At 42.3% G+C, this 131,150-nt stretch overlaps 4 protein-coding genes across 9 annotated transcripts; 3 read left to right on the top strand and 1 right to left on the bottom strand.

The window, feature by feature from the left end:
* The first annotated feature begins 23,894 nt into the window (after positions 1 to 23,894).
* ttc21b (tetratricopeptide repeat domain 21B) lies at positions 23,895 to 42,415 on the top strand. 2 transcript variants are annotated; one of them, XM_036958862.1, is made up of 30 exons: positions 23,895 to 24,262; positions 24,508 to 24,556; positions 25,138 to 25,267; positions 25,885 to 25,995; positions 26,082 to 26,251; positions 26,560 to 26,682; positions 27,118 to 27,275; positions 27,982 to 28,066; positions 28,352 to 28,450; positions 28,714 to 28,906; positions 31,671 to 31,768; positions 32,259 to 32,459; positions 32,746 to 32,875; positions 32,990 to 33,147; positions 33,245 to 33,469; positions 33,708 to 33,946; positions 34,452 to 34,524; positions 34,798 to 34,908; positions 38,434 to 38,572; positions 38,716 to 38,822; positions 39,004 to 39,192; positions 39,501 to 39,611; positions 39,706 to 39,787; positions 39,965 to 40,115; positions 40,198 to 40,359; positions 40,891 to 41,086; positions 41,448 to 41,672; positions 41,754 to 41,874; positions 41,972 to 42,039; positions 42,166 to 42,415. In XM_036958862.1, exons 2-30 carry the CDS (start codon positions 24,524 to 24,526, stop codon positions 42,241 to 42,243), a joined length of 3,966 nt encoding a protein of 1,321 aa, XP_036814757.1. In that variant the 5' UTR covers positions 23,895 to 24,262; positions 24,508 to 24,523; the 3' UTR covers positions 42,244 to 42,415. The 2 variants fall into 2 exon arrangements, with proteins under 2 accessions (XP_036814757.1, XP_021434766.2); XM_021579091.2 differs by lacking the exon at positions 23,895 to 24,262 and having other exon boundaries at positions 24,312 to 24,556.
* Positions 42,416 to 44,489: 2,074 nt separating this feature from the next.
* galnt3 (UDP-N-acetyl-alpha-D-galactosamine:polypeptide N-acetylgalactosaminyltransferase 3 (GalNAc-T3)) lies at positions 44,490 to 54,823 on the top strand. Of its 2 annotated transcripts, none has more exons than XM_036958861.1 (11): positions 44,490 to 44,722; positions 46,095 to 46,673; positions 49,581 to 49,753; positions 50,359 to 50,508; positions 50,867 to 51,101; positions 51,275 to 51,392; positions 51,561 to 51,761; positions 53,157 to 53,288; positions 53,501 to 53,602; positions 53,718 to 53,870; positions 54,087 to 54,823. In XM_036958861.1, the coding sequence occupies exons 2-11, from the start codon at positions 46,174 to 46,176 to the stop codon at positions 54,198 to 54,200; spliced, it is 1,878 nt and encodes a 625-aa protein (XP_036814756.1). In that variant the 5' UTR covers positions 44,490 to 44,722; positions 46,095 to 46,173; the 3' UTR covers positions 54,201 to 54,823. The 2 variants fall into 2 exon arrangements, with proteins under 2 accessions (XP_036814756.1, XP_036814755.1); XM_036958860.1 differs by lacking the exon at positions 44,490 to 44,722 and adding an exon at positions 45,549 to 45,771.
* Positions 54,824 to 56,843: 2,020 nt separating this feature from the next.
* Positions 56,844 to 122,580, bottom strand: csrnp3 (cysteine-serine-rich nuclear protein 3). Of its 4 annotated transcripts, XM_036958857.1 has the most exons (7): positions 122,325 to 122,580; positions 122,132 to 122,201; positions 121,577 to 121,618; positions 63,706 to 63,879; positions 60,755 to 61,014; positions 60,209 to 60,505; positions 56,844 to 59,989 (listed from the first exon to the last, which is right to left on the bottom strand). In XM_036958857.1, exons 4-7 carry the CDS (start codon positions 63,848 to 63,850, stop codon positions 58,841 to 58,843), a joined length of 1,851 nt encoding a protein of 616 aa, XP_036814752.1. In that variant the 5' UTR covers positions 63,851 to 63,879; positions 121,577 to 121,618; positions 122,132 to 122,201; positions 122,325 to 122,580; the 3' UTR covers positions 56,844 to 58,840. The 4 variants fall into 4 exon arrangements, with proteins under 4 accessions (XP_036814752.1, XP_036814754.1, XP_036814751.1 ...); XM_036958859.1 differs by lacking the exons at positions 121,577 to 121,618; positions 122,132 to 122,201; positions 122,325 to 122,580 and adding an exon at positions 67,918 to 68,389 and having other exon boundaries at positions 63,718 to 63,879; XM_036958856.1 differs by lacking the exons at positions 121,577 to 121,618; positions 122,132 to 122,201; positions 122,325 to 122,580 and adding an exon at positions 67,918 to 68,387.
* On the top strand, positions 87,463 to 98,497 carry LOC110501489 (UDP-glucuronosyltransferase). Its single transcript, XM_021579090.2, has 5 exons — positions 87,463 to 88,556; positions 96,130 to 96,261; positions 97,351 to 97,438; positions 97,606 to 97,825; positions 98,115 to 98,497. Exons 1-5 carry the CDS (start codon positions 87,630 to 87,632, stop codon positions 98,398 to 98,400), a joined length of 1,653 nt encoding a protein of 550 aa, XP_021434765.2. The 5' UTR covers positions 87,463 to 87,629; the 3' UTR covers positions 98,401 to 98,497.
* Positions 122,581 to 131,150: the final 8,570 nt, after the last annotated feature.

Raw genomic sequence — 131,150 nt, 5'->3', positions numbered from 1 at the left:
TTGTTGTAGACAATTCAAGGAGTTGGTCTGATGGTCTGATGTGATGTCATCAATCTTCCCCTTTACTTGTGCTATGATATGACTTAAGGCGCTAGCATGCTTCAGTTCGGCTGGCCTAGCCAAACCCAGTTAGCCGAACTGAACGAGGGTGCTCACATACTACCGTTAAAAGACCTTCGTTTGAAAAATGAGAAAATAGCAGCAATACTACTGTTTGTCCATTTTGAGATGCCGTAGACAGTATACACTTCCTCAAAATAGTCAGAATTAATCTAAGATGACTTAAGAAATCTGTCATTAATTGAGACTTTTTTTGCTGAAGAGATCTTAGTCCTACAATTTGATATCTAAGATGTTTAGTGCAGTATTTTTCAATATAAAAATAGCATGAAAATTTGTCGTCTCGTTGAATGACAACAAAAACTTTATTGAAGAATCCCTATTGTTGACCAATCACCGACAAAGGGTGGTAGACTTCGGCTCTGAACTTCGGCTTGCCTTCAGATTTTTTTTGTGTGTGGCTGAACAGCCAAAACAGTCTTCAACGAAGTCCAAAACGTACAAAAACATCACATATACAGAAACTCTACCGAACTGTTTCAGCTGTAAAGCATGCCTTTACAGTACCTGGACCACCTAACGTTATTGAGATAATGCCTTTTGCTAAATAAATCAGGTGTTAGAATGAGGTGAAAAGGAGACCGGAGTGCCACTTTAATCATGGCTTGATTTCACTGGACATAACATGTGCATTGGAATGAATTACAGTACGTGGACTACCAAGACAATTACACAATGCCAATCCAGCCATCTATTATATAGAACAAGAGCTATAACAACCATCAGCTATCTCTCACAATCACCTTCCATCTGCATGCATTGGCAATTGCTGTGGATGTTGCTGAACCATGTGCTGTTACCACTCCTCATTAATGTCACCAAAGGCACATGATTACTGAATCTACTCCTGACATGACTAACCCAAGAAATGTAAATGCATGTACAGTATTACAGTATGCATAAAAAATGGTACTACTGTATTGTATACACTTTAGTAGGAGGATTGAGAGCTGAACCTAAATCCCAAAGCTCTGAATGATCGATATGAGTAAGCACGATCATTCATATACAGTGGGGCAAAAAAGTATTTAGTCAGCCACCAATTGTGCAAGTTCTCCCACTTAAAAATATGAGAGAGGCCTGTAATTTTCATCATAGGTACACTTCAACTATGACAGACAAAATGAGAAAAAAAATCCAGAAAATCACATTGTAGGATTTTTAATTAATTTATTTGCAAATTATGGTGGAAAATAAGTATTTGGTCAATAACAAAAGTTTATCTCAATACTTTGTTATATAACCGTTGTTGGCAATGACAGAGGTCAAACGTTTTCTGTAAGTCTTCACAAGGTTTTCACACACTGTTGCTGGCATTTTGGCCCATTCCTCCATGCAGATCTCCTCTAGAGCAGTGATGTTTTGGGGCTGTTGCTGGGCAACACGGACATTCAACTCCCTCCAAAGATTTTCTATGGGGTTGAGATCTGGAGACTAGCTAGGCCACTCCAGGACCTTGAAATGCTTCTTACGAAGCCACTCCTTCGTTGCCTGGGCGGTATGTTTGGGATCATTGTCATGCTGAAAGACCCAGCCACGTTTCATCTTCAATGACCTTGCTGATGGAAGGAGATTTTCACTCAACATCTCACGATACATGGCCCCATTCATTGTTTCCTTTACACGGATCAGTCGTCCTGGTCCCTTTGCAGAAAAACAGCCCCAAAGCATGATGTTTCCACCCCCATGCTTCACAGTAGGTATGGTGTTCTTTGGATGCAACTCAGCATTCTTTGTCCTCCAAACACGACGAGTTGAGTTTTTACCAAAAAGTTATATTTTGGTTTCATCTGATCATATGACATTCTCCCAATCTTCTTCTGGATCATCCAAATGCTCTCTAGCAAACTTCAGACGGGCCTGGACATGTACTGGCTTTATCAGGGGGATACATCTGGCACTGCAGGATTTGAGTCCCTGGCGGCGTAGTGTGTTACTGATGGTAGGCTTTGTTACTTTGGTCCCAGCTCTCTGCAGGTCATTCACTAGGTCCCCCCGTGTGGTTCTGGGATTTTTGCTCACCATTCTTGTGATCATTTTGACCCCACAGGGTGAGATCTTGCATGGAGCCCCAGATCGAGGGAGATTATCAGTGGTCTTGTATGTCTTCCATTTCCTAATAATTGCTCCCACAGTTGATTTCTTCAAACCAAGCTGCTTACCTATTGCAGATTCAGTCTTCCCAGCCTGGTGCAGGTCTACAATTTTGTTTCTGGTGTCCTTTGACAGCTCTTTGGTCTTGGCCATAGTGGAGTTTGGAGTGTGACTGTTTGAGGTTGTGGACAGGTGTCTTTTATACTGATACCAAGTTCAAACAGGTGCCATTAATACAGGTAACGAGTGGAGGACAGAGGAGCCTCTTAAAGAAGAAGTTACAGGTCTGTGAGAGCCAGAAATCTTGCTTGTTTGTAGGTGACCAAATACTTATTTTCTACCATATTTTGCAAATACATTTAAAAAAATCCTACAATGTGATTTTCTGGATTTTGTCTGTCATAGTTGAAGTGTACCTATGATGAAAATTACAGGCCTCTCTCATCTTTTTAAGTGGGAGAACTTGCACAATTGGTGGCTGACTAAATACTTTTTTGCCCCACTGTATGTAGGGCATCTTTATTTCATTATTTCATTTTGTTTTGTACTCTATTCCTCTTTTTCCCCCCTGTGTACTTCAGAGGAGAAATGTGTTTGTCTATCGTTTGTTACCTTCCATCGGCAGCGTTTCAGCAACATTTTTTAGCGATTTACAATCCACATTGCTGTATTTACACAGGAATTTTAGGTGCCTCTTAATACGCTTTACAGTTCAAAGTCTGGTTTCTTCCCCTAGTGAGGTCTTGGGAGAACTGCAGTGCGGACAGCCAAAAATAAATAACATTTATTTTATTGTTTTATTTTTTTACCCCCTTTTCTCCCCAATTTCGATCTTGTCTCATAGCTGCAACTCCCCAACTCCCCGGGCTAGGGAGGCGAAGGTCGAGTCATGCGTCCTCCGAAACATGACCCACCAAATCGCGCTTCTTAACACCCGCCCACTTAACCCGGAAGCCAGCCACACCAGTGTGTCCCAGGAAACACTGCTCAACTGACGACAGAGGTCAGCCTGCAGGCTACAAGTAGTCGCTAGAATGCGATGAGCCAAGAAAATCTCCCCCTGGGCCAAACAATACCCTAACCCGGACGACGCTGGGCCAGTGGTGCGCCGCCCTATGGGACTCCCAATCACGGCCTGTTGTGATACAGACTAGTGTAACCAATGTGAAATGGCTAGCTAGTTAGTGGGGTGTGTGCTAATAGCGTTTCAATCGGTGACGTCACTCGCTCTAAGACCTTGAAGTAGTTGTTCCCCTTGCTCTGCAAGGGCCACGGCTTTTGTGGAGCGATGCTTCGAGAATGGCTGTTGTCGATGTGTCTAGAGGGTCCCTGGTTCGAGCCCAGGTAGGGGCGAGGAGAGTGACGGAAGCTAAACTGTTACACTAGGATGGAACTCGGGTCTGTAGTGACGCCTCAAGCAGTGCCTTAGACTGCTGTGCCACTAAATAAAAGTGTTTTATAAAAAAAATTGGAACAAAAGATTAAGAGTACCGATTATTGTATGGGACTATATACAAATGTTTTTGAGAAAGATAATTAGAAAAACAAAATTGAGTAAAAGATTAATTTTGATAAACTAAAATGTAATGAATTAAAGATGAGTTTTTCTTGTAAAAAAAAGCAAAAAGTACAGATTTTAAGGTTGTGTCTTTAGATTTGGGGTGGGGTTGGTCGCGAGAAATTCTTGCGAGTAAAATGGTGTCCCCAGAAATTATTGCAAAATAAATGGGGTCCCCGCTCAAAAAAGTTTGAATACTACTGCTTTACAGCGTACTGTTTCATTTCAAATATATTCCAAACAAAATATGAACACAACACAATATTCAACTGGAATACATTTTCAGGTTGGACTATCTGTATGCTGATGTGTGAATACCTTGTACCTGTCATAGTTCAATGCAGTCTTAGATTTTATTGAACAAAATGCTGGATATGAATTGGTATTAGTAAATTCTAAGTTACTGTTGGGTATCAATGGGTATCAAGTAGTATGATTTTCTTCCCCTTGAATAGCATAACTCTTCCTCAACTCTATGATGTACTGTTCTTGAATGGAAAATGATAAAGTTATTTTTCACAAGATTCAGTTTCGTTATACATTTTATCTTTGTTTGTCTTTTTTTTCCTAAGTGGTGTAAATGTCTTGAATGCACTCAGGTTTCAAGAGAGGGGGAATTGCTTTAGGCCAACAGCAACTCTGCTACCAAAATCAGAGCTATATTTCAACACCTGAGAGTTCATCAGAGATACAGTAGCAGCTGACATCTATGCTGAGAGGTCAGGGCTGACTGTCCCTGTTTAACCTGTTTAAGGCTTTTGGGTGAATGAATAGTGGTGGAACCAGGTACACTAGTAGGAATGGCAGCTGAGCCTCTGTCTCTAGAGACAGTCAATGCCAGCCAGTGGCGGTTGGTGCCGTTTAAGAATAGCATGGCCTTATTACTATTACAGCATATTGGATGACTGTCATTCATATTCCATTCACCCAGTTCAATGTAACATTAATAGGTTTAGGCTACTACGTGATACTCAAATTTTCCCTATACCTATCATGAGGTTGCTGCAACCTAATCAAATCAAATTGTATTTGTCACATACGGTCATGATCGTCGAAGTGAGGAGACCAAAGCGCAGCGTGATGTGAATACATATTTTTTAATGAAAGATGAAAAAACACGAAGTACACTAAACAAACAAACAAAATAACAAGACGAACGTGACCACTATCAAAACTGAGTGCAAACATGCAACATCACATAGATAATAACCCACGAACCCAAACTGGAAAATGGCAACCTAAATAGGTTCCCCAATCAGAGACAATGATAAACAGCTGCCTCTGATTGGGAACCAAACCAGGCCACCATAGACCTACAAAATGTCTAGACTAGACACACACCTAGACATACAAAACCCTAGATGAGACAAAAACATACATACCACCCTCACAGCGGGCCCCGGACTGAAGATCATCGTAGAGAGCGCTACTGGACTGAGGAGCGGCTCTGGCAGCTCCGGACAGGAGGGAGATTCCAGCATCGCCGGCGTGACAGCCGGCTCTGGCAGCTCCTGGTTGGCTGACGGCTCTGGCAGTTCCTGGCTGGCTGACGGCTCTGGCAGCTCCTGGCTGGCTGACGGCTCTGGCAGCTCCTGGCTGGCTGACGGTTCTGGCAGCTCCTGGCTGGCTGACAGCTCTGGCAGCTCCTGGCTGGCTGACGGCTCTGGCAGCTCCTGGCTGGCTGACGGCTCTGGCCGCTCCTGGCTGGCTGACGGCTCTGGCCGCTCCTGGCTGGCTGGCGGCTCTGGCCGGTCCTGGCTGGCTGACGGCTCTGGCAGGTCCTGGCTGACTGCCGGCTCTGGCGGCTCCTGGCTGACTGCCGGCTCTGGCGGCTCCTGGCTGGCTGACGGCTCTGGCAGCTCCATGCTGACTGACGGCTCTGGCAGCTCCTGGCTGACTGATGGCTCAGGACAAACTGGCGGCTCTGACGGCTCAGGACAGACTGGCGGCTCTGACGGCTCAGGACAGACTGGCGGCTCTAGCGGCTCAGGACAGACGGGAGACTAGCGGCTCAGGACAGATGGGAGACTCTAGCGGCTCAGGACAGACGGGTGACTCTAGCGGCTCAGGACAGACGGGAGACTCTAGCGGCTCAGGACAGTCGGGAGACTCTGGCGGCTCAGGACAGGAGGAAGGTTCTGGCAGCGCTGGACAGGCGGGAGCACCTGTAGGCAGAAAACGGAGAGACAGCCTGGTGCGGGGGCACATACAGATGTTTAGCAGATGTTATTGCAGATGTGGCGAAATGCTTGTGTTTCTAGCCCCAACAGTGCAGTAATATCTAACAATTCACAACAATACACACAATACACACAACCTAAAAGTAAAATAATGGAATTAAGGAATATATGAATATTAGTACGAGCAATGTCGGAGTGGCATAGACTAAATACAGTAGAATAGAATACATATGAGATGAGTAAAGAAAAAGATGTAAACATTATTAAAGTGACTAGTTTACCATGATTAAAATGGCCAGTGATTTCAAGTCTATGTACAGTGCCTTGCGAAAGTATTCGGCCCCCTGGAACTTTGTGACCTTTTGCCACATTTCAGGCTTCAAACATAAAGATATAAAACTGTATTTTTTTGTGAAGAATCAACAACAAGTGGGACACAATCATGAAGTGGAACGACATTTATTGGATATTTCAAACTTTTTTAACAAATCAAAAACTGAAAAATTGGGCGTGCAAAATTATTCAGCCCCTTTACTTTCAGTGCAGCAAACTCTCTCCAGAAGTTCAGTGAGGATCTCTGAATGATCCAATGTTGACCTAAATGACTAATGATGATAAATACAATCCACCTGTGTGTAATCAAGTCTCCGTATAAATGCACCCGCACTGTGATAGTCTCAGAGGTCCGTTAAAAGCGCAGAGAGCATCATGAAGAACAAGGAACACACCAGGCAGGTCCGAGATACTGTTGTGAAGAAGTTTAAAGCCGGATTTGGATAGAAAAAGATTTCCCAAGCTTTAAACATCCCAAGGAGCACTGTGCAAGCGATAATATTGAAATGGAAGGAGTATCAGACCACTGCAAATCTACCAAGACCTGGCCGTCCCTCTAAACTTTCAGCTCATACAAGGAGAAGACTGATCAGAGATGCAGCCAAGAGGCCCATGATCACTCTGGATGAACTGCAGAGATCTACAGCTGAGGTGGGAGACTCTGTCCATAGGACAACAATCAGTCGTATATTGCACAAATCTGGCCTTTATGGAAGAGTGGCAAGAAGAAAGACATTTCTTAAAGATATCCATAAAAAGTGTCATTTAAAGTTTGCCACAAGCCACCTGGGAGACACACCAAACGTGGAAGAGGGTGCTCTGGTCAGATGAAACCAAAATTGAACTTTTTGGCAACAATGCAAAACGTTATGTTTGGCGTAAAAGCAACACAGCTGAACACACCATCCCCACTGTCAAACATGGTGGTGGCAGCATCATGGTTTGGGCCTGCTTTTCTTCAGCAGGGACAGGGAAGATGGTTAAAATTGATGGGAAGATGGATGGAGCCAAATACAGGACCATTCTGGAAGAAAACCTGATGGAGTCTGCAAAAGACCTGAGACTGGGACGGAGATTTGTCTTCCAACAAGACAATGATCCAAAACATAAAGCAAAATCTACAATGGAATGGTTCAAAAATAAACATATCCAGGTGTTAGAATGGCCAAGTCAAAGTCCAGACCTGAATCCAATCGAGAATCTGTGGAAAGAACTGAAAACTGCTGTTCACAAATGCTCTCCATCCAACCTCACTGAGCTCGAGCTGTTTTGCAAGGAGGAATGGGAAAAAATGTAATGTCTCTCGATGTGCAAAACTGATAGAGACATACCCCAAGCGACTTACAGCTGTAATCGCAGCAAAAGGTGACGCTACAAAGTATTAACTTAAGGGGGCTGAATAATTTTGCACGCCCAATTTTTCAGTTTTTGATTTGTTAAAAAAAGTTTGAAATATCCAATAAATGTCGTTCCACTTCATGATTGTGTCCCACTTGTTGTTGATTCTTCACAAAAAAATACAGTTTTATATCTTTATGTTTGAAGCCTGAAATGTGGCAAAAGGTCGCAAAGTTCAAGGGGGCCGAATACTTTCGCAAGGCACTGTATATGGGGCAGCCTATTGATGGCTATTTAACAGTCTGATGGCCTTGAAATAGAAGCTGTTTTTCAGTCTCTTGGTCCCTGCTTTGATGCACCTGTACTGATCTCGCCTTCTGGATGATAGCGGGGGGAACAGGCATGGGTGGTTATTGTCCTTGATGATCTTTTTGGCCATCCTGTGACATCGGGTGATGTAGGTGTCCTGGAGGGCAGGTAGTTTGCCCCTGAGAGCCCTGTGGTTGCGGGAGGTGCAGTTTCTGTACCAGGCGGTGATACAGCCCGACAGGATCCTCTCAATTGTGCATCTGTAAAAATTGTGAGGGTATTAGGTGCCAAGCCAAATTTCTTCAGCCTCCTGAGGTTAAAGAGGCACTGTGGAATTTGCGGAATGAACACACCCCTGATCAAGCGTAAACACAGTAAATGCGTAAACACTTTCATAGCATCCACGTTGTATTCCTTCTCGCATCTATGAGCTCTCCTCCTTTCACCTTTTGCCCTTTGTTTGTGAGCTTCAATGCACAACACATCGACTGTATGTGACCAGGTGAAAAAACTTTCCAAGCCAAACCATATCATAACCGCTACACACAGCCTACATCATCGTCACCATATTAGCTGAAGTAACGTCATAGCAACATAGTTAATAGAACTAACGCGTTAATAAACCCACTACAATTATGCAGGGTGTTTGAGAAGGCTAAACTAGCTAACTGCATTTGCTAGCTAAGTAAGTGAAACTGAATGTTTAAAAAAATCACTCATTCTATCTCTCTCTTGCTTCTCCTTCATTTTATAAGAAATGAATTTGTTCAAAACTGTTAAACTATTGTCTTTCTCTCTCTTTGATTCAACTACTCACCACATTTTATGCAATGCAGTGCTAGCTAGATGTAGCTTATGCTTTCAGTAATAGATAAATTCTCTGATCCTTTGATTAGGTGGGCAACATGTCAGTTCATGCTGCAAGAGCTCTGATAGTTTGGAGTAAGTCCTCCGGAAGTCGTCATAATTACTGTGGAAGTCTATGGAACGGGGTGAGAACCATGACCCTCCTAGATTTTGTATTGAAGTCAATGTACGCAGAGGAGGATGGAAGCTAGCTGTCCTCCGGCTACACCATGGTGCTACCCTACAAAGTGTGGTTGAGGCTATAAAACAGTGTGTTTGCAAAACAGTGTGTTTTAATCAATTATTTGATGACGTGAATATATTTAGTATTGTTTATCTAAAAAGGTTAACTTTTATGTTTTACAATTGTATTTTTATGAAATTCACTGAGGAGGTTGGTCCTCCCCTTCCTCCTCTGAGGAGCCTCCACTGATGCCAGCTAATGTTTGCTACTCAGCTCAGGCTTAGTCACTGCTTTGCATGGCCCTGCTGGGAGTATAGCTACTAGCTAATGATTGAGGGCAGTGTGAAACCATCATTCTCTGCATCATAGCAAGGTTGGAAATGTGGACAAATTAACATTACATTTGTATGAAGCAATAGATTCACTCTCAACTCCAGAGATGAGACTCGGTCAGTGATTTTTCAATTAACATTTCCACTCTATTGAAAAATACCTAACTGTCCACTATTTTACAGAACATGTTACGATTGTCAGGCGCTATTGTCCGGTGAATAACATTTCAACAGACTTAAATCTACAAGGGGACAATCTGTTGCTGCCAAATCCAATCTGAAAAACATCTATTGCTACAACAGTTCTTCCTCTCTGTGCCTTTTAAAGGCTGAATCTGTGTCTAAATCCTGACCAAGTCACTGGTGATTTGTCAGTGTGCCCACATCCTTGTCAGAGTGTCTAAAGGATTCAAGGATGCCTCATGGAGACAGACTGACTTTAGCACACTATAATTTGTGAGAAATTGTATTATGTTTAATTCTGTGTAAGTGCTTTCTAATTCCTGCATTGTGTGTTCTATTAAATTACTGTTTGAACAGGAAATGTAGCAGGATATTGTGTTCATCATCCTAAACAATATACTTTTTCCTTGCTAAGATTAGGTTCACTGATTGGACCAGACCTGTCTCAAGTGACTAACCACATAATTGTAAAAGCATTAGGCATAAAGCTTTTCCAGTCACTCTTTAGGACTTTGACTATTGTTGTTGCACCCAAACCACAATAATTAGCAATAGTCTCAACAGTGTCCATTTATCATGTGGCAAATTTTAATGAGCACTTAATGGCAAGTCATCTTTGTTTGATGGGAAAAAACTTTTTCACTCATATTTACCGCTGAGTAGCAGTGAGGAAGTGTCTCAGAAACATGTCTCTTCTCACCACAAAATGTTAAATTACAAACACACGTGATCAAATACTTTTTATTTGTATTTCTTTTTCTATTTTTTATATATGTTCCTTTATTCATTTCCCACAACCCTACCCAACCTCTCCTAATTGGAGTAAACTAATGGACAACAACACTTAGGATTCTACTTATAGCTTATAAGTATTATATTCATTTAATGTGCACAATGCACCTTACAACAGTTATCTTCTGTTTGTTTTGAATCACATCCTTCAGCTACCATCAACCCCTCCCATCCATCTCTGAATCCCATCCTTCAGCTACCATCAACCCCTCCCATCCATCTCTGAATCCCATCCTTCAGCTACCATCATCCCCTCCCATCCATCTCTGAAGCCCATCCTTCAGCTACCATCATCCCCTCCCATCCATCTCTGAAGCCCATCCTTCAGCTACCATCATCCCCTCCCATCCATCTCTGAAGCCCATCCAGCTTGATTTCTACTTTGCAAAATATTTTAACTGTGCTGTTTCACAAATGTTCCGAACCACGTACATTTTACGTACACAGTATATTTTACATTCGTTGTCTTGTTCTTTTTAATCCCACCCTTCAGCTCCACACAACCCCTTCTATCTATCCCCCAACACCATCCATGTTTTATTTATATTTGCCATATATTTTTCAACTGTGCTGGGATGTATTATTCTATTATTGGTCGACTGACAATGACTTTTCAAACCCCCATTAGCGCTATCAGCAGAGTTAGCTCCAGGTAGATGTTGCACTTCTTCACCCATTCCTGGACATGAGACCAAAAACAAGCTACATGGACAGTACCAAAACAAATGATCTAATAATTCTGTCCCTTCACAGCTAAATATTCAGAGCTGGGATGGTTGTAACCCACCTATATAACATATAACATTCTATTGGTTGCAATACTTTCTTATAATAATTTAAGGTCTTGAATCTGGCGTTGGTTTGCGTATCAGTTCATAAACCATGTGCCATGGAATCGGTACATTGCACAGCTGTCAATTGTTTGGTCCTTAAATGAAACGGGTATACTTTTTTTGTTTATCACAATTTTCTTTAACCAATTTTGGCCAACAGACAAGATTCTTACATTTCCCCCTTCCTTCTTCCATTTTTGCGGCAATGCTGCGGTTAGTTGGTTGTAATTTTGGGTGGAGTAGACATTTCCATATATTTCTGTTAGCTGCATGTGTGATGTAACTCCACCAGTCCAATTTATGAGATCATTTACAAAGATTATACCTTTTTCTATTATTGTTGAAAAAAAATTTGTTTTTTTAATCATTTGGTATTTTTGAGTTTAACCAGAATATTTGTTGTATTATTTGTTCTGTCTTTTCTGGTGGATTAAACTGAAATTGCAACCAACTTTCTATGGCTTGTTATAAAAATAGCGATATTTTGGAGATTATTTCATTTTCAAATACCTGAAAGTGAGCGATTGTAATCTGAATAAAGGGGAAAAGGCCATTCTTGAACATGGGGTGAGGCATTCTTACTGATCTTCTAGAGAACCAGTTCGTATGTAAGTATAACTTTTGAATGACTGACTTTAGTGAGACGTCTTGTGCTTTAATATTTTATAATTTCTGCCCTCCAAATTTATATTCATAAAATAAATAGGCCCGTATAATTTTATGTAGCTCACCGTTCCAAATCAAATTGAAAATGTTTTGCTAATACAATTTTAAAAAACAGGTCGCTTGGTGTAGGCAAGACCATAAGTAAATAGGTCAACTGGGATATGACTAAAGAGTTATTCAGGGTGATTTTTCCAGAAATAGACAGATGTTTAACTTTCCATCGTAGAAAAATCGTATCTATTTTTTGCTAACTTTCAATTACAATGTATTGTAGTGAGATCATTTCTTTCTTTCAGGATATGAATACAGAGTATGTCCACATCCCCTTCAGACCATTTTATTGGTTAACTACACGCTAATGTAGTACACTTATCATCATTTGGTTGTAATCAAGAGATCCTCTATTAGGCTGTGGAGGGATCCAAATTATGGGGGCGGCAGGGTAGCCTAGTGGTTAGAGCGTTGGACTAGTAACCGGAAGGTTGTGAGTTCAAACCCCCGAGCTGACAAGGTACAAATCTGTCGTTCTGCCCCTGAACAGGCAGTTAACCCACTGTTCCCAGGCCGTCATTGAAAATAAGAATTTGTTCTTAACTGACTTGCCTGGTAAAATAAAAAAATAAAAAAAATAAAAAAATGGATTTAAAAGAAAGCATGAATCATCAGCATACAATGACACCTTTGTTTTTCAGCCCTGGATCTCTAACCCCTTGATATTATTGTTGGATCTGATTTATTTTAATAGCTAACATTTCAATGGCCATAATAAATAGATATGCCGATAGTGGACAACCTTGTTTTACTCCTCTCAACAGTTTAATACTTTCAGAGAAGTACCATTATTTACTATTTTGCACCTGGGGTTACTGTACATAACTTTAATCCATTTTATTAGAGATTCTCCAAAATGTAAATATTCAAGGCATTTATATATAAATTCCAGTCGTACTTTATCAAAAGCCTTTTCAAAGTCAGCTATGCATACAAGGCCTGGTTTCCCAGATTTTTCTTAGTGTTCTATTGTTTCCAGTACTTGTCATAAATGATCTCCAATGTATCGTACATGTAAAAAACCTGTCTGATTAGGATGAATAATATCCGACAATACCTTTTTAAGTCTATGCACTATGCATTTTTCTAGAATTTTTGCATCACAACACGGAAGTGTAAGGGGCCTCCATTTTTTTTTATGGATCGGATCTTTATACTGTATATTCCACTTGGATCCTGTTTAAGTAATAATTAAATCAAACCTTCTTGTTGAGTGTCTGATAATCTACCATTTTTGTAGGCGTGGTTAAAACATGCTTGCATCAAGAAGTTCTTCCTCTGTATTTTGGAATTCACATGTCTTTCTGTACAGCTATTAATTTGACATTATTCATAGAAAAAAATCCATACAGTTATCTTCGGTTAGTGGAGATGGAGGAGACTGAAAAAAAAAACATGTGCTTAAAGTACTTTGCTTCCTCTTTCAAAATATTGTTTGGTGAATCATGGTTGACTCCATCATTTGTCATAAATTTCATTTAACAATTTTTGGTAGCATTTCTATGTTGAAGATTAAAAAATAATCTAATCAAATCAAATCAAATGTTATTTGTCACAGACACATGGTTAGCAGATGTTAATGTGAGTGTAGCGAAATGCTTGTGCTTCTAGTTCCGACAATGCAGTAATAAACAACGAGTAATCTAGCTAACAATTCCAAAACTACTACCTTATACACACAAGTGTAAAGGGATAAAGAATATGTACATAAAGATATATGAATGAGTGATGGTACAGAGCGGCATAGGCAAGATGCAGTAGATGGCATCGAGTACAGTATATATATATATATGAGATGAGTATGTAAACAAAGTGGCATAGTTTAAAGTGGCTAGTGATACATGTATTACATAAAGATGCAGTAGATGATATAGAGTACAGTATATACGTATACATATGAGATAAATAATGTAGGGTATGTAAACATTATATTAAGTAGCATTGTCTAAAGTGGCTAGTGATATATTTTACATAAATTCCCATCAATTCCCATTATTAAAGTGGCTGGAGTTGAGTCAGTGTGTTGGCAGCAGCCACTCAATGTTAGTGGTGGCTGTTTAACAGTCTGATGGCCTTGAGATAGAAGCTGTTTTTCAGTCTCTCGGTCCCAGCTTTGATGCACCTGTACTGACCTCGCCTTCTGGATGATAGCGGTGTGAACAGGCAGTGGCTCGGGTGGTTGTTGTCCTTGATGATTTTTATAGCCTTCCTGTGACATCGGGTGGTGTAGGTGTCCTGGAGGGCAGGTAGTTTGCCCCCGGTGATGCGTTGTGCAGACCTCACTACCCTCTGGAGAGCCTTACGGTTGTGGGCGGAGCAGTTGCCGTACCAGGCGGTGATACAGCCCGACAGGATGCTCTCGATTGTGCATCTGTAGAAGTTTGTGAGTGCTTTTGGTGATAAGCCGAATTTCTTCAGCCTCCTGAGGTTGAAGAGGCGCTGCTGCGCCTTCTTCACAATCCTGTCTGTGTGGGTGGACCAATTCAGTTTGTCTGTGATGTGTACGCCAAGGAACTTAAAACTTACTACCCTCTCCACTACTGTTCCATCGATGTGGATAGGGGGGTGTTCCCTCTGCTGTTTCCTGAAGTCCACAATCATCTCCTTAGTTTTGTTGACGTTGAGTGTGAGGTTGTTTTCCTGACACCACACTCCGAGGGCCCTCACCTCCTCCCTGTTGGCCATCTCGTCATTGTTGGTAATCAAGCCTACCACTGTAGTGTCGTCCGCAAACTTGATGATTGAGTTGGAGGCGTGCGTGGCCACGCAGTCGTGGGTGAACAGGGAGTACAGGAGAGGGCTCAGAACGCACCCTTGTGGGGCCCCAGTGTTGAGGATCAGCGGGGTGGAGATGTTGTTACCTACCCTCACCACCTGGGGGCGGCCCGTCAGGAAGTCCAGTACCCAGTTGCACAGGGCGGGGTCGAGACCCAGGGTCTCGAGCTTGATGACGAGTTTGGAGGGTACTATGGTGTTAAATGCTGAGCTGTAGTCAATGAACAGCATTCTCACATAGGTATTCCTCTTGTCCAGATGGGTTAGGGCAGTTGAAATTGCATCGTCTGTGGACCTATTTGGGCGGTAAGCAAATTGGAGTGGGTCTAGGGTGTCAGGTATGGTGGAGTTGATATGGTCCTTGACTAGTCTCTCAAAGCACTTCATGATGACGGAAGTGAGTGCTACGGGGCGGTAGTCGTTTAGCTCAGTTACCTTAGCTTTCTTGGGAACAGGAACAATGGTGGCCCTCTTGAAGCATGTGGGAACAGCAGACTGGGATAGTGATTGATTGAATATGTCCGTAAACACACCAGCCAGCTGGTCTGCGCATGCTCTGAGGGTGCGGCTGGGGATGCCGTCTGGGCCTGCAGCCTTGCGAGGGTTAACATGTTTAAATGTTTTACTCACCTCGGCTGCAGTGAAGGAGAGTCTGCATGTGTCAGTGGCACTGTATTGTCCTCAAAGCGGGCAAAAAAGTTATTTAGTCTGCCTGGGAGCAAGGCATCCTGGTCCGTGACTGGGCTGGTTTTCTTTTTGTAATCCGTGATTGACTGTAGACCCTGCCACATACCTCTTGTGTCTGAGCCGTTGAATTGCGATTCTACTTTGTCTCTATACTGACGCTTAGCTTGTTTGATTGCCTTGCGGAGGGAATAGCTACACTGTTTGTATTCGGTCATGTTTCCAGTCACCTTGCCCTGATTAGAAGCAGTGGTTCGGGCTTTCAGTTTCACGTGAATGCTGCCATCAATCCACGGTTTCTGGTTTGGGAATGTTTTAATCGTTGCTATGGGAATGACATCTTCAACGCACGTTCTAATGAACTCGCTCACCGAATCAGCGTATTCGTCAATGTTGTTGTTTGACGCAATACGAAACATATCCCAGTCCACGTGATGGAAGCAGTCTTGGAGCGTGGAATCAGATTGGTCAGACCAGCGTTGAACAGACCTCAGCGTGGGAGCTTCTTGTTTTAGCTTCTGTCTGTAGGCAGTGTGATGGATTCCTACCCAACTTCCATTCAGTTCACTTTATTTTTTATAATATATTACACTTGATCTTTGTTGAACAAATTCCTCCATTTCATTTAGTTTTTCCTTTAACTTATTCTGTGCCACTATGTGATCAAAGACTTTGCATATTGGATTATTTGAGAGGTTTGGCCATTATGAATTGAAACTCAATTATAACGTCTAAGTTTAAGAAGGTTATCGAGGAGGTCTAAGGGAACAAAAGAAACAAACAAATATGAGGGAAGTATTGTGTACATTACAATTGGATACACAAACTGCTGTTTGTCAGGATGAAATAATCTGGTTTCTGAGTGGTTCAGCAGTGGCTGCTGTTGGAGGCCATTAACATCTTGAGTGGGTGGAACATTTGATGAATAATTAATCATAGCCCAAACACTGCATGGCATTTACCTGGGGCTACTCTTGTGCTGCTCTCTATAGAGCACAGTGAACAGAAGGAGGACAATGGCACTGTGCTGATTATTACTATCAATCCTTTTCACATTGAAGTGGTGATTATAACCATACACCACGCCCAATCCAAGTGATTGTGCTGTGTTGTATTTCTCTGTCCGGCCTTATCATGAAAGCAAAATTACACTTACAGTTGAAGTCGGAAGTTTACATACACCTTAGCCAAATACATTTAAACTCTGTTTTTCACAATTCCTGACATTTAATCATTGTAAAAAGTCCCTGTCTTAGGTCAGTTAGGATCACCACTTTATTTTAAGAATGTGAAAGGTCAGAAAAAAAGTAGAGAGAATGACTTATTTCAGCTTTTATTTATTTTAGCACATTCACAGTGTGTCAGAAGTGTGCATACACTCAATTAGTATTTGGTAGCATTGCCTTTAAATTGTTTAACTGTTTAACTGTTCCGCCTGCGGCTATGGAACCCTGACCTGTTCACCGGACATGCTACCTGTCCCAGACTAGCTGTTTTCAACTCTCTAGAGACAGCAGGAGCGGTAGAGATACTCTCAATGATCGGCTATGAAAAGCCAACTGACATTTTCTCCTGAGGTGCTGACCTGTTGCACCCTCGACAACTACTGTGATTATTATTATTTGACCATGCTGGTCATTTATGAACATTTGAACATCTTGGCCATGTTCTGTTATAATCTCCACCCGGCAAAGCCAGAAGAGGACTGGCCACCCCTCATAGCCTGGTTCCTCTCTAGGTTTCTTCCTAGGTTTTGGCCTTTCTAGGGAGTTTTTCCTAGCCACTGTGCTTCTACACCTGCATTGCTTGCTGTTTGGGATTTTAGGTTGGGTTTCTGTATAGCACTTTGAGATATCAGCTGATGTAAGAAGGGCTATATAAATAAAATTGATATGATTTGATTTAACTTGGGTCAAACGTTTTGGGTAGCCTTCCACAATCTTCCCACAATAAGTTGGGTGAATTTTGGTCCATTCCTCCTGGCAGAGCTGGTGTAACCGAGTCAGGTTTATAGGCCTCCTTGCTCGCACACGCTTTTTCAGTTCTGTCCACAAATGTTCTATAGGATTGAGGTCAGGGCTTTGGCCACTCCAATACCTTGACTTTGTTGTCCTTAAGCCATTTTGCCACAACTTTGGAGGTTTGCTTGGGGTCATTGTCCATTTGGAAGACCCATTTGCGACCAAGCTTTAACTTCCTCACTGATGTCTTGAGATGTTGCTTCAATATATCCACATAATTTTACTTCATCATGATGCCATCTATTTTGTGAAGTGCACCAGTCCCTCCTGCAAAAAGTACAATATTTGTCCCCATGTGCAGTTGCAAACCGTAGTCTGGCCTTTTTATGGAGGTTTTGGAGCAATGGCTTCTTCCTTGCTGAGCGGCCTTTCCGGTTATGTCGATATAGGTCTCGTTTTACTGTGGATATAGATAATTTTGTACCTATTTCCTCCAGCATCTTCACAAGGTCCTTTGCTGTTGTTCTGGGATTGATTTGCACTTTCCGCACTTAAGTACGTTCATCATTAGGAGACAGAACGCGTCTCCTTCCTGAGCGTGTGACGGCTGCGTGGTCCCATGGTGTTTATACTAGCATACTATTGTTTGTACAGATGAACGTGGTACCTTCAGGTGTTTGGAAATTGCTCCCAAGGATGAACCAGACTTGTGGAGGTTCACAAAAAAAAATTCTGAGGTTGTGGCTGAATTCTTTTGATTTTCCCATGATGTCAAGCAAAGAGGCACTGAGTTTGAAGGTAGGCCTTGAAAACATCCACAGGTACACCTCCAATTGACTCAAATGATGTCAATTAGCCCATCAGAAGCTTCTAAAGCCATGACATTTTCTGGAATTTTCCAAGCTGTTTAAAGGCACAGTCAACTTAGTGCATGTAAACATCTGACCCACTGGAATTGTGATACAGTGAATTATAAGTGAAATAATCTGTCTGAAAACAATTGTTGGAAAAATGACTTGTGTTATGCACAAAGTAGATGTCCTAACCGACTTGCCAAAACTATATTGTTAACAAGAAATTTGGTGGTTGAAAAACGATTTTTAATAACTCCAACCTAAGTGTATGTAAACTTCCGACTTCAACTGTATATTTCAACTGTATATATCCGGTGGCATTCTGTTGTTTAATGTTATTGATGACCTCCAGCTGACCCCTAGGTCAACACAAAATCTACTGTAGCTACACTATATATACAAAATATATGTTAACACCCCTTCAAATTAGTGGATTCGGCTATTTCCTGCCACACCTGTTACTGACAGGTGAATAAAATCCAGCACACAGCCATGCAATCTCCATAGACAACCATTGGCAGTAGTATGGCATTACTGAAGAGCTCAGTACATTTCAACGCAGCACCGTCATAGTACAACAAGACAGCTCGTCAAATGTCTGCCCTGCTAGTGCTGCCCCCATCAACTATAAGTGCTGATATAGTGGAAATTTCAAGGAGAAACAACGGCTCAGCCACGAAGTGGTAGTGTAGGCCACACAAGCTCACAGAAAGGGACCTCCGAGTGCTGAAGCGCTTAGCTAGTAAACATCATCAGTCCTCCGAACTCACTACCGAGTTCCAAACTGCCTTTGGAAGCAACGTCAGCACAATAACTGTACATCGGGAGCTTCATGAAATGGGTTTCCATGGCCGAGCAGGCCACACACACAAGCCTAAGATCACAATGCGCAATGCCAAGCGTCGGCTGGAGTGGTGTAAAGCTCACTGCCATTGGACACAAAGCGAGGTCCATACACAAATGGTTTGTCAAGATCGGTGTGGAAGAACTTGACTGGCCTGCACAGAGCCCTGACCTCAACCCCATCGGACACCTTTGTGATGAATTGGAATGCCGACTGCGAGCCAAGCCTAATCGCCCCATATCTGTGCCCGTCCTCACTAAGGCTCTTGTGGCTGCAGCAACATTCCAACATCTAGTGGAAAGCCTTCCCAGAAGAGTGGAGGATGTTATAGCAGCAAATGAGGGACCAACTCCATATTAATGCCCATGATTTTGGAATGAGATGTTCGACGAGCCGGTGTCCACATACTTTTGGTCATGTAGTATATGTCGTCACTGTAGTGGACAGGACGATGAATTTATGAATTATTGAAATTAAAATGCATTGCTGTGACCTATACGGTATGTCCTTAATTAAAACTGCATTATCCACCATCAATGGAAGAGTTAGTGTGTTACTAAATCTGTTCCGGGATTAAAAATGGCAGATGGATACAGTGCCATGTCTGTAGGAACTCTTATTGGAGAGTCATTTAAATTAGGAGTGATGCTGCTGATTCTCCTCACCTGTTGTCTAGCAACTTGACATCACAGCTCCTCTGTGTCTCACTGTTCCTTATTGCTCAACCTTTACTGCCTGCCTCCCAGAATTCTCTGTACAAACAGGAGTCCGCCTGCACTGGCTGTCCTCCCTTCCCCCACTCTTTCCCTTCCGTAACATGGCCACATGTGAAAATGTCTATTTATCTGGAGGGCAAACACACCTACGGAGTTTGCTCTGATCCTGACCATATGATGGGAAAATACAACTGTGGAAAGGAGAAACAGATGTCCCAAATGGGGCCCGCTCTATAAGAACAGATTTTTGCTTTTTAGATGGACTAGTGTTCTTGACAGGAAAGGGATTCCCATTAGCGATAGATAGTAAGGGCCCCACCTCCCCCAGTACACACACACACACATTGACACATTGACAGGCATTGACACTTGAGCTCATTGCAATTATTTCAGCCAGGTTAGCTGGGATACCCAGAGTAATGAGCCAGGAGGGATGATGCCTAATGTATTTACTCTCAATAAACATGGTTAGTAATTTGATATTTTGCGTTCAGGAAAATGCCAGTCCAGTTTATGCTGCTATAGATTACCATCATTCATTAATCCCCCCCCCCCCCCCCCCCCATAACTCAATCACTAACAATCCAAATCGACTCACTGTAAAGTTATGTTAATGAATAGGATCGTACAGTAAACTATACTGTACATGCATTTGAAGTATTCAATTATTTATGAAATGGACAAAATTCAAGTGTAAATCAGCCAAAAGAGCTGTGTGTGTTATTGGCTGGGACATTAAGTAGCCTATTAAAGAGAGCAACCAAAATGGAAGTGGCCAGTAACATACTGCATGTAGCAGGATATCCCACAGGCACACATTGATCAGTCTCTCCTAACAGGCTCTCTGATGTGTTCTTGTTAAATGCTATTCCTCCTTATCCTTGCAGTGCTATTCCTTCAACCTGCAACACTACAGTTCCACAATAACATCTACACAAACTGCGTTGATGTGTGTTTATAAGGGTGTTTCTATCACTACGTGAAAAAAAGTAATACCTCACTTCACATGCACTGGTTCATTAATGTAGCCTTTCTGATCAATGATTGTTTCGCAGCAGTCCTGTTAGATCACAACACGGCGCGTGGTACACCCGTTAAAGGGAACCAGCTATACAGCTCATAACCAGTTATCACAGTTGCCCATGCTCAGAGCTCGATAGCAACCTGATTTACTCTTCCATTGATGTGTGCTGCAGAGAGTAATGATTATGTGCCAGTGCTTGTGTTAGATAGTATCTGACATGGCATGGAAAGGTTTCCCTTGGGACAGCTGTTCTGTGCCCATGAACACTGGGCATTGGATGCTCCTACTATTGAGTCAGTGCCCAGACATCAAAGGGTTATGATTTCACAATCAATCTTTCTGTTGTGTAACATGGAACCTCCAATTAAAGCTGACTGGATGTGAACATATTTCCATCGTACATGAGACGGACTGGTATGTGGGAGTTTGGCATCACTGATAAGTAGGCAATACAGTAACTGAACTTGCATTTAACCTAGCCCACTTTATGCTTATAATTGGTATCTGACCTGAAGGTTCCCAAGACAGGAACCTCATAGTGCTCCTCTTTGACATTATGCAATATCATCCGGTTTTCTTTCTATGTATCTGGATATTTGATTGGGCTACCCCCTGGTGACGCTTTGCTGCTGGAAATGTGCAGATGATCAATACACACACACAGATTCGACCTCTGTGCATAGGAGCCATTGCCAAATCAGAGCTATCTGGACTCATTTCTATATATTCAAAGGAACATAACCTTGTTTTTTTTACATGCCTTTGCATTTCCCCAATGAAGCTACTTGTATTTAACCCTCTGTTTCCCATCATGTTTTGTGTGTAATTGTTTTCATGTTAGGTGGTGTTAGTTTACGCGCTCTACTTTTATGTTTTTGAGCGAGTTTGATTCATGTAGTGCTCTCGTTTTTTGGATCTATAATTAAAGTGTGCCTGTTTATTATAATCTGCTCTCCTACACTTGACTTCACCTCCAATACACCATCCTGACAATCTATTTAAATTGCAGGTTGTAATACAACAAAATAGGAAAAATGCCAAGGGGGATGAATACTTTTGCAAGGCACTGTAACTCATTGAGTAAAAGGAGTTTCATAAGGAGGCTCATAAGAATGTTGGCAGATAAACAACCAAAATGGTTTTACAGACGCTGGATGAGAAAGCTTTTGTTGCCTCTGACTCAGAATCTGAGGTATCCAATTCAGATTACACAGACTATGTGCCTGTGGGTCAAGTTGGAGTTGTGGATGCACCTGGTAGTCCAGCTGTCCTAGATGATTCTACAGACGGGAAAGAGTCCTCCTCTGAGGAGAGTGAAAACCAGTCAAAAGGGGGTCTTACTGCAGCGTTCCTCCAGATGTAACGCTTGTCATTCCATCCAAAGAGTTCAATATTGGTTTCATCAGACCAGAGACTCTTGTTTCTCATGGTCTGAGAGTCCTTTAGGTGCCTTTTGGCAAACTCCAAGCGGGCTGTCATGTGCATTTTAGTGAGGAGTAGCTTCCGCCTGGCCACTCTACCATAAAGGCCTTTGTTGGAGTGCTGCAGAGATGGTTGTCCTTCTGGAAGGTTCTTCCATCTCCACAGTAGAACTGAGGCAATGGAAAAATGTGGGGTGATGAAAGAGAGCCATGCCACCACCACTCAGAGCAGCCGGAAGAGGAAGAGGTGCCAGCTCTGCCCACACACAAAGGATAGAAAAGTTAGCTGCTGGTGTTCTCAGTGCAACACACCCGTCTGCAAAGAGCACAAAAACATACATGCTTGTGGTTTGTAACAAATGCATGGACCGAGACAGCATGAGTAAGCATCACACACCCGCACACTTTTTTCCTTTTAGTGTTCATGTTTTCTAAATTCACAATTGTTAGTGTTGTCGTTTATATTGATGATGAATGTTTTGAAATATTACAAAAGAGATGAATGGGATTCTACTGTTTTTATTTGTCGGCTTTAGACTTTAGACTTGATGGAAGTTATAGGCCTACTGCTGCATTGGCCTATACACTATCTGAGTTCTATGCTCTCATTAGCCACCAATGGATCACAGTTTATACAGCAGAGACAAGTGCACTCGCCATAGTTGAATTTGAACTTTTAGAGTTTGCATTTTACTTCAGATTTTTTTAAAATTAAACATGTGACAATGATTTGAGAAACGAAAACGTAATTATTCACATGAAACTGTTCTACGAAAATGTGCATATATAAATATCCATAATTGGCACGCAGATCGGGCGTGTGCACACATAGGAGGTCCAGTGAAAAAACAGGCCCGCCTACAAAAATCAAATGCACGTCCAACTGATTAGTTCTGGCGCCGGGTCTGACCTCCACATCCGGCTTCTTCGCCTGTGGGATCGTCTGGGGAGGTGGGGTTGCTGAGGAGTATTTCTGTCTGTAATAAAACCCTTTTGTGGGGGAAAACTCATTCTGATTGGCTGGGCCTGACTCTCCAGTGGGTGGGCCTATGCCCTCCCAGGCTCACCCATGGTTGCACCCCTGCCCAGTCATGTGAAATCCATAGATTAGGGCCTTATTAATTTATTTAATTGACCGATTTCCCTATATGAACTGTAACTCAGTCAAATATTTGAGATTGTTGCATGTTGCGTTTATATTTTCTCTTGCCTACTTTTGAAAAAGGTCCAAAGTAATCGAGGAAAGGCAGCAAGGAGAGAGAATGTGTACGAAAATGTATGAATTGAGACCCTCATTCGCCTCTCACGTGTCATCGGGCAAATTACATTTACAGAGGGGATCACCAAAAACATGTTTAAAGGGTTAAAAACAAGTGAAGTTAGTTGTGCAAGACATTCTATAAATAAAACATATAAGTAGCATGTTGTTTTTAAACGTGTGCATGGTTTTCAAAACGCTTTCAAGACCAGGCTGGGGTCTGGGGTTTGAGAAGTCAATGAGAGAAAGGACAATTCTTCCTTAGTTGTTAATTTTCTCTAAATCTATAGGCACAACCTAGATTTGAGGCAATGTCTTTACTAGTAGAACATGTTATTACCCCAACCTCACGTTTTTCATTTTCGTCAAAAACAACTTTATATCGAAGAAGTGCCTTTGAGTTGACGGCCTGCACATGCGCATTCGGTTCGAGAGACCGTCATACCGGATGACGTATTTCTACGTACCAGTTTAGCTAATCAACGTCGCCATGACATCACCTACGAGTGTGATCGGGGATTTATTTTGGACAAGCAGCTTTAGTCTATCTTCATTACTGTACTGTCTTTAATGAAACTGTGGAAGGACCGTCTTCCGTTTGCCAACGAACGAAATTACACTACTCGACCACTGGTCGTCACTAGTTACCACAGCCACAAAGTCAAAGACCCCGCCTATTTCTACAATTTATCTTCTTCAAATTGTTGTTTTCATGAATTGTTATAGACATTTTTACTTTGTGGTAACTAGTGTAAACCTCGACCATTTAGAATCGGTTTAAGGGTCACAGATTGAAGATGGGAACCTAGGTCACTTTTATCCAAACGAGAAAACACCACAAAGTAGCTACAAGCCTCTTCTCACAGCCTTTGTGCCAAAGGGCCACAAGCGCGGCATGCGGGTGGGGTCAGTATTTTACGTTCAGCGTGCTTGGTGCGCCACCTTGTGAAACATTATTGTTAAACCAATGATTTTCAACTTCATCTACAATTTAAAAATGGCGGCGGTGGTTGTCAAGTAAACGAAAGACGCTTACTGGTGTTTGTAAGATGGCAAAAAATGTAGCTATAATCGGTTTCTATCTTGCCTTTTAAGAGTACATGTGACCGCAGTATTCAGTTAAACATTTAAGGTCTATCTCATTGCTGCAGTTTGAGGTGAAACATTATGGCAGAAGTGGAGGACGAAGAGTCGATGCTGGTAAGTGTTGTCGTGTTGCACTGTAGCCAATTTCTATTTGTACTGAGACATGTTCACCTCAATGTATACAATAAAGCAACACATCACCGTGTAGCCTGTTTAGCTTGTTTAGAATGTCAAGCTGCAGTGGTTCTTTCAAAGTTCTGAAATGAAAAACGCACAGTTAACCTTATCCGCCAGGCAGGATGTTTATGATGACATGCAAGTGACATTTATCATAAAAACGTGTAAGGTATTTATTTATCCTCGCAGAATAAGGGGCAAAACATTCAGGATTAAGCTCCTAGGTTATTCAGGTTATGAATGGTCTTCATCAGCATATTGGTTACATTGTTGAGTAAACACACGACTTCATATCAGTAACACAGGCCAACTTGGACATGGAGGATATTACGGACAAGTATTGTCATGCTGACCGTTTGCATTCCATAAGAGTTTTTATTTTTTTATCAGCACAATGTTGGTTTACAGCCTACTTTGATTTACTCAGGTATTTTCTGAAATGTTTTTGTGGTTTTGATCTCTGCCATAAATTAAGCTATTTTCTATCACAGCTCTACATTTCATGTTTTTGTTCCCAGGCCTTGATCAACTACTATTGCCACGAGAAGTATTTCAATCATGTATTAAATGCTGCAGCTGTGGCACAGAGGAAATTCAGCAATGATCCAATCTTCAGCTTTTTCCATGCCTACGGCACCCTGATGCAAGGTCAATGAGTACTCCATTGCTTAGTTTGAAACAATGAAACAAAGCAGCTACAGGGAGGTCCACAATTATTTGTTGTTTTGGCTGTATGTTCCAGCACTCTGGATTTGAAATGATACAACTATGAGGTTAAATTGCAGACTGTCAGCTTTAGTTATAGGGTATTTTCATCCATATCAGGTTCACTTTTTAGAAATTGCAGCATTTTTTGTACATAGCGTCATTTTGGAGTATTGTTATTGTAAATAACAATATTGACTTCCAGTCATTGTGCTAACGCTAGTTAGCATTGTCTCACAAAACTACCTCAAACTTGCTTCATACAGGACACAGAGACATAAACATGGTATCCATGAATTCATCTGACATCATTGCCAAAATACCGAAGTATCCCTTTAACCTCATAGTCATTGTATCATTTAAAATCCAAAGTGCTGGAGTACAGAGCCAAATCAACAAAAAGTCTGTCACTGTCCAAATACTTTTGGACCTGTATATCTGTTTCATGTAATATCAATCACAGTGTGTTTTTACATAATTTTTTTTATAACTGCCTTAATTTTGTCAGCAGCTAATATGGATCCATAATAAATACAAATGATTTTTATGTTTCGTTTTAGATCAAATTCAGGAAGCCATCCATGAGTTTGAGACAATAAAAGACAGAAGAGATATGTCCCTCTGTACATTCATGGCTCTTGTTTTTGCTGAAAAGAAAAGGCCAAACCCAGGTAAACTCATATTTGTCTTGATCCATGGTTACTTCTCTGTGTATTTTTCTGTAGCTGAATCTATACACTTTTTATGTTGACTTCAGATCGAGATGTCATTCAGGAACTGGATGCCAAGGTGAAAGAGGACCGTAAAAGTGCAACACCTAAGGGTCTCTACTATGCTGGGATGTTCCTCTGGCTTCTGGGACGAAATGACAAAGCAAGGGAATACATAGAGAGGATGATCAAAGTCTCTAATAATGGTTCCCGAGAAGTGAGTTTGGTTATATGTGTTTCTCTCAAATTCTCTCAAATATATATATTTTTTTGAAAATGCATTTGCAAAAACTTACGAAGTCTGCAAGTGTCACTGTATACATACCTCAAACAGTTAAATGGATGAAATTATGCCCACTCTAGGGCACTATAGGGTTGCCTAGGGACGGCCTTTGTCAGCGCTAGGCTATTTGAGAATTTGTTTTAGGAGCATTTTGAGTGGAATTACTTGAAAACCAGGTAGAGGTCTACTCTGATTTATATTTGTCTACCCTTCTAACATTTGGATTAATGTCTGTTGTTCAGGGGATTATCCTAAAAGGCTGGATAGATCTGACCTCTGGTAAGGATGCATATGCCAAGAAGGCTGGGAAATACTTTGACGAAGGCCTGAAAGAGAAAGCAGATGTTTTTGCTCTGATGGGAAAGGTAAGAAGGCACACAACCCTTGCCATGAATAGATTACTTCACTTGCAATGAGAAGAGATGTTAAGATATTGGAGACATTGTTGAGGTCTTTGTCACGTCTCATATTTCATGTGGCACCTAGTTATTGTGCCTGAATGATAATCCCCCATTGTGCTGGATTCTCTATATCCCACAACCTCACTAGGATGTCAGAGTCTATTATTCACTAACACAATCTGTTCCTCAATTTGTACCATATCTTGAATATTGAATGGACTGTTTTGAAATACCAAAGCTCTATGTTGCCTTATCTGTGGTAATACAGTGAGACCAATTGTTAGCTTGCTATCTTTTGCTCTTTGTGTAGAGTAATTAGCTTTTGAAACCGATGTACAACAATGCATTTTACTTTCCCTCAACATGTCCATACATTGTGTGATATTTTATCGGTTTCAGGCACATTACTATGAGTATCGGCATAATTATTCTGGAGCATTGGAGACAGTCAACCAAGTGATTGTTAGTTTCCCTGGGTTCCTTCCTGCCTTTATCAAGAAGATGAAGCTTCTATTGACCCTGCAGGACTGGGAGCAAACTGTAGATGCAGCACAGAGGTATAGTATCTCATATTAGAGGTGATTTTGCTCTAGAATTTCAGTTTTCTTGTTACTTAAGCTAATGACACTGGAAATAACAGCTGGCTTTAATCTTAGTTTGTAAAGAATTGTTTGGATCAAATAAATACTTTCATTGATGGATTTGGTCAATCAATAGCAGCCATATAAAGAACGAGCCAGCCAGCCTTTGCAAGTGGCCCGTATTGAAGTGCAAATTAAAATGGAGCGTGATGCCTGGAACCAGTGGCATAATGACTGAGCCATTGTTCCTGACTGCTCGCCCGCTGGACCCTAGCCAGAGCCAGGGAATATGAAAAGGCTTTTGAGCTGAAGCGCTAGAGCCACACGTTTCCCAGGATGCACTTCTCCAGGTTCTATGAACTGCAGGAAGGAGGATCACTCAGGTGGAGCCTGTTTCTAAGGGGACTAAGCCCAAGGCCAGAGCCACTGGTTTAGCCCTGCTGAGTCATAGCTCTTTGAACAGGAATGGACACATGCAGTGCACAGTCCGGCTCTCTTTTTTTTTTCTCATTGTCTAAGTGGGTGTTCTTCCTTAGATTGTATTTTCTCTCCCTTTCCTCCAGCCTTGTCAGGCATATAAGCCATCATGGGAAGAAACTAATACAATACTCTGACAACACCACATTTTCATTAGCATCAAACAGTGCTGATCATTAAAGAGATGTTTCATGTCCTATTCTAGGCTCTTGCAGAAGGATAAAAACAACCTAGAAGCCCTGAGAATGCTCGCTCTTCACTCCTTATGCAGAGAGGGGGACATCACAGAGGTAATTTCCAAACATTAATAGTTAAAAGGATGGTTCGGGATTTTGGCAATGAAGCCCTTTATATATTTCCCTAGAGTCAGATGAACTCGCGGATACCATTTTTTATATCTCTGCTTCCAGTATGAAGGAAGTTGGAGGTAGTTTTGCGAGCCACTGCTAACTAGAGTTGCCGCAAAGACATAGCATGCACTTCAACCTGTTGCCACACAACTACGTGTGAATGGTACATAATGATTCCCATGATGTGTACGTGGTCAAGTGGGATACCCTTTTTACTTTTGGCAGTCATTAAACATGCTCTCAAGTCTCGTCAGCAACTTGGACGTCCAAGAGCCTCACAGCCCAGACCTTTTCTACAGGATGTCCTTGGCTTTCACACGGGTGGTAAGACTAATTTGATTTATTAGTCGAGCATATTGCATCTTCAGGATGCCCAGCCCACATGGGCTTATAAGACACTGTATTCAGTGTTTAATGCTTTTCGATAAGAAATGTTTTTACATGGAAACTAGTGTGACTAGGTTTCACCTCTGAAGAGATCGAGAACCCTTTCACTTCACCTTGTGACATTACAGTCCCTGAACCAGGACAATTGCATGTCTGACATGAGGTATACACAAAGACTTAACTCTGTTGTCATTTGCTAGTGTGGAAGAAATGAGAAAGTGATTCAGCAGACTCACATCATGGTGGACAGAGCCTTCTCCCAAGCCCAAGGGGATTCTGATCTGGCCACAGAGCTGGGCTACCAGTTGGTTCTGCAGGGAAGAATCAAAGAGGCTATGAAGTGGTACAAGACTGCCATGACTCTGGATGAAACAAGTGTCTCAGCTTTGACAGGTGAGACGGGTTTCCCTGATTGTTTAGACATATGCCGTAGATCTCAAACTTTTTAGCTGTAATGTAGCCATGCATGTAATTCTGTACCTACAGTTGAAGTCTGAAGTTTACGTACACTTATGTTGGAGTCATTACTACTCGTTTTTCAACCACTCCACAAATGTCTTGTTAACAAACTATAGTTTTGGCAAGTCGGTTAGGACATCTACTTTGTGCATGACACAAGTAATTTTTTACAACTGTTTACAGACAGATTATTTCACTTATAATTCACTGTATCACAATTCCAGTGGGTCAGAAGTCAGAAGTTTACATACACTAAGTTGACTGTGCCTTTAAACAGCATGGAAAATTCCAGAAAATGGTGTCATGGCTTTAGAAGCTTCTGATAGGCTAATTTACAAGTCTGGTTCATCCTTGGGAGCAATTTCCAGACGCCTGAAGGTACCACGTTCATCTGTACAAACAATAGTACGCAAGTATAAACAGCATGGGACCACACAGGGGCGGCAGGGTAGCCTAGCGGTTAGTGTTGGACTAGTAACCGGAAGGTTGCAAGTTCAAATCCCCGAGCTGACAAGGTACAAATCTGTCGTTCTGCCCCTGAACAGGCAGTTAACCCACTGTTCCTAGGCCGTCATTGAAAATAAGAATTTGTTCTTAACTGACTTGCCTAGTTAAATAAAGGTAACATTAAATTAAAATTAAAACACAGCCGTCATACCGCTCAGGAAGAAGACGCGTTCTGTCTACTAGAGATAAACTTACTTTGGTGTGAAAAATGCAAATGTATTTTATTTTATTTGACCTTTTTTTAACCTCGTAGTGATCCCTTAACGCGCCAATCCCTTTAGCGGGATCGATTTGACAACATCCAGTGAATTTGCAGAGCGCCAAATTCAAACTTCAGAAATATCAATATTAAACATTCACGAAAATATAAGTGTAATACATCAAAATAAAGCTTACCTTCTTGTTAATCCAGCCGCTGTGTCAGATTTCAAAAAGCTTTTACGGCGAAAGCAGACCATGCGATTATCTGAGGACACAAAAGTCAGAAATAACGATATAATAAATGCCTTACCTTTTGAAGATCTTCTTTTTGCAATCCCAAATCTCTCAGTGACACAATGAATGGCCGTTTTGTTTGATAAATTCCTTCTTTATATCCCCAAAATGTCAATTTATTTGGCGCGTTTGATTCAGAAATATACCAGTTACAACTCGCCCAATATGACTACAAAGTATCTAATAAGTTACCTGTAAACTTGGTCCAAACATTTCAAACAACGTTCCTAATCCAACCTTGGGTATGCTAAAATGTAAATAATCGATCAAATTTAAGACGGGATAATCTGTTTCCAATACCAAAGAAAAATAACACGGAGCGCGCTCCTGTTCACGTGCACAGAAATAGTAGGGGCCATCAGTGACACATGGAATGAATAGCACTACTTCTTCATTTCTCAAAAGAAAAACATCGACCAATTTCTAAAGAAGCCATAGGAACTGCAACCAGGTTCCTAATAATAAGGGTATCTATTTACCTTTATTTAACTAGGCAAGTCAGTTAAGAAAAAAATCTTATTTTCAATGACAGCCTAGGAACAGCGGGTAAACTGCCTTGTTCAGGTGCAGAATGACAGATTTTCACCTTGTCAGCTCAGGGACTCGATCTTTGGTTACTAGAACAACAGCAAAGCACCTTGTGAAGATGCTGGAGGAAACGGGTACAAAAGTATCAATATCCACAGTAAAACGAGTCCTATATCGACCTAACCTGAAAGACCGCTATAAAATGCCAGACTACGGTTTGCAACTGCACATGGGGACAAAGATTGTACTTTTTGGAAAACTATCCTCTGGTCTGATGAAACAAAAATGGAACTTAATGACCATCATTATGTTTGAAGGAAAAATGGGGAGGCTTGCAAGCCGAAAAAAACACCATCCCAACCGTGAAGCACAGGTTGTGGGGGTGCTTTGCTGCAGGAGGGACTGGTGCACTTCACAAAATAGATGGTGTCATGAGGTAGGAAAATTCTGTGGATATTTTGAAGTAACATCTCAAGACATCAGTCAGGAAGTTAAAGTTTGGTAGCAAATGGGTCTTCCAAATGGACAATGATCCCAAGCATACTTCCAAAGTTGTGGCAAAATGGCTTAAGGACAACAAAGTCAAGGTATTGGAGTGGCCATCACAAAGCCCTGACCTCAATCCTATAGAACATTTGTGGACAGAACTGAAAAAGTATGTGTGAGCAAGGAGGCCTATAAACCTGACCCAGTTACACCAGCTCTGTCAGGAGGAATGGGCCAAAATTCACCCAACTTATTGTGGGAAGCTTGTGGAAGGCTACCCAAAACGTTTGACCCAAGTTAAACAATTTCAAGGCAATGAAATTGCAATGCTACCAAATACTAATTGAGTGTATGTGAACTTCTGACCCACTGGGAATGTGATGAAAGAAATAAAAGCTTAAATAAATCAACTATTATTCTGACATTTCACATTCTTAAAATAAAGTGGTGATCCTAACTGACCTAAGACAGGGAATTTTTACTAGGTTTAAATGTCAGGAATTGTGAAAAACTGAGTTTAAATGTATTTGTCTAAGGTGTATGTAAACTTCCGACATCAACTCTATGTAGAATTTGGTAACGTTTATTCTTCGTTATAATATTATAAACCAGCTATAAACAAATAATTAAGTTGTAAATCCTTTAGATGTAGATTGTAAAAACATCTGATCTGTATTTTCAGGTATTATCAGGTGCCAGCTGATCGAGGGAAACTTGGAGGATGCAGAGCAACAGCTGGAGTTTCTCACAGAGATCCAACAGTCTATTGGGAAATCAGGGGTAAGGCTGATAGAGAGATATTGCTCTGTTCAATCCAGTTCGATGGCCTTGCCAAAGTAATTCTATTTCTAATTCTACTTTTGACATTAATATCTAGTGTTTGGTCATCTAGTGAAGCTTTGTAGCCTTTTGGACAGCTTTTTGTTTAGGTAATGGTAGTTATTTTGAAATGTGTGGGCTTTCCTGTGTTTGCTAAGCCCTTAACAGTGACATCAGCTTGGATAAGTAACCACTGTCCTGTGTGTCTTAAGTATTATAGGGGGGACTCTGGGTACATTCCAAATGGCACCTTATTCCCTTTCTAGTGCACTATAAAGGCCCATAGCGCTCTGGTCAAAAGTAGTGCACTATATAGGTAATAGGGTGCCATTTGGCACGCTCTGCTGTACCTTGGTCCTATAAACCATGTTGTGTTAGAGCTGCCCTACTGAGCTGAATACTGTTGTGTGAACCTGTTGACACCCTTGGCTTGCTCTTTCCTCTCTGTCAGGAGCTGCTGTACCTGCGCGCCATGCTGGCTGTGAAGAAACGCAGGTCACAGGATGAGGTCACCAACCTGCTGAATGATGCTGTGGACACTCACTTCTCCACACTGCAGGGCCTGCCGCTGGGGGTGGACTACTTTGAGAAGCTCAACCCTGACTTCCTGCTGGAGATCGTCAAGGAGTACATAGCACTCTGTCCTGCTAAGGTCAGTCTGGAGAGAGATGTCTATGGATACATTTGTTCAATACATATTTTAAGGTTTTATTATAGGGGACTATAAGATAAGGAGAGGAGAGAAGAGGAGAGGGCTTTGCATATCTACAGACGCATTTATAGAGATTACTGTCAGTAATTTTTGACACCACATTTACTGGGTTTAACAAACGATACAAAGACGTTGTCACAGGTTGTAAATAGATTTGTAGCCCCCGTCGTGTCATTCATTGTGGTCTTGATCATAGAGATAACCATCGGTATCACGTGTGTGTTAGCCTCCAGCCCAGGGCCAGCCTCCTGCCCCTCAGCTCCAACACTGTGCCTCTGTGTTGGACACTGTGGTCAAGATAGTACCTGGACTCCTACAAGGTGTCTTCCTATTGGCCAAAGTTAGGTTTCAGTCTGGTGAGTTTCAACTGAATTGCATGTGACACAATTCTGCTCTGTTTTCATGCCAAGTTGTTCTCAACATGGATGACAACAATTAATGGGTTTGATGGCAATGCTGATGTCCTTTAGGTGACATTGACTCTGCTCAGAGCAGCCTCCAACACTGCCTGGACCAGTGTCCCTCCCATGCTGAGGCCCACCTGCTCATGGCACAGATCCACCTCTTACAAGGCAACTACAAGCTCTCCTCCCAGTCTCTGGAGCTTTGCCTCAGTCACAACTTTGCGGTAAGAACAGCATTACAGATGAACGTGGTATTAGATCAAACAGAACTGTTATGGGAACATCCATCCTCTAATAGCTCTGTGTGCTGCTCCCTGCCAGGTCCGAGAGCACCCTGTGTATCACCTTATAAAGGCCCAGGCCCAGAAGAAGATGGGAGAGCTCCAAGAGGCCATCCAGACTCTGCAGATGGCCATGATCCTGCCGGGGGTCCGCAGGGCCGGTGCCTCAGCCAAATCCAAGAACAAGAAGGTGGAGCTGAGCTCTGCTGACTGTGTGTCCGTGTTCCTTGAACTCGCCGAGGCCCTCTGGCTCAACGGAGAACAGGTAAGGGACCATGGAGAGAACAAGCTCAGCAACAGAGAGTATTATTCAATATATCTTGAGTTATGCCCACCTTTCTAGGAACTGTGTACTTTCCAGGTACTCATGAAATGCAGATCCTCCATATTTTATTGTACTTACATTCCCGGTAGTGTTTGTCCATTCTCTTCTGTCTCAGTCATGTCGTTGCCCAGTGTTGAACAGTAAAGTCTGATTCATGAACGTGGGTTTGACGTTTCAGCACGAAGCCGCCAAAGTGATGCAAGACGCCATCAACGAGTTCTCGGGTACTCCTGAGGAGCTGCGTGTCACCATCGCCAATGCTGACCTGGCTCTGCTGCGTGGCGACACCGAGCTTGCCCTGAGCATGCTCAGAAACATCACCCCTGAGCAGCCCTACTATATCCAGGCCAAGGAGAAGATGGCCGACATATATCTGACTCACAGGAAAGAGAAGCGCCTTTATGCCAGTTGTTACAGGTGAGGAACAACACGGCATTATAAAAAAGGCTATAGTCTGACAGTTAGGCACACAAACTGTTCACTAATGGTGTTTGACATGTAGCTTAGGGTAACAAATAGTTTGTTATTTCTTGAAACCACGTCTCTTATTCAGTGTACTAACCACATCCCCCATTGCTGTGTCAGCCCACCCACCCATGCCATAGCAGCAGTCAGTCCATAACAGTATGCAGGCCACAAGTTCACAGCAAATCAAGTGTAAATGTTAAACTTTATCCACTCATGCAGCAAGGCTGTAATATGCAAAGCTGCCTGCAGTGTCTAAAAGTGAGCCGAAGGCCCATCACCTCATCTCTGATACTATACTTGTGTTGACAGAATTTTCCACACAGAGACACTGCTGGGAAGCCATTAAGGATGAGTGAACCTCAGAGCAGAGCAGACCCATGTCTGTATAATGTGATTGAATCTTATTCTAGACATTTTTGATATTCTATCTGATATTTTTCCTGTCTTTCCTCAGAGAATTAGTAGAGAAGCTGCCGAGTCCTCATACATATCTTTTACTTGGGGATGCTTATGTGAATATCCAAAAGGTGGGTATGAAATTGAATATCGATTAATCTCGTTGTTGCCCAAAACGAGGCAATGCAAGGCTTGCAGGGTTTTGGGGTCTTTTACAGTAGTGTGTTCATAGGAAGTAGTATTATGCAGTGTTTTATTAATTCATGCATATATTTATAAAGAGTAAACATCTGTGCATTGTGCTTATATCTTCCTTCATGACTCCCTCACTGTGGAATGTTGAATCATCACAGTTAATGTTCGGTACAGCTAAATGTCACTAAGTCAAGTCCGTTTATCCGCAGCCAGAGAAGGCCATTGAGATCTACGAACAGGCTCTGAAGAAAAACCCCAAAGATGGAGCTCTGGCCAGCAAGATTGGGAAAGCTCTTGTCAAGACTCACAATTACGTCAAGGTCTGTATACTAACTGGGGAGCTACACTGAGGCGTTGGGAAAACAGTAGCTACTACACTGGATGTGTACATTTTTGCCGTGCAAGCACGTCAAATTATTACAAATAAAACCAGAGCGTAATTTTACGCAATCGTCTCACAGCTGCGCTCCTTTATTCTGAAATAAATTGGAGTGTCTTACATGCTGACCACACTGCCCGTATTGTGTGCGTTGCAAAATAAATGTACACATACATGTTCTTCAATCATTGGACTCACACTGCTCGCACGCATCTGCGTAGCCAGGCGCTAAAATAGAACTTGGTTCTATTTGTGATGCTTGATCAATGCAAGTCCCGCCTCTCCCATCTCCTCATTTGTTTTTAGGAGCATATTCCCACGTTAGTGATTGAAAGATGAACTGAGATCCACACTCCAGTCCAGTTGGTGGTGGAAATGCATCTTAAAGTTGGTTGCCAAACGCCATATAAAGTCCAAAGAAGAAGAAGAAGCCTGAAGGAGGAGAGATCACTAGAAACGTTCTTCTTACTAGAATCATTCCTCCGGCGCCGACAGAGATGCCTGCTTCGCGTTCCTAGGAAACTATGCAGTGTTTTTTTTTTTTTTTACGTGGTATTTCTTACATTGGTACCCCAGGTAATCTTAGGTTTCATTACATACCGTCGGGAGGAACTACTGAATATACGAGCAATGCCAACTGACCATCATTACGACCAGGAATACAACTTTCCCGAAGCGGATCCTGTGTTTTGCCCACCACCCAGGACAATGGATCGGAACCCAGCCGGCGAACCAAAACAACGTCGCCGTAAAAGGGGCAAACGAAGCGGTCTTCTGGTCAGGCTCCGGAGACGGGCATATCGCGCACCACTCCCGAGCATACTACTCGCCAATGTCCAGTCTCTTGACAACAAGGTTGATGAAATCCGAGCAAGGGTTGCCTTCCAGAGAGACATCAGAGACTGTAATGTTCTTTGCTTCACGGAAACATGGCTCACTCGAGACACGCTATTGGAGTCGGTACAGCCAGCTGCTTTCTTCACACAGCGCCGACAGAAACCAGCATCTTTCTGGTAAGAAGAGGGGCGGGCGGGTATGCCTTATGATTAACGAGACGTGGTGTGATCATAACAACATACAGGAACTCAAGTCCTTCTGTTCACCTGACTTAGAATTCCTCACAATCAAATGTCGACCGCATTATCTACCAAGATAATTCTCTTCGATTATAATCACAGCCGTATATATTCCCCCCCAAGCAGACACATCGATAGCCCTGAACGAACTTTATTTGACTCTATGTAAACTGGAAACCACATATCCTGAGGCTGCATTCATTGTAGCTGGGGATTTTAACAAGGCTAATCTAAAAACAAGAAATTATATCAGCATATCGATTGTGCAACCAGGGCTGGTAAAAACATTGGATCATTGTTATTCTAACTTCCGCGATGCATATAAGGCCCTCCCCCGCCCTCTTTTCAGAAAAGCTGACCACGACTCCATTTTGTTGCTCCCAGCCTATAGACAGAGACTAAAACAGGAAGCTCCCGCGCTCAGGTCTGTTCAACGCTGGTCCGACCAATCTGATTCCACGCTTCAAGACTGCTTCAATCACGTGGATTAGGATATGTTCCGCATTGCGTCCAACAACAACATTGACAAATACGCTGATTCGGTGAGCGAGTTTATTAGCAAGTGCATCGGCGATGTCGTACCCACAACAACTATTAAAACATTCCCAAACCAGAAACTGTGGATTGATGGCAGCATTCATGCGAAACTGAAAGCGCTAACCACTGCTTTTAACCAGGGCAAGGTGACTGGAAACATGGCCGAAAACAAACAGTGTAGCTATTCCTGGGTCTCGACCCCGCCCTGTGCAACTGGGTACTGGACTTCCTGACGGGCCGCCCCCAGGTGGTGAGGGTAGGTAACAACATCTCCACCCCGCTGATCCTCAACATTGGGGCCCCACAAGGGTGCGTTCTGAGCCCACTCCTGTACTCCTTGTTCACCCATGACTGCGTGGCCATGCACGCCTCCAACTCAATCATCAAGTTTGCGGACGACACTACAGTGGTAGGCTTGATTACCAACAATGACGAGATGGCCAACAGGGAGGAGGTGAGGGCCCTTGGAGTGTGTCGTCAGGAAAACAACCTCACACTCAACGTCAACAAAACAAAGGAGATGATCGTGGACTTCAGGAAACAGCAGAGGGAGCACCCCCCTATCCACATCGACGGGACAGTAGTGGAGAGGGTAGAAAGTTAAGTTCCTCGGCGTACACATCACGGACAAACTGAATTGGTCCACCCACACAGACCGCGTGGTAAAGAAGGCGCAGCAGCGGAAGCTGAAGAAATTTGGCTTGTCACCAAAAGCACTCACAAACTTTTACAGATGCACAATCGAGAGCATCCTGTCGGGCTGTATCACCGCCTGGTATGGCAACTGCTCAACCGTAAGGCTCCAGAGGGTAGTGAGGTCTGCACAACGCATCACCGGGGGCAAACTGCTTGCCCTCCAGGACACCTACACCACCCGATGTCACAGGAAGGCCATAAAGGTCATCAAGGACAACAACCACCCGAGCCACTGCCTGTTCACCCCGTTATCATCCAGAAGGCGAGGTCAGTACAGGTGCATCAAAGCAGGGACCGAGAGACTGAAAAACAGCTTCTATCTCAAGGCCATCAGACTGTTAAACAGCCACCACTAACATTGAGTGGCTGCTGCCAACATACTGACTCAACTCCAGCCACTTTAATAATGGACAATTTATGTAAAAAATGTATCACTAGCCACTTTAAACAATGCCACTTAATATAATGTTGACATACCCTACATTACTCATCTCATATGTATATACTGTACTCGATACCATCTACTGCATCTTGCCTATGCCGTTCTGTACCATCACTCATTCATATATCTTTATGTACATATTCTTTATCCCTTTACACTTGTGTGTATAAGGTAGTTGTTATGGAATTGTTAGGTTAGATTACTCGTTGGTTATTACTGCATTGTCGGAACTAGAAGCACAAGCATTTCGCTACACTCGCATTAACATATGCTAACCATGTGTATGTGATAAATAAAATTTGATTTGATTTGAGTTTACCATTTTTTTCAGCGGATTTATTGTCAGAGTAGAGGACCTTGTGCATTTCAGGTAAAATAACAACGCAATGTTTATATCCCAGGACAAATTAGCTAGCAACAGCAAGCTAGCTAGCTAAATTTCCATAAATTTTTAATGCTTTTCGACCTGTCCCCAAATTAATTTACTTGGTTCCGAGTTCATTTCTATATTTCAACTTACGTGTCCTGATCACGTCTGGTGTGGTTGGAACAAAATCTACATGAGCGCGATGGCGCACGCACTCGAGCGGTTTGGTCGTCATGTTAGGCTTTGCAAAAGTTACGTGTCCAGTGTAGCAGGCCTGTAAGAAAAAAACCATTCAAATATCAATCTATAGTAGTCAATAGCTGTATGATTCACCGCTGTTATTCACAGGCAATCAATTACTATGAAGCTGCTCTGAAGACTGAGCAGCAGAACTTCCTGCGATATGACCTGGCTGAACTGCTAATGAAGATGAGACAGTACGAGAGGTGCGAGAAAGTTTTACAAGAGGCTCTCGCCCATGACCCAGGTAAGCTGGACATCATTGCTACAATTTTGAACATTTTGTATGTTAAAGTTTTGTTGCTGGTCATAAATAACAATGATAATACATAGTTGCTTATGTAGCGCTTTTCCGACTTCTCACTTGTTGCCTTGTGTTGTTTTGTCTAGTAAATGAGCTGCCGTTGCTAACCGATGATTGTCGCTATCTGGTCCTGTTGGCCAAGATCCAAGGCAAGGTTGACAAAAACGAGGATGCTTTACTTTCCTTGCAGCGAGTAAGTATTCTGATATTGTAAAAGCCATTATGCTAAGCAATGAGAGAAACTAAAATAACTGAAATATATTATTATGATAATTTCTAAGATTGAAAATCTGTCTCCTCTAAAATACATGCATAATTCACAACATTGCTATTTCTTAGCTATGCTCTGAACTCAGACTTGTGTTTTCTTTTAGGCCCGGGATGTGCAGGCCAAGGTGTTGAAGCGTGTGCAGTTGGAGCAGCCAGACGCTGTCTCCATGCAGAAGCAGCTCGCTGCAGAGATCTGTGGCGAGATCGCTAAACACTACACGAGTCTTAGAGGCTATGAGAGAGCAGTGAAATTCTACAAAGAAGCTCTTGTCTATTGTGAGAGTGATGGCAAGGTCGGTGCAGCTGAATCAAGCCTTCAGTGTGTGCTCCCTGCAGCTGTATTTGTGAATCCCCAGCATCCCTTTCTTTCTATGCAGTTTTTGTATTTGCTAATTTGCATATTACAGTAGTTTATCATGTTTATAATCACTAAATGTTTATAATTGCATCCAAATATATTTTTATGAATGTGTAAATGTATGTTTAATGCCAGCAAGGCATACTGCAACATGTGCGCATAGGAAATGGTATTATAATTATGATGTTAGAAGGTAATTGGTTAACAAAGTTGAATTCAATTGAATGCTTTCATTGTTACCAGGTGATGCTGGAGCTGGCGCGGTTGTACCTCACTTTAGATGATGTGGATGGCTGCCAACAGCAATGCAGTGTCCTTCTGAAGAGTGACCAGGTCAATGAAGATGCAACACTGGTTAGTTCTATTTATATGCCATTTCTGTCAAGTCCCAAAGGAAAATCCTATTGTAAAACTTGATTGTTTTCCGAACTTCTCTGTTTCCTCGTAGATGATGGCTGACCTGATGTTCAGGAAGCAGGACTATGAGCAAGCCGTTTTCCACTTTCAGCAGCTACTGGAGCGCAAACCAGGTGTGACAGGGCTCTGTTTCTCTTAGGTCTGAATACACAACTTCCCCCCTGAAATAGAATTTCAATGGAGATTTGTAAAGCTTGAAAAGGAAGCGTAAGAACCTCAATGTAAATATACACTGCTGATTTGACCTCCCCTGGAAGGGAAGTAATGTCTTTCCCATATGTTCCTGCCAGACAACTACCCAACGCTGTCACGTCTAATCGACCTGCTGAGGAGAGCTGGGAAGTTAGAGGAAGTTCCCAGGTTTCTGGAGATGGCTGAAAAACATTCCTCCAGGGCAAAGTTTGACCCTGGGTTTAACTACTGCAAAGGACTTTATCTGTGGTAAGTGCATTAGTCAAAAGTATCTTTAGCTAGATTGATTATGGTGTCTTTTTTAAATAATTAAGTTGTATTTCGTGCCCAGGTACACAGGTGAACCCAATGATGGGTTGCGACACTTCAACAAGGCACGGAAAGACAACGACTGGGGTCAGAATGCTGTGTACAACATGATTGAGATCTGTCTTAACCCAGACAATGACACCATGGGAGGAGAAGTCTTTGAGAACCTAGATGGTGACATGGGGTGTGTTACATGTGCAGTAATTTGTCATTTTTGTCATTTTTATTAGGATCCCCATTAGCTAACGCCGTAACGCTAGCTAGTCTTCCTGGGGTCCAACACCAATTAACAAGACATTACAAATAACCATAAAATCAAAACTTCACAAACATTCAACAAGTAGACAATACAGACAAAATATATGACAGGAAACACATTTAACATTCAGTTGACGCATTCTATTTCCTGTCCAGTCATATGGTCTATCGCATTTCACCTTTCTTGGAGGTGGATTTACTTTTTGCCTGAGAAACATGGAGTTCCATTCAGCTATTGATTTCAATGAACAGCTGAATATTAGCTGTGGGGATGTTTTTTTTTAGGGGGGGGGGGGGGGGTGCGCAACTCAATATTAGGAAGGTGTTCTTAATGTGTTGTACACTCAGTGTATATCTCAGCTAAAACACAAATCCTTATGTCCATGTTATACTTGCTCATTTATCTGGCTGTCATTGATGTAAATGCACTCCCTTTTCCATTTTCATCTATGCTCAGGAACTCTACTGAGAAGCAGGAGTCAGAGCAGCTCGCCGTGAGAACAGCAGAGAAGCTCCTGAAGGAGTTAAAGCCCCAGACAGCCGGTGGACACGTCCAACTACGGATCCTAGAGAACTACTGCTTTCTGGCCACCAAGCAGAAAGCCAACGTCGAGAAAGCCCTGAATGTTTTCACAGAGATTGCAAATAATGAGGTAAGTCAACTCCAGATGGTGTACATAAGTGTGCACACACACCCACACCCTTAGCAAATCTAACATCACTACGCGGGTGCATTATCTTAGGCTTTCTCTTTGCTTTACACTTTCTTGATGCTGACTTTGGAGGTTTCCTTAACAGCTTGTTTATTGAGTAACTTACTATGTCTTTAACATAGTAAGATAACTTGTGTAAGATAATATCCTGTTACGCAAATTGAATCCTCCTTGCTGACAAGGAAACCTTTGTTTGCATTTTTGGATACTCTTGTCTACTTCACAGTAATAGAGGGAAATGTTAGACCTGATTCACTGTAAAACGACACCTAACTAACCAAGGCTCTCTGTTTTAACTTAGAAGGACCATGTGCCTGCACTGCTAGCCATGGCGACAGCCTACATGATTCTCAAACAAACCCCTCGAGCCAGGAACCAGCTCAAACGCGTAGCTAAGATGAACTGGAGCATTGTTGACGCTGACGAGTTTGAGAAGAGCTGGCTGCTCCTGGCCGACATCTACATCCAGTCAGGGAAATATGACATGGCCGGGGACCTCTTGAAGAGGTGCCTTCGTCATAATAAGGTCAATGCATACCCTTGATCAAAAATGTATCCGGAATGAGTTTGAGTCACTCACGGTAACAGTCATTGTTAATTTTCACAGTCATGTTGTAAAGCTTATGAATACATGGGCTACATTATGGAGAAGGAGCAGGCATTCCGAGATGCAGCGCTGAACTATGAAATGGCTTGGAAATATGGCAATCAAACGAACCCCACTATAGGTATGTTTAAGGACATCTTGTACATGCTGCCATTCGTTTTTTTTTTTATCATGTAAATATACAACAGTCTATGAATAGTAGTATGTTTTTGTCCCAGGATACAAGCTTGCATTCAACTACCTGAAAGCAAAGAGGCATGTTGATGCCATAGATGTCTGTCATAAGGTAAGTTGAAATCATAGCTTCACATGTTATCTATGTTGAAATAAGTGTGTAAAAATTAGATTTTTGTTTACGTGTTGTCATTGAATAACATCATATGCATAAACTAAATATTCATGTTTTGTTTAGGTTTTGGATGCTCACCCCAATTATCCAAAGATGAGGAAGGACATCTTGGACAAAGCTCGGGCAGCTTTGCGGTCTTAACATAAATGTTTTAGCGAGAGAGTGCAGTGTGTGGGTGTATTATTGCTCAATCTTTTTTGATGTGTTTTGTTAACAAGCATTATTACTTGGGTAAGTATTTGGATGTAATTATAAATGGAATTTTGGAGGGATGAGAGAGTGCTTTTTATAAACGTGATTACAATACAAAACACATTGTTGTAGAGTTATTGTGTTTTTCTTACAATATAATGAAAACAGTGACTCTGTTTCAACACTCTAAAGAAAGACGTATTGCTTTGCAATAAATGTCAGAGTTCAATTTTAATCTTAAATAAATCTTAATTGTACACCTTATTAACATGTAGGAGAGCAGACATGGTGGTGTCCCAAATGTTCCTGGTCTATAGTAGTTCACTACATAGGGAATAGGGTGCCATTTGGGACACACATGGTCAGTGATTTCCAGGTGAAGAATGAATATGAACATCCAACTCAGTGCCACATAGACTCTATCTAGATATGATATCATCCACACCGTTTTTATTTATATATACATACATGGTTGTTACTTTTTAATGAAGGGAAATGCCACTGGGAGTTGCCAACTTGACAGCACCCTCCCATAAGGAGGTTGAAGCTACTATTAAATGTTGACATCAAGTCACACACCCAAAAGTCTTGTACTAGTCCACAATTTGACATTCAAATGTATTTCTTCCCAAAAGTATTTGCACTGTTGTATATTAAGTTTAGGTTATAAAGACGGCAAGTAGCCTACATTATGCATACATAGGTTTTTAGAAATGTATTGAAAAATAAAAACAGATATCTTATTTACATATATATATATATTCAGCCCCTTTGCTATGAGACTCGAAATTGAGCTTGGCTGCATCTTGTTTCCATTGGTCATCCTTGAGATGTTTCTATAACTTGATTGGAGTCCACCTGTGGTAAATTAAATTGATGGGACATGATTTGGAAAGTCACACCTGTCTATATAAGGTCCCACAGTTGACAGTGCATGTCAGAGCAAAAACCAATCCATGAGGTCGAAGGAATTGTCCATAGAGCTCAGAGACAGGATTGTGTCGAGGCACAGATCTGGGGAAGGGTACAAAAACATTTCTGCAGCATTGAAGGTCCCCAAGAACACAGTGGCCTCCATCATTCTTAAATGTAAGAAGTTTGGAACCACCAAGACTCTTCCTAGAGCTGGCTGCCCGGCCAAACTGAGCAATCGGGGGAGAAGAACCTTCGTCGGGAATTGACCAAGAACCTGATAGTCACTCTGACAAAGCTCCAGAGTTCCTCTGTGGAGATGGGAGAACCTTCCAGAAGGACAACCATCTCTGGAGCGCTCCAACAATCAGGCCTTTATGGTAGAGTGGCCAGACAGAAGCCACTCCCCAGTAAAAGGCACATGACAGCCAGCTTGGAGTTTGCCAAAAGGCACCTAAAGCACTCTCAGACCATGAGAAACAAGATTCTCTGGTCTGATGAAACCAAGATTGAACACTTTGGCCTAACTGCCAAGCGTCCCGTCTGGAGAAAAACTAGCACAATCCCTACGGTGAAGCATGGTGGTGGCAGCATCATGCTGTGTGGATGTATTTCAACAGCAGGGACTGGGAGACTAGTCAGGATCAAGGGTAAGATGAATGGAGCAAAGTACAGAGAGATCCTTGATGAAAACCTGCTCAGGATCTCAGACTGGGACAACGGTTCACCTTCCAACAGACAACGACCCTAAGCACACAGCCAAGACAACGCAGGAGTGGCTTAGGGACAAGACTCTGAATGTCCTTGAGTGGCCCAGCCAGAGCCCGGACTTGAACTGGATTGAATGTCTCTGGAAGGACCTGAAAATAGCTGTGCAGCGACGCTCCACATCCAACCTGACAGAGCTTGAGAGGATTTGTTGAGAAGAATGGGAGAAGTGTCATACCCAAGACGACTGGTCTGAATACATATTGAAATTTGATATTTCCGTTTTTTATTTTTAATACAATTGCAAAAACAATCTAAACCTGTTTTTGCTTTGACATCGGGCACTGTGTGTAGATTGATGAGGGGGAAAACATATATTTGATCAATTTTAGAATATGGCTGTAACATAAAAAATGTGGAAAATATCAAAGGGTATGAATAATTTCCGAATGCACTGAGACTCGCCTATTATTCGCATAAGCTATTCGCCTATATCAAATATAATATATAATAGAGACGGACTACTACTGCATATGAAAAAGTCACTTCCACAACTCGGGGAGCTTGTGATCTGTAGGCTAAGTACCAAGAAGGACAGGAGAACAGTCACTGTGAATTGTGTCCCTCGTTGAACCTACTTGACAAGACTCCTACTGCGCACCGGAGTATTCCTCCTCCGAATGTCTACGGTGTCCACGTCTTATCTTTACCACCTTAAGCATCGAACACTTTACGGATACCATCTGCCAGGGGTGACTTGGCAAACAGGAATATGTTGGGATATGTCTCAGAGGGTCCAACATGTTCGGTGAGTGGCAGATGTTCAGTCATTCCTTTCCTTAAGCTTTGAGATTAAAAAATAAATGCAAGGTTGGACTTTGATTCTAGTGTAAACCGTAACATTAAACGGATTTGCCTGTCGTGTAATGCTCTTTACCATCTGTGGAGTTCTATAGCTTCCTTAGGCTAGCCTACTGTATGATACTTTGTAACAGATGCGCTTGAGCGCCTTTGCTTGAATATTTGGCAATTCTGATAAACAGTTCGAGTTCGAATTGTATTATGCTTACTATAATGCAACACTTGTACACAATCTACCATAGCTCATGCTATCTGTTAAACAAACAAAAAAAATGTCCTAACTTATTTCTGCAGTGTAGGCTACAGGCTAACCCGTATTCTGTAAGCGACCCATTATTCTTCTAGCCTGATTGGATGCAGAGAGGTATAGGACACGTTCATCCGATATGTGTAACCCAGCAACAGTCTCAATGAATGACTTGCTGAACAAATCCATGATTTTAAGAATTGATACCATTATAAGATCAGACATATCCCGCGGTGTAGACTATTTCCAATAGTGCATGAGACAAAGTTACTCTGCAAGATGACACTTTTTTTTAAATGGATTTAACCAAACTGGGCACAGCGAGTTATAGCTTTGTAGCTGAAGTAAATCAAAGTGACGTTTGCAACTGACACAAATAGACTCATACTTCATGCGCCAAATGACAAATTCATCATTTTTAAGCCACTGTTTTGCAGTGTTTCACTAATGTAACAAATGGTATGACTTTATGGCTTTGACAAAGAGAGATCCGCTCTACGCACGCGTGCCAAATATAAGGGTTCCACCCTCTACCTGAAAGGAGCGCACCTGGATCCAACGAGACGGAAGTAGTTTGCAAAGATTGAGAAACGCTGCACAACTGTATTTTTTTGGGGGGCAACAATTACTCTGGAATTCCACGTTATTTCGAAGATGATTTTTATTTAGCGATATGCTCGACAAAACTTGATGGACTTTTAAATCAATCATTTGGAGTCCATTTCCCATACTTTTTATGTAACGTCCCGGTAAGTCATATCATTTTCCCGAAAAGAGTGGGAAAATGCAGGACTATGACGAGATCATTTTTATAGTAGCCTGGTCATTCCTGTCGTTTAGTAGACTGCTGTATAGTAGCACGTTTTCCAACTATTTTGTTGGACAGTAGGTTGTGGAGAAAAACAATCGCAAGTCTTGTTACATTCCTGCTTGTGTATGGTCATACTCCAAAGTGGCATAGCACTTCAGCTTCTCAGCTTTGAAGAAATACGTGTTTTCTGTTCATGTGAGACTGAGTTTTGTGATCCTGCTTTTTACCTCTGTTAATTTGACACCTTTCTTTCTTTTTAAGGTTACCTCCTCTGGTGGCGCAACTGACTGGTAGGTGAAGTACTGTCTCAAAGCTATCTACCCCACACATCTCCAGAAGAATGAGTGGTCTCCGCAGAGTTCTCAGAAGGCGATTACACCCCTTAAAACTGGTGATAGTGGCCCTTATTTTTGTCACATTTCTCTTCCTAATACAACGTGAGGTAGTAAGCCAAAGTCCCTCCCTAGAAGAGCCCTGGCTGAAGGAGATGGCTGTCAAACGGGATGCCATGCTGGGCATGGTGATGGGTGCTGTCAATAACTTTAGGGACGCCATGCCAAAAATGCAGATTAAAGCCCCAGTGCGTCAGCATGACAATGCAGGGGACTTCTCCTGTTTGCCAGGGACCTACACGGCTGCTGAGTTGAGGCCAGCCCTGGAGCGTCCACCTCAGGACCCCAACAGCCCCGGGGCCTCTGGGAAGCCCTTTCACACAGATAAACTGAGCCCTGCTGAACAGAAGGAGAAGGACCGGGGAGAGGAGAAACACTGTTTTAACCTCTACGCCAGTGACCGCATTTCTCTCAGCCGTGACCTGGGTCCTGATACCAGACCACCAGAGTATGTTGTCGCTCCTTAATTGACTGGCTGTATTTGTGCTCTTATCACAGTTGTTTCCATATCCATGCTCTAAATTCTGTGGTGGAAAAAGTACCCAATTGTCATACTTGAGTTCAAGTAAAGATATCTTAATAGAAAATGACTCAAGTCACCAAGTAAAATACTATTTGACTAAAAGTATCTGGATATGTGTATGCATGTACAGTTGAAGTTGGAAGTTTACATACACCTTAGCCAAATACATTTAAACTGTTTTTCACAATTCCAGAGATTTTAATTTAGTAAAAATTCCCTGTTTTAGGTCAGTTAGGATCACCACTTTATTTTAAGAATGTGAGATGTCAGAATAATAGGAGAGAGAATGATTTATTTATTTCATCACATTCCCAGTGGATCAGAAGTTTACATACACTCGATTAGTATTTGGTAACATTGCCTTGAAATTGTTTTACTTGGGTCAAATGTTTTGGGTAGCCTTCCACAAGCTTCCCACCATAAGTTGGGTGAATTTTGGCCCATTCCTCCTGACAGAGCTGGTGTAACTGAGTCAGGTTTGTAGGCCCCGTTGCTTGTACATGCTTTTTCATTTCTGTCCACAAATTTTCTATAGGATTAAGGTCAGGGCTTTGTGATGGCCACTCCAATACCTTGACTTTGTTGTCCTTAAGCCATTTTGCCACAACTTTGGAAGTATGCTTGGGATCATTGTCCATTTGGAAGACCCATTTGTGACCAAGCTTTAACTTCCTGACTGATGTCTTGATGTTGCTTCAATATATCCACATCATTTTCCTACCTCATGATACAATCGATTTTGTGAAGCGCACCAGTCCCCCCTGCAGCAGGGACAGTCCCCCCTGCAGCAGGGACAGTCCCTCCCACAACATGATGCTGCCACTCTCATGCTTCACGGTTGGAATGGTGTTCTTCGGCTTGCAAGCATCCCCCTTTTTCCTCCAAACATAACGATGGTCATTATGGCCAAACAGTTCTATTTTTGTTTCATCAGACCAGAGGACATTTCTCCAAAAAGTACGATCTTTGTCCCAATGTGCAGTTGCAAACCGTAGTCTCTTTTTTGGAGCAGTGGCTTATTCCTTGGTGAGCGGCCTTTCTGGTTATGTCGATATAGGACTCATTTTACTTTGGATATAGATACTTTTGTACCCGTTTCCTCCAGCATCTTCACAAGGTGCTTTGCTGCTGTTCTGGGATTGATTTGCACTTTTCACACCAAAGTACGTTCATCTCTAGGAGACAGAACGTGTCTCCTTCCTGAGCGGTATGATTGCTGCGTGGTCCCATGGTGTTTATACTGGCGTACTATTGTTTGTACAGATGAAAGTGGTACCTTCAGGCGTTTGGAAATTACTCCCAAGGATGAACCAGACTTGTGGAGGTCTACAATTTTTTTTTTTCCGAGGTCTTAGCTGATTTCTTTTGATTTTCCCATGTCAAGCAAAGAGGCACTGATTTTGAAGGTAGGCCTTAATACATCCACAGGTACACCTCCAATTTACTCAAATGATGTCAATTAGCCTATCAGAAGCTTCTAAAGCCATGACATCATTTTCTGGAATTTTCCAAGCTGGTTAAAGGCACAGTCAACTTAGTGTATGTGAACTTCTGACCCACAGGAATTGTGATACAGTGAATTATATATTATAAGAATTACAGTTGTCTGTAAACAATTATTGGAAAAATGACTTGACATGCACAAAGTAGATGTCCTAACCGACTTGCCAAAACTATAGTTTGTTAACAAGAAATTCGTGGAGTGGTTGAAAAACGAGTTTTAATGACTCCAACTTCAGCTGTATGTATGTGAGAGAATCCATCAAATCCCTTATATTAAGCAAACCAGATGACAATTAAAATATATATATATAATAATTATAGACAGATTTGCACACTGGCAATTTACAAACACAGCATTTATGTTTAGTGAGTCCACCAGATCAGAGGCAGTAGGGCGGACAAAGCGTTATATTTATAGGTGGGTGAATTGGACCATAATTCTGTCCTGCCTGAGCATTAGAAATGTAAGTACTTTTTGGTGTCAGGGAAAAACGTATAGGAGTGAAAAGTGCATAGTTCTGTCAGGAATGCTGTCAAAAATATAAATTAATATAAATAGTGAAGTACAGATCAAAGTATTTTTACTTAAGTACTTTACACCACTGTCTAAAATGTATTGTCTCAGTGCCATATGCTTCGGCTACGTAGCCATGTAAAAATGTAGAGTCAATCTTGGGGTTGGTGGCCCTGTTTTATGATGGAATTCTGTCATTATAGGGTATATCTTGTAAAACATCCAATGCAAACATCTAAAGTGGGGTTTCTCCTCATCACAAAACAGCACCATCTAGTGGTGTTCAATAGAACAGCTTCTCTATTGAGGAATTCAGTATGCTTTTATGTCTTGTCTCAGTGGCTCAATATGAAACCAAAGTCACATACTGAATGACCACAGAAGGAAGGAGATGACCATAATGTGTCTACAACAGAAATTACAATTTTTACTCCAAGTCTTTGATATTTTCTTTGAGTTATTGAGGAAAATTTCACTTTAACCACAGGCTGAGTTTCTCTGTCTGAAACATTGTTTCAGCATGTGTGCCCAGTAAATGTGTCTGGGTCAAGAAACAGCTTCGTTTTGTTTGGCTAATTAAACAAGTCTGTCCATGTTCCTATTTTTAATGGGGTAATTTACACAGATTCAGACTGTCTGATGCGGTTGGCATTTCAAAGGGAGTCTCACATCCCAATGAAACAACTGAAACAGACACCCCTTTAGGGGAAGACTTCAGATGTTTCAACCACAGTCCTGCACTGAAAGGCCTCTCAGAGACCCAAAAATACCTTTTAATAAAACATTTAAAAAAATGTTTTAATGCTCTTTTGCAGATGTATCGAGCAAACGTTCAAGCGCTGTCCCCCTTTGCTGACCACCAGCGTGATCATTGTGTTTCACAATGAAGGCTGGACTACTCTGCTGAGGACGGTGTACAGCGTCCTCCACACCTCCCCTGCCATCTTCCTCAAGGAGATCATCCTGGTGGACGATGCCAGTGTGGACGGTAAGGAATTAACTGGCCAGCCAGGCAGACGGCAGGACCACCTTGTTTTCACTTGGAATTGATTTCAGTCGGCCTGCTGGGCGGCCCGCTGGTGTGCCATGAAATGTGCAGGCTGGAGCCCCGGCTTCTTGTGAAGGGGGTTATAGCAGGAAGCAGCACTGCTAGTGAATACTTTCCTAAGAGAGGCTAGCTAGTCCGTGGCGGTATGGAGAAATATGTCTGTTTTCTCTTGTAAACAGGCCCTAGGCTGAGGGGGAAACGAGTCTGTGGGTAAAAAGACGAGGGAGCAGGGAATGCACCCCAACTGAGTGACACTCAAAGCCCTCTGTCGTTTGTTGGGAATAGCCTGCTATTAGACATCTGTACTAAAGCTATTTCCCTGGCCCAATAGGATAAGGCTAGGAACTGATCAGGCAAACTTGGAAGCTAGCCATGGTGTGTTTCTCTCTCCCTCTGTATGTAGTGCAAGCTTCCATATTGGGGGGGGGGCAAGTTCAGGTACAGGCCAATTCTCCCAGAAAGTGTTACAAGGTCAATTACTGTATCTTGACTAACCGTTCTAGATCTGCATGGTCCAATGCTGTGGGCTCATTTCCTTTTCACAGACGCCTTGAAAGAGGAGTTGGATGAATATTTGAAGCGGCTGCACATCGTGCATGTGGTGCGGCAGCGGGAGAGAAAGGGCCTGATCACCGCTCGGCTACTGGGAGCCTCGGTGGCCACCGGAGACATCCTCACCTTCCTCGACGCTCACTGTTAGTACATGCACACCCACACCCCAGCACAGACATCAAACAACTGAGTCATCAGGCTGGAACAACCAGAACAGCTCTGCCTTTTTAGACACCTACACCCCAGAATACTAGCACTATGCAGATGCTGTTTTGGGCACGGCAGGAAAACCACACAACATTATGAGTATTCGAATGTACATTTTTTGGGGCAGCCTGCTTTGGGTTGGACAGGGAAAAGTATCAAATCGGTGTTAATTAAATTGAGCTGTTTATACAACAGTCTTCTATGTTCTGTGCCGATGTAGTATTTAAGCATTTTAAAATGCTATGTTATTTAGTGGTTCTATTTTAATGCTGGTGGTGAATGCGTATCCAACAGGTGAATGCTTCAGTGGCTGGCTTGAGCCTCTACTGGCCAGGATAGCAGAGAACTACACTGCAGTAGTGAGTCCTGACATCACTACCATTGACCTCAACACTTTTGAGTTTATGAAGCCCTCGCCGTACGGGCAGAACCACAACCGTGGTAACTTCGACTGGGGCCTGTCCTTCGGCTGGGAGAGTCTACCGGACCACGAGAAACAACGGAGGAAGGATGAGACCTATCCTATTAAGTGAGAAGAACTATGTGAATGATTGAATGCCTATTTTTCAGGAGGAAATACTGACATGACAAACACCTCCTGTCTATCTACCTTGATAACTGGTTGTGAATGGTCTATTTTTCAACTGTGTGTATACAAACTTATCCGGACCTTCTATTCAGTGGATATCTTTTACCCCACAGGACACCGACTTTTGCTGGGGGACTCTTCTCTATCTCCAAGGACTACTTCTATCTCATCGGAAGCTATGATGAACAAATGGAAATCTGGGGCGGCGAGAATATTGAAATGTCTTTCAGAGTATGAGCTGATTCACTTGGCTTTCTAGTTAGAAAACACCTTGTGTTAGTGTCATCGCTGCTACATTTTTTTCATTCTCTATATCTTTGTATTGTGCAGTAGAACCGAACCAACCGGTTACCAAGTATGACTAACAGTGTTGGGTGTGTTGCCTCTGTCTGTCTGTAGGTGTGGCAGTGTGGAGGTCAGCTAGAAATCATCCCTTGCTCCATCGTGGGTCACGTGTTCCGCACCAAGAGCCCCCACACCTTCCCCAAGGGCACCCAGGTGATCGCACGCAACCAGGTGCGGCTGGCCGAGGTCTGGATGGACGACTACAAGGAAATCTTCTACCGGCGCAACCAGCAAGCCGCCCAGTTGGCCAAAGACGTATGTGGTATTTCTGAGTGACATTGTCATATTGTTGTACGTTTTAAACCCAGCTAGGCAGGTTGATATCCCGAGAAATGGGACACGAGTTCAAAAACAGTTAATCTATTCCCTAAAGTTATGTTTCAGCAGTTTGCTCTGGGATGTTTGCCCTGCACTATGTCCCACATGGACATATGAATGTTCTCATTCTGACTGCAGACCACTTGTTATCCCCCTCGTAGGATAAGTTTGGGCAGCCACAGGCTGATGTGATTAAAAATTAAAAATAAAACGTATGCGATTAGTGTTTTGGAAATAAAGTCTTCATAAATTCTTAAAGAAAATGTTAATCTCATCTTGTAGCTTTGGTGTCATGTTCCCCAGAGAGACTCGTTATAGAGGTAGGGACTCCCTCTCTCTCTCTCTCTCCCCAGAGTGACTCATTTTAGAGCACTGACCCCTAAACAAAGATCATCTTTTGGTTATGTATCGTCTGAACACAGTTGAATGTACAAACCCATTCCCCTGAGGTCCCTGGTGTGCACCGTAGAACTGTGTCACTATGTGACGTGAAATAAATAGAAATGAATAGTATCCTTCTAAAAAAAAACTTCTGCTGGCCTCCAGGCTATTAGGTGTTTTAGAGTTAACAGGCAGGAAGGGGAGCCTTTGGAGGCAACAGAGTCTGTTAATGACGGGGATTCGTAGTGCTGCTGTATCAGGTTTTCTCATCTCCACGCCATAAACAGTCCCCCCTCAGGCCATGTGTAGTTGCGTACCTCGGAGTGAAGCAGGCCAAGAGGCCCTCTCCTGCTGCCTTCAAACACCCCCCCCCCCCCCCCGTGTCTCTAACCGCTTCAAGGAGCACAGCTACAGTCATTATCGTCGCACACGGTGGCTTACAGCATCCGAGTCATTATCTCTCTTGAATGCTCTAAAGATACTAAAGATCTGCCCGGAGAAGCTCTCTGTTCCTTGGAATACTCTGCGTTTGTGCTGGCAATAGGCGAATCAATGGCTGAGCAATGTCTGCATGCGTTCGTTTGAACCGTTGATGGCATGAATGAATTTAAATGAAGCAAAGAGAGGGAAAAGTCTGTCATTTCTCGACTAGAGGGTTCATCATTTGCTATGGTATTTCTGTATGTGTACCGGATAATTTTTGTGCGTGCCAATTACTTGAAATGAGATCGGGCAGCCTGAAACTCTGCCATACCTGGTGCTGTCTTCAAGCAGTCACCCATCAACCATGGAGCTCCAGCACTAGACCGACTGTGGGGAAGTGGAAATTGACTTTTTTCCTCCCAGTCCAAAGCCTGGGCAGTGTGAGTAATGAGGAAAGTCTCCCCCCCCCCCCCCCCCCACCACCCCCCATCCCTCTTTAATGGCTGCTGCCTGGAATTGTTTCCACAGAGGGCCTTCGGAGACGTCGGGCGTCGTGTGGACCTCCGGGAGCGGCTGCAGTGCAAGAGCTTCTCCTGGTATTTGAAAAATGTGTATCCAGAGGTCTTCATGCCTGATCTCAACCCGCTCCACTTTGGCTCGGTAAGTCCCCCCTCTCCCAGACTCTTTCCAGACCACAGAGAGCTTTCTGGCAATAGTGGGTTTCCACTTAGCATCTCCAGAGGGCTCCGAGGAGAGCTCCAGGGTAGGCCAGGGGAGAGAGAGTAGCTCCACACTACCTAAGGTTGGGAGGTGGCTGGGCTTGTTTGAACAGCTTGTATGTCTGACTGAAATCCCTTTCCTTGTGCTTCCAGGTGAAAAATGTAGGTAAAGACTCGTGTCTGGATGCAGGGGAGAACAACGAGGGAGGGAAACCGCTGATCTTGTATCCATGCCACGGCCTCGGAGGAAACCAGGTCAGAGGGAAGGGAATGAAGGGACTGGGTTCAGTCATGAAGGAAATGCTAAGTACTTTCTCGGTCACTTTCAAAATCATAATGATTACTTCTGGTGTTTTTTGTGATCCCTCAGTATTTTGAGTACTCGACCCATCATGAGATCCGGCACAACATTCAGAAGGAGTTGTGTTTGCATGGGACGGATGGAGCCGTGAAGCTGGAAGACTGCCAGTATAAAGGCCGCAATACGTTTGTAGGAGCAGAACAGAAGTGGGAGTTAAGGGAGGTGAGACCAAATACCCACATTTCTATCCTAATGGGCTCAGTCAACATTTCTACTTGAAAGCCTTTTTTTAAAACTTTTTTTTATTTTTTAACTGTCAATTATTATGAAATTGTTGGGCATTTGCCTTGTTCTCTTGCATCATCTTCACCATAGAAGTGGATGTCAGTGATTTCCTACTGAGGATGTTGGTGACTAATCTGTTTCTCCTCTCTGTAGAACCAGTTATTCTACATCCCAGGATGGAACCTGTGTCTGAGTGCTCGTCATGAGCACCCCTCGTTGGTGGCCTGTAACCCCTCAGACAGATACCAGCTGTGGCTCTACGTCTGACTACAGGACACACATGGTGGACGATGTGTGCCTTGGTATCCTAGGACCATTAGAACAAGTAGCAATTGGCGTACATTTTTGTTACGTTTTATTATCGAAGTTGAATTTGTATTTATTTTTATACGTAGAAGAACTGCTGCTGGAAAGTTTGCGATTTTTGAGGAGAACGTGACCTCGGGAAGGAAGCGTTCAAACTGATACTAAAGACTGTTTGTTTTACTCCTTTAAAAAAAAAAAAAATCATGATTTGGGTAAAGGAATTGTTTTTCTTGTCTTACACGCCAAATGCTCTCTGTAGATTGACGGAGGTAGCTAGGACTGTGGAAAGACTTTGGATGGATACTGAATGAAGAGAGATTTCTTTGAAGAATACGTCTTTTTTTTATATAGTGTGTACTTCGGCGGGAAATCAACATTACATTTTATGTAATTACCAAGGTTTGTTCTTTATTGCCCACACTGAATAATTTATTAATATAAATGTGAAAACCAACAACAATGGACTGTCAAATAATGCAGTAGTGCACTTGCCTCTTGCACAAACTGAATAACTTCGATGTTATACACCAAAGACTAATCAAGTTTTTTTTTTTTTTTTTTTCTATTAAAGACATGCTCCAGAACAATCTAATGAGGAGAATTACTGTCTTACCTCAATTAGCCACAAATCCATTTACTGAAAGCGGTGCAGTGCCATTTTCCTTACATTTTCCCTCACGTGGGCCAGCCCCCTAGCAATTCGAGTTCCAGCCAATGCGTGGGGAAGGGGCCTCCCGGGTGGCGCAGTGGTTAAGGGCGCTGTACTGCTGCCATCAGAGTCCCTGGGTTCGCGCCCAGGCTCTGTCGTAACCGGCCGCGACCGAGAGGTCCGTGGGGCGTCGCCCGGGTTAGGGAGGGCTTGGTCGGTAGGGGTGTCCTTGTCTCATCGCGCACCAGCGGCTCCTGTGGCGGGCTGGGCGCAGTGTGTGCTAGCCAAGGTGGCCAGGTGCACGGTGTTTCCTCCAGCGTTGGTGAGGCTGGTTGGATGCGTGCTGTGTTAAGAAGCAGTGCGGCTTGGTTTGGGTTGTGACTTTCAACCTTCGTCTCTCCCGAGCCCGTAAGGGAGTTGTAGCGATGAGACAAGATAGTACAACATACCACGAAATTGGGGAGAAAAAGGTGTAAAATTTTAAAAATATATATATATTAAAAAAAAAGAAATTACGTGATGTATGCAATTTTCGGGGATCATTTTTGGCTTGTAAGCTCTACTTTCAGAACTACTGGCTAAGGTTAGTCATCTACCACTACTGCCTATTTTTATTATGCCTATTTTTATTATGCGAACTAGATGTGACAGGAAAGCACTAGATATGCATCCTCCATTACCACTACTAGAGGGTCTGATTCCCCTCTCCTCCAGCTGGTTTTCCTCACAAGCAGATTGAGAATGTCTATAAGTTGCCCATACAGTGCCTCTCACTTTATGAACAGCTAATTCTGATAAAATATGAAGTCTCCAAAGTGGCATTTTAACCAAGGGTTTGAGTCATGTAGTTTTATTTGGCACCTCTAATTCATAATCGTCCGCTATTTGCAAGATAAATCATTTTCTTTTGCTTTTCCATATTGCTTGGCTGGGGAGTTCAAAGGTTTAATCATGTATACGGTTATCCTTTTTCTGAGACTTTATCACCATAAATCTGGTTGATTTTCAAGTTTAACTGCAATGAAATAGTATTTTTTTTCCTTTATTTTCTTTGAAATCTCTCTTTACAGGAATCGCTAGATTGATTGGGCCCTGCCTACTTTTTATCAAAAATGTAATAAAGTTTTAGATGTCAGGGTTTTAGGGAATAATTTAAGGTTGACACATCTTAACATGCATAGTTCTTTGGAATGTATTTTTCTATATTTGACAACACATTTTGTAAAATAATTTTCTTGAATTAAATGAATGTACATGTTTTTGTATCATGGGGATTGGAAAATGTATGTAGTCTTAAATGGGATCTGTAGAAAGGGGGAAAATGCTAACTTGGTTTACAACATGGAATGTATGATTGTATTTTTTTGAGTCAAGTCTCAGAGCTCCCAGTATCACACAAACGTCAGTGTTTCGATGCAAGGGTGTGGGCTAGTTTATACGAATCGATGGGAGAATGCTGACTGACAATGGAATGTTAGAATTTATTTGACTATTGAATATGTCTGGGACTGAGAAACAGATGGGTCTATTGCAGTCTGTCAATAAATTAGAACCGTGTGCCTTTTATGTTTGGATCCTTGAGGTTTTCCATTTTAGTAAAAGGAACTCTGTGTGAGTACAATGACTGAATACGGCAGGGGTGTTGAACTCGTTCCATGGAGGGCCTAGTGTCTGTTTTCTTTTCAATTAAGCCCGAGATGGTGAGGTGAGATCATTAGTAATTAGTGACCTTCATTCATCAATCAAGTACAAGGGTGTGAAACCTGTGGATGCCAGGCCCTTTCACACCTATGCTGTATGGCATGAGTACCATTCTTCACCATTTCTTATGTTCAACGGGAGAGGGCGCTGTGCACAAAGGAATTCATCCTTGACCCATCCTTACTGGGTTGTTGGTGTACCCTTTTTCTAAATAAAAGTTGTTCAAGCTAAACACAAAGAAAAACAACACATGGTTTCATTTTATTTAAAGGTCATGTATTGTTAAAGCAAAAACGCAACAAAAAAATTGCATAACATTTTGGCTTTATCTAACGTTAAGAAACCAAAACACATTGAAACATTTATACCATTCCATACAAAAAGTATTCTGTTTCACATTATAGTAAGCGATATAAGGAAATCAGGCACATGGAGCTGTACGACTCACAACCGTCATGAAACGAGCAACATTTTAGACAGAAACATGTTTTTATCCAATACAGACAGTTCAGTAAAGCACAATAAATACATCATTCATAATAAATACTGAAAATCATAAACACAGCAGAATTACTCAATTGGATGCAATGTTGCTGTATCTTGCCTTCCCTTAAATGCTTTGGCACTGATACTGTACAGTCCATACAGTAGCACTGATTGGATGACAGCTGGATACACTTTGTTTGCCAATGAGGTGAGGTAACATATTGTGTTTCAGTCAGGTGCAGAATCACAAATCAAGTAGTGTTGGTTGAATAGAGACACGGTGCAGACTTAGACAGGGATACATGCAGGGCTGCCCACTCCTTTTATGGAGAGGGAATGTTGGTATTTCATTGTAAAGGCTGTCCCTAACGTTTCAATACAGTTGTAGCAATACAAATCTGGAGCATTCCGTTCAATGGCCTTACGTTCAATGGCCTTTTCTCCCAGGCTGATCAGTCATTCTCTAACTTGGCGCTGATATGAATCATAGGCTTGCTTGATTGTCCGACCTCAAATGCCTGAATGTGGCTCTCAAGAGTATGACATGGCTTTCATTCAAACTTTCATTAAAACCTTCGAAATGCCCTCTTATTATTGCTCTTCACACTTCAATAATTGTGTCACACGATAACGTTCTCGTCTGTACAACCAATCTCTTCAGGTATTTACTGTCAATTGTCATAAGAGAATGGAACTTTTGTGTAAATATGTACTTGAAATCATTTCCCTGTCCAACTCCGCAATACCTATGTTGTCCCCAGTTTGTGTTTTTTATTATGACATTTCTTTTTAAATTAAGCCCCATAAAATATGATTTACTGATCATATTATTGTCCTGTTGTTCCTATATATTTGATAGCTGTATGTGGTCTTTGAGAGCTGTCAAAGTACTACATTCGTAGTCTAAACACTTGAATGTTTCCAATGAAATGATGCTCTTGGCATTATAATTCAAAATAAATACATACAAGTGGTAGTCTGTTTCAAGCTTTTCCAGACCATATAAAAGCGTGGATTTACAAGTGACAACACAATAATAAGGTTTGTACAGTACATTGAGACATATTTTATCAACCCAAATTGACCATGGTCAATTTCTCATAAATTCCATTGAAAGACCCAAAAGAACATGCATTTATAGTTATCAAAACATAAGTATACACATACTTCAGAACCAATAAATAAACTGTGACAATATTTTTTTTGCACATTTGACACAGACATAGAAAAGTCCCACTCACAATATAATGCTTAAAACTTTACCTTTAAAATTACGAGATACAATGCACAGGCTTATAGCGTTCAGTTTTTGTTGACTGATTCCATCTTGCACTTTAGAATACTAGAAATCAGCGGGTTCATTAGAAATGTTTCTCATCATGGAACCTGTAGCTAAGTAATGTCTCGCGAATTACTTGGAAAGTTTAGTTCCCATTAAAGGCCATAAAGATCTTCAACACTTGGTCAGCCTTCCCACGGGCCAAAAACTGGTTGAATCAATGTTGTTTCCACGTCATTTCAACCCAAAAATCTATGCGATGACATTGAATCAATGTCGAAAACTGATTGGATTTGCAAAAAATAATCAATGTAAGGGCATTTAGTCTTTTCTTTCACCTAGCTTTTAACCTAAATCCAGTGACACGGTAACATTTGTTGTTGATTTCACGTTGAATTCACGTTAGTTGACATTGAACTGTGCCCAGTGGGTCGTTCATTAAGAAAAGACACAACATGAAGTCTACAGACAGGTAAGCTAGGCCAACTAAACTGGTGCGCCCTGGGGGAGATTCTCTGCTAATGCAGGTGTCTTTGTACTGTCTGCTAGAGAAGGCCCTTCAGACAAATCATTAGCACTAGACACTTCCTTTGGCTGCTCTGCTACAAAACACTTCCCAGTACTACCGTAGCCTTCCTGGGAGCTCTTATTGTTCAGGTAGTTGTTGTGGAACTCCATCTGGCTAATGCCCCCAGGCTGCTCAGGGAATGTTCCTTTAGATTGGACCATGTTGTTTTCCAGGTCAGTTGTGCAGCAGCCCATGGCAGTTGTTGCTGCTCTGCCGTTGGTCAGGGTAAAGTGTTGATTGGTGTACTGTTCCTCAGCCTGGTGGGGGTAGTCTGTGTACTGCTCTGCCTTGTCGGCGGCCATGTTGAATGGTCCTTGTGGCATGGCCCCGTTGCTAGTGCTAACTGGGTGTGGGAATGATAAGGCCTCTCCGTAAGTTTCACTGGGTTGGCTGGCCGTCCCGTTGGCAGAGGCAACAGCACTGGGGTTCTCCTGCTGATAATACTCGGCTTGGGAGCTGAGTAAATAAGAGTTTCCATTAATGTGCTTTTCAATGTGGTTGTCCTGTGGCAAGGTACCATCAGAGTAACACAACACAGAGGACAGGGGAACTACCTCTGTGTGGGACACAGGCGGCGTGCTCACACCATCCTCAAAGTCCTCCAACTTCTCCTCCTCATCCTCCTCCTCTTCCTCAGAGTCACTGTTTGCCAAGCTCTGAGTGCTGGAGTCAGACAGTCCGCTGCATAAACTGCTGTTGTCCTCTTCGTCCTCCTCATCCTCCTCATTCTCCTCATCGTCCTCATCCTCATCATCTAGAGGCTCTTCCATGTTGTCAGCTGTCTGGAGGTGCATGATGGCAGACTGTTGAAGTGTTGGGTCTGTCAGAGAGTACTCCAGACTATGTTGGGTCTGGACCAGCGGGTTGCCGTGGCTGTGGCCGTTGCTTTCGCCATGGTAACCATTGGCAGGGGAGGCCTGCTGCTGCTCGCGGCTTTTCTCCAGCTCTAGCTTCATGATGGTGTGCAGGAAGTGGGTCCGTACACGGATGGGGTTAAATTCCACCCGGCCGGCCGCGTTGCTACACCCCTCCTTGGTACAGCCACAGGGAAAAGACATGCGGTCCACCTGTAGATTGGACCACATTGGGTTATATGACCATATATTCTGCAGTTTGCACGTAATAGACAAATTAGTGTAATCCTTTTGGCAATATCAGATAAGCAACTGTAATTATATAATGCTTTTTCAATAATGCAGTGCTTTCATCTACAGCGTCGAAAATATTTGATCACTTAACGATTCATCAGTGTCAGTATGTCTGGGTCAGACTACCCAGAGATTTACCTGACATTTGATTCCTGCTACGCTGCACGCACATGTCTCTGGGTCACAGAACACTCTGCAGTCGCAGCCACAGTCCTCCCTGGACAGCCGGATGGCCCGCAGCTCGTGCTTCTCCTCCACGTCAATCTTCTTCACCCCCGAGGTCCGCAGCAGAGCCCGGCGCTTCTTCGTGGTGAGGGGCTGGAGGAAGAAGTACTCGTCCACCTCCGTGTTTTCCAGATCAATGTCATCGTCAGAGATGTCCTCAGCCGTGAGCGTGTTGGCCTCCTCCGACTCCACTGTACCGTTCTTAGTCAGCTGAAAACCAATGAGAGGGATTCAAATTCAGTCCGGTTTGAAGAGTAAGCAACCAGCCCGAAACAAATGCCATGCTGCAGCTCAAAAGAGGATACAGAGTTAGCCGTTGAAAACACGTTCTGGATTTCTACGAGGATATGCTATGTCACAACTGTGCATGGAGTACCGTCTGTTTATCACGATGCATTATGTCATCTCCCTGTGTGCAGTACATTTCATTAGCTCAGTAGCTTCCTTTTCCTTCAATACCTTGAGTTTAATGGAGTTGATCTTCTCCTCCTTCAGATGATCTCGGAGCATGTCTCTGTGGATCCTCTCCTGCTCCAGGGCAAACTCTCCCAGGGAGAACTGCCTGACACAGCTGTGTCTGTTGGACATGCCCAGCGTACTGCCTCCCTGACTGGGCACACTGGTGAAACCCTGGCGCCGGCTGAAGTAGTACACCGTCACGTTCTCAAAGTGCACCCTCCTCGTCCTCACACGCTTCTCTCGCTTCAGTATGGAGTCAGCTAGAGGACCAAATGACAACAGAAGAAGTGGATGGTGAAAGGAACGTTAAAAAGCAGCGATAGCTGGCCTACTCATACATGAATAACAGGGGGAAGCAGGGTTATTTGTTCATACATGAATGAAAGATGAACCAGTTCCACGTGGTGGAACCACCAGTATGACAAAAAGCTAAATTTAACCATCATTACAGCATACAAGAACAAGGACACTGTTTCAAGGAAATGCACCTATTTAAAACTGCATAATGTACATAGGAAAGTGTTGTATGTTTTTGCTGTCTGTGATGCGCTCTCAATGGTGTAGATGTGTAGCCAAACCTTTCTATTCTGTGCTTACTTACTATTTGCATGATTTGAAAACCTACTTTTATTTGACTTTTCATGACCCTAGAACCTCAGGAGTCATTTTGCTAGCTCTCAGAAAACAATAAGAAGCCTTAACTCAACCCAGTTTAGTAAAGCAGTGTTTCATCATCCCAACGCTGCCATTTGGCATGTCGATCCTACTTGTGGCTTTTTAAGGGCAGTTCTATGAGAGGCAGGGAGGGAGGGAGGGAGGGAGGGAGGGAGGGAGGGAGGGGGAAAAAAAGGAAAGCAAAGACTGAGAGCATAAATAATCCCCCTTCCAGGCCTGGATGTAGAGTCACTTTCCCAGCGGTCACTTGAGGTCAGACAAACAGGACAAATGGGGACCATCTGGTTGGTATAGCTCTCCACTCTGTGCCATAAGGACAATGTCTTCATTAACAGCATGGCAATACCAGTCTGGGCTTCACGATTGGAATTTTTCTTTGTTGTCTTGAAAAAAGGTTTATAAGTTGTTGTTTCGGGTCTCCACATGGTTTTCAAGCTTGCACCCTGAAGAAGGCACAGTGATGTCGAAACGTTGGTGTTTTTTTTACCCAATAAATTACTGGGAGGTTATACATACGGAGTGTGTGGCTGTCTTTGTTTCTAAAGCTTGCAATACCTAACATAGTTGTATATTTCTCTGTATTTCTTCCGTTTTCTTGTCCATTTTCGATTAGGGTTGCCTCAACCATTTCTAAAAATGTATCTTTGAGAATACATAGTAGCCCTTTTCAAAGACCTCACAATTCCAAGGCTGCTTCACTAAAAGCAATCACACCAGGAGAGGAGCTGGGTTATTTCTTCAACACTAACGTGACCCAAGACAGGTTTGTTCTGTATTCCCCAGGAGACAATGCTACTGTACATCTCAGGAGCAAGCCTGATAAATTGTGGCACCTCTTTAGTGGGGAGGAGCTGGGGGAGCCATGTGTTGTGCTGCATAGTGCAGACTAGAGCTGAGAGTAGCGTCCTCCTGGTCCTCCTATGCATCTGTCACCAAACACAACATAGATCTGTCCCCTGAGGAATCATCCACCAAATGTTCCAAATTTTCCTACGAATAACATCGTATCTGCTCATAGAAAGATACAGGTAATCTAATACACAGTTATTTTTATCAGTGGCGCCATCAGTGGTGCCTGCCAAACTGGCTGTAGCCTTTCCAATAAGTAGCTGTGGAGCGGAGAACAGGTTCACTCGACAGAGCTTCTTAGAGAGGCTGACACACCAACAGCCACACCAATAGCTGCAATTACTGAGATCTTCAGTAAGGCCATTCTACTGCCAATTCCTGTCTATGGAGATTGCATGGATATGTGATTGATTTTATACACATGTCAGCAACGGGTGTGGCTGAAATAGCCAAATCCACTAACTTTAAGGGGTGTCCACATACTTTTGTATATATAGTGCACGATGTGTACCCTGAAAATATATAGATATGGAGCCACCCCAGATTTGGCCCATGGGGGGCATGGCAGCCACTATAAAAAAAATCAATAGGCCCATATATTGCCCATATTGGTGGCCATCTTAGGTCCTACCGTTATGTCAGATTAGCTCAGTCACCAATTTCTCAGCCTCTGAGCATCACAGAAGCACACACTTTGAATTAATAAATGACAAACGTTCATAAGAAGTGGCTATGAAAGAAATTGATCAAAATCTGTTCATAGCATGGTAAACATACAAAAACGTATGTTTTCAAACATCAAATTTGACTATACATGTGAGATTTTTTTAACCTAAATTATTTTTGACAAATTAAACCATTTACTTGTATTACAAAAACCTAATAAAATCTAAATTGTTACTGCTTGACAGAGAGTGTCTCTTTGCAATCATTACCAGTTTGGGGTCAAAATGCCCCCCCCCCCCCCCCCCCCCCCCACATAAAAATACGTGGCCGATTTCAGGGTTAAAGCACACAGATTGATCCAGCTTTTTTTCTTTCCTCTTCAACTGTGTTATCGGAATTATATTCCTACTGGCCATGGGTTGGTTTTGGCTTCAGAACTCAGAATATCAGTCATCACAAGTTATTATTGACAATAGGTTTCCTAACACACTCAACATCCATTACAAAAGCAACATTATGATGGATTAGTAACATCTGAATGACAAATGCTTAATTAAAAAACGAACGTCTCTTTCACTAATGTACAATATGAACAATGAATGTAGCTATTTGTTTGTTCTTTCGACACTGTGTCAGTGTTGAGCATATCAATGAGTGTTTTGTAGTGTTTTGACTGTTTCGTTGACTGTAGTGGGAGAGAGCAGTGTGTGTGTATGTGCATGTGTGTGTGTGCTTGTGTGTGTGGGAGCCAGGTGACTCACGGGTGAAGGTACCCGAGGCCGAGGGGTTGACACTGTCGCTGCTGTCCCCGCTCTCGCTGCAGGAGACCTCGTAATCAGACTCCCGCAACGAGGAGCACGGCGAGGAGGACACCTCCTCAAACCTTCTCTTAAGTATTCCGCTCATGGCCTTCCTCTCCGTCTCCGCCACTGCACCTGCAACAATCAACAGGGATAAAAGGTAACACAGGATTTAATGCCCAGCTCAGGCCCCGCCAGTCTGGGCAGTACTCCTCAACACAGTCAATGAGCAATGAGTCACAGAACACAACACCCCCAGCTGCTGCAACACCCCCAGCTGCTGCCCAGCTCCCCCCCCCCCCCCCCCCCCCCCCCGGAGCAAAGGCTGCAGATTGCATGATACGTCTACCTCAGGAAGTTCATTCTGCTGTCTTTGATTGAGTGACCACAGAAAAAGGACATCGGACTGAGATTGTTTCTTCTGCCCTGTCCTCGTGATGGTATTCATAAAAACACTGCCTGACTGTTGTTCAACTCAATAAAAAATGTATCACAAAAGAACAACATGGGGTGAAAATGAAATGAGACGTTAATGCCCAAAGCAGGCTTTTAGTATCCGGCCACAGCACCATATGAAAAATTAACTGTACTTAATTGCTGTTGCACCTCAGAAACACAATGAATGCGTCCAACCGGCTACTGATGGAAATTACTGATCTACTACTGATCAAAATGTATTAATTACATTTTAGGGGAAATTTAAAAAGCCTGACTACAGCTTTACTTATTCTGGGATATGCAGTGAATTTAAATATGCCTGTAAAAACTGTCTGAATGTGTGTGGGCGTGTGCGTGCGCACGTGAATGTGTGTGGGTGTGTGCGCATAAGATGCATGCATGTAAAAATCAAACAGGGATTTGTGAAATGGTTAACGTTGTACATTCAGTGCTCCTCCTTAGAGAGGTTCCAATCTGAGGCATGATTTGTAGTATTTAGGGGGACATTTTGAGTGACATGGTTATACCTTCTATAAAAGAAAGTGGACATTTTCCAGTGGACCGGGAGGAGCACCCAGAGGGCTGTAAAGTGCCATTGGCTGAATAAAGGAACCTGAGTGTTTAGCTAGCTTTCAGTGTCACAGAGACCGAGGAAGGACCCTGGTTGCGTCCGAAATGGCCCCCTATTCCCTATATAGTAGGGATCTTCTTAAAAGTAGTGCACTAGATAGGGAATAGGGTGCCATTAGGAATAGGGCGCCATTCGGGATACAGCCCCTTTCTGAGTCCCTCATCTTCCCCGATGCCACTGCACAGCAGACGACTACAAGAGAGGCCAGCGGAGAGCAGCCAACAGTGACAGCCATTAATCTCTGACTGACGGTGCAATTAAACCAATCAAAACAAGAGCAGGCTCATCAGTCAACTACACAGATACTGAGTGCCAAATTAGGCTACTGACTTTAAGAAGTCTTACTTTTGTAACTGTCAAACACTGTTTTTCTGGAACTTGCTATACCTTCCCCCCACAAATCATGTTACATCACTTGGTCTTCAACCAGTCATTGTCTGCATCAGTAATCTAGTAGCAATTATTTTGATATGAATAATGTCATTTTAGACATCAATAAATCTATGCGTTATTACACAAACGATAGTAATTGCATTTTGTAGAGACCGTTATCATGCAGATAGATCGCAGAGCTAGGGAAGAATGACTGGCAGCTTCTCTCTCCGACTCCTCTTTGTTTTCAACACGGAAATAAGGAAACAAGACTTCAGAAGGACAAGACATTGAGGTAATGTGTGAACGTTTGTTCACTCAAAAAACTTTGCTCAATTTGAGCTGAATGTATTAAAACTTGTTGAGTCGAATTACAAATTCATGTTTGCCTTTGGAAGGCAACACTGCTGTTGGTTCAGTTATATGACCAAATGTTGACCAAATACGCAATCATATTGCAGCTGGTTGCCTTACAATTGTAGTTGAATCTACAAACTCAGATCGAAGTGAGCTTGGTTGACAAATCAAATTACAAATGTATGTTTGCTCAAAACCACTGAAAGCCATACCCATCATTATCATATTTCCCAGCATGCTCTATTGCAGGTTGATTTTCAGAATTGTTTGTTTCAATATCTGTGTTTAGTTGATTAATATCTTATGCTACACTAACATAAATTAAATACATTTTTCTAAACTAATCCAATCTGTTAGTAGTTGGACGTTTTGCACCCGTTACTGAGATGGCCTTACCAGTTTATGTGACTTAGGTCGTCTCAATAATCAACCTTCCCTACCCTGGCAGTCATACTCAAGTTCAAATTGCTAGATATCCTCACTCTGTCAGGATTCCAATAGGAATTACGCATCACTTTGCAAGCCAGCATAATGGCACTTGCAGTCTTGATATGGCCTGTTAACCAGGAGTTTCAACTAGGCCCTCAAAGAAAGGCCTTATGATGTATGTAATACTGAAAGGTAGAATAAATTCTCAAGTTAAATTGTCTGTTCATTGCTCACTCAACCTATAATTCAAAGTTGAGTGAACATGCAATTTTACTTAAGAATGTATGTTTGTTCATCTATATGCCAAAATGTTAAGCAAACTCACAATCCTATTGCAGATGGCTGCCGTAAAATTGTACGTTAAATCAACTTTTACATTTTATTTTTACCATGTGTGGTAGTTACTATGACATAGGTCTGCTTGCACCTGGAGGAGATCCAACATCGACCACAGTACCTTGCACTGTGGAATGTCCAATGTGAGGCGCCCGCTGCATGTACAGTAGGCAACTCATACTGTTGACGCCAATCATTCTGTTCCATTGTCACTTTAATGGATCACAACAAACTCTACATACTTTGATCCAAAACCTATCAGCATTTCCATTCATGAAATATTGAATCAGTCCAGAATGGCCACTTGACCTTATCATTTAGCATCAAAGGGTGCACAGATACTGCAACTTATCAAAGACTGCCTGAATGCCAAGATAATTGAAAAACTTGAAAGACTTTCATTCACCTTTTTGGGTCATTCGGTGTGAAAATGAAACACCATAAATGTCAAGGACATTGAGCAGTTTCCTGTAACCTACTGAGCCTTTCTATGTAGACTATAATCAATGGAGGAAACGTAAAAAGGTATAAGAGGGTTAATACCTCTTTTTCTACCGGTGTCCAACTGGGAAGTTGGACAATGCTCCATGTAATTCAGGAGAAATACAAAATCGTATGGACATTTGAGTTCCATTTCACAAATGGTAGGGCCCGGCCCATACAATGTAAGTACATTTTGTCATTATTTTCAGTAGTTCCCCATTGTTGAAAAACCATTCGTATTCTTAGCCCTCAGCGGATGCTGAGCTATTCTTTGATAGCCAAAGTGGTTTCCATGGAAATGCTGATATACTGGCACAAATAGTGATTTCACAGTGATACTCCTCCAGCTCTATGTCTGTGAAACATAAATGTCACTGCAACTCTACATCTGAAAACGAATGAATACAATGTAGACTAAGGAGGATAATCATTTTTGAGGAAACCACACAAATTAAGAATATTACAAGACAAATATCCTATTACCAACTTCACACAGAACCACAAGCACACAAATAGAATGTTCTGTATGAACAAGGATCACGATGTCTTATCTCACACTGTAGCTATCCCAAAATAGATCCACCCGGACAGGGTATTGTAACACAGTGGCTAATGTAAGCAGACTCCACTTCTAACAGCACAAGCCATAGAACAGAGCTCGTTCCTCCTCTACATCATGCAGTTCTTTCTTTGTCTCCTCCAATGTTGTGTTCTACCTAATCAAGGCTGGGAATACACCACGGTGCATGAGAAAATGCTGGGAGCAATAATGCAGCAAAAGCCTGCTTGCAAAGCCCCTCCCTGTGCTGGCTTCACTGAGCGCACACACATGCACTGTACAAACCAACTGTGTTCCTTTAGGAACTGTGTCCACAGCCCGCGGTGGCATGCTCACATTCTGAATCCAACGGACAATTTCCCCATTCATAAGGTTCGCAAATCACCATCAACAGAGGTGACACACAAGACTCACACTGCAGGTCTGCTATATGGAGTCCCAGTGAAAGCTCTCGTCCCCAAGTTATACTAACAAGCCCACAGCATCTGTAGCAAGTCATGGCACATCAGGTCCTGCAAACGAATACATAAGGGTGCACTTTGTGCCAACTCGGGTAGAAACGACTGACCTGTGTCCACTGGCGTGTTTTCCGACTCCTTTGACCCCCTTCTCACAGTGAGACTTGGGAGCAAAATGAAGCACTCAAAAAGAGGTGACACAGGATAAATGAAGGGCTCCCATTTTGCTTCAGTCCACTGACTTGCTGCGACCCTGCCACTCTGAGGGCTTGAGTGCCGGCTGAGAGGGAGAGATAGGGAGAGGCACAGAGAGACCTGTACATTTCCCAGCCCTGACTGCCACTGCCGGTACCATATGTTTATTGTTAAATGAAGACAGGCACTCTCTCTTTAACTCTCCCTATCCCTTCCTCTCTACCTCCCCCTCTCTGTCTTACTCACCCTAGCCACACAAAGACTCATTAGCTTCTGCAGGCTGAAAGGCTGGATCCTGACTGGAGTGGAGGGAGGGCGCCTGTGAGATCACATGGGTGGGATGTCTGCGAGAGAGTCAGGCGTGCCTGTGCTCCTGCTGTCTGCAGATATTTTTTTTTTACCAGCATGAGCCTGGGAGGGAGGGAAAGACACGAGGGAGAGGAGGGGGGGTAAGAGAGATGCAGAGGGGGAGGGTATGGTGAAGGGGAGGGGAAGAGAGGTAGAGCGAGAGAGTGAGCGAGAGAATAAAGAGAGAGAGAGGGGCAGGGAGCGGAAGAAAAACATTTGATTCCAGGCTCAATAACCCAGTAAGATTAATGGGCACAATGCTTAATAAAACCACAGGAGGAACCATTGCAGGGCTCACAACACTGAGATTGTAAGTAAAATCTCCAGAAAGTGACAAATCCAGCAAAAGAGCCTTATTTGTGCTAATTCCAAAGGTCTTTGAATCATTGAAAATGTATGTATACCTCAGACAAATGGGAATTAGCCTACCCAATACAAGCTAATTATGCCACAAGTTTACTGGCCCCAAAACCAACTAAATATCCAAACCATCACAGTAATAATATAAGGATCTCACATCACAGTGAATACTACAGTATATCACACAGAGAGAGGAGCCCATCTACCTGTGTAATAGTTGTCCCCAGTGAAGTGATTATAGTAGAAGCACCTCCTATCCAAGGAAGTCCTATTTAGTGTGGCTGCGGCTTGTGGAGTCAGAGGGATGATACCATTCTTACACGCAATTGGTGAATGATTCAACATTAGAAGCACTGCACTTCCTCCTACAGCTTTGGCTTAATCTACTGCTTTATAGTCAGACAGGAAGTAAAATCAACACTGGAGCAGTGCTGTTAGGAGCTACAAGCACTATGGCTGATTACAGACAAAAAGGCAAACATACAGAGACAGAGTTACACCAAATGTCAATAAATGTACTTCAATACACACACAAACATTCTATTTACTCCTCTGCCCACAAAATGTGTATTCCAAGATGAAGACATGTAACACTTTGTGCGAGGGCCTAATACACAGTGCACAATGTAAATCCCCAGTGCCTCTGGCGAATGCCTATGTTTAGTGGGTGGTTACAGTGTGAGAAGCATGTTTTTTTACAGTAACATGTTATGTGTTACGGGATTACATTGTTTTATTGATAAACCATTAAAACAAAGCTGTCATCCCTCTCAGGCAGGGGCAATCTGCTGCGTGTGAGTGTCCTCACTGAACATACTGAACTTTCCCTTGACAGCAGCCTGGTCTCATAGACTAGTAAATGTAAATCCGGGACACTCAAATTGGTATGACATGTTTACTACAATTGTTGTGGTTACATAAGATGGAAGGTTAGCTAAAAAAAACTCTAAAATTCTAAGCCGTTGAGGTATATACATTTTTTTCAAGTAAAAAATATACAAAATTTGGCCTTTTCTACTATAGCGCATAGAAACACATTGAATAACACATTCATTCAAAATAGGTAAACGTTGTGAAGTGTCTGTCCTATATCTAGGAGATATTAGAAAGCTTTAGAAAGTTTTTCTGGAGACATATTGAAACAACGTATTTTTGTTGGCACAAAACTAACACCATACTTCCATTAATTTGTATGGATTACCTTCCGATGAGTGCTGTGACACTCGTAGAGCAAAACAGAGAACACCATCGTGAGTCTCCCCTTTCCACAGTTGGGTAATATTTGTTTGTAGGCCAAACCATTCACTTTCGGGATGTCTCAAGGGTCTGACAAATATCGCTGTAGCTCGGCCACCTTCCACTGCAGATGCGGAAGGCCGCCATAGGTGGATGCAGTGGATTGAGACTCGGCCCATGCAAAACAGATCTAGCTTAAACTGATTGATTTTGATGGCAATTTTTTCATTATATTACTTAGATTGTCGCACGTGTGTGGCCCAGCACTGGGTTGTGTATCGGAGGACGCATGACTTTCAACCTTCGTCTCTCCCGAGCCCGTACGGGAGTTGTAGCGATGAGACAAGATAGTAGCTACTAAACAATTGGATACCATGAAATTGGGGAGAAAAAGGGGTAAAATTCAACAAACATAAATAAATATATATGAGGAACATATATATATATATACCATGCCTTGCGAAAGTATTCGGCCCCCTTGAACTTTGCAACCTTTTGCCACATTTCAGGCTTCAAACATAAATATATAAAACTGTATTTTTTTGTGAAGAATCAACAACAAGTGGGACACAATCATGAAGTGGAACGACATTTATTGGATATTTCAAACTTGTTTAACAAATCAAAAACTGAAAAATTGGGCGTGCAAAATTATTCAGCCCCTTTACTTTCAGTGCAGCAAACTCTCTCCAGAAGTTCAGTGAGGATCTCTGAATGATCCAATGTTGACCTAAATGACTAATGATGATAAATACAATCCACCTGTGTGTAATCAAGTCTCCGCATAAATGCACCTGCACTGTGATAGTCTCAGAGGTCCGTTAAAAGCGCAGAGAGCATCATGAAGAACAAGGAACACACCAGGCAGGACCGAGATACTGTTGTGAAGAAGTTTAAAGCTGGATTTGGATACAAAAAGATTTCCCAAGCTTTAAACATCCCAAGGAGCACTGTGCAAGCGATAATATTGAAATGGAAGGAGTATCAGACCACTGCAAATCTACCAAGACCTGGCCGTCCCTCTAAACTTTCAGCTCATACAAGGAGAAGACTGATCAGAGATGCAGCCAAGAGGCCCATGATCACTCTGGATGAACTGCAGAGATCTACAGCTGAGGTGGGAGACTCTGTCCATAGGACAACAATCAGTCTTATATTGCACAAATCTGGCCTTTATGGAAGAGTGGCAAGAAGAAAGCCATTTCTTAAAGATATCCATAAAAAGTGTCGTTTAAAGTTTGCCACAAGCCACCTGGGTGACACACCAAACATGTGGAAGAAGGTGCTCTGGTCAGATGAAACCAAAATTGAACTTTTTGGCAACAATGCAAAACGTTATGTTTGGCGTAAAAGCAACACAGCTGAACACACCATCCCCACTGTCAAACATGGTGGTGGCAGCATCATGGTTTGGGCCTGCTTTTCTTCAGCAGGGACAGGGAAGATGGTTAAAATTGATGGGAAGATGGATGGAGCCAAATACAGGACCATTCTGGAAGAAAACCTGATGGAGTCTGCAAAAGACCTGAGACTGGGACGGAGATTTGTCTTCCAACAAGACAATGATCCAAAACATAAAGCAAAATCTACAATGGAATGGTTCAAAAATAAACATATCCAGGTGTTAGAATGGCCAAGTCAAAGTCCAGACCTGAATCCAATCGAGAATCTGTGGAAAGAACTGAAAACTGCTGTTCACAAATGCTCTCCATCCAACCTCACTGAGCTCAAGCTGTTTTGCAAGGAGGAATGGGAAAAAATCGATGTGCAAAACTGATAGAGACATACCCCAAGCGACTTACAGCTGTAATCGCAGCAAAAGGTGGCGCTACAAAGTATGAACTTAAGGGGGCTGAATAATTTTGCACGCCCAATTTTTCAGTTTTTGATTTGTTAAAAAAGTTTGAAATATCCAATAAATTTTGTTCCACTTCATGATTGTGTCCCACTTGTTGTTGATTCTTCACAAAAAATAGTTTTATATCTTTATGTTTGAAGCCTGAAATGTGGCAAAAGGTCGCAAAGTTCAAGGGGGCCGAATACTTTCGCAAGGCACTGTATATTTAACCTCTTTATTATGGCAAGCCTAAATAAGTTCAGGAGTAAGAAGGTACTTAACAAGTCACATAATAGATTGCATGGACTCACTCTGTGTGCAATAATAGTCTTTAACATGATTTTTGAATGACTTCCTCATCTCTGTACCCCACACATACAATGATCTGTTAGGTCCGTCAGTCAAGCAGTGACTTTAAAATAGGGATTCAACCACAATGACCAGATAGGTATTCTAAAGACGCGCAAAAAAAGACACCTATTGGTAGATATAAAAAGCAGACATTGAATATCCATTTGATCATGGGGAAGTTATTAATTACACTTTGGATGGTGGATCAATACACCCAGTCACTACAAAGATACAGGTGTCTTTCCTAACTCAGTTGCCGAAGAGGAAGGAAACCGCTCAGGGATTTCACCATGAGGCCAATGGTGACTTTAAAATAGTTACAGAGTTGAATGGCTGTGATAGGAGAAAACTGATGACGGATCAACAACATTGTAGTTATTCCACAACACTAACCTAACTGACAGAGTGAAAAGAAGGAAGATGGTACAGAATAAAAATATTACAAAACATGCAACAAGGCAATAAATTACTGCAAAAGATGTGGCAAAGCAATTCGCGTTTTTTCCTGAATACAATGTGTTATGTTGGGGTTATCCAATACAACACATTAGAGTACCAATCTCCATATTTTCTAGCATTGTGGTGGCTGCATCATGTTATGGGTATGCTTGTAATTGTTAAGAACTGGGAAGTTTTTCAGGATAAAAAGGAAGCGGAATGGAGCTAAGCACAGGCAGAATCTTAGAGGAAAACTTGGTTCAGTGTGCTTTTCAACCGACACTGGGATATTAAATAATCTTTCAGCAGGACGATAACCTAAAACCCAAGGCCAAATCTACACTGGAGTTGCTTACCAAGAAGATAGTGAATGTTCCTGAGTGGCCGAGTTACAGTTTTGACTTAAATCTACTTGAAAATCTATGGCAAGACCTGGAAATGGTTGTCTAGCAAAAATCAGCAACCAATTTGACAGAGCTTGAAGATTTTTTTTTAAGAATAATGGGCAACTTTTGCACAATCCAGGTGAGAAAAGCTCTAAGAGACTTAACCAGAAAGACTCACAGCTAAAATCCCTGTCAAAGGTGCTTCTGCAAAATATTGAGGGGTGTGAATAATTATGGAAATGAGATGTTTCTGTCATTTATTTTCAATATGTTTTCACTATGTCATTACGGGGTATTGTGTGTTGATGGGTGAGAAAACATTTTTGTAATCAATTTTGAATTCAGGCTGTAACACAACAAAATGTGGATTAAGTCAAGGGGTATGGATACTTTCTGAAGGCACTGTAAATGTGCATAAAATAACTCACCAACAATAATTATTGAAGCATTGAAGTTAAAGACACCAAACCAACATTCAAATGTTCAGGCTATCCTACGTTCAAGTTTTTTTTCAGACTAAAACGATAGACATTTGCATAATATAAAACTCACCAAAAGTAACCTTTGAATTGTTCAAGCTAGATACACCAGCACCAACTTTGATATGTTCAGGCTGTCCTAACTTTTCATCTACCTACTTTGTCAACTATAAACAGTCACCACCAATACCACAGCAAAAACTACCACTGCTATAACGTATTTCAAAACCATACATTCTTTAAAACATGCTAGCCAACACACCACATTTTCTTCAGGAAATGTACTTTCCAGTGATCACTGTTAGCCTGAAGAGTGAATTTATTAGATACAACAACAGCTAGCTATCAATAGGTCAACATTCAATAGCCTAAAACTTTTGAATCATTACATCATCATTCAACTAAAATCAAACTTCATTTACACTGAACGTTTTACAAAAGTAGGTTGCGCATCGATCTGAAACCCACAGCTTGAATGAGAGTTGCTTTGCTTTCCTAAAGGTGTTGTCCACATGATCCTCGCTTTTATTCCTATTTTATGACAGAAGATCACTTTGTCTTGTCATTCTTGTTTTCATTTTCACACACAACAACTGTAGTTTAGACATTTTTGTGATCTAACTGACTCACAATCCAAAGTAATATGGTTGATATAGTAGGCTATCAAAGTAATCGGCCAAATTATTTTACTACATTTAAACTTTGACCACTAACACAAAAATACTTTTAAAGAGTTAAAGGAAGTCCCACCAATTGCACATCATGTACAACTACCATCTAGTTGTTATTATTCTTCACAACGCTACTCCTCTTACAACATTTAAGATAGAGATGCCATTCAAACTTTTAAAGAGTAGACTGGTCTGGAAGAGTGTGCTTTTATACATTTTAAAACTATTTAACTTGCTGTCCTTTTATTTGTCCTCCATCCACGTTCATGGCCTGGCCTGCTAGCTGTATGAATCGCCGTGCCTCCAGCTCGCCTAGCTACTCACTGGACTCTATGATCCCTCGGCTACACATGCCTCTCCCTAATGTCAACATGCCTTGTCTATTGCTGTTTTGGTTAGTAATTTTTGCCTTATTGCACTGTAGAGCCTCCAGCCCTGCTCAATATGCCTTAGCTAGCCCTTATGTTCCACCCCCCACACATGCGGTGACCTCACCTGGCTTAAATGGTGCCTCTAGAGACAACACATCTCATCGTCACTCAATGCCTAGGCTTACCTACACTGTACTCACATCCTACCATACCCTTGTCTGTACATTATGCCTTGAATCTATTCTTCCTCGCCCAGAAACCTGCTCCTTTTACACTCTGTTCCGAACGCACTAGACGACCAGTTCTTTTAGCCTTTAACCAAACTCTTATCCTACTCCTCATTTGTTCCTCTGGTGATGTAGAGGTTAACAAGGCCCTGCAGCCCCAGCATCACTCCCATTCCCCAGGCGCTCTCATTTGTTGACTTCTGTAACTGGAAAAGCATTGGTTTCATGCATGTTAACATTAGAAGCCTCCTGCCTAAGTTTGTTTTATTCACTGCTTTACCACACTCCGCCAACCCGGATGTCCTAGCCGTGTCTGAATCCTGGCTTAGGAAGGCCATCAAAAATCCAGAAATATCCATCCCTAACTATAACATTTTCCAAAAGGATAGAACTGCCAAATGTGGCGGAGTTGCAATCTACTGCAGAGATAGCCTGCAGAGTTCTGTCATACTATCTAGGTCTGTGCCCAAACAATTCGAGCTTCTACTTTTAAATATCCACCTTTCCAGAAACAAGTTTCTCAACGTTGCCACTTGCTATAGACCACCCTCTGCCCCCGGCTGTGCCCTGGACACCATATGTGAATTGATTGCCCCCCATCTATCTTCAGAGCTTGTGCTGCTAGGTGACCTAAACTGGGACATGCTTAACACCCCAGCTGTCCTACAATCTAAGCTTGATGCCCTCAATCTCACGCAAATTATCAATGAACCCACCAGGTACAACCCCAAATCCGTAAACACGGGAACCCTCATAGATATCATCCTAACCAACCTGCCCTCCAAATACACCTCTGCTGTTTTCAACCAGAATCTCAGCGATCACTGCCTGATTTCCTGCATCCATAATGGGTCTGCGGTCAAACAACCACCCCTCATCACTGTCAAACGCTTCCTAAAATACTTCAGCGAGCAGGCCTTTCTAATCGACCTGGCACGGGTATCCTGGAAGGATATTGAACTCATCCCATCAGTAGAGGATGCCTGGTTATTATTTAAATGTGCCTTCCTCACCATTTTAAATAAGCATGTCCCTATCAAAAAAATTTAAAACCAGGAACAGATATAGCCCGTAGTTCTCTCCAGACCTGACTGCCCTTGACCAGCACAAAAACATACTGTGGCGTTCTGCATTGGCATCGAATAGCCCCCGTGATATGCAACTTTTCAGGGAAGTTAGGAACCAATATACACAGGCAGTTAGGAAAGCTAAGGCTTGCCTTTTCAAGCAGACATTTGCATCCTGTAGCACAAACTCCAAACAGTTCTGGGACACTAAAGTCCATGGAGAATAAGAGCACCTCCTCCCAGCTGCACTCTGCACTGAGGCTAGGAAACACTGTCACCACCGATAAATTCACAATAATTGAGAATTTCAATAAGCATTTTTCTACTGCTGGCCATGCTTTCCACCTGGCTTCCCCTACCCCAGTCAACAGCCCTGCACCCCCCACAGCAACTCGTCGAAGCCTCCGCCATTTCTCCTTCACACAAATTCAGATAGCTGATGTTCTGAAAGAGCTGCAAAATCTGGACCCCTACAAATCAGCCGGGCTAGACAATCTGGACCCTCTTTCTAAAATTATCTGCCAAAATTGTTGTAACCCCTATTACTAGCCTGTTCAACCTCTCTTTTCTGAGATTCCCAAAGATTGGCTAGCTGCCACGGTCATCCCCCTCTTCAAAGGGGGAGACACTCTAGACCAAAACTGTTACACATCTATATCTATCCTACCCTGCCTTTCTATGGTCTTCGAAAGCCAAATTAACAAACAGATTACCGACCATGTCGAATCCCACAGTACCTTCTCTGCTATGCAATCTGGTTTCAGAGCTGGTCATGGGTGCACCTCAGCCACGCTCAAGGTGCTAAACGATATCATAACCGCCATCGATAAGAGACATTACCGTGCAGCTGTATTCATCGACCTGGCCAAGGCTTTCGACTCTGTCAATCATTACATTCTTATTGGCAGACTCAACAGCCTTGGCTTCTCAAATGATTGCCTCGCCTGGTTCACCAACTACTTCTCAGACAGAGTTCAGTGTGTCAAATCGGAGGGCCTGTTGTCCAGACCTCTAGCAGTCTCTATGGGGGTTCCACAGGGTTCAATTCTCGGGCCAACTCTCTTCTCTGTATACATCAATGATGTCGCTCTTGCTGCTGGTGATTCTCTGATCCACTTTTAAGCAGACACCATTCTGTATACTTCTGCCCCTTCTTTGGACACTGTGTTAACTAACCTCCAGACGAGCTTCAATGCCACACAACTCTCCTTCCCTGGCCTCCATCTGCTCTTAAATGCAAGTAAAACTAAATGCATGCTCTTCAAACAGTCGCTGCCCACACCCTCCCACCCAACTAGCATCAAAACGCTGGACGGTTCTGACCTAGAATATGTGGATGTATCTACAAATACCTAGGTGTCGATTAGACTGTAAACTCTCCTTCCAGACTCACATTAAGCATAATTTCGCAACAAAGCCTCCTTCACTCATGCTGCCAAACTTACCCTCGTAAACCTGACTATTCTACCAATCCTTGACTTCGGCAATGTCATTTACAAAATAGCCCCCAAATCTCTACTCATCAAACTGGATGTAGTCTATCACCAAAGCCCCATATACTACCCACCACTGCAACCTGTATGCCCTTGTTAGCTGGCCCTCACTACATATCCGTCGCCAAACCCACTGGCTCCAGGTCATCAATAAGTCTTACCTAGGTAAAGCCCTGCATTACCTCAGCTCACTGGTCACCATAGCAACACTCACCCGTAGCACGGGCTCCAGCAGGTATATTGCACGGGTCATCGCCAAAGCCAACACTTATTTGGCCGCCTTTCCTTCCAGTTCTCTGCTGCCAATGACTGGAACGAATTGCAACAATCTCTGTAACTGGAGACTCATATCTCCCTCTCTAACTTTAAGCATCAGTTGTCTGAGCAGCTTACCGATCACTGTACCTGTACACAGCCAATCAGTAAATAGCACACCCTCATCCCCATATTATTACTACCCTCTTGCTCTTTTGCACCCCAGTATCTCTACTTGCACATCATCATCTGCACATCTATCACTCCAGTATTAATGCTAAATTGTAATTATTTTCACCTCTAGGACCTATTTCTTGCCTACCTCCCTACTCTTCTACATTTGCACACACTGTATATAGATTTTTCTATTTTTATTTTCTTTTGTGTTATTGACTGTACGTTTGTTTATGTGTAACTCTGTGTTGTTGTTTGTGTTGCACTGCTTTGCTTTATCTTGGACAGGTCGCAATTGTAAATGAGAACTTGTTCTCAACTGGCCTACCTGGTTAAATAAAGGTGAATAAAAAATTAAAAAAATCTTAAAAAGGGATTTCTTCAGCATTCATCACACCCAACATTTTATTCTATTAACTGTAAACAATGTAACTTTTTACACAAATCAGTTACTTTGACCACTTTCCCAACTTCAAATTCTTTAAAACTTTTTATCAACTATAACTATACACATTTGCGTAAATTAGCATAAAACATCACACCAACAGTAAGTCTTGAACCGTTTAACCTTTTACTGCAGTGGGCTAAATCAGGGTCACAGTGTTTCTTGGTAGTCTTAAACAAATCTACTTGGAAACAAAAGTATACACCTCACACATGGTCATGAGTTTTTAAAAATAAGACATCCGTACCATGTTAAATATAGAGTTGAAATGTATTCAATTTTGAGTTTGCGTCCCAATATTACATTTTATAAACATCACAGAAGACTGAAATATAACAAAAACGTTTGACATTAAAACACTGGATTTTCTGCATTTGAAAAAAAGTATATGTTTATTAATTATGAAAAATATTACTAACGTTCCACCCATGAGGCCACTAGAGGAGGCCACTAGAGGAGGCCACTAGAGGACGCTTCGGGCATTCGACTGAATGAAATCGGATTTCTTCCACATTCTAAAGCTTCCATTGTTGAAAACTCCCATGACTACCAACATTCTACTCACTGTAAACATTCTAACTTTAGACACAAATCAGCCACTTTGACCACTTTCCCAACAACTTAAACAAACACTTAGAGGGTATGACATCTTGGTCTACTTCCATGGAGTGATTTAAATCTTTTTTATTAAGATGTTGCATTGAATTCAATATTTTTGCATTTGTAATGCACAAATTGAATAACTGAATTCTGAAATTGAATTTCTATCTAAATAATGAAATGAATATTGAATTTAGTTGTAAAATGTCATTTCTATTTAATTAAATGAAATATTTCCGCATTAAGTTTCAATATGGTAGATATTGCATTCTTGGTCTGTGTATGAAGTTTGATCATCATTTCAAGTTGAGAAAAGTTTTAAATATTCAATTTCTCTAAGGTTCTCTCAGGTTCCGTTTTCAAATTCAGTTCTCTAAATTCTGATTCAAACCAACATCCTGGTACTTTGCTAGCTATTATGACCCCATGCCTGAAAGGTGAGACTATGGAGCATTTACATGCCTTGTGTTTCCCTTTACGATACTCACAAGCCGCACAGGACACATTACAAGGGAGTGTGACAAACAGACACAATTTGACCCCCATAATAATATTGTTGAATATCTCTGTGTAGCAGAGCCTGGGGAGAGGCCACTACCACTAGACCAGAGCTAGGAGGGGTTTCAGGGTACATAGGCTCAGTGAGGCAGAGTTCAAACGTAGGTTTTTATTATTTGTACTAATTTGTACTAACTAGGCTGAGTGAGTTTGCTGAACTCTGGACGTTGTATACGTTTATTAATTACAGATGTCACAGCCTTCATAACCCTAGAAGTGCAAAACAGGGCCAAAGTTTGCTGTACTTTGAGATTGTATATGGTAATGTATTACAGATGTTACAGCATTAAAGATCACAGTGCAGTTGACACATGTGCGCGGTTGTATAAGCGGGTTAACAGACTTATACAACCGCACCAGGCCCATCCCTCAGTTTTTTTTTTTTTTACCAAAACAGAGGTGGGGTGTTGCTTTGTTATCGTTTCAATTAGGGACAACGTTTTTTGTTACTGAAGTTATAGTCTAAGTTCCTTTTTCTTGAGCATTTCTGGTTTTAAGTTACGTAATAAAGAATCTATGTTTGAACGGTTTACTCTGCCTCACTGAGCCTTTGTACCCTGAAACCCCTCCTAGCTCAGGTCCATGGCAGTGGCCTCTCCCCAGGCTCTCCTACACAGGGATATTTAACTACAGTGAGCTCCAAAAGTATTGTTTAAGCTCTGTACTCCAGCACTTTGGATTTGAAATGATACAATGACTATGAGGTTATCGTGCAAACTGTCAGATTTAATTTGAGGTTATTTTCATCCATTCATTTTGAACCGTTTCGAAACTACAACACTTTTTGTACATAGTCCACCCAATGTTAAGGGTGAGACACAGAGTAGGTGAACGGATGATCTCCTCATGTGTAGTTCCTACCATGAACCATGGAGGAGGAGGTGTGAGGGTGCTTTGATGGTGACACTGTCTGTGATTTATTTAGAATTCAAGGCACACTTAACCAGCATGGCTACCACAGCATTCTGCAGCGTACGCCATCCCATCTGGTTTGCATTTAGTGGGACTGTCAATTGTTTTTCAACAGGACAATGACCCAACACACCTCCAGGCTGTGTAAGGGCTATTTGACCAAGAAGGAGAGTGATGGAGTGCTGCATCAGATGACCTGGCCTCCACAATCACCCCAGTCCTCAACCCAATTGAGATGGTTTTAGGATGAGTTGGACCACAGAGTGAAGGAAAAGCAGCCAACAAGTGCTCAGAATATGTGGGAACTCCTTCAAGACTGTTGGAAAAGCATTCCATGTGAAGCTGGTTGAGAGAATCCCAAGAGTGTGCAAAGCTGTCATCAGGGAAAAGGGTGGCTACTTGGAAGAATCTCAAATAGAAAATATATTTTGATTTGTTTAACACTTTTTTGGTTACTACATGTTCCATATGTGTTATTAACTTCATTTTGAGGTCTTCACTATTATTCTACAAGGTAGAAAATAGTACAAATAAAGAAAAACCCTGGAATGAGTAGGTGTGTACAAACTTTTTACTGGCACTGTATATTGAATTTAAATAGAATTTTAAAACAGAATGCAATATTCATTCAATTCCGTTTCAAATCATTAAATATAAGTTAAATTTATGAAAGTAATTATTCAATTTGTGCATTACAATTTCCAAAACATTGAATTCAAATATAGTTTCTGTGGACACTTAAATCACTTCATATTCTTCTATGCCATTTAAATATGAAATTTGAACAGAAACTGAGTGTACAAAACATTATGAACACCTGCTCTTTCCATGACATAGACTGACGAGGTGAATCCAGGTGAAAGACATTATCCCTTATTGATGTTACTCGTTAAATCCACTTCAAATCAGTGTAAATGAAGGGGAGAAGACAGGTTTAAAGCCTTGAGACAATTGAGACATGGATTGTGTATGTGCACCATTCAGAGGTTTAAAGGGCAAGACAACATACCTTTGAACAAGGTATGGTAGTAGGTGCCTGGTGCACCTGTTTGAGTGTGTCAAGAACTGAAACGCTGCTGGGTTTTTCACACTCAACAGTTTCCTCTTTGTATCAAGAATGGTCCACCACCCAAAGGACATCCAGACAAGTTGTTCCTAATGTTTTGTACACTCAGTGTATATTATCTCAGAAAGAAAACATCACGTGTAAGTTTAACCATTTATTAGAAAAGATGCATGGTTTGATGTTAGGGCAGCTGCTCGTTCAGGATAGTTCAGGGCCCAGGCGAAGCCTCACTTTAACTACATCCAGCTGATTAACTAGGTGTGCGACAGAATGCACCGTTGAAGAGCTCTCAATAGACCAGCGAAGGTCATTCTACCATACATGACTGAGTACTAGGCCTATGTGTACGTATTAAATATGTGTAGCATGAGCTAACGCAGCCGTATGACTATTTCACATATGACGCACCACCGGGTAACCTCGATGAGGCAAGATGAGCTGTCATCTTGGATCATGAGGATATTCTACATGTGAACACAGCCAACCACCTGCAATATAGATGCACCGCCAGGTGGCCTTGCTGAGCAATATGAGCTTTGCGTGAGAGTTTTCTAAGTACGAGCCCAAACAACCACCTGCAAAATAGGCGCAGTGCTGGGTGCCAGCCACCCACCTGAGCTAACAGTGTTATATACTGTATCAGATGCGATGCAGAACAAAAGCAACCTAGTTACTGGACCATATGGATGACGCAATCATGATCATAATAGTAATTAGTGCCGGAACTCATGCAGGCTCCACGCTCTCAGAGTGAAACATCGTAGGCAGTAGAAGATTATGGCCCATAATCTTGAGGGTCAAGCCGTGATCGATGAGAAGCAACACCGATGCAGGAGTGTGCAGCCCATAGCTCAGAGCTGACACATAGCGCTGACGAAGGAACCAGAGCAGTGAGGAGTTCCAGGATCTTGTCATTGGTTGCCAGCATCGGTGTTGAACAAGGTAGCATAACATGAGAGGACAAAGCAACGTTAGTTATTTTTATGACCACCTTGTGTTCCATCGTCAATTCTTCATTGCTGAGTATAAAATTACTTTCAATATGTAAGTGTCCATAAAACAATACAATTTGATATAGCATGCAAGATTAAAGGGATGGAACATTTAGTGCAATTCAGACTGAAGATCCCATATAAGCCATCAAACAGACCGCTTCTAGCAAAGGTTAATGTAAACCCAACACCAATGAACTCAAACTTGTGCTACTGAGAGAGGAGAGATACTCCTGATATGCATGCCGGTTGCTTTCCGTAGGAGACAGATGGATTCCTGAGCGAACTACTCGGCTAAGGTTCCTGACAAGGGCGTTTGCAGTAGCCGTGTTACTGTCACACCGGCAGTCATGAGTCAAGACCGCAGTAAAAATCCTTGTGACCGTTGAGTCGCGGTAATCTCCTTTTATGCACACTGGACATGCTTTAGTAGTACCCAACTTACTAACGACCATCAGGTTCTAATGGCCTGGTACTCAGGGCCCTATTGTTTCTTTAACCACTCTGACATCAATGCAAATGCAATCAAAAATCACATTTAAAAAAGTGTCATCAAAATAAACTCACCTGTTGTATTCGCCGCATGTGACAAATAAACTTTGATTTGATTTATTTGTATGAACATAAGATTCAACAACTGAGACATAAACTGAACAAGTTCCACAGACATGTGACTAACATAAATGGAATAATGTGTCCCTGAACAAAGGGGGGTTCAAAAGTAACAGTCAGTATCTGGTGTGGCCACCAGCTGCATTAAGTACTCCTCATGGACTGCACCAGCTTTGTCAGTTCTTGCTGTGAGATGTTACCCCACTCTTCCACCAAGGCACCTGCGAGTTCTCAGACATTTCTGGGGGGAATGGGCCTAGCCCTCACTCTCAGATCCAACAGGTCCCAGACGTGCTCAACGGGATTAAGATCCGGGCTGTTCGCTGGCCATGGCAGAACACTGACTTTCCCGTCTTGCAGGAAATCAGGCACAGAACGAGCAGTATGGCTGGTGGCATTGTCATGCTGGAGGGTCATGTCAGGATGAGCCTGCAGGAAGGGAGGAGGATGTAACACACAGCGTTGAGATTGCCTGCATTGACAACAAGCTCAGTCCAATGATGCTGTGACACACAGCCCCAGACCATGACAGACCCTCCACCTCCAAATCAATCCCGCTCCAGAGTACAGGCCTCAGTGTAACACTTATTCCTTCGACGATAAACGCAAATCCGACCATCACCTCTGGTGAGACAAAACTTTGACTCATCAGTGAAGAGCACTTTTTGCCAGTACTGTCTGGTCCAGCGACGGTGGATTTGTGCCCATAGGCAACGTTGTTGCTGGTGATGTCTGGTGAGGACCTGCCTTACAACAGGCCTACAAGCCCTTTCTGATGTAACTCGGGCAGTTGTTGTTGCCATCCTGTACCTGTCCCGCAGGTGTGATGTTCGGATGTACCGATCCTGTGCAGGTGTCGTTACATGTGGTCTGCCACTGCGAGGACGATCAGCTGTCCGTCCTGTCTCCCTGTAGCGCTGTCTTAGGCGTCTCACAGTACAGACATTGCAATTTATTGCCCTGGCCACATCTGCAGTCCTCAGGCCTCCTTGCAGCATGCCTAAGGCACATTCACGCAAATAAGCAGAGACCCTGGGCATCTTTCTTTTTGTGTTTTTCAGAGTCAGTAGAAAGGCCTCTTTAGTGTGCTACGTTTTAATAACTGTGACCTTATTTTAAAAATAAAATATTTAACCTTTATTTAACCAGGTAGGCCAGTTGAGAACAAGTTCTCACTTACAACTCCGACCTGGCCAAGATAAAACAAAGCAGTGCGACAAAAAACAACAACACATAGTTACACATGGGATAAACAAAAGTACAGTCAATAACACAATAGAAAAATCTATATACAGTGTGTGCAAATCGAGTAAGGAGGTAAGGCAATAAATAGGCCATAGTAGCGAAGTAATGACAATTTAGCAAATTAACACTGGAGTGATAGATGTGCAGATGATGATGTACAAGAAGAAATGTGTGCAAAAAAGTAAATAAAAACAATACGGGGATGAGGAAAGTAGTAGGATGGGCTATTTAAAGATGGGCTATGTACAGCTGCAGCGATTGGTAAGCTGCTCAGAGAGCTGATGCTTAAAGTTAGTGAGGGAGATAAGTCTCCAACTTCAGCAATTTTTACAATTCGTTCCAGTCATTGGCAGCAGAGAACTGGAAGGATAGGCGGCCAAAGTAGGTGTTGGCTCTGGGGATGACCAGTGAGATATACTTGCTGGAGCGCGTGCTACGGGTGGGCGTTGTTATAATTGCCTATCGTCTGTAAGCTGTTAGTGTCTTAACGACTGTTCCACAGGTGCCTGTTAATGAATTGTTTTTGGTTGAACAAGCATGGGAAACCGTGTTTAAACCCTTTACAATGAAGATCTGTAAGGCCACACAGAGGGCTAGAGATAATTACAGACACCTGTGATATGTCTTGTGATAGATCCTTGAACGATACCAAAATTCTGGTAGTTTACTGGTAAACTTCTAAAGTTTTCAGTAATATACCCTCCCTTTGCAACCCTAGTTACGCCTAATATGGCAATTCATATTTTTGTTAACTTACATCTCAAAGCCATGCATTCAAGAAGCCTTTACCTGGTGTACACATATTTCTCTGTCCTTGATTGAAGCCCTCAATCTGTATTTTTTTTTACCTTGTAACTGATTAGCTACAAGTATAACGCAATGAAATATCTCATTCTTACAAAAAATGTATGTATAGGCTGAAAAAACTTTTTCGTCCCTTCCTCTGACACGCCTGGTAGAGAGATCCTGGATGGCAGGGAGCTCAACCCTAGTGGTGTACTGGGCTGTACGCACTACCCTCTGTAGCGCCTTGCGATCGGATGCCAAACAGTTGCCTTACCTACGCCTCCTGAAGGGGAAGGAGGCATTGTCGTGCCGTCTTCACGACTGTGTTGATGTGTGTGCACCATGATAGTTACATAGTGATGTGGACAATGAGGAACTTGAATCTCTCAACCTGTTCGATAACAGTCCCGTCGATATGGATGGGGCATGTTCGGCACTCCGTTTCCTGTAGTCCACGATCAGCTCCTTTTCCTTGCTGACGTTGAGGGAAAGGTTGTTGTCCTGGCACCACACTGTCAGGTCTCTGAACTCCTCCCTATAGGGTGTCTTATTGTCATCAGTGGTCAGGCCTACCACCGTTGTGTCGTCTGCAAACTTAATGATGGTGTTGGAGTTGTGCACGGCCACGCAGTCCTGGGTGAATGGGGAGTACAGGAGGGGCCTTCGTGTTGAGAGTCAGCATGGCAGGTGTGTTGTTGCCTCACCACCTGGAGACAACCCATTATGAAGTACAAGATCCAGTTGCAGAGGGAAGTGTTTAATCCCAGGGTCCTTAGTTTAGTGATTAGTTTGGAGGGCACAATGATGTTCAATGATGAGCTTAAGTCAATGAACAGCATTCTCACGTAGGTGTAACTTTTGTCCAGGTGGTAAAGGGCAATGTGGAGGGCAATAGAGATTGTCATCTGTGGATCTGTTGAGAAGGTATGCGAATTGGAGTGTGTACAGGGTGTCTAGGATGATGGTGTTGATGTGAGCTATGGCCAGCCTTTGAAAGCATTTCATAGCTACATGTGTGATTGCTACAGGGAAATAATAATTTAAACAGGTTACCTTGGCATTTATGGGCACAGGGACTGTTTCTGCTTGAAACTTATTACAGACTGGGTCAGGAAGAGGTTGAAAATGTCAATGAAGACACTTGCCAGCTGGTCAGCGCATGGTCTGAGTACCCGTCCTGGAAATCCAGGCCCTGCGGCCTTGTGAATGTTAACCTGTTTAAAGGTCTTACTCACATCATGATGGCTACAGCCATCAGAAACAGTTGGTGCCCTCATGCATAGTTCAGTGTTGCTAGCCTCGAAGCGGACAAAGACGATATTTAGCTCTGACGAGGTCCAGTGTGTGTGGAGATTTGCGCACGACTGAGAGCCTAAGTTTGCCTGTCAGTGTTTTTTGGTGGGAGAAGAAAGGGGAGGAGCTGAAGGTAATGGTCAAGATTCCTCACAAAATATGAGAATACTTTGAGCTTTAGTGTATAACTCAAAGGTTAGAAAACCACCATGACTCCTCCCAGAGCAGGGTTAATAGTGTAACTATGACTTGCATGTTGCATGCTCTGTATCAAATCAAATTTTATTGGTCACATACACATGGTTAGCAGATGTTAATGCGAGTGTAGCGACATGCTTCTGCTTCTAGTTCTGACAGATTACTTGTTAGATATTACTGCACTAACAAATTTACAATGACTACCTTATACACACAAATGTAAAAGGGACGAATAAGAATATGTACATATAAATATATGGATGAGCGATGGCCGTGCGGCATAGGCAAGATGCAGTAGATGGTATAGAATACAGTATATACATATGAGATGAGTAATGTAGGATATGTAAACATTATTAAAGTGGCATTATTTAATGTGACTAGTGATAACTTTATTAAATCCATTTATTAAAGTGGCCAGAGATTTGAGTCTGTATGTTGGCAGCAGCCTCTATGTTAGTGATGGCTGTTAAACAGTCTGATGGCCTTGCGATAGAAGCTGTTTTTCAGTCTCCCGGGCCCAGCTTTGTTGCACCTGTACTGACATCCTTCTGGATGATAGCGGGGTGAACAGGCAGTGGCTCGGGTGATTATTGTCCTTGATGATCTTTTTAGCCTTCCTGTGATATCGGGTTACCTTTCGTGTTACTTTTTTTTTTCCAATGTCATGCTGATCAATGGGAAGTTAATAAATAACTGACAACATTTTTGTAGAACTAAGAAAACCAACAATTCAACGTAGAACAATATGAGTACTATTGGAAAGAAGCTTTTTTTTCTCTTCCTTTTAAATTAGCAATGCTTAGTTGTTAGTAGTAAATCCAACTATTCATCAATATCACTGTAATACTTTTGCATTATAATTCACTAGCCAGTAGCCAGCTAATCTCAGCACCCAGAACCAACTCAGCTACTCTATACTGTATGTTAAGGCTGTCACATTGAGATTACTAGCGAGCTAATCCTCTCCATCTCTCAATTGCCCTAAGGAATCATTAACCTGAACCATTCAGCCTGCAGTTAGACTTTAGTCCACAGGAAGGACTGACTAGGGTTATATAACAGCCTTCTTGCACATGCAGACCCAGACCTAGCAGGGAGACACATACTCCCCACAGTTTAGTCTGAGGTCTAGCCACCTCTCAGTAGCACTCAGTGCCAGACCTCGGGGAGGTAGTGTCCTTCTCACAACACAGCTTGTGTAACTGAAAAGAGAGGCAGAGAGGCATGGGCTGGGGGAAAAGTGTTCCTGTGGTTAAGCAGGGGCAGGGGCTGAGGCTGGGGCCAGGGCTGGGGCTGACGCCGGGGCATAGGCTGGGACTGCTGGTTCTGCTGTGCAGCCTAGCCTTGTGTCCAGGGCCCATCCAGGGGGAAAAGGTCCTGGTGATGCCTGTAGAAGGGAGCCACTGGCTGAGTATGAAGCTTCTGGTGAAGGAGCTTGCGGCCAGGGGCCATGAGATGGTGGTGCTGGTCCCTGAGACATCCATCCTCATCAAGAGCTCTGACTACCACAGGACTGAGATCTTTAGGGTCCCCTTCAACAAGGCACAGCTGGACAAGAACATCGACAAATTGAAGGACGACATGTTCCGCAAGACCCCGAAGGTAACGGACATATTTATGAACGTGCAGGGCCTGATTGACTTCACCGACATGCAGGTGAAAGGCTGTGAGGGTCTTCTGTATGACAAGCCCCTGATGCAGCGACTGAGAGGAGAAGGGTTCAAGATGATGCTGACCGACCCCTTCCTACCCTGTGGATCCATCATCGCTGAGTCCTTCAACATTCCAGCGGTGTACTTCTTGAAGGGGATCCCCTGTGGGATGGAGGATAGGGCTGCCCAGTGCCCCAATCCCCCATCCTACGTACCACGCTTCTTCTCCGGCAACACTGACCACATGGACTTCCTAGGGAGAGTTAAGAACATGCTCATGTACGGTGTGGAGAGCTACCTGTGTACGGTAATGTTTGCTAGCTTTGACGAGCTGACCAGTAGGTACCTGGAGAAGGACATGACGTACAGGGAACTGTTGGGTCATGGGGCGATCTGGCTGCTGAGGTATGACTACTCCTTTGAGTATCCCAAACCCACGATGCCCAACATGGTCCACATTGGAGGCATCAACTGTGGTAAAAGAGACCCACTTCCAGAGGTAAATCTCTTATAAATACTTCAACTGTGCAAAAAATTCAACTGTGCAGAGCTGTGCACCCTATATCTTATATGGATCCAGGTCCAGAAACATTTACAGTACATGTGTCAAACTAATTCCACAGATGGCCAAGTGTCTGTGGGTTTTCGCTCCACCCTTGTACTTGATTGATGAATTGAGGTCAATTAGTAAGGAACTCCCCTCACCTGGTTGTCTTGGTCTTACTTGAAAGGAAAAACCAAGAGCCCGCAGACACTCGGCCCTCCGTGGAATTAGTTTGACACCCCTGCCTTAATGGATAGATTCACTGCAGCGGCAGTTGTACCACACCAGACATTCCTCTAGGAAAAATGTTTAAATTTAATTTCAAGTTATCAAATTCTTCTCTTACTTTCTAATTTGGGACCACATCTCTTTTCAAGATCGTTATGTTTTGACAGACTGAGATTACTTTCTCCTCTGAAGCCCAAATGTTGTAAAACAGTCAGAAATATTCTGTTGGGTGTTTAAAAGGGACAGTCAATCAGACTGTTGGGTGTTGTCCCACAACCCAGATGTTGTGTTTACCTGCCTGTCAGACACTCAGCTAGCGGCCAACTGTAACCTGATCTCTGTTTCCTCCATAGGGACTGACTGGACACAGCTCTCTGTTTATCTACCGACTAGCTTCTCCTCACGTTTATACAGCCCACATTCCACTAGCTGGGACTCGCGAAGCAAACATCCCCATTCAAAATCTTGTCATACTTCTTCTTATTTGGAACGTTACTCCTCCTACACCGTTTAAGCTAGAAATATAATTAAAACTTGAAAACATGCAGATCGGTCTTTTACACTATCAAAATATATTCTACGGATCTAACGATACAGCTGTTTTAGTAACTGCATTAACACATTTTACCCCATTTTCCTCCCAAAACAACTGACCCCTTCCCCAACAAGCCGGACAAAATATCTACTACCAATTCAAAGTTACAGCTGTTTATCGGAGTTTAGAGGGACAAAAAAGCATCTAGCTAACAGCTTCCTCATGTCTCATCATTGAGCAGCCTAAACAGACCCGTTGCTATGGACACTCACATATGCAGAGGAGCACATGGGGAAGCTTCGGCAAAAATTATGACAACCACAACTACTGACCACAACCACACAACTAGTCAACACACAACTACTGACCACAACAGCACAACTACAGACCATACTCACAATCACACAACTACTCACCACAACTAATGGCCACAACCTCTGACCACAATTACTGACCACAACCACACCACAACTAATGAACCACAACCACAAAACTACTGACCACTACTACTGAACACAACTATTGACAAAATCTAATGAACCACACAACTACTTACCTAAACTACTGACCAAAACTACTGACCACTACTTACCACAACCACACAACTACTGACCATTTCCATAGTGTAGGGTCTAAAGAATCTGCAACACAACCACTGACCACACAACTACTGACCACAACTACTGCTCTGGTCTCCACTAACTCTGGTCCAGCTCTGTTCCTGGGCATTGCTACCTAGCTCTGGTTCGCATATAATACCTACCAGTAATAATTGTAACTCTTGAACCGTTCAAGCTAGAGACACCAAACCGACTTTCACATGTCCAGGCTAGCCTATCCTATCAACCAACCAATCAATCAATCAATACAGATTTTCATCTACCTACATCTTAAACTATAACCAATCACAATCATTACAACTGCAGAAACGACCACTACTATAATGTATTTCAAAAGCATACATGCTAGCAAATACACCACATTTTCTTCAGGAAATGTACTTTTCAGTAATCATTGTTAGCCTAAAGAGGTCATCTTTTAGTTAGAACAACAGCTAGCTATCAGTAGGTCTGCATACAAACCTATTCTGCGTAGTTCTTCAACAACCATAAAATACTTTTAAAGAGCTGTCATCACTAGATCCACCATCCCATTTCTCTTCCCAAATTGTAGCCTAAAACGTTCTAATCATCACATCATCTTTCAACTAAAATCAAACTTAATTTACACTGAATGTTTTACAAAAGCAAATTGTGCACCTATTTATCTGAAATCCAGAGCTTGAATGAGAGTTGCTATGCGAAGAGTGTTGTCCACATGATCCTCCCTTTTATTCCCATTTTATGACAGAAGATCACTTTGTCTTGTCTTTCTTCTTTTAGTTTTCACACACAACTGTAGTTTAGACATTTTTTTGCGATCTAAATGCCCCACAATCCAAAGTAATATGGTTGATATAGTAGTCTATCAAAGTAAATCAGACAAATTATTTTACTACATTCAACCGTGACTATATGTAAGTGCTTTGCTTTAAATAGTAAAGTTACACTTTTCAAAGTTCTACCACTATCACAAAAATAATTTTAATGAGTTAAAGCAAGTCCCATCAATTGCACTTCATGTACAATTACCATCAAGTTTGCCTTGCAATCTGTCAAACCTGGTGTAACCTAGAGTTCAAGTTACTTTCCTGCCAATTGTAAGTATTGTGGGTACTGATAAAAGACGCCAGAGTGCTATGGGAGTCATGCCAAACACAAGTAATCCTGACAATGTTTTAAGGAATATAAAAAGCAATGCACCAATAGAAATTCTCCATAATCGCACCCATTACTTTTCAAAAGTTTCCTAACCAGCTTGGGTAAGGAAAAATGACAAGGCAGATAGATGTGCAGGGAAAGTTAAGGTGTGGTTTATCATATTTTGTAGAAAGAGAAGTATTGCTCAAAATTAACATTGGGGGAATGTCCCGCTCTGTACTACCCTCCATTCTAAAGCTTCTCTAAAGACGGTGTTCAGTCAGCCCTCTGAGCCCTGGTCAAAAATAAGGCACTATATAGGTAATAGGGTGCTTATTTACTCCTGGGCTGTGGCCACTATAATCTAACAGAAGAACTGAGGGGCCCTATTGTGTTCTAGTTCCAACCCTACAAACCTCAGGAAGGGAAACTACTCTGCAGGGTTTGCTTTGTGGGGTTAGGGTTGTAGTTAGGGTTAGCTGTGATTGTTATAGGATTTATTATGCCTTTGTCTTCTATGAATACAGGGTGTGTTATCAGAGAATGGGCTCCTTTCACAACTTCACCTTCCCTCCTTCAGTCAATATTTTGCTAACCAGACCAAAGACTGTTCTAACACTCAAGTATTGATCAACATTAATGTTGGGGGAATGTCCCTCTCTGAACTACCCTCCAATCTGTTTCTTCTCTAAAGACTGTGTTCAGCTAGTGAAACCTGAGCCAGGAACAGCATTGATGTGCCTCAAATGGTACCATACTTCCCATACAGTGAACTACGTTTGACCAGAGCCCTCTGGGCCCTGGTCAAAAATAATGCACTACATAGGTAATAGGGTGCCATTTGGGACATAGCACAGTTCTTTCCCCCTGGACTGTGGCCACTATAATCTAACAGAATAACTGAGTAGCCCTATTGTGTTCTAGTTCCAACTAGTTGGACAAGTGTCCAAAAAGTTTGACACATTCTGAAATGGACCAGAGGCTTTCCCAACCTGGACCCGATGTACATAAATAAAATAAAAAAATATAGAGACCCGTTCCCAACAGACCAGAGGACAGCTAGACCCATTCCATATAGACAGATCCAGACACGTTCCAATCCCGGTGAGGGAAGCAGCAGAAATGTCATTTTTTATTATAAGGACCTGATAAAGCGCGATAGGCTCAGTGTTGCCAACTTAGCGATTTTGTCGATATTTAGCGAGGTTTTAGACCCCTCCAGTGACTTTTATTGGTAAAAGATTCTGGCGACAAATTCAACTACTTACAGGCTGCCTTTGGGGAGTTTTTGACACCGAGGGTTTCTATGGTTTTGATAGCGTTTAGCTACTTTTTCCATTCAATTCATCCGTAAAAACGGAGTGGGAGGAGCTGAGAAGTTCAAGAGGCGGTGGTGTGCAGCGGGAGAGGGGACCAAAACACTGTCGGGGACCGCAGTTGTGTTGTCGCGACAATGGCAAAACATCATCTAGCGACTTCTAGCGACAAAATCAAGGAGCCAATAGCATATCTCACTGAAAAATAGTTGGCAACACTGGAGGGATGGAGAGAGAGGTACCGCTTGAGCAGGCAGGAGAGGGGCAGTTCTGTGAATGAGTGACACATGAAGAAAGGAGGGAGAGACAGCACCAACCACCAACTAAGCCGACTCGCACTATAGTAGACTAAGAGACCATTTGTGCTTGAACCAAAAATATGGTCGGAGGCTCCATATGGATGGTGTGATGCAATGCGGAGCCTTCGGAGGCACGCAGAGGGCAAATTGAGCTCCGTACTGCATTGCCTTACGCCTCTCAAATGTTGTAATAATGCGGAGGGCTCCGTGTAGCTCCGCATTGACATGATTGGTTGACGGTAGGTGAGGGCGGGAGATCCTGTATAAACAAAAACTCACTTCCTTGACAACTTCCTTGACAACAGCTCTGCCCTGCTCTGCAAAGTGCAAGAAATATAAATACCATATCACCATAACACCTCGATCACACCTATAGCGCGTCGTTGCACAAAATGGTACGCAGCATCATCTGGATACGTGTGCAACAAAAGTTCAACATGCAGACGTCAGTTTGACCACGCAGTGCCTTTAACATGCTGACCAAACTGGATCCGCGCATGTGTCTGCATGCAACATCGTGCGCATGTTGATTTTATCTATCCCCACCAGAAATGTTCATGTCACGCAGGTTACAATACCAACACCAATTGTGAACCAACTATATTAATTTTGGAAAAGATCGAAACACACATGAAACATTCATGGACATTTGTAACCCGTTTCAGGAAACTAGACGTATGTCGTAGGTCACTCTCACCTCACAGGAGAGCCGTTTGAACTTAAACTTTTTTTAATCAAAACGTTTTTGGGGGCAGAAATGACTTCTTGAATACGTTTTTTGGGGGGCAGAAATGCCTTCTCCAACTTTCATGTGCCTTAATAACAAACTTGTATGCCATTTGTAAATACAAATAAAATTGTTAATTAACAAGCCTAGTTGGTTAAGCCACAGAAAAAGGCAGCAACCGTCCCACTACCCATGATTGTCTGAGATAATAAGTGGGCTGGACATGCCGAGAGATGAGTTTGGATTGGTCAGCCATATAGCACGCTTCTGTCTATTTGAGCTGGTCAGCTTGTGTAGAGAATCCTGTCTAACGATGCATTTTTTTATGTATCGCGTCGTAAAATTTAACAAAAGACTTGACTATGCAAGTATCCATTTCAATAGAACGTCACTGCAACAACTGTTTCATAGCACTCTCGTCTGAGTGTGCCAGAGCGCAGAATAATTGATGAATTTACTAACGCTCAACACTGGTTGAATATGGCCGGTGTTGGCAAAAAAGCGCAATTAAATTGTTGCCAGGGGCACACTTATAGTCAGTCACCAACTCTTTGGATAACATGAAAACAGCCTAACCAGCTCTGCTACGGCGAGTAAAATGGAGTTTGGGTGGGGGTTAAAGCTTAAGATGATTCTTAAAGTTATGGCATTGCACACAGTCAGTGTAACCCAGAGTGACTAGACAGAACAACAGGACAAGCAAGCTGTATAAACAAAACAGAAATGACACAGGACATCTTATTTGATGAAAGGGGTTGCAGTCTGCCGTGAAGCGTTCATCCATGTATACGGGTAAGAGTCTAGCTACAGTTTCAGATATTATACGTTTCTAATTTGGTCAGAAAGTTGTTTTCATTGAAAGTTAAAGCTTACAGTTAGCTAGCTAGCTGACATTAGATGGACAGCTCTCTAGCTAGCATTAAGTTTATGATCTGTGTGTAGTAATGTTATCTCAGAATGCCATCTCGCATTGCTAGTTAGAGCCTAATGTTAGCTAGCTAACTAGCTAACATTGAACCTGTTTGGTTAACTTTAGCTAGCTATGACAATTGGTTTGTATTGTTAGTACTCTATGGATTGGGATATGTTGGTATATTTTTTTAGCTAGCTTTGGGTTGTTGGGTTGTTGACATGTTGACAAAATACCAAGTTAAAGTTTACTGTTAGCTAGATAGCTGACATTAGATTGCTGGATTGATAGCTAACATTATGTTTATGATCTATGTGTAGTAATGTTATCTGGGAATGTCATCTTCACCAGATGATTACATGACCAATCAAGTTAGCCAGGTGTGTCTGGCAGTGATTACGGCTATCTATTGTATAATAATGCCAAAATATTTGTATCTGGAATTTGTCTTTCAGCATCAGTAGAACAAGCCTGACTCTCCTTCACCAAATAATATACTTTTTACTCCATACATTTTCCCTTACACCCAAAAGTTGTCTTTACATTTTGACATGAAAATTGTCCAATTCACACACTTATCAAGAGAACATCCCTGGTCATCCCTACTGCATCTGATCTGGCAGACTCACTAAACACAAATGCTTCATTTGAAAATTATGTCTGGGTTGTTGAAGTGTGGCCCTGGCTATCCGTCAATAAAAATAAAAAATAATAATAATTGTGCCGTCTGGTTTACTTAATATGAGGAATTTGAAATTATTTATACTTTTACTTTTGATACTTAAGTACATTTTAGCAATTTTATTTACTTTTGATACTTAAGTATTTTTTTAAACAAACACCTTTAGATGTTTACTCAAGTAGTATTTTATTGGGTGAGTAGTAGTACTTTTACTTGAGTCATTTTCTATTAAGGTATCTTTACTTTTACTCAAGTATGACAATGTAGTACTTTTTACACCACTTTATGTGACTGTAGGTTATAGCATTTATTTCACATGACCTATCAATTTAGACAAGTGTGTCTGCGTAAGCGACATCTAATATTTATTAAATATTTTTATCTGGACACTTTCTGTTTATCTGGAATTTTTCATTTTTGTAGGCTATTACTTTTACCACTTTTAGTCTTAATCTTTACTACACTACTCACTGTTTAGCACATGACCTCACATGTGAATCCTTAAAGAGATGGGTGGGGCTAGCTTAAGCGGGTGTGAACAATGATAAATGGGTGAAGACAAAGGAGAGCTCTCCAGTAGGTAGCGAAACATTCAAAATGCCATTTTCTCAAAAGTGAGTTCACAAGTTGATCAATTTTCAAAGCAGAATTACTTTCCCATTGTTCCTCAAAAACAGAGTGCATGATATACCATTTTTAAGCTATGAGTCTCTACTTTTATCCAATGTAAAAAAAAAATAATACACCATTTCAAATTTTGCTACATAAGACCGATTTTGAGCCGGTCAGTCACATTTAGCTAGCTTGTTGTTGCGAACTCATTTGGAAATAAACATTCGGTTGTTTACCTGAAATGCATATGGTTCTTTTGACTTATGACCAACAGCAACAAACTACACGTACCACACTCCACTCCCGTGAAAAGCAAGAGGAGCAGCATAAATTATCAAATTTCTCTCTCTTTACTTGCAATACTTGATATGTGGTTGAATGCATTGACTGTAAGTCACTCTGGATAAGAGCGTCTGCTAGATGACAAATGTAAATGAACAATTTTCTTGTTAACTAACCCTTCCCACCGTGCCTCAACAGGATCTGCAGGAGTTTGTGGATGAGTCAGGAGAGGATGGCTTCGTGGTCTTCAGCCTGGGCTCTATGGTCTCTCAGATGCCGGAGGAGAAAGCCAAGCAGTTTTTTGATGCCTTCAGCAGGATCCCTCAGAGGGTAAGGACACCTCGAATATGTCCAAAATGGCAAAAAGTAACCCTTTCTGACCAACACAATCTTTACAGTCTCTGTAAATATCAATATATTTTCTAAATCTTAAATATATAATTTCTCACTCACAGTGGCGATATCAGTGTTTGAAGAAGCACAGTACTATGCATGTTAAGCATGTAGGCCTAATCTCCAATCCACTATTACATGCTGACCAAATCGCTCGCGCCTGTGCCATTGCACGCATGTTGATTTTGTACATCCACACCAGACATGATCAAGACACGCAGGTTGAAATATCAAAACTCTGAACCAACTATATTAATTTGGGGACACGTCGAAAAGCATTAAACATTTATGGCAATTTAGCTACCTAGCTTGCTGTTGCTAGCTAATTTGTCCTGGAATATAAACATTGGGTTGTTATTTTACCTGAAATGCACAAGGTCCTCTACTCAGACAATTAATCCACTGATAAAACGGTAAACTGAATTTGTTTCTCGTCATCTCTCCTCCTTCCTTCAGGCTTCTTTTTCTTCTTTGGACTTTATATGGTAGTTGGCAGCCAACTTTACAGTGAATTACTACAACAGACTGGAGTGTGGACGTCAGTTCATCTTTCAATCACCCACGTGGGTATATGCTCCTAAAAGCCAATGAGGAGATTTGAGACACAGGACTTGCAGCGCATTGAGCGTCACAAATAGAACCAATTTCTATTTTATCACCTGTCGCGAGCGTCTGTGCAATGATTGAATAACATGTATGTGTAAATGTATTTTGCAACGCTCGTGCACGCGACGTGTCTGGTCAGCATGTTAGTCTAAACTAAAAACAAGTCCTTTAATTACATGGAGTTTCAATGGCATTTGCATATTCTCCATTCTTCATATACTATGTCAAGTATCATGGCAAGCTGCAGTTCTATGTTGTTCAGTTTGTGTGGAAATATACACTGGAGCTATGCCTTAAAACAATCCAGACACATTTATATCCCACTACAAACTGGTGTGCCTTTACCACTATATCCAGAACTGGCAGATGATTCTATATGACTTGATTAGGAAGGTAAGCTGTTGTCCTCTGTGTTTTCAGGTGGTGTGGAGGTACACAGGAGTAGTGCCTAAAAACGCTACAGCCAACGTCAGATTGATGAAGTGGCTTCCTCAGAATGAGCTGCTGGGTTAGTTTAGTCTCTCAGTTATAATGAAAACCACCTGGGTTACAGAAGTTACAGATGGGTACTCTTCTGAGTAAACACAACATGTTACTTTGTTAACATTGTGAAAGAGAAGCAATAGCTTATTCTTCTTCATGGTTTCATACTCTGTTATATGTTCCATGTTCTAGGCCACCCCAGGGTCAAGGCCTTTATAACCCACGGAGGAACCCACGGTACCTATGAGGGGATCTGTAATGGCGTTCCCATGGTGATGCTGCCGTTGTTCGCTGAACAGGGTGACAACGTACACCGCATGGCAGTGAGGGGCGTCGGGGAGGTGCTCAACTTGTTTGATATCACCTCAGAAAAACTGGTGGAGGCTCTCAACAAGGTCATCAACGACAAGAGGTCAGACATCATGTTATATAATACTAGGAGATACTATGAACTCAAGTAGCAGTGCAAACAGTACAGAGACCAAATCCTAACTTGAGATCTACACGCACGTATTGAGTTTCAGTGCAAATATAATTTTGTCAGCTATGCATGATTTACATGAAAGTCTGAGTTCCTCATTATAATTCAGCCCAAGGTGAATATTGCACTGTGTAGTGTGACACAGTGGTTCCTATATTAGCAGTCATGAGTTGTCTATGAGGAGATTGTAAATCCTGTTGTATTTGTCCTTTCTCCCCAGTTACAAGGAGAAGATGATGAAGCTGTCAGCGGTGCATAAGGACCGTCCCATCGAGCCCCTGGACCTGGCCGTGTTCTGGTCAGAGTTTGTGATGCGTCACGGCGGAGCGGAACACCTGAGACCCGCCGCTCACGACCTCAACTGGATCCAGTACCACAGTCTGGACGTGTTCACTCTGCTACTCACTATAGTTCTCATTGTTGTCATCGTCACCGTTAAATGCTGCATAGTCTGCTTCCGCAAGTGCTGTGGAACGAAGAGGTCTATGAAGAAGAAGAATGCATAGCCGTGGGAAGTAGAGGTGCTGAAGGTGCTGCAGCACCCCCTGGTGGTGGGATGGTAAAATTGTAAGAATAAGATAAAACAATTGTATAAAAAAAAAATTCTGTTGCCTTATTGATATAAATGATCATGGGATTGGGGTAGGGGAGAGAGAAAAAAAACATGGGATATTTATATATGGGCCCCATTCTGCATGGAGAGCTCTCAGCTCCGTTTTGTAAACGGTAAGCTCATGATATGCTCTTATCTACTCAATTGTGGAGGTTTGGAGTTGGACACACGCTCTGCTGTACGATAGACAGTTTAGTTTGAGTTGAGTCGGGTCTCTCCTTCTCCCCTATCCCACAGTAGGCGCGTGAGTTTCTAGTTTGGGGAAGCATATTTTCACCATGAAAATGCACCTTTTGGTAAAGCATTCCATGGAACTATCTATCATCGCATTTGTGGACTTATGTAAGATATTCCTAATGTGATGAGTAGATTGGATAGTCAATTTAGGTTAATAATATAACTCAAATCGCTATAAAAAAAAAGACTGCAGTATTCAATGCATGAGTGTGTAGTGGCAAAGAGAAGGTCTAGGCTATATCAGATACATTTCTTCTCCTTTCTTTCCGTGTTTATAGACACGTCATGCTATTCTAATACACCTTATATGACTGGAGACATTAGCAGAATATTTTTTTTAATACGACAAAAATCATAGGGTAGTGTAGGCCTATAGGCTACTACTGACAGTTATAACAGATCAATACCAACGACCTTGTCTACAACCATCCCATCTAGGCCCATCTAACCTGGAGGAGGAAATGATTGTCCAAGAACGTTTCAAGTGGCACAGCCCAATGATAAGGAGTGGATAGGCAACACTACAGTCCCTGGTTCAAATCCAGGCTGAATCAGATCCGCCCGTGATTGGGAGTCCCATAGGGAGGTGCACAATTGGCCCAGTGTCTTCCGGGTTTGGCCATCATTGTAAAGGAGAATTTGTTCTTAACGGACTTGCCTAGTTAAATAAATATGGACGATACTCTACGCTGGTGCCAATAAGATAGGCTACAGATGCACAGACCTTTGACTCCCTTCATCTCCCCACACATCTTCATCTTGTGTTTAGCTGATAATAGTGGAACCCAGTAGGCTCGTCTGCTGCAATTCGTGGCAAGGATCAACAAGTTGTGTGTTCCGAGATGGTGTTCTGCACACCACTGTTGAACTGCACCGTTATTTGTCTGTTTGTGGCTCTGCCCCCCTATTAGCTTGCACGATTCCATTCTCCTTCGACCTATCAACTGGATGTTTTCTGTTTGTCGCACCATTCTAGGTAAACTCTAGACACTGTCGAGCGTGAAAAGCCCCGGAGATCAGCAATTTCTGAGATACTAGATCTGGCACACCTGGCACCGACAATCATACCACGCTCAAAGTCCATTAAGTCACTGGTTTTGCCCATTCTAACATTCAATCGATTAGTAACAGTATGCCCTGATGCCTGTCTGCCTGCTTTATGTAGCAAGCCATGGCCACGTGACTCACTGTCTGTAGGAGCGATCCATTTCCGTGAATGGTGTACCTAACAAACTGGCCAGTGACTGTATATTCCTCATAATCAAATCAAATCCAATTTTATTTGTCACATTCCCTGAATACAACAACCTTACCATGAAATGCACACTTACAAGTCCTTAACCAACAATGCAGTTCAAGAAAGAGAAAATATTTACTCAATAAACTAAAGTAAAAATAGTAAAATAAAAATAAAAAGTAACACAATAAAAATAAAGAGGGTATATACAGGGGGTACCGGTAGCAAGTCAATGTGCAGGGGTACAGGTTAGTTATTTTGTACATGTAGGTAGGGGTAAAGTGACTATGCATAGATAATAAACAGCGAGGAGCAGCAGTGTAAAAAAAAGGGAGGGGGACATGTCAATGTAAATAGTCCGGGTGGCCATTTAATTAATTGTTCAGCAGTCTTATGGCTTGGAGGTAGAAGCTGTTAAGGACTTGGCACTCAGGTACCACTTGCCGTGCGGTGGCAGAGAGAACAGTCTATGATTTGGGTGACTAGAGACCTTGACAATTTTTGGGCTTTCCGCTGACACCGCCTAGTATATAGGTTCTGGACGGCAGGAAGCCTGGCCCCAGTGATGTACTGGGCCGTACGCACTACCCTCTGTAGTACCTTACGGTCAGCTGCCGAGCAGTTGCCATACTAGGCGGTGATGCAACCGGTCAGGATGTTCTCAATGGTGCAGCTGTGGAACGTTTTGAGGATCTGGGGACCCATGCCAAATCTTTTCAGTCTCCAGAGGGGGAAGATTAGTTGTGGTGCCATCTTCACGACCGTCTTGGTGTGTTTGGACCATGATAGTTTGTCGGTGATGTGGACACCACGAAACTTGAAACTCTCGACCCGCTTCACTACAGCCCGTCAATGTTAATGGGGGCCTGTTCGGCAAATTTAGCTCTATTAAATAAAAATGCAAATCAGAAGCTGGAGAGAAGGCATTTTGTTACACACAATTCCATTGCACCACTGCTATTGACCTATATTTTGTCTGACTTGCAAAGTGGCTTTATGATTTCTGTGAAGCAATTTTGTGACAGCAGGCATGAACATAAACATACAAAATGTTGTGAATCAATCAATCTTAAAACAGTATGTGTGGCCAAGCTGGGCAGTTGTATTGAGGTCATGTGATAATGAAGTGTCCAACCCAGAATGCTCAGTGAAGACATGACACTAGGAAATAGGAAATAAATTAGAAGAAACATTTTGAAATAGATATCCCAAAGCTAACATATTTACTGTATCTTCTGCATTGGTGAAGAACTAGTTCTGCCTGCCAAGAGTCCTATTGTTTATCATAAACATTATAAACACAGGTTCAAATAGGCATCTTAATCTGAGAGAAGAAGACATTGTGTGGATTGTCTGAGCTGTGACTGACATAACATCTGAACGAAGACTGAGAGAAGCATCATTGGCAGAAGTCCTTATTTCAGACGGTACCCCAACACTTAATCTATTGATATGCACAGTCTTGGTAGATCCCTTGACAGGGGCAGCAGTGACGCTGGTGCATAAGAGACATTGGGGCAGGGTATTCCTGATTATTGTGAAGCTAGAAAGGGGGGAAAGCTGGGTAGACTTCAGACACCACGGCCTGCGTCCCAAATGTCACCCTATTTCCTACATAGTGCACTACTTTTTACAGGGCCCATAGGGAATAGGGTGCCATTTGGGATATAGCCCTGTCTCTCTCTCTCTCTCTCTCTGAAGCCTGAGGACCTCACCAGCCTTAGCCAACATTCAATACACCTAGATTGTTACAACATTAGCACATTATTATTTTTTTAATTCTTCAAGCTCTGTCACGTTGGTTGTTGATCATTGCTAGACAGCCATGTTCAAGTCTTGCCATAGATTTTCAAGGTGAATTAAGTCAAAACTGTAACCCGGACCCATACAAATCAGTAGGGCTAGACAATCTGGACCCTCTCTTTCTAAAATGATCTACCGCCATTATTGCAACCCCTATTACTAGTCAGTTCAACCTCTCTTTTGTATCGTCCGAGATTCCTAAAGATTGGAAAGCTGACGCGGTCATCCCCCTCTTCAAAGGGGGTGACACTCTAGACCCAAACTGTTACAGACCTATATCCATCCTGTCCTGCCTTTCTAAAGTCTTTGAAAGCCAAGTTAACAAACAGATCACTGACCATTTTGAATCCCACAGCACCTCAGCCACGCTCAAGGTACTAAACGATATCATAACCGCCATCGATAAGAAACAGCACTGTGCAGCCGTCTTCATCAACCTGGCCAAGGCTTTCGACTCTGTCAATCATCGCATTCTTATCGGCAGACTCAATTGCCTTGGTTTCTCAAATGACGGCCTCGCCTGGTTCACCAACTACTTCTCAGATAGAGTTCAGTGTGTCAAATCGGAGGGCTTGCTGTCCGGACCTCTGGCAGTCTCTATGGGGGTGCCACAGGGTTCAATTCTTGGACCGACTCTTTTCTCTGTATATATCAATGATGTCGTTCTTGCTGCGGCTGATTCCTTGTTCCACCTCTACGCAGACGACACCATTCTGTATACATCTGGCCCTTCTTTGGAGACTGTGTTAACTAACCTCCAAATGAGCTTCAATGCCATTCAACACTCCTTCCGTGGCCTTCAACCGATCGCTGCCAGCACCCACCCACCATTACTACTCTGGACGATTCTGACCTAGAATATGTGGACAACTACAAATACCTAGGTGGCTAGACTGTAAAGTCTCCTTCCAGACGCATCTCCAATCCAAAATTAAATCTAGAATCGGCTTCCTATTTCACAACAAAGCCTCCTTCACTCACGCTGCCAAACATACCCTCGTAAAACTGACTATCCTACCAGTCCTCGACTTCGGCGATGTCATCTACAAAATATCCTCCAACACTCTACTCAGCAAACTGGATGCAGTCTATCACAGTGCCATCCATTTTTGTCACCAAAGCCCCATATACCACCCACCACTGCGACCTGTATGCTCTAGTCGGCTGGCCCTCTCTACATATCCGTCGCCAGACCCGCTGACTCCAGGTCATCTATATGTCTTTGCTAGGTAAAGCTCCGCCTTATCTCAGCTCACTGGTAACAACACCTACCCGTAGCACTCACTCCAGCAGGTATATCTCACTGGTCATCCGCAAAGCCAACACCTCCTTTGGCCGCCTGTCCTTCCAGTTCTCTGCTGCCAATGACTGGAACGAATTGCAAAAATCGCTGAATTTGGAGACTTATATCTCCCTCATTAACTTTAAGCATCAACTATCTGAGCAGCTCACCGATTGCTGCAGCACCCATCTGCACCCATCTGTAAATAGCCCATCCAACTACCTACCTAATCCCCATATTGTTTTTATTGACTTTTTTTTGCTCTTTTGCACACCAGTATTTCTTTTTTTTTTTTTTACCCCTTTTTCTCCCCAATTTCGTGGTATCCAATTGTTGTAGTAGCTACTATCTTGGAAACACCGTGCACCTGGCCACCTTGGTTAGCGTACACTGCGCCCAGCCCGCCACAGGAGTCGCTGGTGCACGATGAGACAAGGACACCCCTACCGACCAAGCCCTCCCTAACCCGGGCGACGCTAAGCCAATTGTGCGTCGCCCCACGGACCTCCCGGTTGCGGCCGGTTACGACAGAGCCTGGGCGCGAACCCAGGTACTCTGATGGCACAGCTGGCGCTGCAGTACAGCGCCCTTAACCACTGCGCCACCCGGCAGGCCGCACACCAGAATTTCTACTTGCAGATCATCAAATGCACATCTATCACTCCAGTGTTAATTAGCTAAATTGTAATTACTTTGCTACTATGGCCTATGCATTGCCTTAACTCTGTTATCTTACCTCATTTGCACTCACTGTATATACACTTTTTGTTTTATTTCTTTCTACTGTATTAATGACTGTATGTTTTGTTTATTCCATGTGTAACTAGGGGCGGCAGGGTAGCCTAGTGGTTAGAGCGTTGGACTAGTAACCGGAAGGTTCAAAACCCCGAGCTGACAAGGAACAAATATTTCGTTCTGCCCCTGAACAGGCAGTTAACCCACTGTTCCTAGGCCATCATTGAAAATAAGATTTTGTTCTTGACTGACATGCCTAGTTGAATAAAGGTAAAATAAAATAAACTCTGTGTTGTACGTGTCCAATTGCTATGCTTTATCTTGGCCAGGTCGCAGTTGCAAATGAGAACTTGTTCTCAACTAGCCTACCGGTTTAAATAAAGGTGAAATAAAATACATTTAAAAAAATTGTATTGTGGTTGAGTAACTACAATGTTGTTGATCCATCCTCAGTTTTCTCCAATCACAGCCAATAAACTCTGTAACGGTTTTAAAATCCCCATTGGCCTCATGGTGAAATCCCTGAGTGCTTTCCTTCCTCTCCGGCAACTGAGTTAGGAAGGACGCCTGTATATTTGTAGTGACTGGGTGTATTGATATAATTAATAACTGCACCATGCTCAAGAGGACTAGGTCTGCTTTTTTGAATCTTTACCCATTTACCAATAGGTGCCCTTCTTTGCGAAGCATTGGAAAACCTCCTTGGTCTTTGTGGTTGAATCTGTGTTTGAAATTCACTGCTTGACTGAGGGACCTTACAGATAATTGTATTTGTGGGGTCCAGAGATGAAGTCGTCATTCAAATATCATTTTAAACACTATTATTGCACACAGAGTAAGTTCATGCAACTTATTATGTGACTTGTTAAGCAAATGTTTATTCCTGAACGTATGTAGGCTTGCCATTACAAAGGAGTTGAATAGTTCTTGACTCAAGACATTTCAGCTTTAAATTTTGTATTCATTTGTAAACATTTCTAAAAACATAATTCCACTTTGACATTATGGGGTATTGTATATACAGTTGAAGTCGGAAGTTTCCACACACTTAGCTTGGAGTCGTTAAAACTCATTTTTTAACCACTTCACAAATGTCTTGTTAACAAACTATATTTTTGGCAAGTCGGTTAAAACATCTACTTTGTGCATGACAAGTACTTTTTCCAACAATTTACAGACAGATTATTTCACTCTATCACAATTCCAGTGGGTCAGAAGTTTACATTACACTAAGTTGAATGTGCCTTTAAACAGCTTGGAAAATTCCAGAAAATGATGTCATGGCTTTAGAAGCTAATGTTAGACTAATTGACATAATTTGAGTCAATTAGAGGTGTACCTGTGGATGTATTTCAAGGCCTACCTTCAAACTCAGTGCCTCTTTGCTTGATATCATGGGAATACCATAAGAAATCAGCCAAGACCTCAGAAAAACAATTGTAGACCTCCACAGGTCTGGTTCCACCATGGGACCACGCAGCCGTCATACCGCTCAGGAAGCAGATGCGTTCTGTCTTTTAGAGATGAACGCACTTTGGTGCGAAAAGTGCAAGTCAATCCGAGAACAACAGCAAAGGACCCTGTGAAGATGCTGGAGGAAACAGGTACAAAAGTATCTATATCCACAGTAAAACGAGTCCTATATCGACATAACTTGAAAGGCCGCCCAGCAAGTAAGAAGCCACTGCTCCAATACTGCCATAAAAAAGCCAGACTACGGTTTGCAACTGCACATAGGGACAAAGATAATACTTTTTGGAGAAATGTCCTCTGGTCTGATGAAACAAAAATATTACTTTTTGGCCATAATGACCATCGTTATGTTTGGAGGAAAAAGGGGGAAGCTTGCAAACTCAAGAACACCATCACAACCATGAAGCACAGGGGTGGCAGCATCATGTTGTGGGGGTGCATTGCTGCAGGAGGGACTGGTGCACTTCACAAAACAGATGGCATCATGAGGAATAAAAATTATGTGGATATATTGAAGAAACATATCAAGACATCAGTCAAGAAGTTAAAGCTTGGTTGCAAATGGGTCTTCCAAATGGACAGTGACCCCAAGCATACTTCCAAAGTTGGGACAACAAAGTCAAGGTATTGGAGTGGCCATCACAAAACCCTGACCTCAATCCTATAGAACATTTGTGAGCAGAACTGAAAATGTGTGTGTGAGCAAGGAGGCCTACCAACCTGACTCAGTTACACCAGCTCAGTCAGGAGGAATGGGCCATAATTCACCAAACCTATTGTGGGAAGCTTGTGGAGGGCCACCCGAAACATTTGACCTAAGTTAAACAATTTAAAGGCAATGCTACCAAATACTAATTGAGTGTTTGTAAACTTCTGACCCACTGGGAATGTGATGAAATAAATAAAAGCTAAAAACATAATTCTCTATTATTATTATTCTTACATTTCACATTCTTAAAATAAAGTGGTGATCCTAACTGACCTAAGACAATTTTTATTTGGATTAAATGTCAGGAATTGTGAAAAACTGAGTTTAAATGTATTTGGCTAAGGTGTATGTTAACTTCCGACTTCAAATGTATACAAGTAACACATCATCTCAATCCATTTTAAATGCAGGCTGTAACACAACAAAATGTGGGAAAAAGTTTATACTGTTTTCTAGTCAAGGCTCATCTTATATAACTACTGCCGTACACACCTTTTCTATACATATACTGTCCATAATGTCTATACACACCATCATATACATATATATTTATATTCCTGGACTCTGACATTGCTCGTTCTAATATTTCAAAATGTATATTGTTTTATTTGGGGATTTGCATGTATTGTTTGTGTTGTTAGGTATCACTGCACTGCTGGAGCTAGGAACATAAGCATGATTTATTTCTTTTTGATTTGATTTAAAGATCCTCTGCCATATTAGAAGTCTGAGGTTAGGCTTAACCTCATAAATCACTGGTGTCAGACGCAGCCATAACCAGCAACCTTGAGAGGCAGGCCGGGTCTCAGCTGGGCTCCCTGAGGAGGAGCTGAGGCCTGGATGATTATATATCTACAGATGATGTTGACGGAGGATTCCTGCAACAGAGCATGTGGCGGAGAGAACATAAACACAACGCTGATGTATTCCACATTCGATGGTACTGTTTAGAGGGTGGCGAGCCTCCTAAATTATACATGAAAAGGCCGCGGAGGAATTTGTTTGGTGAATGTCTCTCTCTCCTTCTCTCTCCAATTCTCCATCTCTCTTCTATTCTCTCTCTCTCTCTCTCTCTCTCTCTCTCTCTCTCTCTCTCTCTCTCTCTCTTCTATTCTCTCTCTCGCTGTCAGTTAATCACGTGTTCAGGAATAACAGAATGCTCAATGTAATTTGCATCCCTGTGTCCCAAGGGGAAACTTGGTCAAGCCCACATCCCCCACAAAATAATTAAATGTAGGCTACAGGATGGTTTCAATCAAAGTGGTATGAATAGAAAAAAACTTTCCCCACATCTGAAAATAAATCAGTGATTATATGGAGAACCATCAAAATGTGCAGCAGAATGATGTTTTCAGACCTAGCGAACAATACTATGAGACATTAGCACAATACATTGCCGATATATCAAATCTACACATAAAACCAGACTCTGTGCATTAATAAAATACAACTATGACCGCTCTGTCTAAATCACATTAAATAAACTGTGGTGGAGCGGGCACAGTCATATTCAAACACTCAGTGTTTCTCAAATATCAATAACACAATAATATAATCTATCTACACATTACTTATCTATAAGCTCATGGTCAAATTAAATAAAAAAAAAAGGAGAACAACACAGTCCAAGAGGATATTGATGTTCAGGCAGCTCAGTGACAATTGGAAAGTCACATGCATAAGGAACAACGCACCAATTAAACACAAAGGAATCCATTCAAGAAAATGTGGTACATTTACAGATTTATGCAAATCAAGCTTTGGCACGGGCTCCGTACATTTGTTAACTTGATGTTGCCCGAGGCTGTAGACAGCTCCACACACGAAAGGAAAGGAGGGAGTCGGACCAGCCCACTGCTCTGCACTCTGCACACGAAGGATGGGAGCCTGCCTGCCTGCTGCAGCTAGCACAGGGACCATTGATCTATCTGCTCCTCCTCACAGAACAATAGAGGAAACGCCGGTGCATGTCTATTATCAATGCAGGTCCAGGGATGACTGAGATAAGAGTCTTATACCAACCATTAGGTTGTTTGTAGTACCATTATTTCAAACTGGGCTGCTCTGTTCCATTTCATAACATCGGCCATTGACATAAATCTGCCAATAATATTTGTTTCTAAGGGGGGGGGGGTTCTTAGGGGGATGTCATTACTTTTCAAAGACAGGGATATAGAATAACATATTGGGTTCACCCAATAAGGGTCGTTTTTTTTGTCTGATTCTTTTTCAAAGGCAGCTGGTGTATAATCTAAAAAAAAAGCTATTTCATGGTTTTACATATGGTCTTTCATAACATGGATTCATAAAACCATTACACTCTCACGAAAAGACCAACGCTGAAATAATGATGCTCTTGGTTTGACGCTCGCAAGGAGCAGCAAAGGATATCATCTGACAGCCTGACAACATAATCGATCCATTGTCTGCCGAAATTAGTCAACATACAGCTTAACCTTTTAAAAACACATTCAAACTTGGGCATGTTTTGGTGTAATTCAAGTAATGCACTGTGGAGGCATAATCAGGTTATTTCACACTAGTTGTCAATCACAATGCTAAGCTGAATTATTGATAAAAGCATATTTTATTTATGACTGTGTTTTCCCATGCCACCTAAAAGTTCACAGAAGCCCTAGCTCTGGCAGAGACAGAGCTGCCAAGGCACCTCACAGAGACAAAGATGCTTTCATCTCTGTTACATGCTGAGGGAGCCGAGGGGTTGTGGGTCCATGTTAGCAGACATCATTATTAATATATAGTATCTGCTGAGATCTTCAAGCATTTTCATATGTAAAACATTAGCTCTGTTATCTGGTCAAATTCATGAAGCGGGTCATGCAGTGCTTGTACTTAGACAGTGGAATAATAACTATGTTCATCTGTAAATAATCTCAGTACACCAAACGAAAACATGGTTTGAAGGTGCCTTTGGAGGCTAAAAGCTATATGCAGCTCTCACATTTCAAAGGATACATTTAGCCTAATTAACTCAATTCATCCTAATGGATACGGACTCCTGCAAGCTAGAAATAGGATCACCATCAGACAAACTTAGAAATGTACAGAATATCTACAGTAAATGAACATCTAATACAGTGTGTTGTTTAATGTAGCGGAATGCAAAAACGTAAAGAAATATGTAACATGATAGTTTCTCATGTAGTTATTCAAATAGATAAAATGACTCATTCTAGTTCTGTGGTTATACTAAATCAACACTTAGCGATTCATAATGATTCATACTGTATCTGAGGAATATTTTGTTTACAGTATTGCAACTTCTCTGACTAATGGTCTGACAAAATAAAAACATATACCACAATGGTAGTCATTTCATCAAAGAGTCCCCCCCCACATTAAAACTGGTTGCCATAGTGATGGCAGGCATAGAGCAGCATGATGGAAATCATTTGAGAATTTATTCAGAAAAAGATGACATGCTCAGACTCGTAGGAATGGGAAAAGAGGTGCTCTTGATTTTCCTCTGAATCAAAATAATAGTTGATCAAAATTCACATCCAATTGAAAAAATGCCTTAAAAAGGTGTGCAGGCCCATTATCAATGAGAGTGCATCAAAATAGATAGGTTGTGTAACTATGCTACTGTGTTTATGACATTCAGACACACTATCAGAGTTATACATACAGTAATAAATTGTTGTTATTTATGTGGACCTACAGTAATTAACAGTGCAGGTTAAAGTACCCAATTGTCATACTTGAGTAAAGGTCTAGATTACTTAGAGTTGAAAATAAAAGTCCCCCAGTAAAATACTACTTGAGTAAAATCAAAACATATTTGGTTTTAAAAGTAAAAAGTATAAATTATTTTAATTTCCATATATTAAGCAAACCAGAGGGCACCATTTTATTTTTTTCCTATTTTTTGTTTGTTTACGGATAGCCAGGGGCACACCCCAACACTCAGACATCATTTACAAACGAAGCTGTGTGTTTAGTGAATCTGCCAGATCAGAGGCATTAGTGATGACCAGGGATGTTCTCTTGAAGTATGTGAATTTGACAATTTTACTGTCCCGTTACTGTACTTTTGGGTGTCAGGGAAAATGTATGGAGTAAAAAGTACATATTTTTTTAGGAATGTAGTGAAGTAAAAGTTGTCAAAGATAAATTTGCATCCCGCAAAGGCGGAGGTGTTGCTAACATTTACAATAGCAAATTTCAATTTACAAAAAAATAAAGATGTTTTTGTCTTTTGAGCTTCTCGTCATGAAATCTACGCAGCCTACTCAATCACTTTTTATAGCTACTGTTTACAGGCCTCCTGGGCCATATACAGCATTCCTCATTGAGTTCCCTGAATTCCTATCGGACCTTGTAGTCATAGCAGATAATATTCACATTTTATAGCTACTGTTTACAGGCCTCCTGGGCCATATACAGCATTCCTCATTGAGTTCCCTGAATTCCTGTTGGACCTTGTCAGCAGATAATATTCTCATTTTATAGCTACTGTTTACTACAGGCCTCCTGGGCCATATACAGTGTTCCTCATTGAGTTCCCTGAATTCCTATCGGACCTTGTCAGCAGATAATATTCACTTTTTATAACTACTGTTTACAGGCCTCCTGGGCCATATACAGCATTCCTCATTGAGTTCCCTGAATTCCTGTCGGTCCTTGTAGTCAGCAGATAATATTCACTTTTTATAGCTACTGTTTACAGGCCTCCTGGGCCATATACAGCATTCCTCATTGAGTTCCCTGAATTCCTGTCGGACCTTGTAGTCAGCAGATAATATTCACTTTTTATAGCTACTGTTTACAGGCCTCCTGGGCCATATACAGCATTCCTCATTGAGTTCCCTGAATTCCTGTCGGACCTTGTAGTCAGCAGATAATATTCTCATTTTTGGTGACTTTAATATTCTCATGGAAAAGTCCACAGACCCACTCAAAAGGCTTTCGGAGCCATCATTGACTCAGCGGGTTTTGTCCAACATGTCTCCGGATCTACTGCCACAGTCATACTCTGGACCTAGTTTTGTCCCATGGAATAAATGTTGTGGATCTTAATGTTTTTCCTCATAATCCTGGACTATTGGACCACCATTTTATTATGTTTGCAATTGCAACAAATAATCTGCTCAGACCCCATCCAAGGAACATCGTGCTATAAATTCACAGACAAAACAAAGATTCTTTGATGTCCTTCCAGACTCCCTCTGTCTACCCAAGGACGTCAGAGGACAAAAATCAGTTAACCACCTAACTAAGGGACTCAATTTAACCTTGCGCAATACCCTAGATGCAGTTGCACACCAAAAAACTAAAAACATTTCTCATGAGAAACTAGCTCCCTGGTATACAGAAAATACCCGAGCTCTGAAACAAGCTTCCAGAAAATTGGAACGGAAATGGCGCCACACCAAACTGGAAGTCTTCCAACTAGCTTGGAAAGACAGTACCGTGCAGTATCGAAGAGCCCTTACTGCTGCTCGATCATCCTATTTTTCCAACTTAATTGAGGAAAATAAGAACAATCAGAAATTCCTTTTTGATACTAACTAAAAATCAGCATTCCCCAAGAGAGGATGGCTTTCACTTCAGCAGTAAAAATGTATGAACTTCTTTGAGGAAAAGATCATGATTATTAGAAAGCAAATTACGGACTCCTCTTTAAATCTGCGTATTCCTTCAAAGCTCAGTTGTCCTGAGTCTGCACAACTCTGCCAGGACCTAGGATCAAGAGAGACACTCAAGTGTTTTAGTACTATATCTCTTGACACAATGATTAAAATAATCATGGCCTCTAAACCTTCAAGCTGCATACTGGACCCTATTCCAACTAAACTACTGAAAGAGCTGCTTCCTGTGCTTGGCCCTCCTATGTTGAACATAATAAATGGCTCTCTATCCACCGGATGTGTACCAAACTCACTAAAAGTGGCAGTAATAAAGCCTCTCTTGAAAAAGCCAAACCTTAACGCAGAAAATATTTTTTCTCAACTATCGGCCTATATCGAATCTTCCATTCCTCTCAACATTTTTAGAAAAGGCTGTTGCACAGCAACGCGCTGCCTTCCTGAAGACAAACAATGTATACGAAATGCTTCAGTCTGGTTTTAGACCCCCTCATAGCACTGAGACTGCACTTGTAAAGGTGGTAAATGACCTTTAAATGGCATCAGACTGAGGCTTTGCATCTGTCCTCGTGCTCCTAGACCTTAGTGCTGCTTTTGATACCATCGATCACCACATTCTTTTGGAGAGATTGGAAACCCAAATTGGTCTACACGGACAAGTTATGGCCTGGTTTAGATCTTATCTGTCGGAAAGATATCAGTTTGTCTCTGTGAATGGTTTGTCCTCTGACAAATCAACTGTAAATTTCGGTGTTCCTCAAGGTTCTGTTTTAGGACCACTATTGTTTTCACTATATATTTTACCTCTTGGGGATGTCATTCGAAAACATAATGTTAACTTTCACTGCTATGCGGATGACACACAGCTGTACATTTCAATGAAACATGGTGAAGCCCCAAAATTGCCCTCGTTAGAAGCCTGTGTTTCAGACATAAGGAAGTGGATGGCTGCGAACGTTCTACTTTTAAACTCGGACAAAACAGAGAAGCTTGTTTTCGGTTCCAAGAAACAAAGAGATCTATTGAATCTGACAATTAATCTTAATGGTTGTACAGTCATCTCAAATAAAACTGTGAAGGACCTGGACCCTGCTCTCTCTTTTGACGAACATATCAAGAATGTTTCAAGGACAGCTTTTTTCCATCTAGGTAACATTGCAAAAATCAGAAACTTTCGGTCCAAAAATTATGCAGAAAAATTAATCCATGCTTTTGTTACTTCTAGGTTAGTCTAGTACAATGCTCTACTTTCCGGCTACCCGGATAAAGCACTAAATAAACTTAAGTTAGTACTAAATATGGCTGCTAGAATCCTGACTAGAACCAAAAAATGTGATCATATTACTCCAGTGCTAGCCTCCTGACACGGGCTTCCTGTCAAGGCAAGGGCTGATTTCAAGGTTTTACTGCTAACCTACAAAGCATTACATGGGCTTGCTCCTACCTATCTCTCTGATTTGGTCCTGCCGTACATACCTACACGTACGCTATGGTCACAAGACGCAGGCCTCCAAATTATCCGTAGAATTTCTAAGCAAATAGCTGGAGGCAGGGCTTTCTCCTATAGAGCTCCATTTTTATGGAATGGTCTGCCTACCCATGTGAGAGACGCAAACTCGGTCTCAACCTTTAAGTCTTAACTGAAGACTCATCTCTTCTTTACTGAAGACTCATATGCTGCAGTAGTTTGTGTGTCGGGGGGCTAGAGTCAGTTTGTTATATCTGGAGTACTTCTCCTGTCTTATCCGGTGTCCTGTGTGAATTTAAGTATGCTCTCTCTAATTCTTTCTTTCTCTCTTTCTCTCTCTCTGAGGACCTGAGCCCTAGGACCATGCCTCAGGACTACCTGGCATGATGACTCCCAGTCCACCTGGCCGTGCTGCTGCTCCAGTGTCAACTGTTCTGTGATTATTATTATTTGACCATGCTGGTCATTTATGAACGTTTGCACATCTTGGCCATGTTCTGTTATAATCTCCACCCGGTACAGCCAGAAAAGGACTGGCCACCCCTCATAGCCTGGTTCCTCTCTAGGTTTCTTCTTGGGTTTTGGCCTTTCTAGGGAGTTTTTCCTAGCCACCGTGCTTCTACACCTGCATTGCTTGCTGTTTGGGGTTTTAGGCTGGGTTTCTGTACAGCACTTTGAGATATTAGCTGATGTACGAAGGGCTATATAAATAAATTTGATTTGATATAAATGGTACAGATACTCCCCAAAAAACTACTTAAGTAGTACTTTAAAGTATTTTTACTTACATATTTTACACCACTGGTAAGTAACTGTTCATGTCAGGTCCAAATCATTTGTTTTGTTTCCAAATAGAACCATCACTTCAAGATCATCAAGATGAAAGGAAAACACATTTCAAGTTAACTCATAATAAGAGAGAGAGAAAGAAAGAGAGAGAAAGCACATTCCACATGGATGTCATGGCAACATCTCATGGGAGCCTGATCCCAAACCCTGAAAGACCCAGCAAAGCTTGTACATAGCCAGACCAAATACACTCAAGGACTAGTCATTTCAAAGATGAAATTGTGAAAATGATGATAATGCATTTTAGTGTTAGAGCTGCAGTGGGGCAAAAAAGTATTTAGTCAGCCACCAATTGTGCAATTTCTCCTACTTAAAAAGATGAGAGGCCTGTAATTTTCATCATAGGTACACTTCAACTAAAAAAAGATCCAGAAAATCACATTGTAGGAATTTTATGAATTTATTTGCAAATTATGGTGGAAAATAAGTATTTGGTCACCTACAAACAAGCAAGATTTCTGGCTCTCACAGACCTGTAACTTCTTCTTTAAGAGGCTCCTCTGTCCTCCACTCGTTACCTGTATTAATGGCACCTGTTTGAACTTGTTATCAGTATAAAATACACCTGTCCACAACCTCAAACAGTCACACTCCAAACTCCACTATGGCCAAGACCAAAGAGCTGTCAAAGGACACCAGAAACAAAATTGTAGACCTGCACCAGGCTGGGAAGACTGAATCTGCAATAGGTAAGCAGCTTGGTTTGAAGAAATCAACTGTGGGAGCAATTATTAGGAAATGGAAGACATACAAGACCACTGATAATCTTCCTCGATCTGGGGCTCCATGCAAGATCTCACCCCGTGGGGTCAAAATGATCACAAGAACGGTGAGCAAAAATCCCAGAACCACACGGGGGGACCTAGTGAATGACCTGCAGAGAGCTGGGACCAAAGTAACAAAGCCTACCATCAGTAACACACTACGCCACTAGGGACTCAAATCCTGCAGTGCCAGACGAGTCCCCCTGCTTAAGCCAGTACATGTCCAGGCCCGCCTGAAGTTTGCTAGAGAGCATTTGGATGATCCAGAAGAAGATTGGGAGAATGTCATATGGTCAGATGAAACCAAAATATAACTTTTTGGTAAAAACTCAACTCGACGTGTTTGGAGGACAAAGAATGCTGAGTTGCATCCAAAGAACATCATACCTACTGTGAAGCATGGGGGTGGAAACATCATGCTTTGGGGCTGTTTTTCTGCACAGGGACCAGGACGACTGATCCGTGTAAAGGAAAGAATGAATGGGGCCATGTATTGTGAGATTTGGAATGAAAACCTCCTTCCATCAGCTAGGGCATTGAAGATGAAACGTGGCTGGGTCTTTCAGCATGACAATGATCCCAAACACACCACCGGGGCAACGATGGAGTGCCTTCATAAGACGCATTTCATGGTCCTGGTGTGGCTTCGCCAGTCTCCAGATCTCAACCCGATAGAAAATCTTTGGAGGGAGTTGAAAGTCAGTGTTGCCCAGCAACAGCCCCAAAACATCACTGCTCTAGAGGAGATCTGCATGGAGGAATGGGCCAAAATACCAGCAACAGTGTGTGAAAACCTTGTGAAGACTTACAGAAAATGTTTGACCTCTGTCATTGCCAACAAAAAGGTATATAACAAAGTATTGAGATAAACTTTTGTTATTGACCAAATACTTATTTTCCACCATAATTTGCAAATAAATTCATTAAAAATCCTACAATGTGATTTTCTGGATTTTTGTTCTCATTTTGTCTGTCATAGTTGAAGTGTACCTATGATGAAAATTACAGGCCTCTCTCATCTTTTTAAGTGGGAGAACTTGCACAATTGGTGGCTGACTAAATACTTTTTTCCCCCACTGTATTTGAAAAGACCGGCTGAAAACTTCTGCCTGCTTTGTTGGGATTGAGTTTTGCCCTGCCTGGTGACATCAACGGTCGGTAAATTAGTTAATAGACCAATAAGAAAGAGTGTTCCAAACCTCTCTTCCAATAACAGCAAGTTTTCCCCTCCCCACTCAGACCACTCCCAGACAGTCCTAGATAAATTATTGCTTGAGAAATTGCTCTTTGCTAAGAAGCTATTTGTTTCTTTTTGACCATTTTAATTGGAAACAATCACACTAAGGTACATAATTGTTACTCAGAAATGATTTGATATTGAGATAAAAAAAAAATGGTTGCATTTGGCCATTAATTTAATACTGGCATATACAGTTTTGTAAGTCTATAGAATGGATTGACGTGGTCTTCCAATTTCAAGAGGGGTGAACATAGGTTGAGACATTAAAAGGTGAGAAAATATAAAAATATTGATCTGATGATATTCCTAAGACTGATTTTAAATTGTTTAATTGTGGTGTTGTGATCTTGTGCCCTGAATAATCAACATGCTTAAGCTTAAGGACATGCTTCCTAAACAGAACATTCCAACTGATCAACAAGATGTGAACCACTGGTCTAAAGCACCAGCTACTCCGTCCCAAAAACAATCTTCTAGCCTTACCTGTTGGCCTGTTTTTACAAGTCAGTATGAATGGAACTGCAGGCCAAGTTTAAAGGAAAGCATGAATCCCCACAAATGTTGGCTCTGAATGTGAAACTGTGAGAAGACTACTCACCCGCGCCGGAGTCATGCAGGGACATTCTACTCTGTACTATTATCTTTAAAAAGTCGCACTACCTTCTCTCTAAATCTTTAATGAACCACATTCAATGCGCCCAAGACAACTATGCTACAGTTTTTAATAGCAACGCAAGGCAGATTCAGTTATTCAAAAAGGTACCAAAATTCAAAGGCTCAGTTATTCACAAGGTAAACACATTTAAATCAAATTTTATTGGTCACATTCACGTGTTTAGCAGATGTTATTTCGGGTGTAGCGAAATGCTTGTGCTTCTAGCTCCGACAGTGAAGTAATATCTAACAGTTTCACAACATATACCCAAAATACACAACTCTAAGTAAGGAATGGATTAAGAATACACATACATACAGTGCCTTGCGAAAGTATTTGGCCCCTTGACCTTTTGCCACATTTCAGGCTTCAAACATAAAGATATAAAACTGTATTTTTTTGTGAAGAATCAACAACAAGTGGGACACAATCATGAAGTAGAACAACATTTATTGGATATTTCAAACTTTCTTAACAAATCAAAAACTGAAAAATTGGGCGTGCAAAATTATTCAGCCCCCTTAAGTTAATACTTTGTAGCGCCACCTTTTGCTGCGATTACAGCTGTAAGTCGCTTGGGGTATGTCTCTAGCAGTGGTGGGTGGTATATGGGGCTTTGGTGACAAAAAAGGATGGCACTGTGATAGACTGCATCCAGTTTACTGAGTAGAGTGTTGGAGGATATTTTGTAGATGACATCGCCGAAGTCGAGGATTGGTAGGATAGTCAGTTTTACGAGGGTATGTTTGGCAGCGTGAGTGAAGGAGGCTTTGTTGTGAAATAGGAAGCCGATTCTAGATTTAATTTTGGATTGGAGATGCGTCTGGAAGGAGACTTTACAGTCTAGCCACCTAGGTATTTGTAGTTGTCCACATATTCTAGGTCAGAATCGTCCAGAGTAGTGATGGTGGGTGGGTGCTGGCAGCAATCGGTTGAAGGCCACGGAAGGAGTGTTGTATGGCATTGAAGCTCATTTGGAGGTTAGTTAACACAGTGTTCAAAGAAGGGCCAGATGTATACAGAATGGTGTCGTCTGCGTAGAGGTGGAACAAGGAATCAGCCGCAGCAAGAACGACATCATTGATATATACAGAGAAAATTGAATTGAACCCTGTGGCACCCCCATAGAGACTGCCAGAGGTCCGGACAGCAAGCCCTCCGATTTGACACACTGAACTCTATCTGAGAAGTAGTTGGTGAACCAGGCGAGGCCGTCATTTGAGAAACCAAGGCAATTGAGTCTGCCGATAAGAATGCGATGATTGACAGAGTCGAAAGCCTTGGCCAGGTCGATGAAGACGGCTGCACAGTGCTGTTTCTTATCGATGGCGGTTATGATATCGTTTAGTACCTTGAGCGTGGCTGAGGTGCACCCGTGAACAGCTTGAATAATTTTGCACGCCCATATTTTCAGTTTTTGATTTGTTAAAAAAGTTTGAAATATCCAATAAATGTCGTTCCACTTCATGATTGTGTCCCACTTGTTGTTGATTCTTCACAAAAAAATACAGTTTTATATCTTTATGTTTGAAGCCTGAAATGTGGCAAAAGGTCGCAAAGTTCAAGGGGGCCGAATACTTTCGCAAGGCACTGTATATACATACATACATGTCAGAGCAGCATTAGACTAAGATACAGTGGCATAGTATAGAATACAGTATATACATATGAGATGCATGATGCAATATTTACAAACAATTAAAGTGACTAAGATAACATAGAATAGTATAGAGTACAGTTTACACATGAGATGAGTATTGCAAGATACAGAGACATTATGTGTGATGTGCTGTAGATGGCGGTTTAACAGTCAGTGGTGTAGTATAGAATACAGTATATATAGATATGAAAAGGGTGATGCAATATGTAAACCATTTCAAAGTGACTAAGATACCGTAGAATAGTGTGTGCAAGCAGCCGCCTCTGATGTGCTAGTGATGGCTGTTTAGCAGTCCGATGGCCTTGAGATTGAAAAACAGCTTCTGTCTCTCTGTCCCAGCTTTGTTGCACCTGTACTGACCTCGCCTTCTGGATGATAGCGGGGTGAACAGGCAGTGGCTCGGGTGGTTGATGTCAAGGACATTTATCTTTTTGGCCTTCCTATGGAATCTGGTGCTGTAGGTGTCCAGGGGGAGGGAAGTTTGCCCCCGGTAATATAATTTAGTGTATGTTTCAATGTTGTTTAATGTTCTCTTAAGCACAACAAATTAGTAACATGTGTATGAATTGGATTTGTAATATATGATACAAATATTTTTTGGGAATAAACACAGTATATTTTTTTATACAGTGCCTTAAGAAAGTATTCAGACCCCTTGACATTTTGTTACAGCCTCATTCGAAAATGTATATAAAAACGAATCAAGTTACAAACAATACCCCATAATGACCTTTTACTCAGAACTTTCTTGAAGGCCATTTTTTTTTAGATTAAAGCATCAAATCTTATTGGGTATGACGCTACAAGCGTGGCACACCTAGTGTCCAGTTGGAAGGTGAACATTCGCCACAGGCTGAGGTCCTGAGCGCTCTGGAGCAGGTTTGTCAAGAATCTCGCTGTACATTGCTCATCTTTGCCTTGATTCTGACTACTCCCTGCCGCTGAAAAACATCCCCACAGCATGATGCAGCCACCACCATGCTTCACCGTAGGGATGGTGCCAGGTTTCCTCCAGACGTGACGCTTGACATTCAGGCCAAATAGTTCAATCTTGGTTTCATCAGACCAGAGAATCTGGTTTCTCATGGTCTGAGAGTCTTTAGGTGGAGTGCTGCAGAGATGGTTGTCCTTCTGGAAGGTTCTTCCATCACCGCAGAGGAACTCGAGAGCTCTGTCAGAGTGAGAATCAGGTACTTGGTCACCCTGACCAAGGCCCTTCTCCCCCAATTGCTCAGTTTGGCCGGGCAGCCAGCTATAGGAAGAATCTTGATTCCAAACATCTTCCATTTAAGAATGATGGAGGCCACTGTGTTCTTGGGCACCTTCATTGCTGCAGACATTTTTCGGTACCCTTCCCCAGACCTGTGCCTCAACACAATCCTGTCTCGGAACTCTACGGACAATTCCTTAGACCTCATTGCTTGGTTTTTGTCTGACATGCACTGTCAACTGTGGGACCTTATATAGACAGGTGTGTGCCTTTCCCAATCATTTCCAACCAATTGAATTTACCACAGGTGGACTCCAATCAAGTTCTAGAAACATCTCAAGGATGACCAGTGGAAACAGGAAGCACCTGAGATCAATTTTGAGTCTCATCGCAAACGGGCTGAATAGTTAGGTAAATAAGATATGCATGTATGTCAGTTGAAGTCGGAAGTTTACATACACTTAGGTTGGAGTCATTAAAACTCATTTTTAACCACTCCACAAATGTAATGTTAACAAACAATAGTTTTGGAAAGTCGGTTAGGACATCTACTTTGTGCATGACACAAGTAATTTTTCCAACAACTGTTTACAGACAGATTATTTCACTTAATCACAATTCCAGTGGGTCAGAAGTTTAGATACACTAAGTTGACTGTGCCTTTAAACAGCTTGGAAAATTCCAGAAAATGATGTCATGGCTTTAGAAGCTTCTGATACGGAGTTAAAATATATTTGGCTAAGGTGTATGTAAACCTCCGACTTCAACTGTAAAATAAATAATAATTATATATGTAGATAGCACCAGTCAAAGGTTTGGACACACCTACTCATTCAATATGTATTATTTCATAGTTTTGTTGACTTCAATATTATTCTACAATGTAGAAAATAGTCATTTTGAGTAGGAATGAGTAGGTGTGTCCAAACTTTTGACGGGTACTTTATTTCTAATATTTGCAGGACGTAACATATCATACAAAACGGATGACATAGTACACAATTTGGCCCATGTTTGGCCCATGAGCACCACTTTCAAAACTACAGGCTGGAATTATACATACGTTTGAGAGTGCATATTTAACTATGTAACAAGACATGCACTAATTAAGTCACATTCCTGTGAGGACAGGTTGCTGACGGATTGCATAGACTAACAGATGGATTAGGGAGGAACAAAATCATTGCCAAGATAAGAGGTGGAGCCCCACTCTTGCCCCACAGATCTCAATCACTTTGCCGGATTGAGTTTGTGTGTGTGTGTTGCACAAAGCTGTCTCAGTGGCTCCTTCCTGTTTGGCAAAAGAGAATGGTTGAGCCACAACAAAGAGGGTATAGCTGGGTAACGAGACACGCTGCCATATTCCAACCCACCACTTCATTGGCACAGCATGTCTCCCCAGCTGCTGCCAACACTGACATCCAATTACATGACCTTTGCTATCTAACCCATTTTGATAAGGCATTGAATAATCAGCCTGGCAATTATACCTAAAATCACAATCCACTAAGACTATGTTTGCTCTCTAAAATGGCACTCAGTATACTACTGCTCGGTAAAGCCTGTATTGTGTCTGTTGAAGAAAATAAATGCACATCCACCAGAGGACTTTTCAGCCATTATCTACAAGGCCCAATAATGTAAGCCTTTGGGTGTTTCACAGCGTCAAAAGCCATTGGAAAACTCCATGTATCTAATATGCTGTAAATTTTGAAACATTGAAGCATGTATTGAGTACCTTATATCGTCTTATTGCCATCTCATAATGATCCTGACTAAATAACAGCCAAAATGCACATCACAGATGCTACAATGTGTTTGCATCAATTTCATATTTACACCAGAAGCTGTATCTGGTCTAACCCTTCCATCCTGACTCAAGTTTTTCCTATTTAATAACCAGTCTATATTGGAGTAGACCAGATGTCAGTCTGAATATCAAGATCAAATCTTACCTTCAGATGTTATAATAAGAGCTTTTGTAGCAAAACTGCAACAGCTGAGCAAGCTTTTAATGGAATATCACAGGCCATAAATCCAACACATCAACCCAAACCGAAGGCAGGTGCCATCACATTTCTGTATTCCACGGCAAAACATGTTAGACAGTACAAAAGAGACAATAGACTTAGTCTTACCTTAAAGAGAAGATGTAGGTATGCTGTAGCGAATTCTCTATTCTGTGAAAAAAAAAAAAAATGTACCGTAAATGAGCCTGGAGTGAACGATTCTTTCCAGAAGCAGTGTAGCAACCAGGGTGTCACATAAAATCAAGCTGAAAGTGACTGTAAAATGTAACCACCAATGAACTCGAGGTGATATAGGTAATAGAATACAGTGCATTAGATTACTTTTCACTGGGAAGGTCTGTAAAGATTGACCTGTTGGAAATTATACGTTTTCATTAATCCTTTCGATAATAGGTCACAGAAACATGCAAAACAACTGCTGTAAATTGTTCTGTTAAAAGCCAGACCTGCATTTCACGCACACGATATTCAATATGTCACAAAATATACACAGATAATTTCCGCCGGGTCCTGGACAAGATCGAAAAGCATGCAATCTGAAGGGAGTAATTATTTAGTTCCAACACGAAGACAATCATACGTCAATGAAAACTGTGATCAAACACATGATTTAACTCTATGACAGATTGCTAAGGATAATGATCCTCAAGTTGCGGCACTTACCATTCATTTCGTTTTTCAGCCTTTATAAGCAATCACTGATTGTTCAATGATGTCCTTCTCTCTGAGTAACCTAATTAAGCGAGCAAATTATACGCTTTTTCTTAAAGAATGTAATTCACTCCATTCATTTAAAAAAATGTCCAGTATTGCAGTAATACACAATTGATGTGCACCGTAATTAAGATTTGCCTACCCGGCATAGTTGTGTCGCATCCAAAGTGCGCGTTCATAGGCAGTTCTTCCGGATGATCGTGGAACATTGAGGGTGTTCGATTAATCTCACCCGGGCGCCCTTGTAGCTGTGTTTTGCATCGGTTGAAAGTTGATTGCATTCTATTCAAAACCCACTGCGATTACGGCTTAAAACCAAAGTAACGTAATTAATCACGTGTGTAATTAATAGGATTCTGTGTTTCCCATGCAAAAGTGATTGCTCTATCTGTCTTCCCAATGAAAAATAGTTAGAAAATTGAAATATTTATTTTATGGAAAATAGATGGTGTACGTTTCTGGACGATGCACCATGGTGCTGCCTTGACAAAATTACCAGGTGGCACAGATTACTGTTCAATTTGAGAAGGGCGCACCTCCCTCCACGCTTTCGCCTGTTGGGCCATTGCCTGGTGCCCGGCATTTCAGCATAATCGAATCTGCCCAATGGTGCGCGTCAGTCTGACAGCTACATCAGCAACGTGACTTCCCTCAACCAATCATTTCACATGGTTCAAGGAATCAGGAATAGAGTACCACACAGTTTGTCATAATAAAATCCTAGTGGTCCAACAAGGAAATGGTTCCAATCGTTTTTCCCATAGAGGATTTTAGAAGCACTTAAAATAAGGGCTGTGTTTTGTGTAGACTTACCTTGGTGTGACATTTTGATAACAGTGTAAATCTCTCTAGGACAAGATTACTTTTATCAATATATTTGCCTGTATTTATCCCCCAAAAAAGACTGCTAATGTGGCTGTCATAAAGAACTACAAATGCAATATTTTATTTATTTAACTAGGCAAGTTAGTTAAGAACAAATTCTCATTTACAATGACGGCCTACACCAGCCAAACCCGGACGACGCTGGACCAATTATGCACCGTCCTAATGGACTCTCACAGCCAGTTGAAATACAGCCTGGTTTTTGCAGTTGCCCTTCACCAACTTCATCCTGCGGCCATGGCCTGCATAGTGGGAGGCTCTATTGTCAATCAATCATTAGGGTGTTTTTGTTTGACCCACGCGAACATGACGAAGACAAGATTGAAACAGGAACCGTAATTGCCTTAATTTATGTGGATATGTACAAATTAATGTGATATTTGAGGCTCTCTCTGTCACCACTTGATTGTACACACATATATTTTGGAGATGTTTTTTTGACATAATAAAAAAAAAAAATGTAAACAATGGCAACTGCCATGTTGCACTGAGCCTGGCTGTTGGAAAACCACATCAGTTTCTGACTTTCGGAGTGTTGCAGATGCACCTCCCCCGACTTCACTCTTCAACTTTCGCCTACAGTCGGTTGCTTTCGCCTTACCACTCAAAGGAGCCCACTGTGTTCAAGTGCTTTTAAAGTTGGAACAATTCTTTAACCAATAAGATGTTAGTTAGCTTGATAACCTTGCTAACATTGCTAATAATAAAGTTAGCTAGCTTGCTTAACAATGACAATATGGTCAGACTAGCTATTATCCATATTGATAAGGTTGTAACTGTCAAAAACGTATTTGTTGTAATCTTTTGGTTGAAAAGGTAACAGGTCAGTGGTGAAACATCACAACTCAGCAACTCTGGTAACAATTATTGGGCTTATTCAACATTGCAGCCAACAGTGCAGGCAAAGACAGTACAGTATGAAGACAGTCAAAAATTGCTTCTCCAATAGAAATCCTCAAACATGCTTGCAGGCTTGTTGGCTACCCAATTAGCAATGAGCACTCGGGAGGCCGGCGTCCCTCCAGAGTGGTCGAGCGCCGTTCAACATCTTCAAATCTTCAAATAATATCTTATCGGCTGCTATCTGAATAGGTCTATCGGACAATTTTTCTTGGTTCACTATAATTATATCTATTTTGCCATTTGGATTGATCCCCTCTACCACACAGAACTGCACGAGGTGGCTAAAACCAGACCTCCATCCTATGCTAGCTTGCTACTGATGACCCGGCTAGCTGTCTGAATCGCCGTTATCCCAACCAACCTCACTACTCACTGGACCCTTATGATCACTCGACTAAGCATGCCTCTCCTTAATGTTAATATGCCTTGTCCACTGCTGTTCTGGTTAGTGTTTATTGGCTTATTTCACTGTAGAGCCTCTAGCCCTGCTCATTATACCTTATCCAACATTTCAGGTCCACCACCCACACATGCGATGACATATCTCTCTCATCATCACTCAATACCTAGGTTTACCTCCACTGTATTCACATCCTACCATACCTTTGTCTGTACATTATACCTTGAAGCTATTTTATCGCCCCCCATAAACCTCCTTTTACTCTCTGTTCCGGACATTCTAGATGACCAATTCTCATAGCTTTTAGCCGTACCCTTATCCTACTCCTCCTCTGTTCCTCTGGTGATGTAGAGGTGAATCCAGGCCCTGCAGTGCCAAGCTCCACTCCTATTCCCCAGGCACTCTCTTTTGATGACTTCTGTAACCGTAATAGCCTTGGTTTCATGCATGTTAACATTAGAAGCCTCCTCCCTAAGTTTGTTTTATTCACTGCTTTACCACACTCTGCCAACCCGGATGTTCTAGCTGTGTCTGAATCCTGGCTTAGGAAGACCACCAAAAATTCTGAAATCTCACCAAAAATTCTGAACGGCCAAAGGGGGCGGTGTTGCAATCTACTGCAAAGATAGCCTGCAGAGTTCTGTCCTACTATCCAGGTCTGTACCCAAACAAATTGAACTTCTACTTTTAAAAATCCACCTCTCTAAAAACAAATCTCTCACCACTGCCGCCTACTATAGACCACCCTCTGCCCCCGGCTGTGCTCTGAACGCCATATGTGAACTGATTGCCCAGAGCTCGTGCTACTAGGCGACCTAAACTGGAACATGCTTAACACCCCAGCCATCCTACAATCTAAGCTTGATGCCCTCAATCTCACACAAATTATCAATGAACCTACCAGGTACCACCCCAAAGCCGTAAACACGGGAACCCTCATAGATATCATCCTAACCAACTTGCCCTCTAAATACACCTCTGCTGTTTTCAACCAAGATCTCAGCGATCACTGCCTCATTGCCTGCATCCGTAATGGGTCAGCGGTCAAACGACCTCCACTCATCACTGTCAAACGCTACCTAAAACACTTCAGCGAGCAGGCCTTTCTATTCGACCTGGCCGGGGTATCCTGGAAGAATATTGATCTCATTCCGTCAGTAGAGGATGCCTGTTTTTTTTTTTATTTAAATGCCTTCCTCACCATCTTAAATAAGCATGCCCCAATCAAAAAAAATAGAACCAGGTAGAGATATAGCCCTTGGTTATCTCCAGACCGGACTGCCCTTAACCAACACAAAAACATCCTGTGGCGTTCTGCATTAACATCGAACAGCCCCTGTGATATGCAGCTTTTCAGGGAAGCTAGAAACCAATATACACAGGCAGTTAGAAAAGCCAAGGCTAGCTTTTTCAAGCAGAAATTTGCTTCCTGCAACACAAACTCAAAAAAGTTCTGGGACACTGTAAAGTCCATGGAGAAAAAGAACACCTCCCAGCTGCCCACTGCACTGAGGATAGAAAACACTGTCACCACCGATAAATCCACTATAATTGAGAATTTCAATAAGCATTTTTCTACCCCGTTCAACAGCACTGCACCCCCCAAAGCAACTCGCCCAAGCCTTCCCCATTTCTCCTTCTCCCAAATCCAGTCAGCTGATGTTCTAAAAGAACTGCAAAATCTGGACCCCTACAAATCAGCCAGGCTAGACAATCTGGACCCTTTCTTTCTAAAATTATATGCCGAAATTGTTGCAACCCCTATTACTAGCCTGTTCAACCTCTCTTTCGTGTCGTCTGATTCCCAAAGATTGGAAAGCAGCTGCGGTCATCCCCCTCTTCAAAACAGACATACTCTTGACCCAAACTGTTACAGACCTTCTGTATATCTATCCTACCCTGCCTTTCTAAGGTCTTCGAAAGCCGAGTCAACAAACAGATTACCGACCATTTCGAATCCCACCATACCTTCTCCGCTATGCAATCTGGTTTCGGAGCTGGTCATGGGTGCACCTCAGCCATGCTCAAGGTCCTAAACAATATCTTAACCGCCATCAATAAGAAACAATACTGTGCAGCCGTATTCACTGTCAATCACCACATCCTCATTGGCAGACTCGATAGCCTTGGTTTCTCAAATGATTGCCTCGCCTGGTTCACCAACTACTTCTCTGATAGAGTTCCGTGTGTCAAATCGGAGGGCCTGTTGTCCGGGCCTCTGGCAGTCTCTATGGGGTTGCCATAGGGTTCAATTCTTGGACCGACTCTTTTCTCTGTATATATCAATGATGTCGCTCTTGCTGCTGGTGAGTCTCTGATCCACCTCTACGCAGATGACACCATTCTGTATACTTCTGGCCCTTCTTTGGACACTGTGTTAACAACCCTCCAGACGAGCTTCAATGCCATACAACTCTCCTTCCGTTGCCTCCAATTGCTCTTAAACACAAGTAAAACTAAATGAATGCTCTTCAACAGATCGCTGCCTGCACCTGCCCACCCGTCCAACATCACTACTCTGGACGGTTCTGACTTAGAATATGTGGACAACTACAAATACCTAGGTGTCTGCTTAGACTGTAAACTCTCCTTCCAGACTCACATCAAACATCTCCAATCCAAAGTTAAATCTCAAATTGATTTCCTATTTCGCAACCAAACATCCTTCACTCATGGTGCCAAATATACCTTTGTAAAACTGACCATCCTACCGATCCTCGACTTTGGCGATGTCATTTTCAAAATAGCCTCCAAGACCCTACTCATTAAATTGGATGCAGTCTATCACAGTGCCATCCGTTTTGTCACCAAAGCCCCATTTACTACCCACCACTGCGACCTGTACGCTCTCGTTGACTGGCCCTCGCTTCATACTCTTCGCCAAACCCACTGGCTCCAGGTCATCTACAAGACCCTGCTAGGTAAAGTCCCCCCTTGTCTCAGCTCGCTGGTCACCATAGCAGCACCCACCTGTAGCACGTGCTCCAGCAGGTATATCTCTCTGGTCACCCCCAAAACTAATTCTTCCTTTGGCCACCTCTCCTTCCAGTTCTCTGCTGCCAATGACTGGAATGAACTACAATGCAGCAGAATACCACCCTTAGGTGTTAAAATAGTACACAATAGTACACTGAATGGTCATGCTCCTCAGCGTGACTACCCATCCAAGCAACCGGAGCCCTGCACTCAAAGGAGTGAAGATGATAGGTTTCATACATTGCTTCCATTAAGTGTCCCTCAGTCTTCTCCTCTTGGCCTTTCGGCCCCACTTTCCCCACAGGATGAAGCCAACCCTCTCCGCCCGCTTGATGTGGAATACCTTGACAAACTCGTCAAGAATTTCCCCACCTTTGACCCCGTTCCAGGTCAGCCAAACGATACTGAGACGTTCCTAGCTGACATAGAGGACGCGTTGGATGGCTACCCGAACGCTACGGGTTCTGACAGGCTTTACCTGTTGAAGCGAACGTCGAATAGACACGTGACCAGGTTCATTCGCCCACAACAGCAACACGTGCTAAATGACTACGCTAAACTTGCCACAGCTTTGAAATTAGAATTCAGTGGTTCTGCGACTCGCAAACACGATAGCTCACTGGCTAACTTGGTCAAACAAGCTCGGAACGAACACCCACAAGCTTACTATCATAGGCTTCGTTCAGCTTACTTTGGCCTACTCACTGAAACAAGCATGGAAGACCTGTTACCATTTAAACAAATGTTCCTGTCGAACATGTATCCTACCTTCATTACCTACTTGGGCCATGCAGCCCACATTGGCTTGCCTATCTTACAACTCAGAGAGCTTGCAAGCACAGCTTTTGAAAGCTCGCAACGCTAAGAGCCCTGACCACTCGGTTTTGAAGTTTGACCAGGAGCACTCACTCCAATCAGAGGGTGCATTATCAGGTATTGGAGCGTTGAGAGATGACGCACAACAACAGTTTCTACCACGAAACCATGATACCAATAACCTCGAACCTCGAAATAACTGTAAAGTACGTAGCCATCAACATGACTACCGCTACAATCGACCTGTTCACTACGTTCCTGCACCCAACCCACACAAAGTGTCAGAGCACAAGGGTAACAAAGGGTTGAAGGAAGATCAAAACGTAGACCAATGGTCTCCAGAAGTTCCACTACGTGAAGAACTAAAGCGAGAAACATTTGAGAAAAGGGTAAAAGATAAGTCACAAGGACTAGACGGGGAATCAGATTATATGAATAAAGGGGCTTGTTTCTCCTCTGAAATTCCATCAGTATTTACCAGACAGAATATGTCCTCCAATTGACTTTTTCATGAGTAATGTTTCACTTACTTGTATTCGGACTCTTGGCCCCTCAATGTGGCATCCGTGTTATAGGGGAGACAACTAATTCTAAGAGGGAAAAAGTCTAGGCGTATGTACATTTGGAAATGGAATGTATCACATAATCTTGCATTAAACATTTTTATTTTACATACCAGCTCTAAAGTTCGCTGGCACCTCAATGTTTTCATGGTGCACTAGAGGCTCCTGATACGGTGCGACTGGCAGTATGCGACAACACATCTTCTGGCAGAACGCAAAAACATGTCCTCTGGCAGTACCAAAAACACATCCTGGGGTCTACCGCTTCGATCACACCTACCGCTCATTGCATTTTAACTACACCAGAATTACATTAATTTCCATTGGAACGCTGCATTTGTCTTGCAGCACTGCAGAGGCAGTTAGTTTGGTGTGAGTGCATATGTTGGGTTTATCGAACATATGCGTCAAACTGTATGGGTAGACGTCTTGACAGAAATGGTAGCAGAAGGTGAATGTTGAACTTTTTTTTGTATACATATTCAGATGATGTGTACTATTTTGCGCAATGACGCTGTCTACACCGATCACACACCGACAGCTTCAATGCGCAGAATGTGATGCAGTATAATCTGGATATGTATGCAGCAAAAGTTCAACATTCACCTTCTGCTACCATTTCTGTCAAGACGTCTACGCATACAGTTTGTGGCAGATGTTGGATAAATCCAACATATGCAGAACGCAATGTTGCAAGGCAATGCTGCAAATGAATTTACACTGCTCAAAAAAATAAAGGTAACACTTAAACAACACAATGTAACTCCAAGTCAATCACACTTCTGTGAAATCAAACTGTCCACTTAGGAAGAAACACCGATTGACAATAAATTTCACATGCTGTTGTGCAAATGGAATAGACAACAGGTGGAAATTATAGGCAATTAGCAAGACACCCCTAATAAAGGAGTGGTTCTGCAGGTGGTGAGCACAGACCACTTCTCAGTTCCTATGCTTCCTGGCTGATGTTTTGGTCACTTTTGAATGCTGGCGGTGCTTTCACTCTAGTGGTAGCATGAGACGGAGTCCACAACCCACACAAGTGACTCAGGTAGTGCAGCTCATCCAGGATGGTACATCAATGCGAGCTGTGGCAAGAAGGTTTGCTGTGTCTGTCAGCGTAGTGTCCAGAGCATGGAGGCGCTACCAGGAGACAGGCCAGTACATCAGGAGACATGGAGGAGGCCGTAGGAGGGCAACAAGCCAGCAGCAGGATCGCTACATCAGCCTTTGTGCAAGGAGGAGCAGGAGGAGCACTGCCAGAGCCCTGCAAAATGACCTCCAGCAGGCCACAAATGTGCATGTGTCTGCTCAAACGGTCAGAAACAGACTCCATGAGGGTGGTATGAGGGCCCAACGTCCACAGGTGGAGGTTGTGCTTACAGCCCAAAGTCGTGCAGGACGTTTGGCATTTGCTAGAGAACACCGAGATTGGCAAATTCGCCACTGGCGCCCGCTCTTCACAGATGAAAGCAGGTTCACACTGAGCACGTGACAGAGGCGACAGAGTTTGGAGACGCCGTGGAGAACGTTCTGCTGCCTGCAACATCCTCCAGCATGACCGGTTTGGCGGTGGGTCAGTCATGGTGTGGGGTGGCATTTCTTTAGGGGGCCGCACAGCCCTCCATGTGCTTGCCAGAGGTAGCCTGACTGCCATTAGGTACCGAGATGAGATCCTCAGACCCCTTGTGAGACCATATGCTGGTGCGGTTGGCCCTGGGTTCCTCCTAAATGCTAGACCTCATGTGGCTGGAGTGTGTCAGCAGTTCCTGCAAGAGGAAGGCATTGATGCTATGGACTGGCCCGCCCGTTCCCCAGACCTGAATCCAATTGAGCACATCTGGGACATCATGTCTCGCTCCATGTACCACAGACTGTCCAGGAGTTGGCGGATGCTTTAGTCCAGGTCTGGGAGGAGATCCCTCAGGAGACCATCCGCCACCTCATCAGGAGCATGCCCAGGCATTGTAGGGAGGTCATACAGGCACGTGGAGGCCACACACACTACTGAGCCTCATTTTGACTTGTTTCAAGGACATTACATCAAAGTTGGATCAGCCTGTAGTGTGGTTTTCCACTTTAATTTTGAGTGTGACTCCAAATCCAGACCTCCATGGGTTGATAAATTTGATTTCCATTGATAATTTTGTGTGATTTTCTTGTCAGCACATTCAACTATGTAAAGAAAAAAGTATTTAATAAGAATATTTCATTCATTCAGATCTAGGATGTGTTATTTTAGTGTTCCCTTTCATTTTTGAGCAGTGTATTTCGAGGCTTAACGGTCGTCTCGCGTCGAACTGTGTGGTCAAATCAAAGGCACTCCTTTGATGTAATTTTTTTTTGCGAAAATGAAAACGTGTCAGTTTGTCACTTTCAACGAGGTTGTTCAACTATTTAAGACATTGTCTTAAATCTAGGTTGT

Source organism: Oncorhynchus mykiss, chromosome 22, assembly GCF_013265735.2.
Source record: "Oncorhynchus mykiss isolate Arlee chromosome 22, USDA_OmykA_1.1, whole genome shotgun sequence".
Classification (NCBI taxonomy): domain Eukaryota; kingdom Metazoa; phylum Chordata; class Actinopteri; order Salmoniformes; family Salmonidae; genus Oncorhynchus; species Oncorhynchus mykiss.
The sequence above is the reverse complement of the archived record's forward strand: the minus strand, read 5'-3'. Positions and strand labels throughout refer to the sequence as shown.

Excerpts from the sequence above, each read along its gene's own strand:
- ttc21b (XM_036958862.1), top strand. The coding sequence starts at position 24,524 with ATGGCAGAAGTGGAGGACGAAGAGTCGATGCTG. Across the intron at positions 28,451-28,713 it reads CCTTGGCTTTCACACGGGTG|TGTGGAAGAAATGAGAAAGT; the intron begins GTAAGACTAATT and ends GTCATTTGCTAG. Across the intron at positions 34,909-38,433 it reads AGACTCACAATTACGTCAAG|GCAATCAATTACTATGAAGC; the intron begins GTCTGTATACTA and ends TGTTATTCACAG.
- galnt3 (XM_036958861.1), top strand. The coding sequence starts at position 46,174 with ATGAGTGGTCTCCGCAGAGTTCTCAGAAGGCGATTACACCCCTTAAAA. Across the intron at positions 51,762-53,156 it reads CCGCCCAGTTGGCCAAAGAC|AGGGCCTTCGGAGACGTCGG; the intron begins GTATGTGGTATT and ends TTGTTTCCACAG. Across the intron at positions 53,289-53,500 it reads ACCCGCTCCACTTTGGCTCG|GTGAAAAATGTAGGTAAAGA; the intron begins GTAAGTCCCCCC and ends TTGTGCTTCCAG.
- csrnp3 (XM_036958857.1), bottom strand. The coding sequence starts at position 63,850 with ATGAGCGGAATACTTAAGAGAAGGTTTGAGGAGGTGTCCTCCTCGCCG. Across the intron at positions 60,506-60,754 it reads TCAACTCCATTAAACTCAAG|CTGACTAAGAACGGTACAGT; the intron begins GTATTGAAGGAA and ends ATTGGTTTTCAG. Across the intron at positions 59,990-60,208 it reads TAGCAGGAATCAAATGTCAG|GTGGACCGCATGTCTTTTCC; the intron begins GTAAATCTCTGG and ends TCCAATCTACAG.
- LOC110501489 (XM_021579090.2), top strand. The coding sequence starts at position 87,630 with ATGGGCTGGGGGAAAAGTGTTCCTGTGGTTAAGCAGGGGCAGGGGCTG. Across the intron at positions 88,557-96,129 it reads AAAGAGACCCACTTCCAGAG|GATCTGCAGGAGTTTGTGGA; the intron begins GTAAATCTCTTA and ends GTGCCTCAACAG. Across the intron at positions 97,439-97,605 it reads TCCTCAGAATGAGCTGCTGG|GCCACCCCAGGGTCAAGGCC; the intron begins GTTAGTTTAGTC and ends TCCATGTTCTAG.